The 144,179-nt window shown below is 38.6% G+C and overlaps 5 protein-coding genes, 1 long non-coding RNA gene, 2 other non-coding genes and 1 pseudogene across 13 annotated transcripts; 5 read left to right on the forward strand and 4 right to left on the reverse strand.

The window, feature by feature from the left end:
* The first annotated feature begins 29,842 nt into the window (after positions 1-29,842).
* LOC130472522 (uncharacterized) lies at positions 29,843-34,075 on the forward strand. Its single transcript, XM_056843758.1, has 2 exons — positions 29,843-30,341; positions 33,098-34,075. Exons 1-2 carry the CDS (start codon positions 30,316-30,318, stop codon positions 33,507-33,509), a joined length of 438 nt encoding a protein of 145 aa, XP_056699736.1. The 5' UTR covers positions 29,843-30,315; the 3' UTR covers positions 33,510-34,075.
* Positions 33,657-33,761, reverse strand: LOC130460382 (small nucleolar RNA R71). Its single transcript, XR_008920262.1, has one exon. It is a non-coding gene; the product is annotated as a small nucleolar RNA R71 (small nucleolar RNA).
* Positions 34,076-44,490: 10,415 nt separating the features above from the next.
* On the reverse strand, positions 44,491-44,595 carry LOC130460341 (small nucleolar RNA R71). Its single transcript, XR_008920234.1, has one exon. It is a non-coding gene; the product is annotated as a small nucleolar RNA R71 (small nucleolar RNA).
* A 14,853-nt stretch (positions 44,596-59,448) lies between these two features.
* LOC110785978 (uncharacterized) lies at positions 59,449-62,299 on the forward strand. Its single transcript, XM_056842170.1, has 4 exons — positions 59,449-60,589; positions 61,249-61,268; positions 61,383-61,458; positions 61,599-62,299. The coding sequence occupies exons 1-4, from the start codon at positions 59,449-59,451 to the stop codon at positions 62,297-62,299; spliced, it is 1,938 nt and encodes a 645-aa protein (XP_056698148.1).
* A 67-nt stretch (positions 62,300-62,366) lies between these two features.
* On the forward strand, positions 62,367-63,518 carry LOC110785977 (uncharacterized). The gene has a single exon (XM_021990484.1). The coding sequence runs from the start codon at positions 62,367-62,369 to the stop codon at positions 63,516-63,518; it is 1,152 nt and encodes a 383-aa protein (XP_021846176.1).
* Positions 63,519-63,620: 102 nt separating this feature from the next.
* LOC110785976 (uncharacterized) lies at positions 63,621-64,526 on the forward strand (annotated as a pseudogene).
* A 1,271-nt stretch (positions 64,527-65,797) lies between these two features.
* LOC110785990 (uncharacterized) lies at positions 65,798-74,544 on the reverse strand. Of its 6 annotated transcripts, XR_008932940.1 has the most exons (7): positions 74,227-74,544; positions 73,215-73,329; positions 72,270-72,462; positions 71,125-71,462; positions 70,800-70,984; positions 66,132-66,179; positions 65,798-66,045 (listed from the first exon to the last, which is right to left on the reverse strand). It is a non-coding gene; the product is annotated as an uncharacterized lncRNA (long non-coding RNA). The 6 variants fall into 6 exon arrangements; XR_008932937.1 differs by lacking the exon at positions 66,132-66,179 and having other exon boundaries at positions 74,227-74,542; XR_002532762.2 differs by lacking the exon at positions 66,132-66,179 and having other exon boundaries at positions 65,798-66,040; positions 71,125-71,327; positions 74,227-74,537.
* LOC130472503 (replication protein A 70 kDa DNA-binding subunit B) lies at positions 67,567-69,352 on the forward strand. Its single transcript, XM_056843690.1, has 7 exons — positions 67,567-67,687; positions 67,765-67,846; positions 67,922-68,057; positions 68,257-68,414; positions 68,487-68,607; positions 68,686-68,909; positions 69,024-69,352. Exons 1-7 carry the CDS (start codon positions 67,678-67,680, stop codon positions 69,115-69,117), a joined length of 825 nt encoding a protein of 274 aa, XP_056699668.1. The 5' UTR covers positions 67,567-67,677; the 3' UTR covers positions 69,118-69,352.
* Positions 74,545-120,226: 45,682 nt separating the features above from the next.
* On the reverse strand, positions 120,227-120,814 carry LOC110785975 (uncharacterized). The gene has a single exon (XM_021990481.1). The coding sequence runs from the start codon at positions 120,812-120,814 to the stop codon at positions 120,227-120,229; it is 588 nt and encodes a 195-aa protein (XP_021846173.1).
* Between the last annotated feature and the right edge of the window lie 23,365 nt (positions 120,815-144,179).

Below are 144,179 nucleotides of genomic sequence, written 5' to 3' on the forward strand. Positions count from 1 at the left end.
ACACAATCTACGTCGTGAATTTGCTTGTAACCTTTAGCAACTAATCTAGCTTTGTGTATGAACACAATTCCATGTTTGATGGTTTTTGTCCTTAAAACAAACTTGCAACCAATAGGTGTGAAACTATTCTTGCAAATCAACAAAATTTCAATTTTGTCATCAAAACATTGAGTATGTTTTATGGCCTCTAACCATTTAAAACATTTGAGTCTATATATGGCCTCTAACCTTTTTAGGGAATCTGGGTTTCGTCATAGCTTTCTCACAGGTCACAAACTCACGATAATAGTTTGACTGCAAGTTGTAGGTTTCTTCACTATCTAATAGAAGAATCGCATAGCTTCAATGACCTGAACTCCATGTTTCTTCACTATCTAATAGAAGAATCTCATAGTTTCAGTGACTTTAAATCTATGCCTACATGGGTATAGAACATCAAACAATAGAATATCAATAGCCACTTGAAAGTCCTTTGAATATTTGTTCTCCTTGAAGCACTTGTAAAGTCTTCTAAGAGATGTCTATTCTTTAAAAGCCACTTCTAAAGTCCTTAAAGAATAAGTTCGGATTTTCTGAAGCACTTCGAAAAGCCTCCGGAATGTCCGTTTATGTTTGTTGTTCGCCTCGAAGACTTTCGAGGTCTATTTTCTCCCACTTGTCATTTTGGAAAGAATCTCCAAAAGGACATTATTTCGAGCAAACAAACATTATGTTCTCAAAAATTCGTGGTAGAAACAATACCCTTGTGTCTCATTTGAATAAATCACAATGAAACATATATCTATACTTGGGCCTTAGTTTGTTGAATAACAAACACTAAGCTCCCACTGAGTTTAGTAACTCTTTAGATATATTTGAAAAAGTATTCTGAAATTAATTTTTCAATAGCTTTGACGAATTTGGTTTAGTTTGGTGGTAGTTGAGCATTTTGTTTTAGAAATTATAGGAAAAGTCTTTATGATCCATCATTGATCGAATCAAGTACTAATTGACTTCGATCATTCCAACGTAGATATTTCATATCTTATGGAGCTCGATCGTGAAATTACTACACACAATCATTGATGATCATTTTTGGTCTCAAGTAATCATCAACATGATCTAACCTAGATCTTTATGATTTCTTGCCAAGTGGATTTTATACTTCTGAATCTTTGAACTAGCCAAACAGATTCAAACTTATATCACATTGAGTAAATAAACCTATATTCACTCAAATCTGTGTGAAATAATAAAGTCATAAAACCTTTCTTTAGCTTTGAACTCTATTGTCTAGGCGTTCTAACAATAGTTCATATCTTTTGTTACTTTCAACAAGTAAGACTAGTTGTCTTAAATTGATTTAGAAATCAATGAACTTTCAAAAGTCCATCAAAATAGAGCTTTTGAATGTTAACTTGTTGATATGGTCTAAGCAACAATGCTAAAGGTTAGTGGAACTCAAATCAAGAGATTGATTTGAACCTAGTAAAGTTTTATTGTTAAAGATTTGTTTGTTTTAATCAAGCATATTGACTCAACCCGTAAATGACCATTTCATTCAAATAAACAAACAAACATTGTTTTTGTTCTTCTGAATGTGAGTCTTTCTGTGTTTGAAAACAGAAATTTAGGTATGCTGATTATGGAACAAAATAGCCATTAAGTTCCAGCCTTTGAAAGGACTTAAAACAAACCAGATGACCCTACAACTAATATTGCCATGCTTCATTTCCCACTTGTAGGCCATTAGTGTAGCCTAGCTTCCATTGTTTGAGTTATTACTGAAGTAAGAACCTCAAGCGGTATATGATACCAAGGAAGTTTGATTGCTAGGTCACTTTTCTTTAAACATAAACTTTAAGGTAGAAACGGAACTGTAAATTCCTTTCATTTGTTCCTTGTTTTCCTATTTCGTGTACCCTTTCTTATAGCCTTAAGAATTGAATTCTCTAGTGTTGACTTTTATACTTTGTTTAGACATGTCCAGTCACTCCAACAAAGTTCTTACCATTTTATATATGTTGAATGTTTTGCTTCAACTAGATGATCTTACCAGAAGCTTCTAAAGTTCTCTAAGCATCAATCTATTCGAATGTCTAGGGACTAGACTGATTCGAGAATTAAATGGACAAAGATATTAGGTTGTTAACCGTTGGTAAAGCTGAGCGTTTAAACTCAATGCTTTATGATCTCAAAACTACATTGTATTTTGAATTCACAAGCACCAATCGGTTTGCCATTCGACTTTGATACTCGAAAACAACCATAAAAGTCGCTAAAAGAAACGTACATTTTAAATTGCTCACATCTCTCATTTCCGTGAATCGTTCTTGGATTCACTACCAATTGAGAAAATTTACTGTTACCTTTCTAAAAGGATTTACTGCAGTGCAAGATATTTAATTATAAACAATAATTAAAACATACATTGAAGCATGCAAAGTCTAAACATTTATCATGAGTAATAACTTGAAAATTAGAGCAATCATGCAATTCAAACAAGTTATTAGCATTTTATTCGATTTTATTGTTCCGGCAGGTGTGAATAAAATGATTCCAAGACCCTAAAACCATTGAAGAATTAAGCACATTATTTATTTTGACTCAATTCTAAAACATTTTAGGTAAGCAAAAACCTTTTGCTAATAGTCTAGAAACTACTCTTGGTTGATAGGTACGTCTAAGAACTTATTAGGTAAACCTATCGATTTTGCCACGACATAAAAGGACTCCTTACTTATAACGTTGAGTTTCAACAAAACTAACATGTACTCACAATTATTTGTGTACCTTACCCCTTTAGGACCAATAAGTAACACCTCGCTGAGCGAAAACTATTACTAGATTGATGTAAAGGATATCCAAGCAAGTGTTTATTTTAGCATGGCACCTTTTAACTCAATTTTTAACTTTGGAACTTAAGGCTCTTACTATGTTGGTTAGATTTTAAGTGAACTAAAATCCTTAATCATGCAACATAATCAAGCCACAATCTCATGCATAATTAAGACATATTCAAAGCAATAAATAACTTAAAGCATGCATAAGATAAATGTGATCTAGTATGGCCCGACTTCATCTTGAAGCTTCAACTTCAAAGTCCGTCTCGAAAATGGTAACTTCGTCTTGAATTTCACCGTGGGAGGCGCCATTTTCTTCAAATAGGATAAGCTATAATTAAACTAATTACAACTATTTGATGGTACGTAGATCATATTTAAATTGAAAAACAAATTTGGTGCATTAGACCAATTACATTCAAATTAATGGTACGCAGACCATATTTTCTATCCTATTTGGGCCATACTAGTCACTCCATAACCTGCAAAACAGTACATATACAATATATACCATTCACCCATTCATTATCATGAATGGCCCACATAGCTGGTTAGTAAAACACGTTATGCATCACATAAATATTTGCAGCAATTAATTAAGGGCACCAATAATCTACCATTATTCAGCCCTTATTAATTCTAATCAAGTTGTTTAACCTTAAAGGATTTGTAGACCTAATCAAGAGTTTATGACTAAAAATGCTCCCACTTAAACCAATAAATTCATATGCTTTACTAATTTTAAACATAAAAATGTATTTCTAGTCTAACCGGAAACATATAAATTTAATTAAAATTTAAAGCTCATATAAATTTATAATCGAATCCATTAACTTAATTTATTTCAGTTGAATTAAACGAATTTAAATTAATTCAAGATTTAATTTTAGTAAAATAATTAGTATAAATAAAATTTATAATAATTATAATATTCAAAATTAAAATCCAAGTAAACAATTTAAATTACGAATTTTAAAATTAATTAAAATCGTTTCCGAACTGAAAATTAAAAATTAAATTCAAAACGCATCAATCGGGTCAAGACGAGGCAATGGGCTTGCGCCCATGCCCCGTCGAGTCCACGAGGCAGCATCGCCCCTCACGAGTGATCGCACAGCAAGGCACGAGCAGCAGCCACGCGCAAACGCAGCAAGCCAAGCCACGCTTGCGCGCAGCATTGCTCGCTGGCTTCGTAGCGTAGCAGCTGCTTGGCGAGGCTGGGCGAGGCAGCGCTCGTGCTACGAGGCACCCCTCGCTGCCCGCGCGCGCGCCTGCCTTCACTCGCTCGCCTTGCTTCTTCGCCCATCCGCCCATGCATCATCGCAGCACTCGACGCAAGGCAGGGCCACTGCCTTGTGCTCACGTGCCACTCGCCTTGCTCGCTGCATTCGTACCGCATGGGCGACGAGCTCCCTTGCTCGTCGTCGCATGCCCGCACTATACAACACCCCTTAAGGGTAACACGTAGTGTCCATTGCTTTGTGCGTGCAAGTTTTATGAGCGAATTGCATAAAAATTAAAACTTTTATTTCCAAAATTAATGACAAATTAATAAATCATATTAATTTCATAATTTTAGGGGGAAAAATCAAAAATTTATTAATCAATTAATTTCCGATTAACATAAATTCAAATCTAGGTCATAAAAATTTAAAGTTTAACACAAATTAACAATTTTTATGGTGGTTTTTAATCATTGGTACCTAATTAAATTATTAATTGATTATGAAAATCAAATCAATTCTAAATTATTCGAATTTCAACAAATTAATCATAATTACAAATTAGGATGTATAATTAACAAGGCTAGGCATTTAAACTTGTTAAACATATACAGTAGGTCAATCAAAGATTCAAGATATATCAACAAGAATCGCAAATATTTAATTTAACATTTTAAATTTACAAACTTTTGCGTTCGAAAAACTAAAACCTCCGAAAAGTCATAGTTAGGCTTCGAATTGGGGAATTCTGGGTTCGGCCGAAAAATATTGTTTTTGTCAAAATTTTAGAATGCCTTTTACATGCAGAATTGACACAAAAATCACTCGATTTGGATGAGTAACGAAGAAACTGCCGAAAAACTGCGTACATATAATTAAATAAACGCAATTTGCAATTAATTAACAATTACGAAAATTAATCACCCCTTTTAATTCTTTGCAAATTTGTAAAATTTAACCATGTTTATGCAATTTAGATTATGAAAATAATAAGAGGCTCGTGATACCACTGTTAGGTTATGATACATATGACAAAACATAAATCATGCGGAAAAACCATAAAGCTAGGAAACATATTATTCACACATAATCATTTAGCATAATTCAGATGCATACACTTTGTTGCGTGCCCTCCCTAGCTGCGCCTGAACCGAACAAGAACAAGTCTTTAGGACTCCAAGTGTCTTCCCTCCGTAGATAGTCCACAGCACGTCCGGATCCGCCTTAAGCTTGACCAACTAGAATCGCCCTTAAGGTAGTATAGATTTCGGCTAATTAGGGGCAAGAGAGTGGCTGATTTTTCTTGAAAATCTTACCTTTGAATACTTCAATTGTCTTCTCTTAAATATGTGACCATAGGCCTATATTTATAGAGTTTATGGAAAGGAATTATAATCCTACTAGGATATGGATTTATTAATTAGAATCCTACTTGAACTCTAAATAATAAATTTAATCTATTAGGATTAGGATTTAATCATTGCACGAATTCCGATAGGATTAGGATTCGTTACGAACACGAGTGTCGCACGACCACGAGGGACGCACGCACCCGCGCAGGCCTTGAGGCCCACACGAGTGGGCGCTGCCTTGCAGCCCACGAGCACACCCTCCAGCGCGCGCGCCTACGGCCTTGCTGGGCCTGGCCTTGCGCTGGGCCTGGCGAGGCTTTGGCCTTCGTGTTGGGCGCTTGGCTTGCTGGGCGCGGGCCTGGCTTCGTGCTGGGCCTTCGTCTGGCAAGCCTCGTCCGATGCTAATTCGTACGATGCGCTTCCGATTAAATTCCCGGTTCCGGAATTCATTTCCGATACGACCAATATTTAATATTTCCGATTCTGAAATTAATTTTCCGTTTCGAACAAATATTTAATATTTCCGTTTCCGGAATTATTTTCCGATTTCGATAATATTTTCGATTTTGAAAATATTTCCGTTTCCGGTAATATTTCCGATTCCGGCAATATTTCCATTTCCAATAATATTTTCCGATACGTACCATGTTTCCGTTTCCGGCAACATCTACGACTTGGATAATATTTATATTTCCGATACGATCCATATTTCCGTTTCCGGCAATATCATCGTTTCCGGAGTATTCATTTCTTGCCTTTGACGATCTCAGCTCCCACTGAAACCAAGATCCGTCGATTCCGAATATCCATAGATGGAGTATTTAATTCCATTAAATACTTGATCCATTTACGTACTATTTGTGTGACCCTACGGGTTCAGTCAAGAGTAAGCTGTGGATTAATATAATTAATTCCACTTGAACTGAAGCGGCCTCTAGCTAGGCATTCAGCTCACTTGATCTTACTGAATTATTAACTTGTTAATTAATACTGAACCGCATTTATTAGACTTAACATGATATGCATACTTGGACCAAGGGCATTATTTCCATCAGAAGGCAGATCAAAGAAGCTAACGGGAACGCTTAGTTAATCGTAACGTACGTAACCTACACTCCTCTAGTTGGCCATGGTAACTAATAGTTGTCCTCGTTTGAGTTTAGTCAATTGGATAGCGATAATAAGGAGACTAGATTATAGTCCGTATTGTGTGTTTAGTACGTAGTATCAGGGGCGGATTTTCCAGGGGGGGCATCTAGGGCCTGGCCCCTGGTAGCCCAAAAGTGGATCCACTGCTAAAAGAAGGCCTCTAAGCAGTGTATATCTGGAAGTTTATAAATTTTCAATATACGAGTCCCAATATATAATGTTGGGCTGACTGAACACTACATTTTCACAATGTACAAAATCTGACACAATTAGGAAATTAAATATTCTCTTGCTTATCCTTTTTTCATTTCTACAATTTTTACAATCAACTCCACAGACCACACATGCATTCACACAAGTACATCACACAATATTTTTATATTTATGCACATGAATTGAAATGTACTCCGTACATTACTACGACTGTTCACTAATTTAACAAAAGCAACAAGGATTATGCTAATTTTCTTTTTAGTTTCCTCTTCGATTTATGATACATTGATAATAATGTTTACTTAATTGTTACTAGAATTTTCTTAGTTGAATTTATATATTACAAATAACATTAAAGATGATTGTTTTATTTAATATTAGAACATACTGCACCAGTGTCTTAAATTTAAAAGAAAAAAAAAACGACAACTATTTAAAAGAGTCTATAAAATGTGAGGGTCTTTTAGATAATTCAAGAGGACATACATTTCTCAATAGTTGAGTTATACTACTATAATAGAAAAATAAAAAAAGTATTGTGTTTCTTTATAGCAATTAATTTAATAAATAATACCCGGCCACTTTTAGTAGTTATATTTTTTAAATATTTTTTAAGATAAATTTAGTTTCGATGATAATCATACTTTTAAAATTCTTGGCCCCCGGAAGATATTTAGCCAAGATCCGCCACTGCGTAGTATCATGCATAGGTAATTTTAGTTATTTGTATTTCGTGATTCGTGCAATTATCATGTTAGTTTTGTATAGATTCATTTCATAATCATATGGCAAAATTTTAGTCGAAAATCTTGTAGATGCTACTCTCATCGGTGTAATGTGTTCGCCATGTAAACAGGGAGCAATAAGGTAATTGGTATTATTTGTTGGTTAGATCAATTTAGATAGCAAAATCACGTTATTCTCTTTTATTTATTTGGTACTTTAGAAATTACGAAGGAGCTATTTTCTCTTAATTGGTGCGATCTTATTCTTTAATTGTGCATGGTTTCTTAGTTAATGAATTTGTTCATATACAATTAGTTCCCTATTTTGTGGTGATCTTATCTTCTGATCGTATCATTTAGTCAAATGATAAAAGTTTCATCTTGATTTTATTTATTAAGTCTGATCTATTTTGAAGAGGCAAACTGTTTATTTTAAGTAACGGATTCACTTATCTTGGGAAATGGAATCTCGAAGTTTAAGTCGTTAACTATAAGGTTGCGGTGACTCCAAATTTTCGATATAATGTTATTTTGATTATTTTAAGACCTATTATTTTATGTGAAACGGGTCACCCTTCGAAATGGTTTTTGAGATTAAGATATCCGGAGGGACGGATTCCCAATGGAGAGGAGCATGCAACTCTAACGGACGGATTTCGTTGAGTATACCGTTTTAGTTCAATGTTGTCGTTCGACTCTAGTAGCTGCCGGGTGCTGTCTACTAGGTTGAGAGTGTGGCCATACTTAGACTAGAGACGTATTCTCGAATGACGTATTCCTGACTTTGACTATATTGGAACAGTGTCTTGCGATTCACTTGCGCTCCGTTCATACCTCTACCTTATAAATAAGATTTTATGTATCTTATAATGTCGTATTTGGTTTGGTTAACTTGTCTTACTTTAATTATGTTTCCTTAATTGGTTATTATCCTCTCAAAGATTCTTTAACGTTTTGTTTATTTCATGATTTATTTTATGATCGTAAGTTTTCCTATATTATAATTTTTTATATTATCTATATTCTATGATTCTTATTATTTCTATTTAATTGGTTACACTTGAACTGGGAGAGCTGTTAGTTACTCCCCACTGATTGTGGAATTTTGTTGTTCATTCTACAGGTTGTTTTCTTAGCTTATTTGGGCTTGGACTTGGGCTTCGAGTGAGAAATAAAACAAATGGAGTTTATTTTATTTTAAACTTTCTACTTTTGTTTTGAGGCTATGTTGTACCTCATTTGAAATAATTATTTTAATTTTGTTGGTTTAACAATTTAGTGTTTAAACCCCTTCTTTATTTTACTTTTTATTTTATTTTGTTGGTTTAACAATTTAGTGTTTAAACCCCTTCTTTATTTTAGTAGTGACAAGCCCAGAAGACGGTGTTTCCGTCACCGTCAATATAAATAGCACTTTAAATTCCTTATTTTCTCTTTTAGAATTTCTGGGTTGTTACACCCATGGCCTCGCTGCTTGTGCTTGCACGCGCGGGCTTCGACACAACAACACAACGCCAACCGCTGGCTTTAGGCGCGACCCAAGGCCTAGATAAGCGTTGGGCATGTGTGCGTGTGTGTGTTGTGTTGGCTGGCCTATGCTTCAAGCCTTTGGTCGGTTTACACAATTAAAATCCAAGGGTTATTTCATTAACCACACTCCACTCCGTTTTTCAAACAACACACATCTAATCCTAGAGACACATTGAACCCTAATTCTCTGTGTGCCTCAAAAAATTGACAATTCCCTAAAAGCCAAGTACCTTGTGCAAAATCTAAGCTATTGGAACCAAGGCGGATCTGAATGTGTGGATGGACTATTGTAGAGGAATTAAAAGTGGAGTTCCCGTTCGTGTTTGTAAGGCTAGTGAGAGTACACGCATCAAATGTATGTATTCGTTTAATCTATACTTTTGAATGGATTCTGGATCTGGGATGTTTTCCGCTTTTGTTAATTAGATTAGCACTAAATTGCAATAGTGAAGGAAATAATGCCCTTGGTCCAAGTATGCATTCAATGATAAGTCTAATAATTGCGGTTCAGTATTAATTAATTATACAAGTTAATAATTCAGTGAGATCAAGTGAACTGTATGCCTAGCTAGAAGCCGCTTCAGTTCAAGTGGAATTAATAATATTATTAATCCACAACTTACTCTTGACCGAACCCGTACGGTCAAACAAATAGTACGTGAACGGATCAAGTATTTAAGTGAATTAAATACTCCATTTATGGATATTCGGAATCGACGGATCTCGGTTCCAGTGGGAGCTGAAATCGTCAAAAGGCAAATTATGAATACTCCGGAAACGATGATATTGCCGGAAACGGAAATATGGATCGTATCGGATATATAAATATTATCCAAGTCGTAGATGTTGACGGAAACGGAAACATGGTACGTATCGGAAAATATTATCGGAAATGGAAATATTGCCGGAATCGGAAATATTGTCGGAAACGGAAATATTGTCGGCATCGGAAATATTATCGGAATCGGAAAATAATTCCGGAATCGAAAATATTAAATATTTGTTCGAAACGGAAATTAATTCAGGAATCGGAAATATTAAATATTGTTCGAATCGGAAATGAATTCCGAAATCGGAAAATTAATCGGAAGCGCGTCGTACGAAATAAACATCGGACGAGCTTGCTAGACGCAAGGCCCAGCACGAAGCCAGGCCTGCGCCTTGCGAAGCCCGCACAAAGAAAGGCAAGCGAGCAGCCCGCCAAGCACCGCAAGGACCAGCCAAGCAACACGCAAGGCTAGGCCCAACGAGGCAAGCAGGCTGGCGTGCCAAAGCATGGGCCGCAGCGCTGTTGGGCCTAGCTCCGCGCGCGCGCGCCCAGCGCCCTTCGTGGGCTGTGCGTGTGTGTGCGTTGAGTTCGTGCATGGATCGAATCCTTAAGCGTTTAGGATTAGTTCGATTAAAGATTATTTTCCTAAAACTACTAGAGTTAGTTATTGAAATAAACACTAACTTAATAGATTTAATTAGTATCTAATTCTAATAAGATTAGATAAATTGAATCCTAGTAGATTTCTAGTTCCGATAATCCTACCCTATAAATAGGTGATGGCATTCACAATTTATAACACATCAATTCAAGTATTCATATAGTTTTAAATTAAAAACTAAGTTAATAATTTGCCACAAATTATAAACAAATAACATAAAACCTTAGGCTAAATTCTAGTTAATTGAATCTAAGGCGGATCCGAACGTGCTGTGGACTATCTACGGAGGGACGACACTTGGAGTCCTAAACTTGTTCTTGTTCGGTGATAGGGTGTTTTTCCATCGTTGAATAGAAATTCACCTCACCAAACAAAATTTATAAAACACCTAACTAACCGGCTATATGGACTATAGCGGCAAGCATAGGGATCGTCCCATAGGAATGGATATGTTTGACTATTCAATCTATGCGTTCACAAGCTAGTTCGGATGGAAATTGATTTTGAATTCTAATCTAATGAAAGCAAGTAATTAAAACAAATAAAGAAATTCTAGAGGATTCGGGGATCGGCAATGGAAATCGAATCAAAGAAATAACAAGGTCAAGACATTCATGAATATGCAACGACATAGCAAATAGGGGAATGAAACCAAATGACGTGCTCACCGCCTCTCGGATGGAGCACGCGAAGCAACCTAGCCTATGGAAGAGCTTTCGCCTAATCCTAAACTAGATAAGCTTGCATATAATAGGAACTATCATTCACTTGCACAAATTAGGCTCACAATGTCTTGCCAAACCTAATCATACATTCCAATCTAATCCGATCAAATAGCATTCGCGAGTACTACTCAATTAGTCATGGAAATCCTATCACTAAATCACATTTAATCACAACATCAATCATTTGTTTTCCCTAAAATTCCCCAAATTCAATGCCAAAGCTTCATCCTTAACCTCTAGACTAAACTACTCAATTAGCATGATTAACATCAACATTAAACTAATATTAATCCTAATCATGAAACTAATTGAACTAATGAAGCTAATTGAAACAATAAAATCCAGAAAATTCAAACCACAAAAATTGGGGAAAAATCAATAAAATTCAAAGCATAAAACTAATTCTAGAATTCAAGCATGAAATCAAAGCATAAACGAAATTAATGAAGCCATTAAAGAATTAAAGAACTAATCAAAAGAAGAATTAGAATTATACCTTGAAATGAAGAATTTGCATCAAACTTTGAAGAACAAAATGAACTGAAGAACAAAGCTCAAAAGAAATAGAAAAGAAATCTGAAAATTAAAGATTGAATTGAATTTAGAATCAAGAATTTGAGGCTAAGAATACTTAATCCTAATCTCTAATCTAAGCCCTAAACTAATTCTAGAGAGAGAATTCTAAGCTAAGCCTAAAATCTGAAAATTAGAAAATTACGTAATGAAAGCCTAATGAAAGATTGCTGCGATTTTCGTTTTTATAATAGCAGCCCCGCGTTCCAATTCGATCGCACACTGGGTGTTGTATGGTCGCACAAGATTATACGTTCGATTGCACATCAAAATCAAGACATTCTGATCTCTAAACTGCAGTTTGTTCGACCGCACAGGCAAAGCAATTCGATCGCACAGGTATAACAATTCGATCGCACAGGTACAACATTCGATCGCACAAGCACAGTAGTCTGCGTGTTGATGTGGCTGCTTCTGTTCTGCTGCGCTCTTGCTGCACTATTCCTACTCGTGGTGACTGCTATTCTGCCTTGATAACCCCCCTTGATTTCTGCTGTAATGTCATTTAAAAGCTCGAGGGATTTGGTGAGCAGCAGCAAGGTTTAATAAATCAGTAACTAAGGTGAGAGCTGCGTGCATAACTGCTGTTTTTGTGCTATGTTGCTGCTGTGCCTTGGCTGTTGCGTACAATACTCAGGGCTGCTGATGCTATCAAGAGGCTGCAAGGGAGCTCATTGGAGGGCACATGAGGCTACTGTAAAGAGCTCGAACCTGGCTGCAACGTAGCTGAGAGCACAGCTTACTGTGGGTGCCTTGTTCAAGTGCAGCGTGCTGTTCTGTTTGCGTGCTGATGTGCAGTGGCAAAGCTGCCATGGTGCTCGTGTGCTGTGGCTAGGTTGTGGCTGCACGTATAGCCAGGGCTTGCTCCGTCGCTGCACAAAGAATATCGTTGCTGCACTCAATCAAACAACTAATAGCCAAGTCATTCAAATCGCCTAGCACACTTATTAAATCGCGTAGCATGTTTATTAATTCTTATCGTACTTTTGCAAATCGTAAAATCATTTTAGACATCGTCAAGCATAATGACACAATATAAAACACGTTAATTCTCGGAACGACCCTTGCTCAACGAGAATGCGCACAAAAGGCACATTTTAAGCAAAAACGACAAAAATCTACGCAAGACGAGAAAATATTACGATTAATGGAAAAATGCGATAAACGAACTAAAAACGATAAAACTAAGCAAAAATAATAATAAAATGCTAATAAAATGAACTAAAATCCTAAGCTAAGAGCGACATAAATGTCGCTCATCATTCGGTTCGGGAGCAGCTATGGAAGGCACGCTTCACAAGTATGTATCCTAAATTATGCTAATTGGTCATGTGGCAATTAATTTCGATTCATGGCTTTATGATTTTTCCGCATGAAATATATGTTTTATATTTGTCATAACCTAACAAATAGTTGTATCATGAGCTACATGTTTTTAAAGTAATTTTAACGTATTATTCATGATTTATGTGCTTCAATTTTTCTATCATTTTTTCGGATTATTGGATGAATCGGTGAAAAATTGTTGTTTTTGAAAAGTGTTGGATTTTCTATTTTTCTGAGTTAAGTGGAAAAAATATTGTAAGCAAGGCTCACGGACCCCCCCCCCCCCCCCCCCCAGAATTTCAAAATTCCGCCTCTAAGTCGAACTTTTCGAGGCCTTTTCGTTTCGAATTAATTAAATCGTGAATAAAATCGGCTATAAAAATTAATTATGATTTCTAATCAATGTATAATTAATTTTCGATTTTCCTATTGGTTGTATATAATTAATATGAAGTTTTAAAATTAATTTTGTTGATTGATTATAATTATAAACCCTAATTCCGGAAACCTTAAATTAATGATTTATGATCGGAAGTTACTTAGACTAAGTCGGTTAGATCTAAAAATTTTCTTAGACGAATAGGGGATTATGATTACATGTTTAAGTGGCTCATTTAAAAATTCAAGGATTAAAATTTTGATTGGATTCGTTAATTTTAGTCGTTCACCTAAACCAAATTTGATAAAAATCTGAAATATTATTGTTTGGAGTGGTTTAAATTGTTGGATTGGTTTATCTAAAACATTAGAATTTATGTTGATTGGAATCGTTCAATAAATTTGAATAAAAGTTAGCCTAGATATTCTCATGAATTAGATTGTGTGAAATTTTAATAAATCACCCCACTTTAATTATTTTTCGTAATAAATGACAATTTGATTAGTTAAAGTAATGAAATTTAAATCGTGCAATTTATCGTTTTCGAAAAACAAATTTGGTTTTTTGTTTAGGTTAGACGAGAAACCACTCGCACATGGGCGAGGGTGTTGTTCGTGAGAGGGGCGATGTGCGCGGCATGACCTTGCCCCATGACTGTGGGCATGCGCGCGCGATGAGACGAGAGCAGGGGCAGCAGGCCGTGCTTGAGTGCAAGGCTTGCGCCTGCGATGTGCTGCGTGTGAATGCTAGGCGAAGCCTTCTTGGCGAGCGCGCACGCGTAGCATTGTTCCTTGCAGCGCACTGGGCGAATCCAGCAGTGGTGAGTGCGCATTAGCATGAGTGACAAGAAGTGAGCGTTAGCTCGTGCATGGGCCGTGGAAACACGCGCCTATGCGTTGCTACATGAGCCATGGGCCTTGTGGCCATGCGCTTGTGCAGTAGGGGCTACTACACAACATAACGATGGGCTTGACGCAAGCCAAGCCGGCGTTGCATCGTTTTGTGGAATTTTGCTTCTTTATTAATTCAAGGCCTAATTTTTGGGGTTTAGGCTTATTTTTGAACGTAGGGGTTAACATTGGACTTTGTTGATATTTTATTTTATTGTACTTGGGCTGGGCCGAGAGTTGAAATATTTTAAATTTAAAGTTCAAAAGATATTGGTTTAAGTGGGACCTTTTTAATGAAATTATTAAAATTAATTATTTTAATTAATTTGCGTAGGACAATCCCTTTTAATTAGATACATATTTGATTAGAATATAATTAAGGATTAATAATTTGGAATTGATTAATCTTTTAGAGCACGTGTACATGAACGTGATTTTAATTAGCCATGTATTTTTTTGTAAACTTATTTGGGCCATTCGTCTTAGAGTACGAATGGGTGAATGCATATTATATTATTATGTATATATTGCAGGTTATGCAGGTGACTAGTATGACCCAAATAAGATAGTTAAATACGGTCTGCGAACCGTTTTATCTTTGAATGTAATTTTTAAATATGGTCTGCGTACCATGAAGTATTGTGGTAATAGTTAGATTATTTAATTCAAGTACTTCTAAGCAACTATTTAAGAATCCTAGGTTAGCATTTTGAATGGATTTCAAGACGGTGTTAAGATAACAAGCTGGAGGTTGAAGATTGGATACTTCAAGACCAAATCAAGGGGCCATACTAGTTCACCAAATTTACCTATGCTTTTATTATATTGGTGTATGTATATTATGCATGAGTATATTGTTTGTATGTTTTGATTAAGGATTTAGTTCACTAATAATCAAACCAACATAGAAACAACTAGGTCCAAATAATATTACAATTAAAGTTGCCTTTCAAATCAAGCACTTACAAAAATCTTTCAACCAAAGATAGTAGGTTTCGCCAAAGAGATGTGTTATTTTAATATTCCTAGATGGTAAGGTATGCCAAAGGAACATGTTGATTGTGGTTTTCACTCAAACAATATTGGTACATGTTGTGGCAAAGGAATAAGTTATGGCATTAACTTATTAACCAAGAGTATTTTGGTATTACCTAAAATCTTAAAAGGATTAAGACAAGCCAAATCATGCTTAAGACTTAGAGACTTTTTGGGTATTGGATTTGTTTCATTCATTTATGGACCATGTTTTGTTTGCATGAATGAAATGGTTAATAGCTTTATTGATTGCATGATTGCTTTTATTTCAAGTTATTAAAGGAATATGAATGGTTATTAATTGCAATTATTAATGTATGAAATTGAAGGAAATGTGTCCTTCACCCAATGTGCATTAGTTTAATACCTAAGTTCAGATTAATTACGAATACTTAATTCAGTAAGATCATGTGATCGGAACAGCTAGATGGAGCAATGTTTCCGATCAGTGAGTTCTAATCCTTATTAGGCTCACATCTTACTCTTGACTGAACCTACAAGGTGACACCAATGACAGGAAACAGATCACCGGATTAAATGAATCGGAAATTCATTTAATGACTTTTCGGGAAACTAGTTGGAAAACATAATCATACATTAAACATTGGATCATGATTTCATATATCGTATTGCGTATAATCGTAAGTTAGGAGAAATGAATAATCGTATCGTACGACATCGATCGTCAAATACGAAACGATAAATAAATTGTCAAAGGATAATGAAATTGCAACACGAAAGCAACCCACGAGCCGAGTGCACGAAGCATAAAGACCATGGGCGCAGCGAGCAAGCAAGCAGCGTTGGCCCATGGTCTTGCTGCCTAGGATGGCATGCGGAAGAGCATCACCAGCCGCGCTGTGGCCCGCGGCTCAGCAGAGTGTTGGCCACGCGTTATTGCTTGCTTGGGCTGAGCTGGACGGTCGAAACCTTATGGATTTGGCCAGTTGGCTTTGTGTAAATATAGGTTATTTTAATAACCTATACACAAGGTTTTCCAACGAACTGAATACTCATTCTAACCCTAGAGAGGTTTTGAGAACCCTAATTCTCATTTTGCCTCCATTAGAGTGTTCTTCCGAAAAGTCTAAAAACGTTGATTAAGATCTAAGCTACCAATCATCAAGGCAGATCTGCACTGTTGGTGAACCAAGTAGAGGAACTACGATTGAAGTTCTTGTTCGTGTTCGTAGACATAAGAGGAAAACACGCTACAAACATATGTATTGCTTAATATGTACTTTATACATGATTCCTGACTTTGGGGTTACTCCGCTATCATGTTATGTATTTAACTGTAAATCCCTACAGTGGTATCATGAGCTTCATGTGAATTAAGTACTTCTTAGCATATTTCGTATGTTTATGTGCTATTGAAAATTTCTGAATTTTTTGTTACTTTTCGAATATTTTTCTTGATTATTGGTTGAATCGTTGAAAAAGTTACTGTATTCGTAAAGTGTCGGAATTTCGACTTTTTTGACCCTAATCTGATTTAAAATGGCGTGTTAAAATCAACTCATGAGAACAAAATGTCAAAAGCAGGCCCCGAAGTTAGATTTTTTTGGGCGTTTTTGTTGTTTAATGAATTAAATCGTTAAATTTGACGCGTTTTGAAATTAATTATATGAAAAAATCAACTTATAATTAATTGAAATTTTGTCCTACTGTGTTTACAATATTCTGAACCTATTTTCGTTCATAAATTTTAATTATAAACTCTAATCCCAATTTAACCTAGATTAATGGATTTTAGATAGAAAATTAATTTTATTAATTGGTTAGATCTGAAAATTTATTTATGTGGGAAGGCGAATATAATTTCATGTTTAAATGACTTATTTAAAAATTCAAGGATTAAAATTTTGATTAGATTCGTTAATTTTAATTGTTCACCTAAACCAAATTTGATGAAAATCTGAAATTTAAATGCTTAGAATGATTTAAATGGTTGGATTGGATTATCAAAGTTATTCCAATTTTTGTTGATGTTCATCGTTCGTTAAATGTGAATATTCGTTACCCTAGATTTATAAATTTCATAAATTTGATTATTTGAAATTTTATTAAATCACTCACTTTATTATTTTTCGTAATTAAAACGATTGGAATTGTTAATATTATGAAAAATATAATTCTTGTAATTTTTCGTTTGGTATATTAAAATGGAATGTTTTTTTAATGGTTGGACGAGCAAGCCACTCTCACTTGGCGAGGGGTGGCTGATGTCCATGCGAGACGAAGGAACAAGCACTGCGCGGCATGCAGGCAAATGATTACGAGCAAATGATTTTTGCTTACCTAAAATCTTAAAAGGCTTAAGACAAGCCAAAGCATGCTTAAGACTTAGAGACTTTTAGGGTCTTGGATTCGTTTCATTCAGATGGACTATGTTTTATTATGCATGAATGAAATGTTTTAGATGAACTATGTTTTATTATGCATGAATGAAATGTTTAATATCTTTAATGGTTGCATGATTGCTTTTGTTTCAAATTTATAAAAGGATTATGAATGGTTATTTATTGCAAATTCTTTTTCTGTTTCCTCAACTGAGCCTCTCGAGTTGAGTATATATGGTTTCATACTCGATCAGCTTTTTGCTTATGTAGTATACGACATTCTCTTTGCCTTCAATCTCCTGGGCGAGCATGGCCCCTACTGCTGAATCTGTTGTTGTAAGGTAAAGCGTGAGGGGAATCCCTGGTATGGCCGGCCTTAGCACTGGCGGATTGGAAAGGTAGTCTTTGATGGTGTCAAACGCATGTCAACAGTATTCGTCCCATACCTTGGTCTCACTCTTGCGAAGCTTTCGAAATACCGGTTCACAGATCATAGTGAGCTTGGAGATGAGCCTACTGATGTATTGCAATCTGCCAAGGAACCCCCAAATTTCTTTCTCATTCGCTGGCGGTTTCATATCTAGAATTGCCTAGATTTTTGAAGGATCAGCCTCGATACCCCGAGAACTGATGACATACCCGAGCAACCTGCCTGACGTTACCCCGAATGCATATTTTTGAGGATTGGGCCTCATATTGTATTGCCTGAGCCTATTGAAGAACTTTCGAAGTACTCTGGTATGCTCGTGTCGCTCTTTGGATTTGACAATCATGTCGTCGACATATACCTCAATTTCTCTATGAATCATGTCGCTCATAATGGTTGTGGCTGTTCTTTTATATGCAGCCCCCACATTCTTCAGCCCGAACGGCATAAATGTATAGCAATATGTACCCCACTGAGTGATGAAGGTTGTCTTCTCCATATCTTCCTCTTCCATGGGAATCTGATTGTAGCCCGCATACCCTTCCATAAAAGAGAGTAAGGCATGATTTGCAGTGTTGTCGACCAAGATGTCGATGTGAGGCAATAGAAAACCGTCTTTAGGGCTAGCCCTATTAAGATCTCTGTAATCAACACACATTCGTACTTTTCCGTCTTTCTTTGGAACTGGGACGACATTTGCAATCTATTCTGGATACTTGGCTTCTCGAATAAACCCAACCTCTAGCTGCTTAGAGACTTCTTCTTGAATTTTGAGGGAAACGTCCGGTTTTATGCGACGGAGTTTCTGCTTGATGGGCTTTGACCCTGGGATGAGGGGAATTGTATGTTGACCGATGCTTGGATCAACCCCTGGCATATCATGATAGGACCATGAGAAGACGTCTATGTACTCTGAAAGTAGCTTGATAAGATCATCCCGCTCTGCTTGAGATAGAGTCAAACCAATCTGAACTAGTTTTGTATCACTGCTGTTAGAAAGATTAACTTTTTCTGTTTCCTCAATTATGGGCGTCCTGTTTTCATGATTTTCAATAGCTTTTAGTATTTCAAGGTCAGTTTCTTGTGAAGCAAAGTTGTTTGGATTAGGAGTGTGTTTTGAATTTGGACTTGAAGAGTAAGAGGAAACTGAAGTGTTATTGAAATCAACAATCATTACATCGACAACTTTAACTTGAAGTTTGGCCTTTCGAGGCTCTTGATTGATGCAAGACTCTAGCCCTAGACTCTTAGACTCATCACTAGACTCAGATCCAGACTCATCCTCCGACTCGGACTCGCTCATCATAGATTTTTCGCCCACAGTAATCTTGAAATTTTTGCCATTTGGAGCAGATATCTTAAGAGACTTCCTCCAGACATTGACCATCTTCTAACTTGGAGTAATCAGCTTAGATGGGTCAAAATCTTCCATTTGAGTGATCATCTGAACAATAGTATCTTCAGAAATGATTGGTGTTACTTTTTGGCCGAATAAGAGACCAAAAGCTGATGAATCAAGGCACTCAGGGGTAGCCTTTTATTGTATCGGAGGGGCATCCTCGACGAAGTGACAGTCTTGAAAGATCTCGAATCCAGGGTAGAGAACCCCTTTTATAGTATCATAGAAAGGCTCTAGAAAGTCAAAGTACAGGTCATCCTCTCCTTCTTTTATGAATTTCCCATTGAGTGTACGCTGATGGGGAGGTACTTTGAATTGATCATTGCCAGCTCGACGGGCTCTTAGCTTAGCCTCTTGTTGCTTGTTGTCGTACTTAGTCGGTTTGTATCCGAGACCACAACAGTTAGTCTTCCCATGAGTACTGAAAGGAGACTCAGTAGGCGGTGGCAGAGTAGTGCCCAAGAAGCGCCCACGCTTAATCATTATGTGCCTTGCAATGGGATTCATTTTTGACTCGATGGCTCCTGATTCAGCACTGAACCCCCAAAGGTCTTCATCATTGTCATCATGTTCTATTAATATCAGAGCCTTGTCAGCTATTTTGGTTCTTAGATGGGATGCATTTAGAGTAATGACATTTCCTTGGACCTCCATTCGAACTTTCTGATGGAGTGAGGATGACACAGCGTTGAGGTCATGGATCCAAGGTCTCCCCAAAAGGAGATTGAAACTTGCTTTGATATTGAGAACTTGAAAGCTCACCTTGCGCTTAATTGGGCATGTCAAAGTAGTAGGGTGAGAGTTCCTATTGCTTCCCGACGAGTGTTGTCATAGGCACGAACACCTTGGGAGGAACTAGAAAAGTCACTAGGAGTGAAACCCAAATTTCCAGCAGTGCGGATAGGACACACATTGATGGCTGACCCATTATCCACTAGAGTCATGGGGATGATTTTTTCTTTGTATTCAACGGTCAGATAGAGATCCTTGTGATGGCTTGCCCCCTCGGGTGGGAGGTCTTCATTTGTAAAGGTAATTCCTTCTTCCAGATCTGTTAGTAACCCGACCAGTTTGTCAGGAGTGACTTCTGGGGTGACATTCAACTTGACAAGAGCATTGATTAGAGCAGTGCGATGCTCCATAGAGGAAGCCATGAGTTGCCAGATATTAACCTCCGCCTTTGTGCGCTTTAATTGCTTGAACAAAGGATTCTCCTCGGTAGGTAGAGGGATATTAGTCGCTGGTGTTGTCCTGTTGACTGACTCTTGAATTCGACCGGATCGAGTCATGACCTGAACACTGTTTTCTACCTTAGTGTCCAAGTACCAATCGGTGTTCACAATTTCTTGGCATTCATTGTCAGAGATGTCCTTAATAGGAGAGTCTTGGTATATGTCTTCATCGTCGCTGGCCCATATCCCACAAATGTCTTCTTGAGGCAATCCGGTAACAAACCCAGACTCCAATCCTTCATTTGGTTGCACAAGGTGGGGCGCAGGCCTCTGGTTATGGAAAATTTCCTCTACCTCGAAAGGACCCACAGCATGAAAAAGTGTTTCCTGATTGTCTTCGAGAGCCCTTATACGAGCCTCAGCTTCTTCAACACGTTCATAGAGCTCTACTACAGCCGTTGCTAATGAAGTTATCTTGAATAGGATTCTGAGAAAATGAGTCCGAGCACCTAGTTACCACATGATTTGAATTTAGAACTTGTACTTCCCGACACATGATATGATATGCATGCAATGAATGAGACCCAGACATGACTTTAGGTGCCACTCCGAAGATTCGGGATTTTGGATTTTGTATTGGTATCCGGGATTTGCAACCCATTGGAAATATTTGAAAGGAGCTTCATTCTTTTGTGGAGGCTTTCTCCTTGTACTAGAACTTGGAATATTGAAAAAGGGGATTTCGGCCCATTGGAATTTGGACTATTTTAGGGGAATTTCAACCTATTGGAATTTGGAAATTGGACTTGTATTATTTCAAGGGATTTTCAACCCATTGGAAATATTTTAGGAGGTTGGGTTTGTATTATTTTAGGGGAGTTTAAACCCGTGAGAAAGAATTTGGAAATTGAATTTGAATTATTTCTGGGGAGTTTCAACCCGCTCGAAAGGAAATTAGATTTTTGTATTATTTGAAGGGGATTTCAACCCGTCAATAGAATTTGGAAATATTATAAGGGAATTTCAACCCATAGTAGATTTTGGAGTATTTTAGGGGAGTTTCAACCCGTTGAATTTCGAAGTATTTTAGGGGAATTTCAACCCGTTGAATTTCGAAGTATTTTAGGGGAATTTCAACCCTTTGAATTTCGAATTATTTTAGGGGAATTTCAACCCTTTGAATTTTGAAGTATTTTAGGGGAATTTCAACCCTTTTACTTTCGACGTATTTTAGGGGAATTTCAACCCTTTTAATTTCGAAGTATTTTAGGGGATATTCAACCCTTTTAATTTCGAAGTATTTTAGGGGAATTTCAACCCTTTAGGAAGTGTTTTTGAGTTTTGTATTTGGGAGCAATGGAAGGCAAGAATTTTTTGTAGTTCGAAGATGAATTTGAAATTTGAATTTGATCCGGAGTTTGAACTTTGAAATGGAAAAGATGTATTTTTGTATAGAGTATGAGGATTTGAATTTGAAAATTTCGGCATTATACGCCGCCATGGATTTGAGACATTGGATTTGGAATTTTGAAAGTCCAGCATCATGCCGCCGTGGACTTGGAATTTTGAATTTGAATTGGATGGGGAAAATTCGGCATTACGCCATCATGGATTTGGAATTTGAGGCATTTGAATATAGGATTTGAATGATTAAATTTAGGAATTCGAACTTGAAATTTGAAATGTTGAATCGAAAAGTCGGCATTATGCCGGCATGAGCTTGGACATTTGAACTCGAGGTTTTGAGATTGAAATTGGTAATTTGAACTTGAGGTTTGAAATATGGAATTGAAAAGTCGGCATTACGCCATCATGAGTTGAGACATTTGAAATCAAGGTTTTGAAGTTTGAAATTGGAGGTTTGAATGCTTGAACTAGAAAATTTGGCATTATGACGCCGTTGGATTGAATTTGAATTTGGCATTTGAAATTTGGACTAGAAAATCTTGCATTATGACGCTGTTGGATTGAAGTTTGAAATTTGAGGTTTGAATGCTTGAACTGGAAACTCCGACATTATGACGCCGTTGGATTGAATTTTGAATTTGGAATCTGAAATTTGGACTAGAAAATCCGGCATTATGACGCCGTTGGATTGAATTTTTAATTTGGAATTTGAAATTTGGACTAGAAAATTCGGCATTATGACGCCGTTGGATTGAATTTTGAATCTGGAGTTTGTGCGTGAGGCGTGTTTAAGGGTTTTTAATCAAATGGAGTGGCACTCCGAAAAGACCTTAAATTGGCGATTTTGGATGCATGAATTTTGAATGATGCTCCTAGGGTTTTGGTTTCCTAGTTGGAGCCTAATGGTTTTGGCAAAGCTACCACTCGAGGTTAGTCATTCACGCGTGCAAAGACGCCCACACAATGCACAAATAGCACGTTGTCACACTAACATGGATATGAAATGCGACATGAAAAGTTCTCAACCTAAGGTCGGTCTAAGTTTTGTATGATGCAAGTGGTCGGCTTTAGGTGTCAAAAAGGTACTTGAATAAGAGGCGGATCCGGCAACAACTTGCACATCCACCTAAGGGACGTGTGTGTTGGCATACGACCTCCATGCTTGACATCGGGAATGTCAAGCAAATGCCAAGTTTCTGTAGGCGCGGAAATGGTCACATACTTTGGTCGGGAACCGTATGGAGAGTCACCATTTCGTTGCCCCCGGGGCTAGCCCGAATGTAGAACACATCCGTATTCGGCAAGGTAGAAATTTGTTTTGCACAAATATGGTTTTCGAAATATGCATGAAATGCCTAGAAATTGAAAATTGAAAATCGCATTCGAATATTGTATTTGAAAAGGCTCGTTTTTTCGACATTCGTTCTCAAGGTTTGGGAGTGTCCTTCGAAATTCAAAAACAGAACTTACTCCCACTCGAAAACTTGAGCAACATGGGCAACCAGCCACTATAAGCCATTGTGCTGGATGCATGCAGTGGCGTTGGGCGCAGGGGTCTGCGCCTGGCGCCAGAGCTGGCATCCAGAACTTAAGCAAGGCAGTGGCTTGCTGCTCAAAGTATGCTCGTATTATCGAAATTGAAATCAGGAGTTCCCCAGTGGAGTCGCCAGAATTGTAGGGGGATTTTTTCCCTTCCTTGGCACATTTTTATTTCCCCTACGAAAGGCTTTGGAACTTTTGTATATTTTTGGATTTCGAAGGAGTCTCCACCAAACATTTTTAAAGGTCCCGTTTGAAAGAACAAAATTGAATTTATGTTGGATAAGGCATTGAATCTTAGAAACGGATGGGTGAGATCCGGGCAAGGGAACGAGATGCTTATTCCGCGAGCTTTAGAAATCATACAAAACATTTTCGAATAACCCTAGTCATGACACTATGTGGGTTTGGATTCAGTACTTGAACAAATAGAATTTCTACTTTGTATTATGACCACTTCGCTTTAAAGTTAATTTTAGGGAACCTAAGACCGGTTTGTCCAAGAAATTATCTTTGTTAAGGGTGGTGTAACCTTGCATTTTGTTGTATTTAGCATGTGAGGTGATGAAAGAAATAAACAAGTAGAGCAACATCACAATAGAAAATAAATGCGTAATTAGTAAAAATACATCACCACCTAGAAAAGGACTAGGCGGAATTGAAAGGTGCAATATTTAAAGGAATTATTGAAATTGCGATATTGAAGTGCATAATTGAAAGGCGTTATTGAAATTGCGATATTGAAGTGCATACTTGAAAGATGCGATATTGAAATTGAACTATTGTATTTGAGATCCGAACGCCAAACGGCTTCTTAAGAATAAGTGCGTCCGACACGGATTAAAGTCTAAAAATCTCAACTTTAGGACAAGTTGCTCATCCTAAAGTGTCTTAGATTTTGGACATAGAAATTGAACTTGAAATATTGAATCTGGAATATTGAACTTAGGAGTCTTGAATCTCAAATCTCAAAGATTAGACCTTTTAATGTTGAAAAGGATTCATCTTTCATATGCTCCATATATTGAGATGATTCTAGTTTAGGGGAGTGATTACAAACAACCCTAAACATCATTCAATCTTGAAACTTGTACTTGAATATTGAAATGAGGAGTCTTGAATCTCAAAGATTAGACCTTTTAATGTTGAAAAGGTTTCATCTTTGATGTGCTCCTATTTTGAAGTGGTTCTAGTTTAAGGAAGTTATTACAAACAACCTTAAGCATCATTGAACCTTGAGACTTGAACTTGAATTTTGAAAAGTGGAGTCTTGAATCTCAAAGATTAGACCTTTAAACATTAGAAATGCCTCACCTTTGATTACTCCATGTTTTGAAAATGATTCTAGTTTAAGGAAGTGATTACAAACAACCTTAAACATCATTGAATCTTGAAACTTTGTATTTTTGTCATAGAAAGTGTTGATTTTGTAAAAATATGTGATTGTTGTAAGTGACACTTTTAAGAGTAAAAGTGTCAACTTTACTAATCATTTTGAAAGAGAAATTATAGAAACATAGTAGATTAGGATTCGGATTCGAAATTACCTAGTTAGGTTTAGGTTAGAATTCCTCTTGGAGCTCCCAATTGCTTGAATATTTGAAGTTGGGATTTTTGAAGAATTTGCATTTTGATGTTGAGAGGAAATTTCAGAATTACGACATTCTGTTGTAAATTGCTGCCCTAAAGTGCTGGAAATTAGGTGTTTAAATAGGAAAATGAGAGGCTAAACACCAGCTGACAGCTGCGTCCAGCGCATCAACTGTGCTAGGCGCCACGGACGTGGCACAAAAGATGCCAAGCAAGGACGATGACGTCGTCCTTGCATTTGGCTTGTAGTGGGCGTACCTTTGTATGAATTGTACGTTTTTTGGCACGTAGCTTTGCTTGGGGATTAAGGAAGTTTGCGACAAAAAACTAGCCGTTTCGGTTTTTTGAATTCGGTTTTATGAGACGAGGCCCGGCTTGCTCGGTTTTGTGGGTCGGCGCCCGAATTTGGATTGCTTAGTGTCATTTAGAATAGAAAAGGCCTTGTAGAACAAATGGAGTGGTTCATGGGGTGAGATTGTACTTGGATTTCGAAATTGATTTTCGGAAATTGAATTTTGTACCGAGTTCCGGAATGTGAACGGTCTCGGGAATTGGACTTTGGTTCTTGGATTTTGGAATATGTTTTAGCAATTGGGAGTTCCGCACGGAGTTGTTCCAACCACCTAGCAAGGATAATGGTATCGTCATCATCCCAATGGGGAGACACGATTTAGTTGTCTACAACGTTATTAATGTTGAAATCTTTTTCACCAAGTCGGAATGCTTGAACTATTTTGGATAGATCTTGCAATCATTGCATATGGAAATATGGCAATCGGAAAATGAAACATCCTCCTCAATTGGACTTGTTGGAAGGAGTTGTGTACATTACACAGTGTAAAAGTTTTGGATGCTAGATAATTTTTGCAAGCATAAGAAATCAATTCATAGATTAATGCATGCAAGTGAGAATTCGAACATACTTTTCAACAAAGGCTATTAAGAAATCATAGCTTTTAGAAAATATTAATCATCTTATAGATGAGGATATTAGTGGGAGCTAAGTCAAATTTATTGGTTCTATGAGATACATATCTCTCTATTAAAAATGTCACTCAAATTCTAAATGGTTGGATTTTATAGTATTTGTCAATAGTAGAACCATGGCGAAACTTAGATCATATTGGGTTAAAGATCTATTAGATAGGATCTAAAGCGTAGTTTGGATTCTATAAAAGTAATTACTAAATCAAACACAAATGAGAGACTAAAAAGTGACTCTCAACCCATATGAGTAATTCTAAGTAATGAATGTTTTAACTAAGTGTAAAGTTGGGCTGTTATTACTAAAGTTAAACATGAAGGACCTTGAAGAGGAACCTTCACCTTATATCACATGGAAATTCTAAGAGTTTAGCAAGATTCGGTATCTCGTGAAACAAAATGACCTAAAAGTTACATGGATAGATTTTAAATTGCTAATGGTGTTTGCATTACGATTAATCATGTATGGTGTGATATATAGATCGCCAAGATAACTCGTGAGTGTTGAATCATGACGAGTTTACACCATTCTCTCTGGATCTAAAATCAAAGATCATTAGAATAATATCAAGAAAATCCAATACATTTGGACTTGTAGGATGAGTACTTGATAAGAGAAAATGAAGATGGATTAAAGTTTTAATGCTACATTCATTTGCCTAAGAAAAAGTTGGATCTGATTGTTAGGCAAACCACAAACATACGCGGGCAATTAAGCGTCGTGATTAAAAGGTGGTAACAAAGGTTCAAAACCATATACTCCCTCCGTCCCGGAATACTTGACCTGTTTTCCTTATCGGGTCGTCCCTTAATACTTGACTTGTTTCTAAAAATGGAAATATTCTAACAATATTATATTATTTCTCACTCCACCCCTATTAACCCACCTACCCCCTACTTCATACAAAAAATAATTAAAAATTCAACCCCTACTCTCCCCCAACCCCACCTCTTAACCCACCTCCCACTAACTACATTAAAATAATACCCCACTATCAACTACTACCTATTAAATTAAATAAGTCAATTCAAGTTCCTTAAACTCTGTGCCGGTCAAACCGGGTCGAGTATTCCGGGACGGAGGGAGTATGATGCATGGGAAACTGAATCAATGATTAGTTTCCAAGTTCTCAGCCTAAAGATGAATCTCCCACATCTCTGTGTACTGGTTGGAGTATTCCAAAATGGAAGCATCTTTTGCAATTCTACATTATTGAAATGAATACATTATTGCCTAAGAAGAAATAAAAGGGAATGGTTTATATTGGGACTTTTTCAATGAACTCGGGTTGATCACAAGTCTGCCATCTGGATGGTTTTCTATTTTAAAAATGACAATCATTCTAATAGCGATGAAAGACTAGATCATTTTATAAACATATCTAGAGATCTTTTCAAGTTACATCGAAAGGATTTTGATAGAAAATATGTTAAAAATAGAAAATTATGATATACTAAACCTCTGCAACAAATGAGATACAACACTCATATACAGAAATGGAATCAAGTTTGAGTTCCATGAATGTTTTAAGTATTGGGTGAAAGGCCCACATCTGTAAAACATTAAATGTTTTAATTTTGGGTTAAAGGCCCATAAATTGTAAAGCATTTGGCTTAAAAATTTATCATTTATAAAATTATATTTCATATTTCATTTAATCATGTTTTAGTATTAAATGATGAAGTCCAAGTAATTCAAACTCATTTAAATGGGATATCAAGGATGGATCCCTGATAAAGAAACTCACATATGTGAACTTGAATATTGAATCACAAAAGTATCCCTAATCCAGATCATTGAATGGGTTGGATGAACAATGACTAATGAAGATTAGATTGCTAGTTGATTTATAGTTCAGTTTCTAGAACTAGATGGGACATGGATGTCAGAAATCATTTGCATAGATACTTATTGGAATTCGTATGGGATTAACCATGAGAACACTTTAAGAAATTAAAGTCATGTCATAAGCCGTCACTAGTACAAAAAGGGGATATTGCTTCGAACCTAAAAGGGGTTATTGATTCGTATTAAGTGCGAAGCAAATAGACTTGAAGCATTTGAAAGTATCCAATTGCTTCGAGCAAGTGCGAAGCAATTAAGATTACTATTGCATTACACCTACCAATATTTCAAAGCATTTGATTGTAACAACTATTAAAACGTACTAGCAATTGCTTCGCGCCTATCAATTATTCGAAGCATTAAAAGTTTCAGTTGCTTCAAACTTATGGATTTTTCAAATCAATTGATTGAAGTGATTTCTTTGGTCTCAAGCATAAGCCCGTAGCAATATGTGCGATTTTTAAATTTTTAAAAATATTCCAAAAAGAGGGAATTGAATAACACCTCCATAACCAATGAGGCAATTTAGTACACCACAGTACCATCATCTATCTCCAAAGCGCTTACCAGTTTTTCCAATAGCAAGCAATCACAACAACAAAAAAATTCAACTACCACAACAACCGTAACCACTACAAAATCATTAAACCATTCCAAAACCATAAATTCATCCTAAAACATATATGTCATAAATTGTAAAAAATATCAAAATAAATAAAAACAAATAAAACTACAAGGGTAGGCACCTGTAACGGTTATACATAAATGTCTTAATATCTAGTAATAGTAGTTTTTCTAACAAAGTACTAGACTTTTGGAGAATACAAAGTCCAAAATGTATTGAGCCTTCAAGTTAAAACTTCACGCATTTGTCCATTAATATAAGGCCTATTCGTCTTTAAATCCTGCAAGAAATATATAAATATAGAAAAATCAATTTAACATATCTAATATATAAACAGATCATCTACTTAAATACGTTTTAAAGAAATTGTAATTTGAATAGATCTTCACTTCCATTAATGGACTATGTCAAACATGAACCTTGACGTATAATATCCACACTCTACCTAATACCGATCTTATTGCTAGGCTACGTTTCTTCTTAATGGAATCAAATACGTGAATTGTATTTATGATTGGTTAAATCACAAGAAGAACCCAATGATAGCTACATGTTTAATAAACCAGGAACAAGATTAGCTATTGTTTATATTGAAAAAAGAAATCATAAATAATAACAAGAATGTCAATTTTAACTAGGTTTTATATGATGAAGGGTATGCAACACTTGGGGCATAGGAGTCAAATTTATTTGTTAACAAACTTATCAATTACTACATTCTATAATTTGTTTTGTTAGAAGGATTAAAGGATGCTTGAAGGATAAACATGTAAGATTTCTTGCAATGTTTTATTTTTAAACAAGGGTCGTGGGATGTCAACTTGCAACGATTGCCACTTGTTACTCCTTTAATACTCTCTTTCTATTCGAATTTTTTTAACATACAAACCAATCTTACCTTATCTGAATTAATAAAACGAAAAATTAACATTCCTAAAGTCTCATTCAATAAATTCTCAACCACTTAAGTTCATTGTTTCTTCAACTTCTGATCAACACCTTTTAAAAATCTATCTATACCTAGTATTTAAAAAACACAACCATACCCGTTATAAAGCCACGTGGCTATCTTTCTAAAACCGAAAACACAATCCACGTGTCCAACCAATTAATCCCAATCTCGCAGGGTTTTTGGAAAAAAAAACACACGTGTCCCACCATATCATTCCAATTTCGCAGGATTGTAGGAAAAAAAGGAAAACCAGAAAAATAACCCGCCCAACTTGAAACTGCGCTCATCTTCTACAACCACCATTATTGTCATCTCCGCTTCTTCCTCCTCGCCATTATTGTTCATTAATTTCAAATTAATGAGGTCTACCTTTCAATTCCAACTTCAATTCCAACTTCAATTCGATCCCGTCAATTCCAATCACTCGCACAAGCTTCAACTCGACCTCGATCCAGAATCAAACTCCAAAATCACCTTAAATTCGATCCCACCATCTTCTCCCTCACTTTAATTACAAATTAATTTCCCCCAACACATTAACGATCTCTTAAATCATGTCGGTTACGGGTTGTTTGGACAATCAGCCATTGACATTCCACCCACTACCATCTCTTAATCCAATCCTAACTCTATTTAACACTGTTAGGTTTTCCATGAGTAATGATACGACCAAGAGCTACATACAGGTATGTTTTTCGTTTTAAATGCCTGTTCTGAATTGATTTTATTGGTTTTATTTCCAATTTGAATTCTATATTTTTGTGAGTAGGTACAGATTTCTACTTTCAGGTTCCATATTGATGTGGTTATATGTTGTTGATATGGAAGTAGTAGATTGTTGGAAAGATCAGTGTGATTTTAATTTTAATTTTAATTTTAATGATCAGCTTTTGATGATGTTTTCTCTTAATTTTGGTGATTGAGAAACGACAAGATGTAATTAAATTGGCTACCATTTGCTGTACTGACACCGTTATTTTTCACAACGTACGAAAAGAATGGGGCAAGGGGAATTAAGATCAATTGAGATTTGGGTGGGTTAATGAATGTAAAGAGAGAGCTGATGAAAGGAGTTAATGGAAAAGAAAACATGTCCAGTAATAAAGTTCACAAATCCTTTAATGAATTAAGATCAATTGAGATTTGGGTGGGTTAATGAATGTAGAGAGAGAGCTGGTGAAAGGAGTTAATGGAAAAGAAAACATGTCCAGTAATAAAGTTCACAAATCCTTTTATGAAGTGGAAGATGACTTTATGTGTAAAATAGCAAATCATTTTCCAGCATTATCAAATTATCAAATAACCTCACTAACGTCTTTGTGTTTATGGAATAAATGTATTCTGATAGAGGGAACATTTTGTTGGATTTATCATGGATCTTAGCAAAGTTGTTTTATACATGACTAGGAATCAATATCCATATGCTTAAGGTAGAGTGTAGCCTATTGGTAGTGATTAGGAACTGCAGCTCTCTGGGTCATTGCAGGTCTGCTCACTTTGCTTATTTGCAAGTCTGCATATCTCCATTTATTTCCAAGAGCTACAGAGTTACATGTAAACTCAATCAATTGGGATATGTGGCCTTGCTTCCAGAAGTTAAAGTTGTGAGTCATAATAAAATGTTGAACTTATTGAGACCCCTGATGCAAACTAATAAGGCCACATTTGAGTTTGGGGGTTAACTAAACTTTGACTATTAATTTTCCACCAAAGTATGCCTGACTTTCAGAGTATGTAACCGGAGATTTGCAAGTGTGCTTAGCCACTAAGGAGGTCCCTCGGTCCTAAACTCCTTAACCCTCCATTTCTCATTTCCCAATCCCCCGTCCTTCATGACTTCATCCATGTGCAGTCTATGATATGTGCGTTTTATATAGTGTTTTCACCCCCGTCCCTTAGTACTTTTATGCGTCAAATGAGCTCCTAGGAGCCATTTTGGTACTAATCTGTGTATTTTAGTGTGCCTTGAGTTTCAGGAATACTTAGTGAGAAATTGGTCTTTTTAGGCCCGTTTCTTGATGATTTAGGCCACTACATGATCCCGAGGGAGTTCGGGACGACTTTTGTCAACTTACGGGAGCCTTAGATGTTCATGATTGAGTCCCGGAAGTTAGACTCGGTGTTGCGGACGAAGAGCTTCCCGCCCGGTTGATCTCCCCTCGCCCATCGGGCGAGCAAGCAGCGAATCAGGACGTCAGAAGGCGCCCGACGGGCGGAGTTTCGCCTGGTGCCCATCGAATCAGGACGTCAGAAGGCGTCATCGGGCGCCCAGCGAATCAGGGCGCCTTCTGGCGCCCGACCGGGCGCGTGCAGATGGAATCAAAGTGTCTCCCTCCGCCCGGCGGGCTGGCCTGCGCCCGACGGGCGGGATTCGAGCTGGTCGCCCGACGGGCGGACGGTCGCCCGACCGGGCGACGACAACCCAGGACGTCTCATGCGCGCGGTTTACTTAACTTTTCCGGTTTTTCTTAATGCTTTTTGGGCTAAACTATAAATACAGCCCTTAGTTAATTTATGGAGACATCTTATTATCTCATATTCTAGTATTAAACACTTAGTTTTTCTCTCTAATTTGTTCTAAACACTTAGTTTATTTTCAATAAAAAATTCAAGCTTTCATTTGCCATTGTTCTTTAATTAGGTATTATTCTTTATTTCAATTCTTTGTTTAAGCTTTAATTATGTTTTCAATCATGCCAATTGATTTGTTTATTGTTAATATGCTTGAGTAGTTTAATTTCTAGGGTTTGGGGATCCATGAATGATATGAAGGGATATTGAATAATCATGATTGTTGGCATTACAATTGATTCCTATTGATTGGTTTATTCCACTATACAATTAGATTTGCGCAGGTTTAATTGTGGTAGTTATGCAATATCAAATTAAGATTCGAGAGATGCAATTTGATGTTTAGGCTTGTGTCAATAGGTGGAATTAGAGTTAATACGTATCGAGAGCCCGTTAATTCTAAGTCTATGATTAATATCGATTTGAGAAAGCATGCTAATCTAATTAATTACTTTGTTGATTATCGTGATTGTTCATTGTTCTGGATTGTTATTTGTTGGTGAACCTATGCCCTAGATTCCTTAATATATTGATTCATCCTTGTTTAATTATCGTTCGTAGTCATAGCATATAAACCACCAACCAATTCTTGTTCACAATAGTCTAGATTAATTAATTGATAGTAGAAAGAACGTCTGTTTCCCTGTGGATTCGATCCTAACTTCCCTTGCTACCTAGCTAGTGGACCTTAGGTTATTTTTGATTAGGTGATACGACTTAAGCCTGTCAAAATTTGGCGCCGTTGCCGGGGAAACGGTTTTATTTTCTGTTGTTGATTGCTTATCCTAGATTATTGTTTGTTACTACTCAAGGAACTCACGTTCCTTGAGACCGGATCTCACATTGTTTTGTTGTCTTTGTCTATGCCCAGGACCGTAGGTACTAGTAATCTTACTCCATTCGATCCTGAGCCCGAAAGAACATTTCGTAGACGAAGAACTTTCATTGCACAGTGTGGGAATTACTCTGATTCTGATCATAATATTGACGATCTTTTTCCTTTAGATACAGATTCAGTTTCAGAGATAGAGATGGGTGACGAAAATCTGATGCCGCCACCTACCTTACGGCTTACAGACTATTCTAAGCCAAGTCTGTCCGTGCTACCAAAGGCGATCATGCCTTCTATTGCAGCTGAGACCTTCAAGATTGAGCCTGCATTGATTAACATGATCGAGAGACGCCAGTACGGTGGGGAACCAGGTGAAGATCCGAATCTTCACATTCAGTCCTTCATCCAATATTGTTCCACCATCAAGCAAAAGGGATTGACTCCGGAGTAGACTATGGAGATACTTTTCCCGTTCTCTTTGAGTTGGAAAGCTAAACTGTGGATTAATGGGTTGAATCGGGCGGCTTTGAAAATCACTAATTGGGAATCCTTGGCTCTTGCTTTTTATGTTAAATATTTTCCACCTGAGAAAACGGCTCGTCTGAGGGGTCATATATTAGGTATCTCACAACAAGCGGATGAGAGTTTGTTCGAGGTCTGGGAGAGATTCAAGGATTTGCAAAGAGAATGCCCGCACTGGGAGAGATTCAAGGATTTGCAAAGAGAATGCCCGCACTGAGAGATTCAACAACCAGGGTTTGAAAGATTGGTTCTTGATTCAGCAGTTTTATAATGGTCTGGGCAATGAGTCTAGATGTTTGTTGGATTCAGCTGCCACTGGGAGGTTCATGCAACTTGAGGTGCCTAGAGCTATGGAGGCGATTTAGGAGATAGCCATTCACAATGCCCAGTATGGAAATCCTAGAGGTCTATCTTGTTAGGTTATGATACATATGACAATTCATAAATCATGCGGAAAAAACCATAAAGCCAGGAAAACATATTATTTACACATAATCATTTAGCATAGTTTAGATGCATACTCTTTGTTGCGTGCCTTCCCTAGCTGCGCCCGAACCGAACAAGAACAAGTCTTTAGGACTTCAAGTGTCGTCCCTCCGTAGATAGTCCACAGCACGTCCGGATCCGCCTTAAGATTGACCAACTAGAATCGCCCTTAAGGTACTACTTATTTTCGGCTAAATGGGCAAGAGTTATGGCTGATTTTTCTGCTTAAAAATCCTAGCTTTGAATACTTGAAAACATGTGTATAAATAATGACCCTAGGCCCTTATTTATAGAGGTATGGAAAAAGAATTGTAATCCTACTAGGATGTGGATTTGTTAATTTAGAACTTTATTAGGACTCTAAATAACAAAGCAATTCTAATAAGATTAGGATTTTAATCTTCGCACGAATCATAATAGAATTAGGATTTCCCGCACACGCATCGTACAAGCCGTGCACCCGCGCAGGCCTTGCGGCCCACGACAAGCGCACAGCCCATGTGCGGTGCTGCGTGCGCGCGCGCGCCTTTCGCTGGGCCTGCCTTGCGCTGGGCCTGGTCGAGGCGTGCGTTGCTGCGTGCGGCTCGCTGGGCGATGGCCTGGCTTCGTGCTGGCCCTTCGTCTAGCGGGCCTCGTCCGATGCTAATTCGTACGATACGCTTCCGATTAAATTCCCGATTCCGGAATTCATTTCCGATACGAACAACATTTAATATTTCCGATTCCGGAATTAATTTCCGTTTCGAACAAATATTTAATATTTCCGTTTCCGGAATTATTTTCCGATTCCGATAATATTTCCGATTCTGACAATATTTCCGTTTCCGGCAATATTTACGATTCCGGCAATATTTCCATTTCCGATAATATTTTCCGATACGTACCATGTTTCCGTTTCCGGCAACATCTACGACTTGGATAATATTTATATTTCCGATACGATCCATATTTCCGTTTCCGGCAATACCATCGTTTCCGGAGTATTCATTTCTTGCCTGTGACGATCTCAGCTCCCACTGAAACCAAGATCCGTCGATTCCGAATATCCATAGATGGAGTATTTAATGCCATTAAATACTTGATCCGTTTACGTACTATTTGTGTGACCCTACGGGTTCAGTCAAGAGTAAGCTGTGGATTAATATCATTAATTCCACTTGAACTGAAGCGGCCTCTAGCTAGGCATTCAGCTCACTTGATCTCACTGAATTATTAACTTGTTAATTAATACTGAACCGCATTTATTAGACTTAACATAGAATGCATACTTGGACCAAGGGCATTATTTCCTTCAGTCTCCCACTTGTCCTTAGGGACAAGTGTGCATTTCCTAATTCCTTTGTCGTTCGATGCTTGCTCTTGAACATAAGGTAAGAGTTGTCATCCTTATTATGTCCAGAGGTGTTCCTCGGTTTCAGAGTTCAACTGATCAAATAAACAGATAATCATAGCCTATGATTCATCCAAGCACGGCCATGCATTTCACAGTTTCTAGCTCTCCGAGTGGCCTTGTACAACTTTTAAGCATCTCATCCCGATTTATGGGAGGACAATCCCAATCTTGCGATCTTGAGATTAGACTTCGTTTGATAGGTGATTACCTGAGCGTTGCCTTTATAGCCTCCTTTTACGGTGCGACGGTTGGTCAACGTCAAAGCAACCAGTTCTCAAACAAGTAATCTCAAATCACTCAGGTATTGAGGATTTAGTGTCTAATAATTTTAATGAAATTTACTTATGACAGATTTTCATCTCTTACAGTAAAGTTTCATAGGTCTTGTCCGATACTAGTCTTCCCAAAGTAAGTATCTATGCAAATGATTATGACATTGCCATGTCCACATAGTTCAAGAAACAGAACTACTAGTCATCTTGCATTCTAATCGTCTAACGTTTTCTATGCGTCCAATTTTTATAGAAAACTCCGACTAGGGACCATTTTCAACCTTTGACATTCAAGTTCACTTGATAGACATTTCTTAGTCTCAGGACTGGTCCTGACAGTCTATCTTGAATATATTGTCAAATTGAAGGGACTCATCATTTAATAAACCACAAATTAAATGGAAAAATGAATTCTTTTCATTTATTGTGAATGGTTAACCAATAATGTTTTACAAAGATTTAAACTCTAAAACTTTAAAACATTAAACAGGAATATCAAAGCCATTCTCCAATATGCTTGATTCCCATGGCTGCAGTGTGCGAGTTGTGCTTCGCCTGCGGCAGAGGTTTAGTCAATGGATCTGATATGTTGTCATCAGTTCCAATCTTGTTTATCTCGACTTCTTTTCTTTCAACGAACTCTCGTAGAAGGTGAAATCTACGAAGTACATGCTTGACTCTCTGGTGGTGTCTAGGCTCCTTTGCCTGTGCAATAGCTCCGTTATTATCACAATACAGGGCTATTGGTCCTTTAATGGAGGGGACTACACCAAGTTCACCTATGAACTTCCTTAGCCATATAGCTTCCTTTGCTTCTTCATGTGCAGCAATGTACTCCGCTTCAGTTGTAGAATCCGCAATGGTGCTTTGCTTAGCACTTTTCCAGCTTACTGCTCCTCCGTTGAGGCAGAAGACAAACCCAGACTGAGATCTGAAATCATCTTTGTCGGTTTGGAAACTTGCGTCCGTATAGCCTTTAACAATTAATTCATCATCTCCACCATAGACCAGGAAGTCATCTTTGTGCCTTTTCAGGTACTTCAGAATATTCTTGGCAGCAGTCCAATGCGCCTCTCCTGGGTCTGACTGGTATCTGCTCGTAGCACTGAGTGCGTACGCAACATCCGGGCGTGTACATATCATAGCATACATTATTGAACCAATCAATGATGCATATGGAATCCCATTCATTCGTCTACGCTCATCAAGTGTTTTTGGGCACTGATTCTTGCTTAGAGTCATTCCATGAGACATGGGTAGGTAGCCTCGCTTGGAGTCCGCCATCTTGAACCTATCAAGCACCTTATTGATATAAGTGCTTTGACTAAGTCCAATCATCTTTTTAGATCTATCTCTGTAAATCTTGATGCCCAATATGTACTGTGCTTCTCCTAGATCTTTCATCGAAAAACATTTCCCAAGCCAAATCTTGACAGAGTTCAACATAGGAATGTCATTTCCGATAAGTAATATGTCGTCGACATATAATACTAGGAAAGCAATTTTGCTCCCACTGACCTTCTTGTATACACAAGATTCGTCTGCGTTCTTGATGAAACCAAAGTCACTGACTGCTTCATCAAAACGTATATTCCAGCTCCTGGATGCCTGCTTCAATCTGTAGATTGACTTCTTTAGCTTGCATACCTTTTTAGCATTCTTTGGATCCTCAAAACCTTCAGGCTGTGTCATAAACACAGTTTCTGTTAAAACGCCGTTTAAGAAAGCAGTTTTGACATCCATCTGCCATATTTCGTAATCGTAATATGCAACGATTGCTAACATTATCCGAATAGACTTTAGCATTGCAACTGGTGAAAAGGTTTCATCGTAATCCACACCGTGGACTTGCCTGTAACCTTTTGCAACCAATCTAGCTTTGAAAACTTCAAGTTTCCCATCTTTGTCCTTTTTCAGTTTGAAAACCCATTTGCTTCCAATGGCTTGGTAGCCATCTGGCAAATCGACCAAATCCCATACTTGGTTTTCAGACATGGAGTCTAATTCAGATTGCATGGCTTCCTGCCATTGCTTGGAGCTAGGGCTCGTCATAGCTTGTTTGTAAGTCGCAGGTTCATCACTTTCAAGTAATAGAACGTCATAGCTCTCGTTCGTCAAAATACCTAAGTACCTTTCCGGTTGAGATCTATATCTTTGCGATCTACGCGGGGTAACATTTCTAGATTGACCATGATTCTCACCAGATTCTTCTAAAGATCTCTGAGTTTCATCCTGAATGTCATCTTGAGCATTCTCTAGAGTTTGTTGTTCGACTCGAATTTCTTCTTAGGTCTACTTTTCTCCCACTTGTCATTTTGGAAATGTGATCTTTCTCCAAAAAGACACCATCTCGAGCAACAAACACCTTGTTCTCAGATGTATTGTAGAAGTAATACCCCTTTGTTTCCTTTGGATAGCCCACAAGGATACATTTGTCAGATTTTGGATGAAGTTTGTCTGAAATTAATCGTTTGACGTATACTTCACATCCCCAAATCTTCAGAAAAGACACATTTGGAGGCTTTCCAAACCATAATTCATATGGAGTCTTTTCGACAGCTTTAGACGGAGCTCTATTTATAGTGAGTGCAGCTGTATTTAGTGCATGTCCCCAAAATTCTAATGGAAGTTTGGCCTGACCCATCATTGACCTGACCATGTCTAGCAAGGTTCTGTTCCTCCGTTCCGACACACCGTTCCATTGTGGTGTTCCAGGAGGAGTCAATTCTGATAGAATTCCACATTCTTTCAGATGGTCATCAAATTCATAGCTCAGATATTCACCGCCTCTGTCCGACCGCAGTGCCTTAATCTTCTTGCCTAATTGATTCTCTACTTCACTCTGAAATTCCTTGAATTTGTCAAAGGATTCAGACTTATGCTTCATTAGGTAGACATAACCATATCTACTGAAGTCATCAGTGAAAGTGATAAAGTAGCTGAAACCACCTCTAGCATTTGTACTCATTGGTCCACATACATCTGTATGGATTAAACCCAATAGTTCATTTGCTCTTTCTCCAACTTTAGAGAAAGGTTGCTTTGTCATTTTGCCAAGTAAACATGATTCGCATTTACCATAATCCTCTAAGTCAAATGGTTCTAGAATTCCTTCCTTTTGAAGTCTTTCTAAGCGTTTCAAGTTTATATGGCCTAATCGACAATGCCACAGATAGGTGAGATCTGAATCATCCTTTTTGGCCTTTTTGGTATTTATGTTATATACTTGTTTGTCGTGATCTAATAAATAAAGTCCATTGACTAATCTAGCAGATCCATAAAACATCTCTTTAAAATAAAACGAACAACTATTGTCTTTTATTAAAAAGGAAAATCCCTTAGCATCTAAGCAAGAAACTGAAATGATGTTTTTAGTAAGACTTGGAACATGGAAACATTCTTCCAGTTCCAAAACTAGCCCAGAGGGCAACGACAAATAGTAAGTTCCTACAGCTAATGCAGCAATCCGTGGTCCATTTCCCACTCGTAGGTCGACTTCACCCTTGCTTAACTTTCTACTTCTTCTTAGTCCCTGTGGATTGGAACATAAGTGTGAGCCACAACCTGTATCTAATACCCAAGAAGTTGAATTAGCAAGTATACAGTCTATAACGAAAATACCTGAAGATGGAACGACTGTTCCGTTCTTCTGATCTTCCTTTAGCTTTGGACATTCTCTTTTGTAATGGCCTATTCCATCACAATAAAGACAGCTTGATGTGGACTTGTCCTGCTTTGATTTAGCATCGCCCTTGGACTTTCCACTTTTCTTGAACGGTCTCCTTCTAGCCTTGAGTAAATCTTTGGCTTCACAGTCCAGTATTATTTCAGCCTTTCTGACAAGGTGAACAAATTCTGCAACTGTTTCTTCTCTTGGTTCACTTAGGTATAGTTGCTTGAAGCGACCAAACCCACTGTGTAGTGAATTGAGCAAGATAGAGACTGCCATCCTTTCGCTTATTGGTGTTCCTAGTAGACTTAGGCGATCAAAGTATGAACGCATAAGATCCACATGGAACTTCAGTGGGACGCCTACCCTCTGTTTAGTGCGAAGGAGCTGAACATGTGTTTCTTGGATTTCCATCCTATAACACCTGTTGGGAGAACCAACCTTTAGACCAGACATTGATTCAATCAATTCATGGACGTTCAGGTCCCTGTCCTCCGTGCTTCCACGACAGATATCCCTCAGATTCTTGATGAGCGTAAAAGGTTCATAGGCTACAAACCTTCTAGCCCAATCATCAGGGATATTGTTCAGCATGAGACTCATAACCTTTTTGAGATCCGCATCCCAGGCGTAAAATCTCTCAGGGGTCATGTCTCTGGCATAGTAGCTTGGCATGGGATGTGACAGTACATACTCAAGTCCATTGAGTTTGACTATTTCAACTAGCTTAGCTTCCCATTCAAGAAAATTTGCCAGGTTCAGCTTGACCATAAGCTCAGAACCTATGATGATGTTTTGATTGTTGTTTGCCATATTTAAAACTACAATTGAAAAGAATAAACAAATAAATAACCATTCACAGTTTCTCTTAATAAACTTAAATTCTAGCATACATGCATAATTCAATGTTTATTAAGCATTTTATTCAAGTTATGTGTTCCGGCAGGTGTGAATAAAATGATTCCAAGATCCTAAAATCATTGAAGAACTAAGCACAGTTTGTCGACTTAATCCTAAAACATCTTAGGTAAGCAAAAGCCTTTTGCTAATAGTCTAGAAACTATTCTTGGTTGATAGGTACGTCTAAGAACTTATTAGGTAAACCTATCGATTTTGCCACGACATAAAAGGACTCCTTACTTATATCGTTGAGTTTCACCAAAACTAACATGTACTCACAATTATTTGTGTACTTTGCCCCTTTAGGACCAATAAGTAACACCTCGCTGAGCGAAAACTATTACTAGATTGATGTAAAGGATATCCAAGCAAGTGTATATTTTGGCATGACACCTTTTAACTCAATTTTTAAGTTTGGAACTTAAGGCTCTTACTATGTTGGTTAGATTTTAAGTGAACTAAAATCCTTAATCATGCAACATAATCAAGCTTTTGATCTCATGCATTTTAAGACATATTTAAAAGCAATAAATAACTTAAAACATGCATAAGATAAATGTGATCTAGTATGGCCCGACTTCATCTTGAAGCTTTAACTTCAAAGTCCGTCTTGAAAATCTCCGTGGGAGGCACCATTTTCTTCAAATAGAATAAGCTATAATTAAAACTAATTACAACTATTTGATGGTACGCAGACCATATTTGAATTGAAAAACAACTTTGGTACTTTTGACCAATTACATTCAAATTAATGGTACGCAGACCATATTTTCTATCCTATTTGGGCCATACTAGTCACTTCATAACCTGCAAAACAATACATATACAATATATACCATTCACCCATTCATTAACATGAATGGCCCACGTAGCTGGTTAGTAAAACACATTATGCATCACGTAAATATTTGCAGCAATTAATCAAGGGTACCAATAATCTACCAATTATTCAGTCCTTATTAATTCTAATCAAGTTGTTTTAACCTTAAGGATTTGTAGACCTAATCAAGAGTTTAAGACTAAAAAGGGCTCCCACTTAAACCAATAAATTCATATGCTTTACTAAGTTTAAACATAAAAATGTATTTCTAATCTAACCGGAAACATACAAATTTAATTAAAATTTAAAGCTCATATAAATTTATAATTGAATCCAAAAAGTTTAATTTAATTTCAGTCGTATTTAAATTAATTCATGATTTTAATTTTAGTAAAATAATTAGAATAAATAAAATTTATTATAATTACAATATTCAAAATTAAAATCCAAGAAAATAATTTAAATTATTAATTTTAAAATTAATTAAAATTACGTAAACTGAAAATTTCAAATTAAAATTTCAAAACGATCTAATCGCATCGCAACAATCCCACGCAACGCACGCCCATGGGCCATACGCACACAGCCATCGATGGCCATGTGCGCGCAGCCCATGCGCTGCGTCGCATCGCTGCTGCTCACCTTCGCAAGGCATCAAGCGAGCTGGTGCTCGCTGCGCGCGCCAGCGCTCGATGCACGCGAGCCATCGCTCGCTGCGCTCGCTCGCCAGCGCTCGATCCATGCGAGCCATCGCTCGCTGCGCGCGCTCTCCAGCGCTCGATCCATGCGAGCCATCGCTCGCTGCGCGCGCTCGATCCATGCGAGCCATCGCTCGCTGCGCGCCTGCCTTTCCCGCACGCGAGCTTGCGCTCATCGCACGAGGCAGCAGTATGCGAGCTGGCGCTCGCTGCGCGCGAGGCATCGACGCTGGGCGTAGCACTCGTGGTACGCGAGCTTGCGCTCGCTGCGCGCGAGGCTCCGCACGCTTGCGCGAGGCAGTGCGCGCTGTGGCGCAGCTCGCTTGCTGCCCACACGCGACTGCTCGGCCTTGCTCTCGCCCTCGCCCATTCGCCCATTGCACACAGCCCACGACACAAGGCAGGGCTGCTGCCTTGTGCTCGTGCACCACGGCCTTGCTCATTGCATTCGTACCGCATGGGCGACGAGCTCCCTTGCTTTGTGCGTGAAAGTTATATGAGTGAATCGCATAAAAATTTAAAATTTATATTCAAAATTAATGAAAAATTAATAAATAATATTAATTTCATAATTTTAGGGCGAAAAATCGAAAATTTATTATTTAATTGATTTCCGATTAACATGGATTCAAGACTAGGTCATAAAAATTTAAAATTTAACATAAATTTACAATTTTTATGGTGGTTTTTAATCATAGGTATCTAATTAAATTATAATTAATTATGAAAATCAAATTAATTCTAAATTATTCTAATTTATAACAAATTAATCATAATTACAAATTAGATTGCATAATTAACAAGGCTCGGTGTTGCGGACGAAGAGCTTCTCGCCCGGTTGATCTCCCCTCGCCCATCGGGCGAGCAAGCAGCGAATCAGGACGTCAGAAGGCGCCCGACGGGCGGAGTTTCGCCTGGTGCCCATCGAATCAGGACGTTAGAAGGCGTCATCGGGCGCCCAGCGAATCAGGGCGCCTTCTGGCGCCCGACCGGGCGCGTGCAGATGGAATCAAAGTGTCTCCCTCCGCCCGGCGGGCTGGCCTACGCCCGACGGGCGGGATTCGAGCTGGTCGCCCGACCGGGTGACGACAACCCAGGACGTCTCATGCGCGCGGTTTACTTAACTTTTCCGGTTTTTCTTAATGCTTTTTGGGCTAAACTATAAATACAGCCCTTAGTTAATTTATGGAGACATCTTATTATCTCATATTCTAGTATTAAACACTTAGTTTTTCTCTCTAATTTGTTCTAAACACTTAGTTTATTTTCAATAAAAAATTCAAGCTTTCATTTGCCATTGTTCTTTAATTAGGTATTATTCTTTATTTCAATTCTTTTTTAAGCTTTAATTATGTTTTCAATCATGCCAATTGATTTGTTTATTGTTAATATGCTTGAGTAGTTTAATTTCTAGGGTTTGGGGATCCATGAATGATATGAAGGGATATTGAATAATCATGATTGTTGGCATTACAATTGATTCCTATTGATTGGTTTATTCCACTATACAATTAGATTTGCGCAGGTTTAATTGTGGTAGTTATGCAATATCAAATTAAGATTCGAGAGATGCAATTTGATGTTTAGGCTTGTGTCAATAGGTGGAATTAGAGTTAATACGTATCGAGAGCCCGTTAATTCTAAGTCTATGATTAATATCGATTTGAGAAAGCATGCTAATCTAATTAATTACTTTGTTGATTATCGTGATTGTTCATTGTTCTGGATTGTTATTTGTTGGTGAACCTATGCCCTAGATTCCTTAATATATTGATTCATCCTTGTTTAATTATCGTTCGTAGTCTTAGCATATAAACCACCAACCAATTCTTGTTCACAATAGTCTAGATTAATTAATTGATAGTAGAAAGAACGCCTGTTTCCCAGTGGATTCGATCCTAACTTCCCTTGCTACCTAGCTAGTGGACCTTAGGTTATTTTTGATTAGGTGATACGACTTAAGCCTGTCAAAATTTGGCGCCGTTGCCGGGGAAACGGTTTTATTTTCTGTTGTTGATTGCTTATCCTAGATTATTGTTTGTTACTACTCAAGGAACTCACGTTCCTTGAGACCGAATCTCACATTGTTTTGTTGTCTTTGTCTATGCCCAGGACCGTAGGTACTAGTAATCTTACTCCATTCGATCCTGAGCCCGAAAGAACATTTCGTAGATGAAGAACTTTCATTGCACAGTGTGGGAATTACTCTGATTCTGATCATAATATTGGCGATCTTTTTCCTTTAGATACAGATTCAGTTTCAGAGATAGAGATGGGTGACGAAAATCTGATGCCGCCACCTACCTTACGGCTTACAGACTATTCTAAGCCAAGTCTGTCCGTGCTACCAAAGGCGATCATGCCTTCTATTGCAGCTGAGACCTTCAAGATTGAGCCTGCATTGATTAACATGATCGAGAGACGCCAGTACGGTGGGGAACCAGGTGAAGATCCGAATCTTCACATTCAGTCCTTCATCCAATATTGTTCCACCATCAAGCAAAAGGGATTGACTCCGGAGCAGACTATGGAGATACTTTTCCCGTTCTCTTTGAGTGGGAAAGCTAAACTGTGGATTAATGGGTTGAATCGGGCGGCTTTGAAAATCACTAATTGGGAATCCTTGGCTCTTGCTTTTTATGTTAAATATTTTCCACCTGAGAAAACGGCTCGTCTGAGGGGTCAGATATTAGGTATCTCACAACAAGCGGATGAGAGTTTGTTCGAGGTCTGGGAGAGATTCAAGGATTTGCAAAGAGAATGCCCGCACTGGGAGAGATTCAAGGATTTGCAAAGAGAATGCCCGCACTGAGAGATTCAACAACCAGGGTTTGAAAGATTGGTTCTTGATTCAGCAGTTTTATAATGGTCTGGGCAATGAGTCTAGATGTTTGTTGGATTCAGCTGCCACTGGGAGGTTCATGCAACTTGAGGTGCCTAGAGCTATGGAGGTGATTTAGGAGATAGCCATTCACAATGCCCAGTATGGAAATCCTAGAGGTCTATCTTGTTAGGTTATGATACATATGACAATTCATAAATCCTAATAGAATTAGGATTTCCCGCACACGCATCGTACAAGCCGTGCACCCGCGCAGGCCTTGCGGCCCACGACAAGCGCACAGCCCATGTGCGGTGCTGCGTGCGCGCGCGCGCCTTTCGCTGGGCCTGCCTTGCGCTGGGCCTGGTCGAGGCGTGCGTTGCTGCGTGCGGCTCGCTGGGCGATGGCCTGGCTTCGTGCTGGCCCTTCGTCTAGCGGGCCTCGTCCGATGCTAATTCGTACGATACGCTTCCGATTAAATTCCCGATTCCGGAATTCATTTCCGATACGAACAACATTTAATATTTCCGATTCCGGAATTAATTTTCGTTTCGAACAAATATTTAATATTTCCGTTTCCGGAATTATTTTCCGATTCCGATAATATTTCCGATTCTGACAATATTTCCGTTTCCGGCAATATTTACGATTCCGGCAATATTTCCATTTCCGATAATATTTTCCGATACGTACCATGTTTCCGTTTCCGGCAACATCTACGACTTGGATAATATTTATATTTCCGATACGATCCATATTTCCGTTTCCGGCAATATCATCGTTTCCGGAGTATTCATTTCTTGCCTGTGACGATCTCAGCTCCCACTGAAACCAAGATCCGTCGATTCCGAATATCCATAGATGGAGTATTTAATGCCATTAAATACTTGATCCGTTTACGTACTATTTGTGTGACCCTACGGGTTCAGTCAAGAGTAAGCTGTGGATTAATATCATTAATTCCACTTGAACTGAAGCGGCCTCTAGCTAGGCATTCAGCTCACTTGATCTCACTGAATTATTAACTTGTTAATTAATACTGAACCGCATTTATTAGACTTAACATAGAATGCATACTTGGACCAAGGGCATTATTTCCTTCATATCTAATAGGGGTGGTAAGCATGATTTAAATTCTATTGAACAATTAACTGCCCAATTGACTGCTTTACACTATAAGTTTGATAATATGCAAGCAGCCAATACTCAATCTGCCCAACCTGCTAGTGTAGCTGCTATGAGTGCCCAACCTGCTACTGTTTGTGAAAGTTGTGGAATGTCTGGTCATTATGCGCCGGAATGTAGGAGCTCTGTTGAACAGTGTAACGCATTTCAATCCTACAAACAAAATAACCCATTCTCCAACTCTTACAATGAGGGCTACAAAAACAACCCTCTACTATCCTACAGGAGCAACAATATCCAGAACCCTCACCAAGTCCAACATCCACCACAATAACCATACCAACCCTATCAACCACGGAACAACTACAACAAACAGTCTAGTGGACCACCTGGGTTCCCTAGACAACACACATCACCTCCACCACCACCACCTCAAACCACACAGCCTGACCCTATGCTAGTAGAGATGAGAAACATGATGCTACAAATGCAAAAATCTCTAAGTGAAAAGGATGCAAAGATTGATGCTCTTACTGCTCACAACAAGATCACTGATACACAGTTGGCACAGATGGCTACTACTATTGTAGGGAGGCCACCGGGCCAATTTCCTTCACAGCCCGAAAATAGGGAGACTACTAATTCAATTACATTGAGGAGTGGTAGGGATTATGATGGTCCTTCTATGCCGGTTGAGGTTCATTCCGGGGTGTCTGCTAGTGATCTAGTCACTGAGGAAATCCCGAAAATAGTTATGGATGAAAAGGAAGCTGAAAAGGTAGTTAATGGGAATGAGACTACAACTGAGGTTAAGAAGGGGGCAGATATTCAAGTACCGCCTATTGCACTCCCCTTCCCAAACCGACAACTCAAGAATAAACTAGACAAGCAGTTTGGCAGATTCTTTGAAGTGGTCAAAAATTTGCAGGTAACGGTTCCTTTTACTGAATTAATTTTACAGGTTCCTGCTTATGCTAAATTCATGAAAGATATTTTGACCAGGAAACGTGCTTTTTGTGAGGTAGAGACTGTAGCTTTCACTGAGGAATGTAGTGCTTATTTGCAAAATAAGTCTCCACCTAAACTTAAAGACCCCGGGAGTTTTTCCATCCCATGTAACATTGGCACTGTATTTATTAATAAGGCTCTATGTGATTTAGGTGCTAGTGTGTCTGTCATGCCTTTGTCTGTCTATACTAAACTGAATATGGGTGAGCTTAAGGTTACTAATATCACTCTACAAATGGTCGACCGTTCTGTCAAATACCCCTTAGGTGTTTTAGAGGACGTCCCTGTTAGAGTAGGTAAATTCTATATACCTGTAGACTTTGTAGTATTAGACATGCAGGAGGATTCTCAAATTCCCATAATCTTAGGTAGACCCTTCCTTCACACGGCGGGGGCGGTAATTGATGTTAAAAGTGGGAAATTGACATTGTCTGTTGGGGATGATAAGGTGACTTTTAATCTGAATAGTGCCCTAAAAAGTCCCATGCTAGAGGAGGAACAATGCTATCGCATAGATGTAGTTGATTTTATTACTCGTGATAACGTCTCCCAAGTTCTCGAAAGAGATCCCTTGGAGGCAGTGCTTTGTTGTGAATCTTCTGCAGGTGATAGCAGTTTTTAGAGTGCTGAAGTGGATTCTCTGGAGTTGGCTCTTAATGGTGGAGAATCTGGGCCGGAGAGCACCAAATTGAAGAGGTTAGTTCCGCCGGTTTATTCTGTTAAAGAGGTAAAGAAACCCGAACTTAAGCCTCTTCTTGCTAACCTTAAGTATGCGTTTTTAGATGATGAACAACTTTGCCCTGTGATCGTCAGTACTGCACTTGATGCAGACCAGTTATCCCAACTTCTTATTGTGTTGAAAAGGCACAAAAGGCCATTGGGTACAGTATTGATGATGTAAAGGGTATTAGCCCTGACTTTTGTATGCATAGGATACATCTAGATGAAAATCATAAACCATGCATCCAACCTCAGCGTCGTTTGAACCCTGTCATGCAAGATGTTGTAAAAGCCGAGGTTATGAAATTGCTTGATGCGGGTATTGTGTATGCTGTGTCTGATTCTAAGTGGGTGAGTCCTGTTCAGGTAGTGCCTAAGAAAGGGGGGACAACTGTGGTGAGAAATGAAAAAAATGAGTTGATACCAACTAGGGTAGTCACAGGTTGGCGCATGTGTATTGATTATAGGCGTCTTAATGTTGCTACTAAAAAGGACCATTTTCCCCTTCCCTTCATTGATCAAATGTTAGAAAGGCTGGCCTATCACAAGTTTTTCTGTTATCTGGATGGTTATTCTGGTTTCTTTCAAATTCCCATACATCCAGACGACCAGGAAAAGACCACCTTCACCTGTCCCTATGGTACCTTTGCATATCGTAGGATGCCTTTTGGTCTGTGTAATGCACCTGCTACTTTCCAACGTTGCATGATGAGTATCTGTTCTGATTTTATTGAGTCTATCATGGAAGTGTTTATGGATGATTTTAGCGTCTATGGTACTTCTTTTGATGCTTGTTTGTTAAATCTGACTAAAGTCTTGAAAATATGTGAAGAGTGTAATTTAGTTTTGAACTGGGAAAAGTGTCATTTCATGGTTACTGAAGGGGTGGTTTTGGGACATCTGATATCTGATAAGGGCATTCAGGTGGATCGAGCTAAGGTCCAAGTGATTGAACAATTACCCCCTCCAGTTAATGTGAAGGGTGTTAGAAGTTTTCTTGGTCATGTGGGGTTTTATCGTCGCTTTATCAAGGATTTTTCTAAAATTGTTAAACCACTTACCCAGCTCCTCCTCAAGGATGCCCCGTTTGTGTTTACTGATGCTTGTCTTGAGGCCTTTGACAGGATTAAACAGGCACTGATTTCGGCTCCCATCATTCGTTCTCCCGAATGGGATCTTCCGTTCGAGATAATGTGTGATGCAAGTGATTATGCAGTTGGGGCAGTTTTGGGTCAGAGAAAGGAGAAGGTTTTACATGCCATCTATTATGCAAGTAAGACCTTAGATGAAGCTCAAGTTAATTATGCTACTACTGAGAAGGAGCTTCTAGCCATAGTCTATGCCTTGGACAAGTTTCGCACCTATCTGATTGGGTCCAAGGTGATAGTCTATACTGACCATGCGGCTCTTCAGTATCTGCTCTCAAAGAAGGAAGCCAAGCCCAGGCTTATTCGATGGATACTACTGCTACAAGAATTTGATCTGGAGATTCGCGATAAAAAAGGGGCTGAGAATGTTGTTGCAGATCACCTGTCTAGATTGAGATATGATGATGGTAAAGTGCCTACACCGATCGATGACTCATTTCCGGATGATCACTTACTTGCACTTGCCAGTCAGTCACCATGGTTCGCAGATTTTGCTAACTACATTGTAGGGGGTATTCTTCCGGCCGATCTTACATATCAACAGAAGAAGAAATTCCTACATGATGTTCGGTTCTATTTCTGGGATGACCCTTATTTGTTTCGTGAGACTGCTGAAGGGTTGTCCAAGCGTTGCGTTCCGGAATGGGAAGTCCAAGGTATTATCAGTAGGTGTCATTCTTCACCTTATGGTGGTCACCATGGACCGGCAAAGACCAACGCTAAGCTGTCACAATGTGGTTTTTACTGGCCTACTATGTTCAAGGATGCACAGGCTTTTATTATAGCTTGTGATGCGTGCCAGAGGGCCGGCACTATTTCGAGGAGGTATGAGATGCCACAGAACGGGATCCTTGAGGTTGAGGTTTTCGATGTGTGGGGAATCGACTACATGGGACCATTCCCATCGTCCAAGGGTAACTTGTATATCCTTGTTGCTGTAGATTATGTGTCCAAGTGGGTGGAAGCCGTTGCCTCACCTACTAACGATGCTAAGACAGTCATTTCCCTGTTCAAGAAGATCATTTTTCCTAGATTTGGGGTTCCGCGCGCTTTGATTAGTGATGGAGGGTCACACTTACATGAGAAGCGTCTGGATGCGCTCCTGCGCAAGTATGGGGTTTATCACCGCACCGGGCTAGCCTACCACCCTCAGACGAGTGGTCAAGTTGAGGTCTCCAACCGGGAGATCAAATCTATCCTTGAGAAGGTGGTAGCGAAGTCTAGGAAGGATTGGAGCGATAAGCTAGATGATACTCTATGGGCTTACAGAACCGCCTTTAAGACACCTATTGGTACCTCCCCGTATCGGTTGGTGTATGGCAAGGCGTGTCACTTACCAGTAGAAATGGAGTATAAGGCTTATTGGGCAATCAAACAGCTCAACATGGATGCAAAGCTAGCCGGTGAGAAGCGGTTACTTCAATTGGGTGAGCTCGATGAATTCCGACTACAAGCTTATGATAGTGCCCGGATTTATAAGGAAAAGACCAAGAAGTGGCACGAAAATCACATTTTGCATAGAGAGTTCACGGTGGGCGACAAGGTTCTACTCTTTAATTCTAGGCTTAAGTTATTTCCTGGAAAACTTAAGTCTAGGTGGTCTGGGCCGTTCACCGTGACTATGGTAAGCAAGTTTGGGTCTATTGAAGTAGAGAATGATAATGTTGAACGATTCAAGGTCAACGGGCAACGTCTGAAGTTGTACCATGATGGGGCTACTGTAGGAGTGGTTGAGGTCCTTCACCTCAATCCCTCCGCCTCATAAACTGCATATTCAAGGTAACAAGGTCGAGCGGGACCTAGAAATAAACCAGCGCTTTGCGGGAGGCAACCCGTATTTCATTGCTTTCGATAGTTTAGTTTTTAATTTCTTTGTTTGTGTTTTGTAGCTTTTCCTTTGCTTTTGAGTGGTGAGGAGAGAGTATTACGGCTTTTTGGGTGTTTGATGATGTACAGGTTTAGCTCTTAAGTACGAAAAAGATAGAAAAAAATTCGTAAGGAGAAAAATTGCTCCTGGCCCGCCGGGCGATTGTCGCCCGACCGGGCGCGCGGAGAATGATGGAAAAAGTTGCTCTCCGCCCGTCGGGCATACCTTCGCCCGACGGGCGGCCAGATACGGGGGATGATTCGCCAAATTTTCCGTAGGCCCGACGGGCGGGAGCCGCCCGACCGGGCGCGTGCGGAAAGAAGCAAAAACGTCGCTCTTCGCCTGACGGGCGGCCCTGTGCCCGTCGGGCGGCTCACGAGCCACAGGCCCGTCGGGCGGGCGTCGGCCCGGCGGGCGAAGGGAGATTTGGCCGAGTTTAACCACGGGATTCCACCCTTTTCTCTTCACTTCATCCTCCACTCATCTTCTTCATCCTCTCACAAACCCCATTAACCTTCAAACCCTAGCAACTTCAAACTTCCATATCTCCCTCATCTCTCACTCAAATTCATCAATCCACATATCAAAATCATCCTCATCACATCCTCTTCAACCTCCACCAAACAAATTTCACCCTTTCTCACTCCCCACAAAAACCCCAATTCTCACCAAAATCTCAAAAACTCATAACTCTTCAACAATGGGTTCAAGGCCAAAAAGAACTTGCACGGGAGCAACAAGGAGACAAGAGGAGTCTTCCACAAGTCGTCCACCACCACCACCTCAGTTTGCACCGGATTCGGCTTTCCCGACCATGATTCTTGCTAGTGAGGAGCAACAAACTCGCCTTGCACACCTCAAGCTACGGAAGTAGTCCCTACTCGATTTATTTGTCAGAAAACTTTGCATGATATGGGTATCGAGAAGGATGTTAGGAGATTATTTCATGGGGTGGGCATGAAACATATGTTTTCCATGGTTAGGTTGACATTTAGGGATCTTACTCTTGAATTCCTTAGGTCGTTTAATGTTAGAAAGAATGGATACAAGGATGTCACTAGAGTTTCTTTTAGATTGTTTAATAATGATTATGATATGCCTATAAAGGATTTTGGTGCTATTTTTGGTTTGAATGTGGAGTATAATAGGTTCCCCGGGGAGGGGCATAACAATAATGAGGTATGGGGGAAATTGACTGGAGATTTCAATCCTGGTAGCATGCAACATTTGCACGCCTCTAGCGTGCAACACCCCGTCCCTTTTGTTTGGTTCAGGTTTATGGCTTTTATGAATTTCGGGAGGGACCAAAAGGAGAATGTGAGGAGCACAGAGTTGGAGGTGCTCGGGGGGTATTTGTTGGATAATAATGAAGGTTATAGGATGAATTTGGCCCATCACTTGGCCATGCAGTTGCTTACTACTGCCACCCACCGCTATTCGATCGATATTGCCTTAGGGGGTTTGGTCACCCACATTGCCATAGCGGTGGCAAACTTTGCTGAGAGGGACCATGCCGCGGTCCGGGGTAACAACCTGCTAGATTTAGAGTATTTTGGGAGCCTTTACAGGGTGCACTCTGAGTACGGGGAGCTTCTTCCCGGTCAGATGTCATGGATGTTCCAAAGGAACGCTCTCTTTACTCTACCAGACACCACCGGGCTCACCAGTTTTACTAGGGGTCAGCCCCATTACATATATGTAGGTGAGCAGGCAGCACCCTTAGCCCAGCCCCAGCCCCAGCCACAGCCCGAGGCCGCGCCTCGCACCTATTTCCGGAGGGGAGGGCGTAGAGAGAGGGGGTCGGGACAGAGAGGTAGTCCGGCTCCACAGGAGGAGCATGGGTCTTCAGAGGAGTTAGGGGCCATTCATGAGAGGCTGGGCAGACTTGAGCTCGGTTTCCATGAGTTCGCCGCGGATCACCAGAGGACTATGTTCCCTTTCTACGATCAGTACGCCAGGCAGGGCTACATTGCCCCAGATCATCTGCACCCTTCCTGGTTTACTTACCCCGCAGAGGGGTACGGAGCCCCCGGTTCCATGGGCACCTTCACGACTACCCACTACGGGGGTTTTGGAGCGGGCAGTAGCGGCTATGGTGGCCAAGGTGGTGATGATGATGATGGTGATGATGGCCAAGGCCATCAGTGATGCTGTTGATGATGATGATGGTTCGGTACCCCTTGAGCCAATGAGGACATTATCTGATTTGGTTTGGGGGGGGGGGTTTCACTTTACCTGTACATATTAGGTATGTTTTCCTTTTATTTCAGCATTTACTTATTGTTGTGTGATTATTTTGGTGTGTTTATTGCTTTCTAGGGTAGTTTATTGCTTTGAAAAAAAAAATACAAAAATACGTTCCGATGAATACAATATCATGCTTCCCTGTGCCCCTTGAACGAAAATTGTTTTGATTCTTGGTATTTGATGATGGGCAATGTAGATGTGTCAGCCATGATTTGATATTCGATTGTTGTGATACCTTAACATGAGTCAACTCTGACTAACTATTTGTGGACTTGGTGCTTGACTAGTTGACTTGGTTAGAATGTGTGATAGCTTCCTGGTGTGTCATTGATTTTGAGTATTGGTTTGCAACTATTAGTAGTGTTTTATGACTCATATACATGCACATTGTGGAGGACGAAGGCATTTTTTTCTATTTAGGTAACCTTCAGATGAATTTAGATATATTTGTTCCCTCTTTTTCTACCCGTGTTGTGCTTGTGCCCTTTATTCGGTGACTAACCACATTACAAACCCGTGATTTCCCCATTGGTTACTAGTCCCAAGCCTAGCTTGGGGGAGCTTATAGTAGTGAGGTGATGGAGTTGTAGTGTGGTGTATTTTTGAGCATTTTGAGTGTGGAGAAAAGGAATTCGTCTCATCATGGTTGTTGTTGAAAATGAGTTGAAAATGAAGGAGATGAAAGACCAAAATAAATGTGAAGGTTTCAAAAAGAAAAAAAAAGAGAAAGAAAAAAAAAAAGAGAGATTGAAAAAAAAAATTGAAGAAAAAAAAAAATTTACTCTCGAAAATTTCAAAGTATTATTTCACTCAAAGTTTCGTAAGTTCATTATTCCTAGGAGTGATTGGTTTTAATTGTGAAAAAGGCAAGAAAGTATGGTGTTGGTGTTTGTTGTTTCATCATGTGTTGAGTGGGAGGTTTATGGTCATCATCTTGAGGTTGATCATGGTTATTTAGGATTCATGCTCCCCAAAGCCAAGGCTTTAAAGCTCACATTATACCCAAATTTACCGCACCCTTACCTAAGCCTAACATTACAAGCTTTGAAGACCTTCCGACCTTTGTGCATAGAGTCGTACTAATATGAAGGTAGTTGTTTATCAATGCAAGTTATGACATGGCACATTCCGAGTCGACTACTAGGTTGATTGTATGTTTTTCTAGACACACGAGTGTTGTGAGTTTGGGAGGGCATTGTTCACTTATATGTTGGGAGGGGAGCGAACGGGTACATCTTTTATCCGCCACATAAATGAGTGACGAGTGTGTGAGCACTAGTCTTGAATTCCATTGTGCATTTGTGGTTCGCTTTGCGTGACGACTGTTAAGGTGGATTAGCGATTGAATGGATTTGATTGGTTGACATTGATGCATACTTATTAGATTTTACCTTGGATTATGTTCTCGTTTTTGAAATATGTTGGGGGTGAAGTTGATCTTGTGTTCATCGATGATTTCCTTGCTTAGGACAAGCAAGGATCTAGCTTGGGGAGGTTTGATATGTGCGTTTTATATAGTGTTTTCACCCCCGTCCCTTAGTACTTTTATGCGTCAAATGAGCTCCTAGGAGCCATTTTAGTACTAATCTGTGTATTTTAGTGTGCCTTGAGTTTCAGGAATACTTAGTGAGAAATTGGTCTTTTTAGGCCCGTTTCTTGATGATTTAGGCCACTACATGATCCCGAGGGAGTTCGGGACGACTTTTGTCAACTTACGGGAGCCTTAGATGTTCATGATTGAGCCCCGGAAGTTAGACTCGGTGTTGCGGACGAAGAGCCTCCCACCCGGTTGATCTCCCCTCGCCCATCGGGCGAGCAAGCAGCGAATCAGGACGTCAGAAGGCGCCCGACGGGCGGAGTTTCGCCTGGTGCCCATCGGGCGCCCATCGAAGCCAGCAGCAACGCATTTTCGCTCTTCGCCCGACGAGCGAGAGCCGCCCGACCGGGCGCGTGCAGATGGATTCGAAGTGTCTCCCTCCGCCCGGCGGGCAGGCCTGCGCCCGACGGGCGGGATTCGAGCTGGTCGCCCGACGGGCGGACGGGCGCCCGACCGGGCGACGACAACCCATGACGTCTCATGCGCGCGGTTTACTTAACATTTCCGGTTTTTCTTAATGCTTTTTGGGCTAAACTATAAATACACCCCTTAGTTAATTTATGGAGACATCTTATTATCTCATATTCTAGTATTAAACACTTAGTTTTTCTCTCTAATTTGTTCTAAACACTTAGTTTATTTTCAATAAAAAATTCAAGCTTTCATTTTCCATTGTTCTTCAATTAGGTATTATTCTTTATTTCAATTCTTTGTTTAAGCTTTAATTATGTTTTCAATCATGCCAATTGCTTTGTTTATTGTTAATATGCTTGAGTAGTTTAATTTCTAGGGTTTGGGGATCCATGAATGATATGAAGGGATATTGAATAATCATAATTGTTGGCATTACAATTGATTCCTATTGATTGGTTTATTCCACTATACAATTAGATTTGCGCAGGTTTAATTGTGGTAGTTATGCAATATCAAATTAAGATTCAAGAGATGCAATTTGATGTTTAGGCTTGTGTCAATAGGTGGAATTAGAGTTAATACGTAGCGAGAGCCCGTTAATTCTAAGTCTATGATTAATATCGATTTGAGAAAGCATGCTAATCTAATTAATTACTTTGTTGATTATCGTGATTGTTCATTGTTCTGGATTGTTATTTGTTGGTGAACCTATGCCCTAGATTCCTTAATATATTGATTCATCCTTGTTTAATTATCGTTCGTTGTCTTAGCATATAAACCACCAACCAATTCTTGTTCACAATAGTTTAGATTAATTAATTGATAGTAGAAAGAACGCCTGTTTTCCTGTGGATTCGATCCTGACTTCCCTTGCTACCTAGCTAGTGGACCTTAGGTTATTTTTGATTAGGTGATACGACTTAAGCCTGTCAGTCTACATCTCTGTCATCCATGCCTTCTCACAATAATGCTGGGCAAACAAAATGCTTAGCCACTAGACAAAGATTGGCTACTCCCCATAGCTCAAAAAATAACATTTCCAGAAAAATAAACATATGAGAAAGCAAGGGCTGCAAGATCCTGTAACAGGCCAAAACTTACCTTGTGCTGTGACCGTTCATCTTGAATAGATACTGTCAGTCCAAAAGGAATATGAGTTATCCTCACAGCACTGTTTGTAGTATTAGCATGCTGACCACCTGAACCCCTAGAGCGGTAAGTATCAATTCTCAAATCATCACTTCTCAATTGGACATCTACCTAAAGAAAAAATTTAAATAAACTCATTGTGTAAGTGTCACAAAGATTACGCCCTGCAATCCAGTAAAGCACAAATTCCAAACGATTCAAATTCTTACAGTTTGTAAAGTATATCTTGATAACACTGAAAAAGGCTCGGTTAGAACAAATTATTGTGTTTTGAACAAATTCTTATGTCCCTATACCCGAATTTATCCAAACTTGAACCTGAAAATTGCGTGGAACCGGACCGAACCCGTTTCCTACAAAAAGCATCCAAGCCATAATTTAAGCCATTATAATTTGTAAGAGCATATATATGTGCCTGAAATAATTTAAAGTTGTCAAATGGGTACTTAACTTTTTTTTTTTATCCATACCTGCTTTCACACAAATAATGTCTTCCCTACTTTGGGGTTGTTTCTCAGTTTTAATTATATCCTTCATTTTCTGGCAGCCTAACATTGACTTTGTATTATATAGTTTTGTTACTTATTAGTTTATTAGATTCAGTATGAAGGTACTATATTTGATTCTTGGTTGTAGAGTTCTACTTTGACATGTTTATGTGAATGGTGGTTGGTTTTTGCCAACCCTTTTTGTTGTTGTTTCTTTTTTAGCCTGTATGTTATCATGCAAAATTCACTTTTTCCAAAATTTATTTTGTAAAAAGAAAATGAAGAATGGCAGGAAGCTTTTCAGTATTAGTTTCACAACGTTGCTTGGACAAATTGTTGATTGGTATGGTCTTCCTAGACCCCTATATAGACAATACTACAAAGCCAAAAGAAACAAGTACAAGGTCATTGTGAAGCTTACAATTAACAAGGAAGAGTTACCAATCAAAGTTTATAGTAAACTACACAAAGACATTGCACAAGCCTCCGAAGATGCAGTAAAACAAGTAGTCAAAATTATACAGCAAACACATAATTTTGACGTTGATGATGTGAACTATGAAGTATGCATGCAACAAAGGAAAAGAAGGCGTATAACTGAGATTAAACTAGCCACGGAAGAGATGAGCTTCAATGATCTTAAGCGAAGCTACTTTGAAGTTTGTGATGAGAATAGAATTATCATACAACGTCTACAAAATTTAGGGGGTTTACGTAATTAGAGAAATATCTACTATGTCCAACTATATCGATAGAAATATGTTTTTAGATGTAGGCTGGATTTATGCTTGCACTCCCAATAAGTTTCTAAAATGTAAGCTGGAGTTATGTTTGCATTTCCAATGAATAACTGAGGTTACAATCTTATGTTTCCTCGAATGAACCTTATCTTTGTCTTCCTTTACTTGCCATGTATGTATATTTTGATCACAATAATATATTTCAGCACATAACTTTTGATGACCAGATTCATTCCTTTTAACTTTTATTCAAATACTTTGCGCCAGTACCCCGTGCTAAAAGAATTTTGTGCTCAATTTTTGCAGATTGAAAAATGTTTGGTGGTAAAGACAATGCCAAACATGCTCGATTGATAAGAAAACATATACTTGCCCAAAGGAGAAATCGACGAGCATTAGCCTCTTCTCCGTTCCCGAGAGAACACAGGGTCGCAATACAAAACTTGGAATCACCAAATGGTACAAAGTTTTATTGTATCTCATATTTCGAGTTGCTTGATTTCTTTGTTTAAAAAGTTTCACTGATCCCATTTCAATCCGCAGGTACTCGGCAAAGACAAATTTTGGGACTTAATGTCCAACAACAAATACACCAATCTGCCAGACTGCATATAGATGATGGTAAAGACATAGCTAAACTTGCTCGATTCTTAAGAAAAAATATACTTATCCAAAGGAGAAATGGACGCGCACCAACCTCTAGATCGTCGGCCATAGATGTTAGAAGACTGGTGACTTCTAGCATTGGTAAGGGTAAACTGAATAACAAAATATATGACTTATATTTGAAAAAAAAACATATATTTGTATTGATGTGCATTCAATAATATACATTTCATCCAACTGAAACAACTGAGAATCACCAAATAGCACAAAGTAGGAATTGTATCTCATTTTTGAAGTTGGTAGATTCATTTGTTTTTAAAATGACCCTGGTCACATTTCGAACCACAGGTATTCGACAAACACAAAATTTGGAACCTCATGTCCAACAACAAATACATCAATCTGGCAGAGTGAAAGTTGCTGATGGTAAAGACAACGCTAAATTTGCTCGATTGGTTAGAAAAAATATACTTACCCAAAGGAGAAATCTACGTGCCTCAACCTGTATACCGTCATCCAGAGATGTTAGAAGGCCCTTTAGAAGACATGTGGCTGCTAGCATTGGTAAGGGTAATTGAATAACCAAAGATATGACTTATATTTGGAAAAAACATAACAAACAAGTCTTAAATCATATATATTCAGTGATATACATTGGATCCAACTCAAATAACCCAGAATCACCAAATGGCGCAAAGTTGAATTGTATCTCATATTTGTAGTTGTTACATTTGTTTGTTTTAAAATCGACTCTGATCAGATGTTGAACCGTAGGCATTCAGCAAAGACAAAGTTTGGAGCTCCCTGGTCAACATCAAATACAACAATCTGCCGAACTGCAAATGGACAATGGAAAAGAAAAAACTAAACTCGCTGGATTGCTAAGAAAACATATACTTACCCAAAGGAGAAATCGACGCGTATCAACCTCTACACCGTCCTCCAGGGACGTTAGAAGACCCGTTGGAAGACCCGTGACTACTAGCATTGGTAAGCGTAAATTGAATAACTAAAGATATTACTTATATTTGAATAAATGTAACAAACAAGTCTTAAATCTTATGTATTCGGTAATAGATATTGCATCCAGCTCAAACACTATTCCACCTGCTCCAAGTCGTGGAAGAAAATGGACCCGTCAAAGTGAGAATGGACTACTGGCCACATCAGCGGAGGCACAACGAACGACCGCATATCAAAACTCAGAATCACCCACTGGTAAAAAGTAGTATTATATTTCATGTTTCAAGTTCGTTTCTTTGTGTAAGAATTTAATTTTGGATGCTCCCATTTTGAACCCCCAGATATGGAGCAAACGCAACGTGCAGAACTTCATGGCCAACAACAAATACCTCGAACTACGAGACATACAAGTGAGAATATATTCTTTAAATAATTTAAATAATAATGTTGTAACATAACCAAGTCAGTGAACCTAATGTACCCTTATAATCATACAGGAATATACACCGAACCTTGGAATTTTGGAGGGCCAACTGAAGTGTGTCCAAAATGTGAAGCTATAGTTTGGTATGAGGAACGGGCGAGGAAAGACAGAAATAGTAGTTCACCTGAATACAGTTTTTGCTGTCAAAAGGGCAAGGTCAGGTTACCTCTATTGAAAGATCCACCAGAATTTTTGAAGGATCTCTTGGACAACAGTGATAGTAGATCGAAGAATTTCAAATAAAAAGGAAGGATGTACAACTCCATCAATGCTTTCACTTCAATGGGAGGGAGGGTAGACAGCAGCATCAATCGGGGAAATGCTCCGTATGTGTTTAGATTAAATGGGCAGAACCACCATAAAATTGGCTCATTGCTTCCGCCAGAAGGCCAACAACCAAGGTTCACCCAGCTTTATATTTATGACACACAGAACGAAGTATCAAACCGGATAAACAGCCTCGGAAGTGTGGGAGAAAAACCAGAACTAGACCCTGAAATTGTAGCAGGATTATCAAAGATGTTTGATGAGCATAATGAACTGGCAAAAGTATTCAGAATGGCCAGGGAAAGGTTCCACGAGTCTGAATTACAACCTGTGAAGATCCGGTTGATCGGGACAAGAGCAAAAGATGGAAGACAATACAACCTCCCTACCACTTCAGAGGTTGCTGCTTTGATAGTGGGTACAGGTGATACAGAAAAAGGGCCTAGGGATGTGATTATCGAGGACAAACACTTTGGACTGAAAAGGATATCCGAGCTTCACCCAAGTTCCATGGAAATGCAATATCCGCTTCTTTTTTCATATGGAGAAGATGGATATAGGACAGAAATCCCCCACAATGATGCAGAAGAAACGGGCAGACGGGTGAGAACTACAGTCACTATGAGAGAATATTACGCATTTCGCTTTCAGCAGAGAGAAAAGGAGGCCAGAACAAGATTCCAATTGGGAAGACTAAACCAACAACAAGTAGTTGATGCCTTCACATGCATCCAAGAAGGTAGATTAGAATGGGTAAGAGGCAACCAAAAAAAGCTACGCAAAGATGTGCTTCGTGGATTGGCAGATGTTGTTTCTCGAGGAGACACAACTCCTGCATCTGTAGGACAGCGTGTGATACTACCTGCATCCTTCACGGGAAGCCCGAGATTCATGATTCAAAACTATCACGATGCCCTAGCCATTTGCAGATGGGCTGGCCCTCCAGATTTGTTCATCACTATGACATGTAATCCAAGATGGCTAGAGGTCAGGGAATTCTTATCCTTAATTCCCGGACAAAAACCAGAAGACCGACCTGATATCATCGCTCGAGTCTTCAAGATAAAGCTTGATGAACTGATGGTGGACCTCACGAAAAGAAATATTTGCGGCCGCACTAAAGCAGGTAAATATAATTCAATTTATTACTAAAACATGTATGACCTATCAGAAACTAAACACTTTAAAATGTTCTATATATGCATGCGCTCCATTACTATTTTGGTTGATGTGGCTGATTTTATTATATTATGTCTTATAAGTTAATAATATTTAGTGCCTTCCAAAAATAAGTATACACTACAAAATGTTATATATAGCATGCACTCCATTATTGTTTTGGGTTGATGTTGCATATGTTATTAGATTATGTCTTATAAGTTAATAATATATATTTCCTACCAAAAATCAGTTTACACTACAAAAATGTACTATATATGCATATGTAGAAATAAATAGATTATATATAATTCCCTCAATCGTCTCCCTGTCATTAGTATCTTTCGTTTGTGGATTAATTTCCTCCCGTAGAAAAATAAGTAACTTCTATATCCTTGACTTCTGTACACTTTGCTACCCAAATAATTTATTGGGGTTCAGCGATTTTTATTCTGTTTAAAGGTGGCTTCTGCAAGTTGTGAATTATTGATGGATTCTCAACATTTCTTATCATCTACTGTTGCTTAATTGACAAGGTGAATAGTAAGGCGAAATGTTATCATCAAATGTATGTTCGAAATTTGATACTTATTTTTGCATGTTTAAGGTAAGTGTTTGTGTGTACAGTGTTAAGTTCTGGTATCAATGTATCATAATATGCAATGACAGTATGATGCAAAGTGGGAGTTACTTAAAACTATAATTTGTTCATGTTTTATTTTTGCTGTCAATTCACACTCTGTATGCACTTCAATTTTCAGTACACAGATCCATTTTTATTAGTTATTCTTGAAATGGCCGGTTGCTGTAATCTAGGAACATTGTATATGGATGGAAGTTCGTGTGTAATGAAAACTCATGCGCATCAATACTGTTTTGGGTTTATGTGGCATATGTTATTATATTATGTCTTATTGGATAGAAGATTTGTACACATAAATACAATTGCTATTCTAACATTCTGTACAATCTTGCAGCAATATACACAATCGAGTTCCAAAAACGAGGTCTCCCACATGTTCATATGTTGTTGTTTTTGCATGAACCGGACAAACTACGGACTGCAGCAGACATCGATCGACTGATTTCAGCAGAACTACCAGACCCGGAAGAGGACCCAGTTGCATTTGAGGCGATAGTCCAATACATGACTCATGGACCGTGTGGTAGCTTGAACCCAAAATGTCCATGTATGCATGATGGCCATTGTACAAAGTACTATCCTAAAGACTTCAACGACGACACAGTCATTGGAGAAGACGGTTATCCAGCATACAGAAGAAGAAACAATGGTCGGATAGCAGAAAAAAATGGCCACACAATTGATAACACCTTCATTGTGCCATACAATGTGGACTTGCTGGTGAAGTATCAAGCACACATCAACGTTGAAGTATGCAACAAATACACATGTACCAAATACCTGTTCAAGTACATGAACAAGGGTCCAGATATGGCACTTGCAACAGTTCAAGAAGTCACAGATAATGGAATGCCAGGAGGACAACACGCCAATCTTGAACCACCTAGAGACGAGATAAAATCGTACTTGCAATGCAGATATGTATCTGCTGCAGAAGCGTGCTGGAGAGTTTTTGGCTTCCCAATACAATATAAGTACCCCCCCAGTTCAACGCTTAAGTTGTCACCTAGAGGAAGAACAGACAGTGATGTTTGAAGATCATGAGCCGTTGGATCAAGTGCTTGAAAGAGTAGGACTAGCAAAGACTCCTCTCACCGGATGGATGGAAGCAAATAGGATGTACCCAGAAGCAAGGAAACTGACAAACCACGATTTCCCAACAGAATGGGTATGGAAAAGCAAGGAAAAGAAATGGAAAGGAAGAGATGAAGGGTTCAAAATAGGGAGGATTTACTATGTGCACCCAGCATCAGGGGAGCTTTACTACTTGCGTATGCTCCTTAATATAGTGACAGGATCAACAAGCTTTGCAAAAATAAGAACAGTAAATGGCGTAGAATTTGCCACATTCAAGGAAGCTTGCAATGCTTTAGGGCTTCTAGAAGGAGATAGTGAATGGCATGAAGCTCTACAGGCTGCATCATCTTGGGCTCATGCCCCACAACTTAGAGAGTTGTTCGTCACAATCTTAATTTTCTGTGAAGTAACAAGTCCCAGTGACCTATGGGAGAAAAATTGGGAGCTATTATCAGATGATGTCCTATACCGCCAACGCAAGAGGTTTAATTCTCCCATCATTGTGCTAACAACAAACCAAGTGCAAAACTACGCATTATATGAGATAGAATTGATCCTCAACAGAAATAACAGGAGCCTCACAAACTATGGAAGTATGCCATTCCCGGACATGTCTTTGGTGCAACAAACATCAAACAGATTGATATTGGAAGAGCAAATGTTTGACATCGCAACTCTAGCACACGAAGCATCCAATTTAGAAGCAGGCCTAAATCCAGAACAAAGCTCTGTGTACCATCAGATACTAGAGGCCATAGAAAATACAATTGGGGGGGTATTTTTCATTTATGGTAGCGGAGGCACAGGGAAGACATATTTGTGGAGCACCTTAATATCAAGAATTAGATCTCAAGGCCATATTGTAATTGCAGTCGCATCATCTGGAATTGCAGCATTATTACTTCACTGTGGAAGGACGACACATTCACGCTTCAGCATCCCAATACATTTAAATGAGAACTCATGTTGCAGGATAACACAAGGTTTAGAGTTGGCATTCCTCATCCAAAGAGCAAGGCTTATAATATGGGATGAAGCTCCCATGGTCCACAGGCATGCGTTTGAGGCAGTGGACCGCACTTTACGTGATATTATGCAGACAGTTAACCCTAGCGCTTCAGACAGGCCATTTGGAGGAAAAACGGTGGTCTTAGGAGGTGATTTCAGGCAAATATAACCAGTGGTGCCACGAAAAGGTAGAGCATATATTGTTGACGCATCGGTCAGTAGGTCCTCAACAATTTGGCCTCATTGCGTCGTGTTTAAGCTCACTACAAACATGAGATTGAGGGGAAGCTTGACCACAATTGGATCAGAACAAATGCAGGCTTTTAGCAAATGGGTCCTACATGTGGGCGACGGTAAAATACCTACTACTGCAAAAAGCGAGGAAGATGAGGGCAGTTGGATTCAAATACCTACTGACCTACTGGTAAAAGACCAGGATGATAAAAAGGTAGCCCTTGTGGAAGAAATATATCCAGACCTACTTCAAAGATACAGAGATATCAAATACCTTGCTGAAAGGGCGATTTTAGCGCCTAAAAACGAATGTGTCGATGAAATAAACAACTACATTCTGTCGATGATTTCTGGAGAAGAAGGTGTATATAAAAGTGCTGATAGAGTAAGCCCCCTCACAAATAGAAGCTCGGTCGATGAAGATCTATACCCAAAAGAGTTCCTCAACACACTGCAGTTCCCCGGCATCCCAAATCATGAGATACGACTAAAGGTAGGTTGTCCAATAATCCTACTTAGAAACATCAACCAGGTTGAGGGATTATGAAATGGAACAAGACTCATCATAACGCGGTTGGAAGCAATTGTAATTGAAGCACAAGTGGTAACCGGGAAAAATGTAGGACGCAGAGTCTCCATCCCCCGGGTAGAGATGACACCATCTAATCACGCACTGCCATTCACTATGAAGCGTAGACAATTTCCTGTCAAGGTATGTTTTGCAATGACAATAAACAAAAGTCAGGGTCAAACATTCAACCGCGTAGGTGTGTATTTGCCAGAGCCTGTCTTTAGCCATGGACAACTATATGTGGCTGTCTCTAGAGTCACTTCTCGATCTGGTCTCAAAATTTGTATAGGCCGCCATGGAAATGACATGGAAAATTGTTCAGAAACAAAGAATGTAGTGTATAGAGAAATATTTGACAATGTCTCAAATTAAAAAGCAAACACATAGGACATTTTCCCCCAGTGGAAACAAATCCATACCATAGGGTTGGAATTTGCATACATATGTAGTATGTCATATTCTTCTTATATGTGTAATGTTACTTTCACATCTTTTGTTAAATTGAATAATATGATTAGAATTTCACACCTCTCTTTATTTCATTTTCCCGGCAACTCAAATTCTATTTACTTAATACCTTTATTTAGCATGACAAGAAAACACCTTCTAACCTAAGATCTAATGCAGTTTCAGGAACATGAGCCATACAAGAAGAACATAATATGGTTACAGAATGTGGCTATCCATACATTTTATACTTTAGAGAATCCGCTCACACTGTTGTCCCTGGTGGTGAACAAAGCAGACTAAGAAGCAGACATGTAAGTACCCAAAGATTCAGGATCTTAATTGGTTTTTGTATAGTGAGTATAATAATAAGATTACTCATATCAGAGCTCATTGATGTTATGTGAAGTCTGTGAAGATGAATCCAAAAAGAATGGCCCAATCTCTTGATTCAGAACTAGAATGATCTTGAGGCAACATATGAGGACTGCCTTAATTAAATTGGCCAAGTTCCTGTGTTTGCAGCTTATAACTATATATCTTATTTGGGAATCGTTGTACTTGCAGGAAGACTTTTATCAAGGGAATGATACGCTAAAATACTCAACATCGCCCAAGTGTATGGAGATATTTTTTCATTTTGTATTTTTGGGATAAAAATATAATATTTTACACTTCATTATATTTGAGCAGGCATCAAAGGTTATGAGACAACCTTACTCGCAACCTCCTGTCAACCAATGCCAGCCCACCAGTTAACCAACCCTAGGGAAACCAATGTCTGCAGTTCGTCATACACGAAAACCAAAGATTGAATTCCAAAATAGTAGCAGCTATTGCAGTGATAAAGATAGTTATGTTTCAATTGAAAAGAACAATCCAGGAATGGTTTACTGTGAGAATAAGGCTTCCGAGACAGATATTACATCTGAAGATGATGTAGAATCCGAGAAACCACCTCAACATGATGAAGATCGTTGTGTCGCCGGATGTGTGGTCAATATGGATGAACAGGCATGAAACCTGCTAAAAGCGAGCAGAAATCCAACAGCGTGGCAAAGCAACCAAAGACCATAAAAATAACACTACTGAACCTCAAGGAAGGTAACCCTTTTATTAGTCTTCAAAACGATAGCGTTTTAAACTTTTACCAGATTTAGGGGTAGTTTATTACACTGTACAATTCCAAAAAAAAATGCTGACAAAAAAAATGGAATTATAATCATTTTGAACAGTATACATAAGACCTTGAACAAGCTACAAGGTGTGTTGTCATTCACATATGCCTCTATGCACTCCACAGGTTAAACACTAATACCACTTGTGCTCAACAAAATCAAGTACGACTGCTGGCATACAGATGAGGCTGAAGTCCATCAGAAGTTCACTGATCTTCACACAAAGGTATGTACTCTACTTGAGTATGGTTTATGTATTACCTACACTAGGAATATAATTAAGTGATTCACATATATTAAATGACATAATAACAACAACAAGCATTAAATAACAGCAGTAAAAAGTACTTACAAAACAAAAAAATTGCCACCACAGAAATACGAACAATAAACAATGAAACTGGAAAAAAAAAACAACACAAAGACATAAATGGAACAGTTGCAATATAAGAAGGTTACAGAAATTTCAAGGCTAACCAATTACAATATCAACAATAAATAGAACAGTTACAATAGAAGAAGGTTTCAGAAAATTCAAGGCTCATCGGTTACAATAAAACCATAAATGGAACAGTTACAATTGGAATAAAACCCTGCATAACTACAGCTAAAAAACAGCCTCCAAATAACTGCAAAACCAAAAAAAAAAAAAACAGCAAAAAAATTCAAACAAACCATAAAAGCATTAACTAAAGACAAATTAAACCATTTGTAACAGACGGCTTAAATGTGGAGCAGAATAAAACGACAATATAAAACCAACAACAAAGGAAGCACTACAGAAAGTACAACACATTACATAAAACAATTAACCTTACACACACCCTTAACAATATCTTTCAAAGTCCAGAACTAAAAAGGTACTTCGACTGCACTCTATTACATTGTTTCATGAAAACTTATAATGCAATACTCAAAAACCAAACTGTTTGCAGGATATGGAAGCCTCAAAGAACTACATTGCAGAGTTGGATACAACAAAAATAGATTGGACAATAACCGTCCGAATAACCCGAATGTGGGAAGTGCGATACAAACCAACAAATCAAAATCCAGATACAATAGACATGGTCCTACTCGATGAACAGGTATGTAACTACCTAAGACTACCTTCTCTTTAACATAATAACACACTAACACGTGAAAATTGCAGGGAACACAAATACAAGCATTGATAAAAAAAAACAATAATCAATGACTACAAGGACAAGGTAACAGAAGGGAGAATATATACACTGTCACATTTCAATGTCGGGAAAAACACCAGATCACGACTACAAGTACAGAATGACTACATCGTATGGTTCACTTCATTCACATCGGTAAAATTGGAAGAAGAAACTGTTGCCGCAATCCCGTTTCACAAATTCACCTTGCGTCCCATCGACCAACTAGCTGAGCGACACAATAAAATCGACATACTCACAGGTAAAACAAAACTGCCTCACACTATACATAAACAAACCATAAACCACCTCCCCCCCCCCTATATATATATGTATTAGATTATAGATTATAGATTATAGATTTGATAAGTAGAGATTTATGGGGTATATGTGGCAAACACAACCAAAACACCATCTACTACATTCAATAACTAACTTCTACTGATGCAGAGGTAATTGGTCAGCTTATTGGAGTAGAGAACAAAATCCAAAACAACCAAAACCAACAAGGAGATCAACGCCGGACAATCCACATCCAAGATGAAAGGTAAGGATGAAATATACAAGAACAGTACAAACACCTCATACACAAACACATATTGACCATATTGTCACAGGAACAACAAAGTCGCGGTAACGCTGTGGGGAACCCAAGCAGGCCTAGTGACCGATGACATACCAAACAATGGATCACAACCACACATTGTAATAATCACAGCTACCCGAGTAACAATGTTCAACGGTAAATGCCAACAAAACCACATACAAAACCCATATAGTTTGACAACATCTATTTAAATCATGTAAATGTTGTGGCAGGGAACTATCAACTCAATTCAACCGGAGGAACTAAGATATACATCAACCTAGACATCCCAGAAGTACAACATTTCAAAAAAGAGTAAGAAATCAACTATTAGCAACTAAAATTAATACTTCCCGCATTACTAATTACCCATTGCACGCTTTCATAAAGGATGGTTGATGTCCCGCTACAAGAAATAGTCCGAATAGAAGTCGCCCAACCAGAGAGCTTGGAGGAGGCGATGATCAAGAATCGGAAAACAATCAAAGAACTACAACAACTATACATGGAAGGAGAAGAAAATGAGGTAAATAGCAATTTCCTAAATTATGAGATCATGTCAAAAACTTTATACATTAATTCATTTATAACAGGTACAACCTTTAATTTTAATAAAGGACAGGTAAAAGCCATTTTACTATTTTTTAAAACCGAGATACCAACCTACAACTATCGATTGAACTTTTAATCTTCCCTGATTGCAAATCATGAATTCATATTTGCAGGAAATCATGAACACTTACACTTGCGTGGCACAAATATCATTCATCCACGACCAAGAGTGCGGTTGGATGTACACTTCATGTAACAATTGCAAATCAAGAGTAGATGAGAATCAATACTGCAACAAATGCCAAGTAGTCCCGGAATACCCCATCGATAGGTGGAGTACCATTACTATATCTAATATATTATACAATAATACCATCAAAACAACTAATAACTACTATTGTAGGTACCGAATAATTGCCACAATTGATGACGGACACGCAAAGATGACTGTGGGGATATTTGACAAAGACGTGGAAAAAATCATTGGGAAACCAATAACTTCAATGATGAAGATTTATGATCAGGTAACACAATTGAACTTCTAAAAACCACCAAGGTACAAAAAGGCGCTGAAATATACAATAATTTCATTGGAAATGCAGGAAAATGGAGCTGAGAAGGTCTCAAATGAGCTACAACAATGCATTGGGAAGACATGTACACTTAAACTCAAAGTTTACAACAAAGGATACATACAAGAGCTAACTGCTATTAAGGTCTACCATGTTGAGACGGATGAAAAAGTAACAACAAAACGACAAGGGAAGGAGATACTCAAAGAAATAAAAAAGGAAGGCCGACAAAATAAAAAACAAAAAACACCAAGGTAAGGACTACACAAAACCCAAAGAAAAACACAAAAACACATCATACACAACAAAAATATTACACATGTAATGTTTATAAAATCTTATACTAACATGTTAATAAAATACAACAGGGCTGGCACAACAGAGGAGATACCAACAACAAGCACATCCCCAACTACAAATCAAGAACAAATCCAACTAACGGACGACGGCAAAAACTCCTGAAAGATGAGATAACTACATACGCCCTTGTGCATTGCATGGGTCCATCTTTTAAAGGGGACACTACTCCATACTTAAATATTATTAAAAAAACAAATAAGAGATGTTGATTAGTGAGTTTTGTTCACTGTTTTTTCCCATTGGGTTTTGTTATTTAACTTAAACGAGACATTCAAAAAAAAGGTGTAATTCTCAAAAAAAAAAAAATGCAGTACCGGAAAAGGGAACATTATCTCTCACAGTACATACAGTAACTAAGTTGGCAAGGTAACAACATTTAACAAATTCAGCTGCTACTTACTCAATAATCATCACTGAAAGGGAAAACGAAATACCACTAAATAACATCAAAAATATTGAGCATGACTGCAAACTGTTGCTACCAACAACATAGCTACATCACAGAAAGTCCAAACGGATTATCAAGATATGCGGCTTTTGAAAGTAGGTGGTGCAAATGCTGGGCATGGGAAAATATACCCACCCTATGTTCCATCTTGTATCTACTTCTTCCTAATTGTGGAATGTCACCAACTTAAATACACTATTTTTAACTTCGTAGGACAAAATTATCAACAACGTTAACACTAGCCCGTGCATTGCACGGGTCATACGACTAGTTGATTGAGAAGACATGACCCGTGCAAATCATATGATACAAAACTAGATACTTCCATTACTGATAGAACTTAAAGAAGAATATGCCGTTGTTGACTTCATATGAACTGAACTAGGCCTGTAGTTTAAAACTATGTGCAGAATTTTAAACCATCAAATGCCCTTTATACAGGATTACTATTTACAGATCTTGAAAGATGCACCCTGAACTGATTTTAGGTTATAGTTGTTGGAACCCTGAGGCTACTGCACCCTATTTGTGCAAAGTCGTACCTTTATAATGGGCTTAATTATTAATGACATAATTATTGACCTTCTATATTCCTGGTAATTTCCCTAACAAGGGAAACAACGATAATCACCACCACCACCTTGTATGAATCGTTCCAATGATAACATCTAGAGAAACTGATGAAAGTTATCTTAGTATGTTTCAATATCAATAAAAGGCTTCAGCCATCTATATGGGGAAGTGATAAATCCAAGGAAATTTTTACTTCTTCCAAGGAAATCCATATTTTTTCAAAGATGATTTCCTTGGAAGAAGTGAATTATTCCTTGGATTTATCATTTCCCATCTATATGGTATATGACCTATAATATTTTCTAGTGGGTTTCAATGAGAAAAGAAAGAAAATTGTGCAGCATGTATAGTTGTCAATAACAATATGCGCTATAGCGCTTGAAAAGCTTCATGAAAAGGTGTCGAGGTAAGGAGTCTCTTTTGGCATAAAAATTGCATGAAGGTTCACTTGTAAGTATGTTGTGGATATAAAACTAAGATGTAATGAAGCAAATTTTTGTTGTATATCATTAAAATCAGAAAATCTTAAAATGTGAGTACTAATAGGAAACTATATGAAGAGGGTTTCTCAAATATAGATATTGTATGACTGCAGGATATGCGACTATATGACATGCAAGAATACAGATAGATGCCAAAAGTGTCGAACACAGAACAAACAAAGCAGCTAGTATTGTTCTAACCAAGATAAGAAAATAAAATTTCGTAAAAGAAGGAAATTAAGGCAGCATAAAACGTATTTTCATTAGAGAGATTATCTTACTTCTGATGATATGGGGTAGGATCTTTTGATTGTTTTCAGAAGCTTCTTTCATTACTCTTGCCATGTATTCACATACTTCATCTGTGTTCTTTGAACTTAAATGCAATGTAGTTGCTGAAATCAATTCTTGACACATGAATGAGATCGAGTCAACACTCAAGTTCTTGTATTTTTCGTATAAGACCCTAAACATATTGCACGAAAAAAATATAACTATTACATCCTTTACAAGTTCATTAACAACCCTAGTCATGCAATCATGCAACTTTATTGATTTTCTTTTTCCAAAAATCATTTACATGAAACTCTTAGGAGTTAGGATTACCTTCTCCAGAGAAATGTAGCATTGACCATCTGGTTTAGCAGTTCCGGTGGAAAGACGGCCATAAGCATATTTGCAACAATCACTGCACTAGCTGTGCAAACTGTAGTTTCAAAGATCCCTTTTCTTATTTATGAAACGAAAAGCTCAAGCACTGCCACTTCTGAGTCAGTAACATCCAGAAATGCTTCATCACAACTTACTAACTGCAGGTAAACGGATCCCTTGTCAAAGAATACAAAAAGAGTGACAGTAAAGATAAAATTGTATAGGATATTTTAACACATGCCTGCACTTTATCGCATTGTTAATGCAAGATGTTGTAGAATTGGTCAGCTTACCTGTCACAATAACAGAAGTTTCGCATAGCTATAAAGACACAAGAATCAGGACTTCAATATTACCCCCAGGACTTCAATATTACCCCCCCCCCCCCCCCCCTATGTACACAAATAATTTTCTAGTCTTACTTCCACAAACAGTTGCTCCAAGTGTGGGAAGGTCCTAAACAAGCACACAACAAGAGAACCAATGGTACTACACCTTATGATTACAAAATTGCATCAAGAAGTAATGGGATTCTATAGCTTTAATTTCCAATACAACTTAAATTCTAATTAGGAACAATATTCAATGAACTTCTGTTAATGGACATTTGAACCTTGAGAACAACTAGAAATTATCAATGGGATATTCACTGATTCAGAGAACAGGTTAGCAGGCTGCAGCCAGGTCAAAGAGAGTCTATTTCAGGGCGTTACCGTTTCGAATACATCTCTAACCTAATAGCTGACAGCATAACCAACTGAAAAAATCTTCAGTCCTTTGTTTGAGAATTTGTAAGTTTTGACTTTTAATAATTTCTATAATCAGCATTGAAAACTAAACAATTAAGCTAAACAAACCTGAACTAACACTCTAAATTTCAAAGAACCAACATTCAAATTTCAACATTATTTTTCTTCATTTTAATTAGTCTTTTGAAATTAATGTCTTTTATGCCTAATTATATAGTTTTGGTTATATTTATTTATTATAGATTGCTATCTTATAAGTGTTTTTTGAGAGAAATTTGAAAGTAAAATCTTCAAGGTCAACACAGAAATTGTTGAGTATCTTTTCATTTCAAAATTATTATACGTGCTAACCTCTTGAATCTCTTTTGCTATGTCTGAATTCTTTAATTTACTTTTTTGGGAACAGTAACTTCCGCAAAAACCTCAACTTCTAAACCAGCTTCAAGGATAGAAGGAGCACGGATGAACGAATCGCGAAAACCTAGAGGCTGCCATCTTTATCAGCTATATGAGGAACATAGATTTCTGCCTCAAAACTTTGAATCTGCAAGAAGAAATTTCTTTAATAATAAGACCCCATAGATAGAAAATTTTAGTTGATAACACTACTAGACAACTAAACAAATTTCTAAAGATCTAGGAATTTATTTATTTATTTTTGCATACCTCGAACCAAACAAATTTAAACACTCCTGAACACCAACCTCCTAAACATAAAAACCGCAAGAAACAAAGTAGACAACCGGACACCACTACTCCAAAACTATATAAAAAACTACAACACTGCCCCAAATCAAACCCCAGAAGTGAACTTAGGTCAGTTGACTACAAACTAGCAGCCGCAGAACCACAACCCAACCACCAGCTGCTGACAGAACAAACTCAAGCCAAAAAACCAGTCTCATCAAACTGCCACAAAGCACCAGCAGCAACACCACACATCAAATTGGAACTGCAGAACCCCCTCCCTGACTTCCTGAAATCAGTCGCCTCAACACAGTATCCTTGTCCTAAACAGCAAATTAAGGACTGAAAACTGCAGTCAGGCTGCTGAACTGCAGCAGCAGAAAGCAGTCAACAGCAGCAGCAGATCTAGCAACCCTCAAATTTCTGCTTAAGTCTTAACGGTTTCAGAAATAAATTATAACAACTAATTTGGTGAATTAACCGTCTATAACACATGAAATTGCAGATTAAATATATTTCCATCTCCACTCTCACGCATCAATAATGCAATACACACTTACAACTCAATTTAGCACATACATCAAAATATGCAGAGAGTTCTTCATATACCTCTTGAATCTCCTTTGCTATGTCTAAATTCTTCACTTTCCCAGGAACAAGAACTTCTGCTAAAACTTCAATCTTTTATACCAACTTCAAGGATAGCAGGAGCACTCTTCTTTATCTGCGATATGAGTTTTCAGCAAGTTATAGGTTTCCAACCTTTTTAAGCAATCAATCTAAAACAATACAGTAATTAATATTCTAATTAATTTATAATTGGTATAATCAGTTATGGAATTTCTCATAATTGAATGTCATGTAAACAACAATACGATGTATAAATTCTTTATATCGATGTTGTGATACTTCTTTGAGGCATATGCTACCGAGAATAAAACTATCACATAACAAAAAATAAAAACTAAGAACAATTAGCAGTTTGTCACAATTCGAGGCAATACATAATGCAACAAGACTCGACATTTCTTTACCATTGTTGTACCCCTTTTGCTTCTAAGTACCTCAACCCCCACAACAGTAACCACTCTAGCACATGTTATACACCTCACAACACCACCACCACCACCATTTAAACAAACGCTTGGTTATTCATTTATTATTTAAGTATTAGGCTTTTGTCCCTAAATTCGACATTCATCTATCATGCATTAATAAAACCCGAATCTGCTTCAGTAAACCTATATTTTCACGAGATTCTTCTGCCAATTAATTTGACAGTAAAAAACATTTGCAATTTAGTTGAATAATCCGATTCGAGTTTAAGAGCCAAAGAGTTGAATTATACTCGAGTTGAGTGGAAAATCCAACTCCCTCGCTAACATGAGTAAAATCAATGTAGAAATTATCGTTCTTTCACACGCATAATATCCAACAACACAAACCCACTAATCTCAAGCATAACAATAACCTCAGCTCACTGCACTCGACTATTGCGAAACGTGAATTAGTAATTTCAAAACCCTTAAACACACCAAACCCATTAAAATCATGAAAAACCTCACAATACCAAATAATTACTTCATAAATTGTAGAAAATTAAATAGATAGAGCAACTAACCTTTCAATTGTAATGAATTTTTGAGTGAAGAACCGATTGATGTGAAAGCAACAGCTTGTTAGGCGGCAACTATGGTGGGTATTATATTTTGGTTGGTTTATCTGATTTATGTTTTCTGATTGAGTTATCTTGCATAGATTTTTGGTGTTCTATGACTGGAGATGTGGAGAAAAGTGGAGAGAAATGGAGGTTGTTAAACGCTCGAGAGTAATGGAGGTTGTTCTTCATTTGGATTTTTTTATTTTTTTTAGAAAGGGAGAGTAATGGAGGTCGTGGGTTTAGTGGTTTTGATCTGAGGCGAATCGATCATTCTTATGTCCAACAGTACAACTCAATTGGGCTTGCGCAGTTAGCTGTCCTAAAATCAACGACTATTTTACATCGTTTTCAAATAGGCTCGAAGCGTTTAATTTTTGGCGGAAATTTTAATATTTTGGCGGTTTAATTTTATATTAATTAATTGCTTCAAATTTTATTAGGTTCGATGCAATATATTTGATAGAATTTCAAAATCTATCAAAAGCTTCAATCCGAAAAATAGTATCGAAGAAAATGTTACTTAATGCTTCAAACAAGTTTGTGTTCGATGCATTTAAGGTGAAGCAACATACCTTTTTTGTACTAGTGCGTTCTCTTTAATGGTGATTGTAACCTATTCCTCAAAACTTGAGTAGTTATGGCTGCTTGTTTGAGAATCAGTTCACTTTGATGCTCACTAAACGTTGCACTGAAAAAGGAGACTATAAAAGCAGTATTCGGACTAGCTATGAATTAAAGTAAGTTTTTCATAAGTTACAAGAAGGGATTTTCCTCCTATCTTAAATAGGATATGGTGTTGTTGTTGTTCAAGGCCTCTCGAACAGTTAGATGCTGTGAAAATGCATGGCCGTGCTCAGATTGGTTAAGGTTTAACCACCTGTAAAAGTTTAATAGTTGAACTCAGTAATTCGAGAAACACTTCTGGACCTAATAAGGATGGCTTGGATCTTACCTTATGTTTAGTAAGTAATACTAAGATACAAAGGAATTGGAATGCACACTTGTCTAAAGGATAAGTGGGAGACTAAAGGAAATATGTCCTTCACCCAAGGTGCATTGGTCCAATACCAAAGTTCAGATTAATTATGAAAAATTAATTCACTAAGTTTAAGTGATCGGAACGGCTAGTTGGAGCAAAGTTCTCATCATTGAGTTATAATCTTTATTAGGCTCACAGCTTACTCTTGACTAAACCTACAAGGTCACACCATTGGCATGTAACAGATCGCCAGATTAAATGAATCAGAAATTCATTTAATGGCTTTCGGGAAATTAGTTTTGAAAACATAATTATACGATTAATATTGCCTATATTGTAAGTTAGGTGAAATCGTATATAATATTGCCTATATTGTAAGTTAGGTGAAATGAATAATCGTATCGTACGACATTGGCTTGTCAAGTACGAAACGATAAAGAAATTGTCGAAAGATAATTTAATCGCAACACAAAAGCAACCCATGAGCCGAGCGAACAAGCGCAAGGCCCATGGGTGCAGCGTGCAAGAAAGCAGCGCTAGCCCATGGCCTTGCTGCCTGGGGCGCGCGGAAGAGCAACAACAGTTGCGCTGTGCCCCGCGGCCCAGCACCGCGCCGGCTACATGCACACCCTTCGTGGGCTTGCTGGCCTGTCGAGGCCTTTTGGCTTTGGCCGGTTGGCTTTGTTGTTCAATATGTTATTTTAATAACCTAAACATAATGTTTTCCCAACAACTAATTCATTCATTCTAGCCCTAGAGACTTTGAGAACCCTAATTCTCATTGTGCCTCCATTAGAATGTTTTTCCCAAAAGTCACAATATCTTGAAGGAGATCTAAGCTATCAATCTCAAGGTAAACGTGTTAGTGAACCAAGTAAAGGAACTACGATTGGAGTTGTTGCTCGTGTTCGTAGACAAAAGAAGAAAACACGCTACAAACGCATGTATTGCTTAATATGTACTTTATACATGCTTCCTGGCTTAATATCATGTTATGTATTTAACTGCAAACCCCTACAAAATTCATTCCTTAACCTCCAAGGAAATGGACGGAGAAAGTACAAAGTGCATCTTTTGCAAAGAGCTTCTTTTGCAAACCGCCAAAAAGCACAAAAGGACAAAGACAACTGTCTTTTACATGCTGAACCTGCGCCTGGCGCAACCAAGCCCTAATTCCAAGAATTTTTTCCTATAAATACTCCCATCTTTCCACTAACAAGCGGAGGCAGAATCACTCAATTCCGAGCAGTGAAGCTCTGCCTGTTTTGAAGCTCTCCAATATTTAATCTTCAATTACTTCAATATTCAAGCTTCAAATCTTTCATTATTCAACCTAAAATATCTACAAAACACTCTCATGCAAACACTATTCAAATACAAGTTCAATGTTCTAATGTCCTAAGGCCCTGTTCTTTAGAGCTGAATTGAACTGGACTGAAATGAACTGAATTGAACAAAACAGAACAGAATTGAACTGAACTGAAGTTAACTTAACTTAACTTAACTTAACAGAAATAAATAATAAATAATAAATAATAAATAATAAGTAATAAATAATAAATAATAAATAATAAATAATAAATAATAAATAATAAATAATAAATAATAAATAATAATAATAATAAATAATAAATAATAAATAATAAATAATAAATAATAAATAATAAATAATAAATAATAAATAATAAATAATAAATAATAAATAATAAATAATAAATAATAAATAATAAATAATAAATAATAAATAATAAATAATAAATAATAAATAATAAATAATAAATAATAAATAATAAATAATAAATAATAAATAATAAATAATAAATAATAAATAATAAATAATAAATAATAATAATAAATAATAAATATAAATAAGAAATTAATAAATAATAATAAAAATAATAAATAATAAATAATATAATAAAATAATAATAATAAATAATAAATAATAAATAATAAATAATAAATAATAAATATAAATAATAATAATAATATAAAATAATAAATAATAAATAATAAATACTAAATACTAAATAATAATAATAAAAAATAAATAATAAAAAATAAAAAATAAAAAATAAATATAAATAATAAATAATAAATACTACCTCCGTTCCTAAATGATCTTTACGGTTACTATTGCACGGTAATTAAGGAATTTTGGTGAACATGTGATAGTGGGTAACACAGGAAAAATGAGTGGCTATAAATTTCCAACATGTGAGTGGGTGAAACTAATATTAAAGTATTGTGAGTGGGTAAGTTATAGTGGGCCAAATAAGAGTAAAATGGAATAACGTAAAGTGTAAAGAACTTTCAGAACGGACTAAAACGACGAAAGCGTAAAGAACTTTTAGGAACGGAGGTAGTAATAAATAATTTAAATAATAAATAATAAATATTAAATAATAAATAATAAATAATAAATAATAAATAATAAATAATAAATAATAAATAATAAATAATAAATAATAAATAATAAATAATAAATAATAAATAATAAATAATAAATAATAAATAATAAATAATAAATAATAAATAATAAATAATAAATAATAAATAATAAATAATAAATAATAAATAATAAATAATAAATAATAAATAATAAATAATAAATAATAAATAATAAATAATAAATAATAAATAATAAATAATAAATAATAAATAATAAATAATAAATAATAAATAATAAATAATAAATAATAAATAATAAATAATAAATAATAAATAATAAATAATAAAAAATAAATAATAATAATAAATAATAAATAATAAATAATAAATAATAAATAATAAATAATAAATAATAAATAATAAATAATAAATAATAAATAATAAATTATTAGTAATCTATAGTTAATTACAAATTAATAATAGAAATGTTAATTTATTAATAAATAAGAAATAATTAATAATAATAATATATTATAAGTAATAAATAATAAATAATAAATAATAAATAATAAATAATAAATAATAAATAATAAATAATAAATAATAAATAATAAATAATAAATAATAAATAATAAATAATAAATAATAAATAATAAATAATAAATAATAAATAATAAATAATAAATAATAAATAATAAATAATAAATAATAAATAATAAATAATAAATAATAAATAATAAATAATAAATAATAAATAATAAATAATAAATAATAAATAATAAATAATAAATAATAAATAATAAATAATAAATAATAAATAATAAATAATAAATAATAAATAATAAATAATAAATAATAAATAATAAATAATAAATAATAAATAATAAATAATAAATAATAAATAATAAATAATAAATAATAAATAATAAATAATAAATAATAAATAATAAATAATAAATAAATAATAAATAATAAATAATAAATAATTAATTATTAGTAATCTATAGTTAATTACAAATTAATAATAGAAATGTTAATTTATTACTCCCTCCGTTTCTTTTTGTTGTATCCGTTTCCATTTTAAGCATTTCATATTGTTGTATCCATTTAGAATCTATTCTATTTTTGGACATACATTTTATCCTAAAATACCCTTACATTTCTATCTAATTACCAAAATACCTAAAGATTCTACCCATATTCCCACCTAATTTTCCCCACCCATAATATTTAATTCTTTTCCCTTCCCCATATACCCACTCTCTCACCTCCTTTATCACCCATCATTATCACTCCTCTCTCTTACCTTATTTCTTTATTATTTTTTCACTCCTTTATTTATTATATTCTTTTAAACCCAATCATTTCTCTTACACCCAATCATTACACTTATATCCATACAAATCAATATTCCAATTTTCTTAAAAACCACACCAGATTCCAAATGGATACATCAAAAAGAAATGGAGGGAGTACTAAATAAGAAATAATTAATAATAATAATATATTATAAGTAATAAATAATTAATAATAAATAATAAATAATAAATAATAAATAAATAATAAATAAAAAATAAAAAATAAAAAATAAAAAATAAAAAATAAAAAATAAAAAATAAAAAATAAAAAATAAAAAATAAATAATAAAAAATAAAAAATAAAAAATAAAAAATAAATAATAAAAAATAAAAAATAAAAAATAATAAATAAATAATAAATAAAAAATAATAAATAATAAAAAATAAAAAATAATAAAAAATAATAAAAAATAATAAAAAATAAAAAATAAATAATTAATAATTAATAACGAAATAATTAATAATTAGTAATTAGTAATCTATAGTCAATTACAAATTAATAATAGAAATGTTAATTTATTACTAAATAAGAAATAATTAATAATAATAAGAAATAATTAATAATAATACATAATAAATAATGAATTGTAGTAAATATTAATAAATAATTAGTTATATATACTAATAATAATATAATAATAATCATAAGTAACATAATAATAATAATAATAATAATAATATTGTTATTAATATTAATATATATTATTATTATTATTATTATTATTATTATTATTATTATTAAGTTCAATTAAATTTAATTAAACTGAACTGAACTGAACTGAACTGAACTGAACTGAATGCTCATAAGCTGAACTGAACTGGAGTGAACTGAACTGCGAAATAAGTCTTAAAATTGAAATTAAGCCAAAAAGAACAGGGCCTAAGCAATTTGGGAGTCCAAGATTGGAAATCAATCAACACCTAAATCTGGGTACATTTTCGAGGACTCTTCAAATCAAATTTTTCACCTTTCTTATTTCAAGTTTACTAATCCTATGATGTTCATGTGATGTTCATACTCACTTGAACTAGGAAATGTTTAAAAATGAGTAATATTTAAGGGGTCAAACGATTCTCCATACTCCATTTACAAGTTTCAATCTTTATGCTTTGTTTTCAAAAAACATGATTAGTAAGTTGATGCTTTTCTTATCGAAAGTATTCCTAACAACAATCATCATCCAAATCTTCAAAAAACCTTAGCTTTATTCAAGTTCAATGATGTTTGGAAAAGTGCAAACCTTTTTCAAAACTAGAACACATGAACATCAAAGTTTCATGATTGAAAACGTAATTTCTCTATTCAATATTCAATGTTATTTAAATGAGATCAACTTTTCTTTCAACTAGAACTAATTTCAGTTAGAAATAATCATGTGGGCCTACATGTATGACCGTATGTGTATAAAAGATATCATAAAGTTAGCCCATAAAAGTGATTGGTTTTATATTTAAGTATATTAGGCTTATAGGTATCTTATTGGTATGGCCGGGCTAATATTTGTAGAGAGCCACTTCTCTATCTCTTGTTCTATAATAGGCTTAATAGGGGAATTTTAACCAAATTGGTAAAAAAAGTGGACGTTAAGCGACAAATTGGTAAAAAAATTATCTCAGACGACAATTTGGTAAATTTAAATTACAACGTGGACGAATAAGTCACAAAACTGGTCGAATTTAGAAAACCTAATCGCGTGACTCACACACACCTAATATTGTTTTATTCCGATTTTTTTACTTTATTTTCCTGCAATTTAATTTTATGATTAATGCTTTTGTAAAAAAAAAGAATCGTAATTAATTTCCTCCCCTTCCCTTTTTCTTTCGTTTTCTCTCTCTTCCATTTTTGTGCTTACTCACCAATGATGAAGAATTACTGACTCAACTCAACAAAAATAAGGTAAGAGCAGCATTACCACAACGATTTTGTGTGATAAAGGTGAATTTCGGAGTTAATTTCTTGCTTTTGTCTTTTCAAATGTCAAATTAGTAATGGTGGTTGATGTTTGATTATGACTGGTTGGTTATGAAAATTGATCGCTTGAAAATTCAGGACTTAAGATTTTGAATACTTGATTGTGAAAATTGGGGTTAAAAAATAGGGTTATTATAATTATGCTTGTCTAATTCCAACTCAATTAAATCATCTCTCATCAAACATAATAATTGACTTCCAACCTGACAAACAGAAGTGTCAATCATCAAACAACTCCTACCCAAATGGGGAAATTAAAAATACAGAAATAATTTGCATCAAACATTTTTAACTTTCCCACATTTCATGAACCTTCTTCCAGGATTTTCATCTGTGAAAGAAGTTAGGATGGAAGCTTTAAACCTGAAACCCTGATCTTGGCGATGGCAGGAAAATGGAGGAGGAGAAGAATAGGGAAGGAATATAAAAATGAATTTAGTAGTTGGGCACATTAATCATAAAATTAAATTGCAGGAAAATGAAGAAAAAAGTTGTAAAAAAACAATATTAGGAGTGTGTGAGTCATGCGATTAGGTTTTCTAAATTCCGAGTGGTTTGAGACTTATTCGTCGCCGTAGTGATTTAAATTTATCAAATTGTCGCCTAAGACACTTTTTTTACCAATTTGTCGCTCTACGTCCACTTTTTTTTACCAATTTGGTTAAAAGGCCGCTTAATAGGAGATATGGAAGACCCTATATATATAGGTGCTAAGGTTATTGTTAGAGTTATGGTCCTTGATTCATATGCTTTTGTATTCTCTCTGACATGCCATCATCAATAGAATATCAAGGGAGACCATATAGAATTGAAATATCCAAAACCCACCACTCATCAATCAAATGGAGAAAGATACGCTTCCGCAATTATATTCTACTGATTAATCTTGTATGAAGTATTTAGTTTGGATTAATTCTAACAAGTGGTATCAAGAGCCTCCTTCATATTATATTAGTTGGTTAATTCGGGTTCCGTAATTTATATTTAGTCGCATAAAATTTTATTTTATTTTGATTCATGAGATGAGTTCCGCTGAATTTTTGGTTGTTTCGGTTAATGAGTATCTTAAATGTTTTGGTTCTTTTTTTTTGTTTTTTGTTTGAGAGGCAGCCATGCTATGTGCGATAATATTTTTATTATGCATTAATCATGATGGATTCAATGAGTTCCGCTCGACCGCTCCAATGCTAATGCTAAATTTCATTTTCCTACGTTGCTTTTTTGGTTTCTTTTGAGTTTTGCTTTAGGATTATGCCTTTTGCACTCATGATTTGATTTTGTTTCTTTATGTTGTTGATTGTATACATGGTTATTGCAAATCGTGAAAAAGGTTTTACTTTACATGTGAATAAAATCATGTATTATTATGAACTAAGGTTCAATAATCAGATGTAGTTTTTGGCAATTTGTAATATTAATATTAATATTGTGAATTGATTAATTGAAATAATAAGTTGTAAAAGTAATCTCTTTTATGTAGGTTAGTTCATTCCAGTATTAAGATGTATTTGTGTGTTTAATATTTATGCGGATAATGGTCGGTTCAAAGGAAGATTATTATTTGGCCGGAATTTAAACACACTTGTGGTAATAAATATGTAACAATTATAAGGTTTTCCATATATGTAATTGTGAATTCGGTCCAAAGAAAGGCTTAACATTTGACAGGATATTATTGTTAATATTTGATTACTACACCAAGAGTACCACTTACAATTAATGTTTATGTCCAAAGACTAAATATTAATGTTTTGTTAGGTATCTTATGATGGGTTTTGCCAATACTTGAATTTGATAATTATATTTGGATTATGAAATTTATTGTGAGCTTGTGTTTTATTTAATTTGTTCTATTTTCAGTGAATACTTATACTTCTGTAATATCTGCGAATGTCAACTCGATTTCATTACTAAATTGGACCAACTTTAAGGATTTGAAGGAAAATGTAAGCATTGTCCTTGGCTGCATGGATCTTGACCTTGCGTTAAGAACAGATATACTTGCTGCTCTTATGGCTGAAAGTACCGCTGATCAAAAGCGTGAGTTTGAGAAGTGGAACCGTTCTAATCATATGTGTCTAATGATCATGAAGCGGGGAATTCCAGAATCATATATTCCGGGGATTTGTGCCTGATGAGGTCACTTCCAAAGAGTTCCTTGAACAAATGGAGAAGCATTTTGTTAAAAACGATAAGGGAGGAATAAGTACAACTTTGATGAACTTAATTTCTATAAAGTATAAGGGTCAAGGGAATATAAGGGAGTACATTATGAAAATGTCTCATCTTGCTTCAAAATTAAAGGCACTAAAGTTAGAGTTGTTAGATGACTTTTCTCGTGAATTTAATTTTGATTTCTCTTCCTGCACAGTTTAATCAGTTCAAGATAAGCTATAACTATCAAAAGGAGAAATGGTCTCTTAATGAGCTCATATCTCATTGTGTGCAATAAGAGGAAAGGCTTAAGCAAGAGAAGATTTAAAGTGGTCATTTGCTAGTGCCTTTAAAGGAAAACAAAAGAAAAGGAAAATGGATAAGGAAGTTGCAAGTGCTCCAACTCAAAAGAAACATCAACAAAATAAATCTGAAGGTGTTGGTTGTTACTTTTGTCTCTAGGACACCTAAAGAAGGATTGTACCCAATATCACGCTTGGCGTGCAAACAAAGGTACACTTCCTGTTTTGGTTTGTTCTGAGGTTAATTTAGCTTCAGTACCTAGTCATACTTGGTCGGTAGATCCTGGTGCTACTACTCACATAAGCGTGTCTATGCATGGTTGCCTGAGCTGCCGAAAGCCAAGTGATGATGAAAGATTCCTTTATATGGGTGTAGACACCTAATTTGTATCTCCCCTTTGGGATGATGACGATACCATTATCCTTGTTAGGCGATTGGAGTAACTCCAGGCGGAAATCCCAATTGCTAAGAATACCTCCAAAATCCAAGGTCCAAAATCCAATCCCAGAGACCGTTCCCCTCCCGGAACTCGGTACAAAATACAACTTCCAAAATCCAATTTTAAAATCCAAGTTCAATCTCAATTAGTGGACCATCCCATTGGTCTTACTAGGTCTTTTCCACTCAAAATCATATAAGGCAAGTCAAATTCGGGCGCCGACCCACAAAACCGAGCATGCCGGGCCCCGCCCCGTAAAACCGGAATTCAAAAACCCGAGAAAGGCTTGTTTTTAGACACAGATTCAAGTCTTAACCTCCAAGCAAACACTACACGCCAAACATCGTACTATTCGTACGAAGGTAAACCCATACAAGACAAATCAAGGACGACATCTTTCCGTCCTTTTTGGCGGCATTCAGGCCACGTCAGCAGCGCCCAGCGCTGGCCTGGCGCCAGGCGATGGCGTGTGCTTGCGTTTTGCACCATTTCCCTCCTATAAATACCCCTCATTTTCATCGAAAAAATGGGGAGCACAACACATACAACGTCGTAATTTCGACATTACTCCTCACAATACAAACTTCAAAACTCCTAAAAAACACATACAAAAATTCCTAAATTCAAAAGCAATTGGGAGCTCGTGCCTAAGCCTAACTAGGTAAATCCGAATCCCATTTCAATCAATCATGCTATTTTGATTTCAAATGATTAGCAAGTTGGTGTTTTTTGCCATAAAAAACACCACTTGCAACAATCATACATGCCTTTTCAAAAATACAAACTTTTTCAAATACAAAATACAAACTTTCAAGATTCAAGGATGTTCAAAGTTGTTTACATTCATCTCTTTGAACTAGAATCACCTTCAAGTGTGGAGTAATCAAATATGACACCTTTTAGCATTTAAAGGTTTAGTCTTTTGAGATTCAAGACTCCATTTTTCAATATACAAGTTCAAGTTTTCAAATTTCAAAGATCCTGTGAGGGGGTCGAAAAAGCACGAGGCTAATGCGTGACCTCGTCCCTTGTGGGTGTGACGTTTCTTTTTGTCAAATCAAGTGTAATTGGATTTCCTGTGAGTTTACACCCAATTGACTAGTAATATAGGAGTCGCCATTCAGTTTTTAACGACAATGAGAAAAACTGACAAAACCCGGTTATCGTGACATAAAGGGAGTGCAATTATGTTTGACCACGACGGCCATATGTTCCCTTGTGATCCCTGGTGTGGGGATCTATTAACGTACACCCGCAGGGTAGAGATTGAGGGTTCGGGGGACTGTAACTACTGAGAGGAGTACTCGCTCGTCGATAACTCCAGAGGCAGGATATCCTTACTAGCTCAGCATAAATAATTGAAGGGACATGCGTTAACTATTAAACTAATCTGAGTTGATTTTAACAATATGCAACACATAATACTAGATCGATCGCGATTATCTGACTTAGATTGCTTTAAGGGACCTAGCATGATAGTTCAATTTCCCAAAATATTATCTTTATTAGGCGTGGTAGAACAATCAGATTTAATTAGTTTAACAGTTTATAAAAGGGCGAGGTGTAGACACCTACTTTTGTCCCCATTCCCGAAAGGGAAGGTTCGATGATGAGAACATAAATATCCACTTGACAAAGCATCTCCTATAAAATAACGAATCTCAATTCCCCTTTTCATTTCACCCGAAACCTGCTATTTATAGAAACCTGTTATTTATGGAAACCTGCTAAAAATAGTAACTGCCGTAATGGGTAGTTGTTAAAAGTGGCAAGTCATAAAAGATAGAAACCTGTCAGAATTAGGTGTTGCACTCCAAGATAAATCCTAAATGAGATAGAAATTGCGAGAGAATCCTGTTCCTAATACGATTCGAAAATAAGAGTTACGTATTAATTAAAATCCTAACGAGCCTAGAGTTCGTAATGGGCCCAGATGCATTCCATCATAAAATTAATACGCACTAAAAGACTCGATTAAGTCTCATACACTCCGGATTCTAAGAGTCCTAATCTGACAAAGAAACGGCCCAAACATCAATTTCAACGCCCAGCCCTGGGCGCTGAAATTGCCTGGATCCTATTTCCATCGCCCAGAGCTGGGCGCCGAAATCTTAGACGCCCAGCCCTGGGCGCTGAAAATACCTGGGACGTGTTCTTTCCTAATTCCTCGTGGATTAGAGTTCTACAATTCTATCTTTCCACGAACTCTTTTCTATAAATATAGCCCCAAGTTCGACGTGAATAGAACACAACACACAATTCATATTCTGAGTATTGACTCTAAACCCCTAACCCTAAGCCTCACGCTGCGAAATTGATCACGCGTTCTGTCGCAATCGATCCAAAAATCGAACAGAACGTATCCTGTCCCGTAATTTGAGATTCGTTAAATAAAAGGAGAAATAGCAAAGTCAAAGTGGTTAGTTTTCTGAGAACCGTGACGCACCTCTCAAGGGTGCGTCGTAACGTGTCCCTTTTCCATGGTTTAATTGCTTTCCTCACCTTTTATATACTGTTAAACTAATTAAATCTGATTGTTCTATCACGCCTAATAAAGATAATATTTTGGGAAATCGGATTATCATGCTAGGTCCCTTAATATAATCTAAATCAGATAATCGCGCTCGATCTAGTACTATATGTTGCATATTGTTAAAATCAACTCAGATTAGTTTAATAGTTAACACATGTCCCTTCAATTATTTATGCTGAGCTAGTAAGGATATCCTGCCTCTGGAGTTATCGAAGAGCGAGTACTCCTCTCGGTAGTTACAGTCCCCCGAACCCTCAATCTCTACCTTGCGGGTGTACGTTGAGAGATCCCCACACCAGGGATCACAAGGGAACCTACGGCCGTCGTGGTCAAACATAATTGCACCCCCTTTATGTCACGATAACCGGATTTTGTCAGTTTTTCTCATTGTCGTTAAAAACTGAATGTCGACTCCTATATTACTAGTCAATTGGGTGTAAACTCACAGGAAATCCAATTACACTTGATTTGACAAAAAGAAGCGTCACACCCACGAGGGACGAGGTCACGCATTAGCCTCGTGCTTTTTCGACCCCCTCACAGTGGCGACTCCACTGGGGATAGTGAAGGAAATACTCGTGCTTGTAGGTAATCAAAATAGCCGAAGGGTGAAACGATCCTACCCCGCGTTTGTTTCCCCATCAAGTTGGGACGACCTGAAAATCAGCAAATTAATGTGAACGGGCGGAACCGCATAACGAATCTTGGCTCCCTTGGTGTTTCATCTCGGGAGTTGGGACTAAGGATACCCATCGCCAACCGGGGGGTGCATACGCTTCGAATGTTGTCCACTCAGCACTTTCGCTAGTAGTACACCCGTCCCAAACCCAATCGCTCGCCCACTAGGTCCCTCTCGCCTGCATGCCCCCTTGGCTTGCACTTGCGGGTTGGCCTTCTGGGACGAAATTCGTCTGTTGAAAGAACTACCCCGACCGGGGCATGTGGTGGATCTGCGATAGAAGCGTACCAAGCCAGGCGCAAGAACTACCCATAGAAGCCTATCATTAATTGCATGACATATTATTATTGCCTCATGATGTGATGTGGTAGTTTTGTGTAGCGAAATATATGATTGCGTGTGACAAACTATCCTAGAAAAATCAACGACCTTAAAAATTGCCCAAACATTCATAAACCAATTTGCCAAAGAGTTATACCGAAATACGTGTTCCGCAAACCCGAACGATCGCCACAAAAATAAGCGGCGCTCGGGATGGCCTGTAACGAATCCCACAAACGCTGCACAACGCGTAAAGGACGTTATTAGGCAAGCACGCAAAATCGAAGTCGCATAAACAAAAGTAGACGCAAACAGAAAACGAGAACCAGCCAGGGACGCATTTTCAACGCCCCTGGCTGCGCGCCAGAATTTCTCACGCCCTACGCTGGGCGCTGAAGTTGATGTTTGGCCTTCTGGTCAGGCGCAGCAGCCTCGGTGCCCGCGAAAAAGAAAACACGTAGCAAAAAAAACCGTTCGTAAAAAAATTGCTGCGAGGGCGTAAGAAAAGCACTCGATTCTAAAAGCGACTCATAAAAAAGAATAAATCTTTGCGTCGTTGTTAGGCCTCCTACGACGACAAAGCTCGGCACCAAAACCGAACATGCTAATAATTATGAATGTCACACGGGCAAGTGTTTCGAAAATCAAAAGAATGACCAAAAGAAAGAACTAAAAAGTGTACCAACAAAAGAAAGAGTGAAAAACCAATAGAGAGAGTCGAAGTCTAGACTAAGTAATACTTGAAACTTTGGGACCTAAACTTTAGCTTATCTTATGCATAGGACTGGTCCTGCCACTTGGTGCCGATCAGGAAATCAACGGTTAGTGCGCCTCGAAGATACATCGCCAACACCAGGTTTAGTGACTCTAAGCTCCGTCCGTCATCCCTAATTTCAAGGATCTCCGCTTCCCCAACCTCGATTCGCACCCTCAAACATGTCCATCGAAGAATTGCGAGACCAGATGGCTCAAATGACCCAACTCATGGGCCAACTGAAAATGGAAAACGAAGCCTTAGCGGCTGCACAAGCCAAAAATGACCTCGATAACGAGAAGAGGATTAAAAAAATGGTCCTACAGCAAACCATGGGGAGCAAGTACTTCTCCCTCGATCCTGAACCTTTTCCTGGCAAACTACCAGAAAAGTTTAGTTCATCTGACTTACCAAAGTTTAAAGCCACGGACAATCCCCGTGATCATCTATTGAGCTTTGTGAATGCCATGAACTTGAAAGGCGTGGACAAGTCCATGTATTTACCTGCCTTTCCTTTGTCCTTGGAACCTGTGCCGCTCAAATGGTACTATCACCAGGACCCTAAGCTCTTTCCCACTTTGGAAGACTTTGTCAATGTCTTCATCAAGCAATACTCGTCAAACATGGATTTTCAAGTCACCAAGCGCGAGCTGGAAGTTCTCTTCCAAAAGAAAAATGAGGGTTTCACAACCTACTTTGCTAGATGGAGGGATCAGGCGGCCCAGCTAATCAATAGGCCTCCCGAAACAGAATTTGTCCAAAATTTCATTGACAACCTGGACCCGGCCTACAGACAGCACCTTAGGTACCTGGGACTTGACACTTTCAAAAGAGTTTATGATGTGGGAATAAAGATCGAGGATGATCTCGCAAAAACAATACAAAGTAAACCCGCATACAAAAGCAACACCTACAACAGGGGCAACACGTCCCAAGCCCAAGAAGTCCATGCCGTAGAGGAGACTCCCGCCCGAAGAAGCCCTGGAAGATGGGTCCGAGACCGAAAGTTTGCCCCACTCGGGTCGACTTTGGTACAAGCCTTTGAAAGACTAACCAATCAAGGAAAGTTGAGACCTATAGGCCCCACCCGTGACCCTCCTGTCAAGAACAAATATTGGGTCGAAGGTACTTATTGTAAATTCCATCAAGGAAATGGACATGACACTGAAAACTGCTGGAACCTAAAAAATACAATCCAGGACATGATAGAGGATGAAGTGATACCTCTCCCTAACGTTGGAAAACCCAACAACAAAAAGAGCCCACTCAGCTCTTGTCACATCTCTCTCGACCAACCAGAAAATGAGAACTTCGACCCTACGGTGTACATTACACCACAAGGTGCACCACTCGCCGTGGTCCCTGTGGATCGAATCGAGAGAGAAGTGTGCGGTGTGTGGGATGATGACGCTGAAGATATCTACCTATCTCAAGTGTCGGGCCAGGACCTCTTTACTGAAACTTGGCCCGGGTATGCTCTCATTGACACCACCCCTCAGGAACCCGAAGTCGACAATCTCACCCGATCCGGAAGGATATATCAATCGGATATTCGCCCACCTCCTATGGACGATATCCCAGTCAGACAAACTCCTGAGAATGGACGGAACACCACCGTCGCGGAAGTCATTGAAAATCCTCTCTTGAAGCAACTAAAAAGAACCAAGGCCGAGATTACCATCTGGGATCTCATGTGTACTTCAAAGGAACATCGCGAAAAGCTTATTCGCTCACTTGACCTCATCTCGGTGCCTACAGATATCACACCTGACTCATTGGTTAACCACGTCACGAGAGATGCTGGAGAAAAGGCCAGAGTTTTCACTGACAAAGACTTGCCCAAAAAGGGGGTAAGCACAATAAAGCCCTCTATCTAGTAGTTGGATGCAAAGGACAAAACACCCCCCTAGCACTCGTAGATAATGGTTCGGCGGTTAATGTTTGCCCATTGCGAACCGCCCATTGCTTGGGGCTAGGAAACGATAACTTCCAAACCTCCACGCAAGGGGTACGAGCTTATGATAACTCCCGAAGGCCTGTATTGGGAAAAATCAACCTTACCATACAAACCGGGCCTGTGGCACGCACCACGGAGTTTCAAATAATTGACATCAAGCCCACTTTCAACCTCCTCTTGGGGCGACCTTGGCTCCATGACTTAGGAGGTGTGGCTTCTACCTTGCACCAAATGGTTAAACCTAACCATAACGGGGTAATACTAGAAATCCGCGCCCCTCCTCTCGACGTCAGCTGTACTATGGTTGGAACGGCCGAAACTGCAGACGACCTTTACGGGTTTCAAATGGAAGAAATAATCCAGTTCATCGAAGATTATGATCCAGCATTCCTAGACCCGCACGCATCCCGAGTCATCCCTAGAATGCTGTTAGCTCAAGGCTATTTCCCTGGAACCCCGTTGGGCATAAGGAAGAAGGAATGCACATTCCATCCTTTACCCAACAAATCTACTCCCTTTGGCTTAGGCTATGAACCAACGGAGGAAGATATTGCTGACCGCCTGTCTGGGCTACGCCTTAACAAGGCCAAACAAACCACCCTCCTTCCCCCGTATCAAAGAACCCTTAACGGGATGTTCGTTCGGGAAGGAGAAGGACACCCATGCTGTGATTTCCCTGAACCCTTCGTTCAGGATGGCTTGCTAAAACCAGGATTTGAAATCTTCCATGACTGCCACACCTTGGATGAGGCACCCCACCTCACCAAGACTAAAACAGCTGAAATATTGGACGACCAGGCTCTATGGACATTGTTTAACGAATCGAGGCCTATGGAGGACGAGACTATGATGACTACCCTAGCTTTACAAGATAAAGGTTTCGATCCAACCCGGTTAATCGCTCCTGCATCAACACTAGAAGAGATCGAGAACGGATGGGTGAAGACATATCAGTGGGTTAATGCAAAATGAATAGAATTCAAGATGAGTACCGGTGAAGGACCAAAGTTTTACGACACTAAACCCAAGGCTTGAGCCACATAGAGCACCTTGATAAAAAGCGCCTAGTAGTTCTTTAGATTGGTAGAAAAATAATAAAGACTTTAGATGGTCCTAAGACCCCTTAAAATATAGGTCAAGTTTATTTCAGTATGTTTTCCTTACTTTCCAAATTAATAAAGGCGTAATATTTCTCCTAAAATTTTATTCTAACACTAATTAAGCACCAAATGTACTTGCAAAATACAAAAATAAAGAGGCGGCCCACTCTAGGCCCAACAAACGAGGCCCACTCGGTCTTGAAATAGTGCCATGGGAACCAACTCCCGAAACCCACAAAATAAACCGCACCATCCCCTTCATATCCCCAAAACCTAAAAAGACAATCCATGCAACCCAAAGAAATCAAAGGAAATCAAAATCCAAAACAAATGCAAATGTTGCTTAAAAAGGGAATTAATAAAATGTAACCCCATCAAATCCTTCAAAAACGACACGTACCTCAACCCACCCAAAAGCCTACACAAAGATCTTCATATCTTCCACACCCTAACTCCATTTTCAAAGCCGTTTCGTGTCACGGATAGAAAAAATTAATCCGGACAAAAATGCATCTCACGCTAACATTCAAAAAAACCTCCGAAATAGCCTCAAAATTGATTTTAAATACGAGCAAAAATCAAAGCACTAAAAAAAAAAAGAAAAAAAAGGGAAATGCAAGAACACGTGAAGCAAAGCGTCAAAAACGACCGCCAGAAATCATTTTCAGCGCCCAGGGCTGGGCGCCGAAATCTTTGACGCCCCAGCCTGGGCGTTGAAACTCTCTGCCTGCCTAAATTTTTATTTTTAGAAGTGCTCGTCATTTTATCCGCACATAACGGAAAAATAACGAACACTTGGGGGGTACAGCACGTATCCAAATAGGCTCACCAAAAAATATAGCCATACAAAAAGTAGTCGAATTTCATTTTTTACGCGACTTACGGCAAACAAAAAAACGGCAGACGAAAATAATGATAATACTTCACTCATTAGACCGATTAAGTAATATGCTACCACCTCAGAGCATATCTATTAAAATCTGGCATCCTAGAACTTATTCTAGCTAGAACTACGCGCGACCTGATTCTGACAAGATACGTAGGCAATCCTTACCAAGGATTCGGTCCAATAAAAAAAAACATATATAAATTGTGCAAAAAGTGTTAGACATATAAAAACATAAAAAAGGAGGAGAAACAAAAAAATGAAAATGAAAAAATAAAATACGCCTTTATTGAAAAATAATAAGAAGGAAAACAAAGTGCTAAGAAATAAAAAAACAAACACAACTGAAATAAATAAAGGGCACCTACACCCTAGCAAGAACTACACTACTCTAGTTCTTCCGGATCATCAAATAAAGTCTTGTAGAGGGCAATGTTCGCAGGATCCACCCCCACAGTCTTCTGCGCTGCCCCAATATCAATCTCCATAAGAACCGGCTCCTGGACACTAACTTCCAAAGATGCCAAGGCTTCAGAAACATTCTCAGTTATAGCCCGCTCAGCCTCAAGGGCACAGACAATGGTGGGAGAAGGATTATTATCATCAACTAGACTAGTCACTGTTTCTATAGGCGGCTGAGCCTTCCTAACCCATACATTGTTCCGGTGACGATCTCCGCGAGAGCCTGCATTTCTTTTAACAACAGCAGACCCCTTCATGTTAGGCATCTTTTTAGGCCTGAAACTGGAACGGGGAGGAACTTCCTTTCGCTTTCGATCAGGACGAGCTTTCACAGTCTTAATACCATGGGTACGAGGTTTGGCAGAATCAGGACCCTCATACTTAACACAAATACGAGGTATCAAAAGCTCAGCCGGCTCCCCATTTTGAGCCTCGGTCCTCACAGCTTTATCATCGGAGCTCATCCACAACATGTAGTTTTCAGAAAGACCCACAAAGCCATTTGTAGCTATGGCCCAACGCGGGAGACCATCATAATACTTAGCCCACGCTAGAACCCGTGCTTGTGAAAAAGCCGCTACTTTAGGTGGTACCGTATCAGAAAAGGGGATAGTCTGCCTTAAACCGTATTGACGCATGACTTGGTAAGGGAAAATATAAGTGGGCCGAGATAGCCCCAACAAAGAAACATAAACCGATACATCAGAACCCCCCGTCATAGTAGTCAAACCCCACCATGGTACCACCCACTTAATAGAACAGATGCCATGAGTAAAAAAGGAGGCCCATTCGGCCTCGTCCTGGCCTCGGTGCAAATATTTTCGGTTACCCAAGGCTATAGGACGATAATGTTTAGGATCGGCAGGAGCTTCCAAGAGCCTAAGCCGTTCCACGAGCCAAATCTGCAAAAAACGGGTACGATCAAAAAAATATTAAAAAAAGAAAACGGTTCCTGGGGCGCAGTTTCAACGCCCAGGACCAGGCGCCGATAATTCTAGCGCCCAGCCCTGGGCGCTGAAACTCAGCCCCAAGGCAGGACGAATGGAAAATATATATATGCAAAAAAAAAACGTATACGTGCGCAAAAGAAAATCGATTACCTGCAGTAATAGGGGGCTTCCCTTAAAATATTCAGATTTGGCGTCCTTCTTCAGCTCATCCGCACTCAGCAAAGTCTCGACAACCACCAACGGCATAACATAATAGCAATTTTCCATCTGGCTAATCAAGGGGATCAACCTTATGTCACCGAACTCACCATTGTTATTCGACAACAAATAATGATTCAACAAGCAAAATACAAGGGCTCGAATATTCAATTTCTGTTCGGTCATATTCTTACTAGGCCTAAAGTGGTGTTTTACAAGTTTTGCCAAATTAACCTCATCACCTACAACAACTTCAGCAAGCATGTTAGCATCTAGTCCTAGGAAAGCCCCTATATATGGTTGATTTACTCTCTTCAATAGTGCCAGGAGTGGCAGGGGTAGCATTAGTAGGATAACCAAGGATCGCAGCAAATTCATCTGGCAAAGGACATATTTCGTTGCCCCGAAAGACAAAAACATGATGATCGGAATCCCAAAAGCTTAGGGATGCGTGCAGAAAATTATAGTCAATGTTAATTTGTTGTAAGCCTAAAAGTGCCTCTAAGTGGTATTCTTTCAACAAAGCCTTTTCTGTAGGATTAAGGGCCCGTAGCCAACGCCTAACAGCCCGTTAGAGTGAGAAAGTAGGAATCGACATGACGAAAGCAAGGAGTAACTAAAACACAGCCAAGAGAGAAGGAAATTGAGAGTGATGGAAAATAGGGACGTATCTAGCCCCTATATATAGCTGAACGCATCAAGTGACATCCTGATCCCATTCGGAAACGCGTTAAAAAATCCGAAAGTCAAAATTCGCCAGGGAAGGACTTTCAGCGCCGAAAATGCAGCCCAAGGCCCAGATTTCACAAAACGCGGAACAGGAAAAGGCTTAAAACCGTGTTGCTAGACACAAGGCCCTATGTACAATTAAGATCAAGCCCAAAAGCACCTTTAAGCTCCCAAATGACAAAAATGAATGGTAAAACTTGGTTGAAACTTAGACTTGTCTCCAGGAACATATATGTACACTTTTCAAAACAAATGTGAAATATCAAGGTCATTCTTTGAAACACCAAAAACTGTTGTTAAGTCGTTGGTTTCTCAAATAAAAAAATGTTTGTCTATCAAAAGATTAATCTGGGCCAAGATAAACAGGATGATATTAAACCTTGTCGCCCAAAGACTGAAGTTGCACCCCACGACTTCGCCAAAATAGCACACCACTATGAAAGGTCGCTCGCACATACGAGCACGACCCCAAACATGATTAAAACACGTTATGAAGTATGCGAAAAATGACCACCAAAGCCCGAGTGCTTGGGGGCTCGCGGAAAGTATACTCCAACAAAAAAGCACTCAATCGAAATCACATTCCCGGACTGCGCTATACGCCGTCCCATGTTTGGATGATCTCAAAAGAACAGGTTCAACCTCAGAAAAGGGTCGTCATTGACACTTGTACATGGTCCTCTGATCAAAGACCAAGTGGTGGCAAAAATCGAGCCATAAAGACTAGCACAAAACCACGAAAGCAGACGGTCGCAAAACAAAGGTCCGTCTGAACCCGTTGTCAACCCACGTTCAGGTTACAACTAAATTCGAGCATCCCTCGAAAGAATTCGCTCTTGCAAGAATGAACAAAAGAAATTCTCAAAAAAAAAGAAATCACGATGAAAAAATAGGAAACTTGCCCATCTCAGATCACGTCACGAACCACGCGAGTTCCAAAACGAAAAACGAATTCAGGGACGTCCACCCTCAGCGGACAGGGTTCGCCCACCCTCAGCGGGCGGGGTCTGCGTCACTAGCCGCGCAGGTCCTCAGTTTTCCAAAAAATGAAATTTTCAAAATTCAAAATGAAACAGGCTCGCCATCTTCAGCCGGCGGGGTCTACGGCACAAACCACGTAGGTCCTCATTTTTCAAAAAATAAATACAAAACAAATTTCAAAATAGATTCGTCCACTTCTATCGGACGGGGTGTCCACCCTTAGCGGACAGGTTCGCCATCTTTAGCCGGCGGGGTCTACGTCACAAAACCGCGTAGGTCCTTATTTTCAAAATTCGAAAATAGATTCGTCCACTTCTATTGGACGGGGTGTCCACCCTTAGCGGACAGGCTAGCCATCTTTAGCCGGCGGGGTCTGTCGCTGCAGCGATAACTTTTTCTGGTTTTCCGTTTTTCCAAAAAAGAACGATGTGAGTAGCTTTCCCTTTTTCCAAAGATTGGTTTTCCATTTTTTCCAAAAAAGAACGATGTGCTGGATTTTTCTTCGTTTTACGTCCCAGAAAAAAACAAGGGGGTTTTCTCGTTTAGCTAACCCTGAAAATGAGAATCTTTTAAAACGTTTTTACCTCGTGATTGGGCTTGGCCAAGGCCAATTACACTTTATAGCTTTGATTTCGAAAACATCTGTAGCTACTCCCAATTACAAAGTGAGGGAGTTTCTGCGCACCTTTAGATCCTTCCAATGACAAAGTGAGGAAGTTTCTATACTATCCGTTGACAAATCCCAATGACACGTGAGGGATATGTCGACACTTCAAGTGATGACCCTTAAGTCAAATGTTATCACTCGGGGGCTCGTGAGACCCTCGCCAAAGCAGGTCACCATGGCTTGTGCGACGCACTCCGTCTAATACTTTGACCATCGTCTTACTCCAAGACTCAGTCAAAGTGGGGGCTAACGGTAGACACCTACTTTTGTCCCCATTCCCGAAAGGGAAGGTTCGATGATGAAAACGTAAATCTCCACTTGACAACGCATCTCCTATAAAATAACGGATCTCAATTCCCCTTTTCATTTCACCCGAAACCTGCTATTTATAGAAACCTGCCATTTATGGAAACCTGCTAAAAATAGTAACTGCCGTAATAGTAGTTGTTAAAAGTGGCATGTCATAAAAGATAGAAACCTGTCATAATTAGGTGTTGCACTCCAACATAAATCCTAAATGAGATAGAAATTGCGAGAGAATCCTATTCCTAATATGATTCGAAAGTAAGAGTTACGTATTAATTAAAATCCTAACGAGCCTAGAGTTCGTAACGGGCCCAGATGCATCCCGTCAAAAGGTTAATACGCACTAAAAGACTCAATTAAATCTCAAATACTCCGGATTCTAGGAATCCGAATCTGACTAAGAAAAACAGCCCAGATCCTATTTTCAACGCCTGGTTCTGGGCGCTGGAAATACCTGGTACGTGTTTTTTCCTAATTCCTCGTGGATTAGAGTTCTGCAATTCTATATTTCCACGAACTCTTTTCTATAAATAGGGCCTTAAGTTCGACGTGAAAAGAGGACAACACACAATTATACTTCTGAGTATTGACTCTAAACCCCTAAGCCTAAGCCTCACGCTGCAAAACTGATCACGCGTTCTGTCGCAATCGATCCATAAATCGAATAGAACGTATCCCGTCCCATAATTTGAGATTCGTTAAATAAAAGGAGAAATAGCAAAGTCAAAGTGGTTAGTTTTCTGAGAACCGTGACGCACCTGTCAAGGGTGCGTCGTAATGTGTCCCTTTTCCATGGTTTAATTGCTTTCCTCGCCCTTTTATGAACTGTGAAACTAACTAAAATCTGATTGTTCGATCACGCCTAATAAATATGATATTTTTGGGAAATTGGATTATCATGCTAGGTCCCTTAAAACAATCTAAATCAGATAATCGCGCTCGATCTAGTACTATATGTTGCATATTGTTAAAATCAACTCAAATTAGTTTAATAGTTAACGCATGTCCCTTCAATTATTTATACCGAGCTAGTAAGGATATCCTGCCTCTGGAGTTATCGAAGAGCGAGTACTCCTCTCGGTAGTTACAGTCCCCCGAACCCTCAATCTCTACCTTGCGGGTGTATGTTGAGAGATCCCCACACCAGGGATCACAAGGGAACCTACGGCCGTCGTGGTCAAACATAATTGCACTCCCTTTATGTCAGGATAACCGGGTTTTGTCAGTTTTTCTCATTGTCGTTAAAAACTGAATGGCGACTCCTATATTACTAGTCAATTGGGTGTAAACTCACAGGAAATCCAATTACACTTGATTTGACAAAAAGAAACGTCACACCCACGAGGGACGAGGTCACGCATTAGCCTCGCGCTTTTTCGACCCCCTCACACGAGGAAAGCAATTAAATCATGGAAAAGGGACACATTACGACGCACCCTCGAGAGGTGCGTCACGGTTCTCAAAAAACTAACCACTTTGACTTTGCTATTTCTCCTTTTATTTAACGAATCTCAAGTTATGGGCTTAATTCTTCAGCTACAAGGGACAGGATACGTTCTGTTCGATTTTTGGATCGATTGCGACAGAACGCGGGATCAATTTTGCAGCGTGAGGCTTAGGCTTAGGGGTTGGAGTCAATACTCAGAATATGAATTGTGTTGTTGTGTTCACGTCGAATTTGGGGCTATATTTATAGAAAAGAGTTCTTGGAAAGATAGAATTGTAGAGCTCTAATCCAAGAAGAATCAGGAGAGAACACGTTGAAGGAAATAATGCCCTTGGTCCAAGTATGCATTCTATGTTAAGTCTAATAAATGCGGTTCAGTATTAATTAACAAGTTAATAATTCAGTGAGATCAAGTGAGCTGAATGCCTAGCTAGAGGCCGCTTCAGTTCAAGTGGAATTAATGATATTAATCCACAGCTTACTCTTGACTGAACCCGTAGGGTCACACAAATAGTACGTAAACGGATCAAGTATTTAATGGCATTAGATACTCCATCTATGGATATTCGGAATCGACGGATCTTGGTTTCAGTGGGAGCTGAGATCGTCACAGGCAAGAAATGAATACTCCGGAAACGATGATATTGCCGGAAACGGAAATATGGATCGTATCGGAAATATAAATATTATCCAAGTCGTAGATGTTGCCGGAAACGGAAACATGGTACGTATCGGAAAATATTATCGGAAATGGAAATATTGCCAGAATCGGAAATATTGCCGGAAACGGAAATATTGTCAGAATCGGAAATATTATCGGAATCGGAAAATAATTCCGGAAACGGAAATATTAAATATTTGTTCGAAACGGAAATTGATTCCGGAATCGGAAATATTAAATATTGTTCGTATCGGAAATGAATTCCGGAATCGGGAATTTAATCGGAAGCGTATCGTACGAATTAGCATCGGACGAGGCCCGCTAGACGAAGGCCCAGCACGAAGCCAGGCCGTCGCCCAGCGAGCCAACGCACACCAGCGCACGCCAAGCCTCGACCAGGCCCAGCGCAAGGCCAGGCCCAGCCAAGGCCTTGGGCGCGCGCGCGCAGAGCGCAGCAATGGGCCGAGCGCTGTGCGCCTAGCGTGGGCCGCAAGGCTTGCGCGGGTGTACGGTGCTCGTGCATTGCTTGTGCGGGAATCCTGAAGCAATCAGGATTCGAAGTGTGATTAAATCCTAAAACTATTAGATAATGATTATTTAATTAGAGTCCTAGTAGGGTTATAATTAAATAAATTAGTATCCTAATAGGATTCCAAAACCCTTTCCATAACTCTATAAATACGTGCCTAGGGTCACATATTTTAACAGATTATTCAAGTATTCAAAGTGAGTTTTTGAGAGAAAATTCAGACACATTTCTTATCTAAGAGTGCCGAAAATCTTTAGTACCTTAAGGGCGATTCTAGTTGGTCAATCTTAAGGCGGATCCGGACGTTATGTGGACTATCTACGGAGGGACGACACTTGGAGTCCTAAAGACTTGTTCTTGTTCGGTTCCGGCGCAGCTAGGGAAGGCACGCAACAAAGAGTATACATCTAAACTATGCTATATGATTATGTGTAAATAATATGTATTACTGGCTAAATGGTTTTTCCGCATGATTTATGAATTGTCATATGTATCATAACCTGACAGTGGTATCACGAGCCCCTTATTATTTTCATAATCTAAATTGCATGAACATGGTTAAATATTACAAATTTGCATGAATTAAAAGGGGTGATTAATTTTCGTAATTGTTAATTAATTGCAAATTGCGTTTATTTAATTATACGTACGTAGTTTTTCGGCAGTTTCTTCGTTACTCATCCAAATCGAGTGATTTTTGTGTCAATTCCGCATGTAAAAGGCATTCTAAAATTTTGACAAACCCAGAATTCTCAAATTCGAAGCCTAACTATGACTTTTCGAAGGTTTTAGTTTTTCGAATGCAAAATTTCGTAAATTTAAGATGTTAAATTAAATATTTGCGATTCTTGTTGATAAATCTTGAATTTTTGATTGACCTACTGTATATGTTTAACAAGTTTGAATGCCTAGCCTTGTTAATTATGCAATCTAATTTGTAATTATGATTAATTTGTTGAAAATTAGAATAATTTAGAATTAATTTGATTTTCATAATTAATTATAATTTAATTAGAAACCTATGATTAAAAACCACCATAAAAATTGTAAATTTATGATAAATTTTAAATTTTTATGACCTAGGCTTGAATCCATAATAATCGGAAATCAATTGAATAATAAATTTTCGATTTTTCGCCCTAAAATTATGAAATTAATATTATTTATTAATTTGTCATTAATTTTAAATATAAATTTTAAATTTTTTATGCGATTCGTTCATATAACTTGCACGCACAAAGCAATGGACGCTTCGTGTTACCCTTAAGGGGTGTTGTATAGTGCGGGCATGCGACGACGAGCAAGGGAGCTCGTCGCCCGTGCGGCACGAATGCAATGAGCAGGGGCATGGTGCACGAGCACAAGGCAGTAGCCCTGCCTTGTGTCGTGGGCCACGAGTTATGGACGAATGGGCATGGGCGAAGGCAAGGCACGGCAGTCGCGTGTGGGCAGCAAGCGAGCTGCGCCACAACGCGCACTGCCTCGCGCGCAGCGAGCGCAAGCTCGCGTGCCACGAGCGCTGCGCCCAGCGTCGATCGCGCGCAGCGAGCAATTGCTCGCGCACAGCGAGCGATGGCTCGCGCACAGCGAGTGATGGCTCGCGCACAGCGAGCGATGGCTCGCGCACAGCGAGCGATGGCTCGCGCACAGCGAGCGATGGCTCGCGCACAGCGAGCGATGGCTCGCGCACAGCGAGCGATGGCTCGCGTGCATCGAGCGCTGGAGCGCGCTGGCGAGCGCTGGCGAGCGCGCACAGCGAGCGATGGCTCGCGTGCATCGAGCTCTGGCGCGCGCGCAGCGAGCACCACTTGTGCGATGGCTTGCGATGGAAGATGCAGCAGCTATGCGACGAGCGCATGGGCTGCGCGCACATGGCCAGCGATGGCTGTGTGCGTGTGGCCCATGGGCGTGCGATGCGTAGGGTGTTTGCGTTGCGATTAGATCGTTTTGAATGTTTAATTTGAAAATTTTCAGTTTACGTAATTTTAATTAATTTTAAAATTAATAATTTAAATTATTTTCTTGGATTTTAATTTTAAATATTATAATTATAATAAATTTTATTTATTCTAATTATTTTACTAAAATTAAAATCATGAATTAATTTAAATACGACTGAAATTAAATTAAACTTTTTGGATTCAATTATAAATTCATATGAGCTTTAAATTTTAATTAAATTTGTATGTTTCCGGTTAGACTAGAAATACATTTTTATGTTTAAAATTAGTAAAGCATATAAATTTATTGGTTTAAGTGGGAGCGCTTTTTAGTCATAAACTCTTGATTAGGTCTACGAATCCTTAAGGTTAAAAAAACTTGATTAGAATTAATAAGGACTGAATAATTGGTAGATTATTGGTGCCCTTGATTAATTGCTGCAAATGTTTACGTGATGCATAATGTGTTTTACTAACCAGCTATGTGGGCCATTCATGATAATGAATGGGTGAATGGTATATATTGTATATGTACTGTTTTGCAGGTTATGAAGTGACTAGTATGGCCCAAATAGGATAGAAAATATGGTCTGCGTACCATTAATTTGAATGTAATTGGTCTAAAGTACCAAAGTTGTTTTTCAATTCAAATATGGTCTGCGTACCATCAAATAGTTGTAATTAGTTTTAATTATAGCTTATCCTATTTGAAGAAAATGGTGCCTCCCACGGAGATTTTCAAGACGGACTTTGAAGTCAAAGCTTCAAGATGAAGTCGGGCCATACTAGATCACCTTTATCTTATGCATGCTTTAAGTTATTTATTGCTTTAAATATGTCTTAATTATGCATAAGATTATGGCTTGATTATGTTGCATGATTAAGGATTTTAGTTCACTTAAAATCTAACCAACATAGTAAGAGCCTTAAGTTCCAAACTTAAAAATTGAGTTAAAAGGTGCCATGCCAAAATATACACTTGCTTGGATATCCTTTACATCAATCTAGTAATAGTTTTCGCTCAGCGAGGTGTTACTTATTGGTCCTAAAGGGGCAAGGTACACAAATAATTGTGAGTACATGTTAGTTTTGGTGAAACTCAACGATATAAGTAAGGAGTCCTTTTATGTCGTGGCAAAATCGATAGGTTTACCTAATAAGTTCTTAGACGTACCTATCAACCAAGAATAGTTTCTAGACTATTAGCAAAAGGCTTTTGCTTACCTAAGATGTTTTAGGATTAAGTCGACAAACTGTGCTTAGTTCTTCAATGATTTTAGGATCTTGGAATCATTTTATTCACACCTGCCGGAACACATAACTTGAATAAAATGCTTAATAAACATTGAATTATGCATGTATGCTAGGATTTAAGTTTATTAAGAGAAACTGTGAATGGTTATTTATTTGTTTATTCTTTTCAATTGTAGTTTTTAATATGGCAAACAACAATTCATTCAACATTCGATCAATTCTCGAAAAGGAGAAGTTGAACGGGAAAAACTTCCTTGACTGGCAAAGGAACTTGCAAATAGTTCTTATGCAGGAAGAAAAGGAGTATGTCCTAGATGAGGCGATGCCCGAAGCCGCAGGCGACGGGGTCACTCAGGCAGCCCTCAATCGTTGGATTGATGCCAACAAGGATGTGAAATGTCTAATGCTCGCCACCATGAGTGCGGATCTGCAGAAAACGTTCATCAACTCAGATGCTTTCACAATCATCAGTGAGTTGAAGAACATGTTCCAAGATCTGGCTCGAGTCGAAAGATTCGAGACTCATAGGCAAATTCTTGAGACCAAGCTTAAGAAAGGCGAGCCCGTAAGTCCACATGTTCTCAAAATGATTGGACTCATTGAGAATATGAGTCGGCTGGATCAGCAATTTTCTCAGGAAATGGCTATAGACACCATCCTCCATTCTCTTCATAGCGGGTATGATCAGTTCAAACTGAACTACAGTATGAATAGTCTGGACAAAACGCTCACTGAGCTTCACGGTATGCTGAAAACCGCTGAAAAGACGCTCAAAAGTGATAAGCAGGATGTGCTTATGGTGCGTGGGGGCAAGTTCAAGAAATCTGGAAAGAAGAGGAATGCTAAGAAAGGTGGCAACAAGGCCAGCCCAACTAAGCAAACTGGCGCCAAATCTGTAAAGAGGAAGGTCAGTCAACCCACTTCTGAATCCGAATGCTTCTACTGCAAGAAGAAGGGGCATTGGAAGAGAGATTGCTTGAAGCTAAAGGAAGATCAGAAGAACGGAACAGTCGTTCCATCTTCAGGTATTTTCGTTATAGACTGTATACTTGCTAATTCAACTTCTTGGGTATTAGATACAGGTTGTGGCTCACACTTATGTTCCAATCCACAGGGACTAAGAAGAAGTAGAAAGTTAAGCAAGGGTGAAGTCGACCTACGAGTGGGAAATGGAGCACGGATTGCTGCATTAGCTGTAGGAACTTACTATTTGTCGTTGCCCTCCGGGCTAGTTTTGGAACTGGAAGAATGTTTCCATGTTCCAAGTCTTACTAAAAACATCATTTCAGTTTCTTGCTTAGATGCTAAGGGATTTTCCTTTTTAATAAAAGACAATAGTTGTTCGTTTTATTTTAAAGAGATGTTTTATGGATCTGCTAGATTAGTCAATGGACTTTATTTATTAGATCACGACAAACAAGTATATAACATAAATACCAAAAAGGCCAAAAAGGATGATTCAGATCTCACCTATCTGTGGCATTGTCGATTAGGCCATATAAACTTGAAACGCTTAGAAAGACTTCAAAAGGAAGGAATTCTAGAACCATTTGACTTAGAGGATTATGGTAAATGCGAATCATGTTTACTTGGCAAAATGACAAAGCAACCTTTCTCTAAAGTTGGAGAAAGAGCAAATGAACTATTGGGTTTAATCCATACAGATGTATGTGGACCAATGAGTACAAATGCTAGAGGTGGTTTCAGCTACTTTATCACTTTTACTGATGACTTCAGTAGGTATGGTTATGTCTACCTAATGAAGCATAAGTCTGAATCCTTTGACAAATTCAAGGAATTTCAGAGTGAAGTAGAGAATCAATTAGGCAAGAAGATTAAGGCACTACGGTCTGATAGAGGCGGTGAATATCTGAGCTATGAATTTGATGACCATCTGAAAGAATGTGGAATTCTATCAGAATTGTCTCCTCCTGGAACACCACAATGGAACGGTGTGTCAGAACGGAGGAACAGAACCTTGCTAGACATGGTCAGGTCAATGATGGGTCAGGCCGAACTTCCATTAGAATTTTGGGGACATGCACTAAATACAGCTGCACTCACTATAAATAGAGCTCCGTCTAAAGCTGTCCAAAAGACTCCATACGAATTATGGTTTGGAAAGCCTCCAAATGTGTCTTTTCTTAAGATTTGGGGATGTGAAGTATACGTCAAACGATTAATTTCAGACAAACTTCATCCAAAATCTGACAAATGTATCCTTGTGGGCTATCCAAAGGAAACAAAGGGGTATTACTTCTACAATACATCTGAGAACAAGGTGTTTGTTGCTCGAGATGGTGTCTTTTTGGAGAAAGATCACATTTCCAAAATGACAAGTGGGAGAAAAGTAGACCTCGAAGAAATTCGAGTCAAACAACAAACTCTAGAGAATGCTCAAGATGACATTCAGGATGAAACTCAGAGATCTTTAGAAGAATCTGGTGAGAATCATGGTCAATCTAGAAATGTTACCCCGCGTAGATCGCAAAGATATAGATCTCAACCGGAAAGGTACTTAGGTATTTTGACGAACGAGAGCTATGACGTTCTATTACTTGAAAGTGATGAACCTGCGACTTACAAACAAGCTATGACGAGCCCTAGCTCCAAGCAATGGCAGGAAGCCATGCAATCTGAATTAGACTCCATGTCTGAAAACCAAGTATGGGATTTGGTCGATTTGCCAGATGGCTACCAAGCCATTGGAAGCAAACGAGATCATTGATTGGTTCAATAATGTATGCTATGATATGTACACGCCCGGATGTTGCGTATGCACTCAGTGCTACGAGCAGATACCAGTCAGACCCAGGAGAGGCGCATTGGACTGCTGCCAAGAACATTCTGAAGTACCTGAAAAGGCACAAAGATGACTTCCTGGTCTATGATGGAGATGATGAATTAATTGTTAAAGGCTATACGGACGCAAGTTTCCAAACCGACAAAGATGATTTCAGATCACAGTCTGGGTTTGTCTTCTGCCTCAACGGAGGAGCAGTAAGCTGGAAAAGTGCTAAGCAAAGCACCATTGCGGATTCTACAACTGAAGCGGAGTACATTGCTGCACATGAAGCAGCAAAGGAAGCTATATGGCTAAGGAAGTTCATAGGTGAACTTGGTGTAGTCCCCTCCATTAAAGGACCAATAGCCCTGTATTGTGACAATAACGGAGCTATTGCATAGGCAAAGGAGCCTAGACACCACCAGAGAGTCAAGCATGTACTTCGTAGATTTCACCTTCTACGAGAGTTCGTTGAAAGAAAAGAAGTCGAGATAAGCAAAATTGGAACTGATGACAACATATCAGATCCATTGACTAAACCTCTGCCGCAGGCGAAGCACAACTCGCACACTGCAGCTATGGGAATCAAGCATATTGGAGAATGGCTTTGATGTCTCTGTTTAATGTTTTAAAGTTTTAGAGTTTAAATCTTTGTAAAACATTATTGGTTAATCATTCACAATAAATGAAAAGAATTCATTTTTCCCATTTAATTTGTGGTTTATTAAATGATGAGTCCCTTCAATTTGACGATATATTCAAGATAGACTGTCAGGACCAGTCCTGTGACTAAGAAATGTCTATCAAGTGAACTTGAATGTCAAAGGTTGAAAATGGTCCCTAGTCGGAGTTTTCTATAAAATTGGACGCATAGAAAACGTTAGACGATTAGAATGCAAGATGACCAGTAATTCTGTTTCTTGAACTATGTGGACATGGCAATGTCATACTCATTTGCATAGATACTTACTTTGGGAAGACTAGTATCGGACAAGACCTATGAAACTTTACTGTAAGAGATGAAAATCTTTCATAAGTAAATTTCATTAAAATTATTAGACACTAAATCCTCAATACCTGAGTGATTTGAGATTACTTGTTTGAGAACTGGTTGCTTTGACGTTGACCAACCGTCGCACCGTAAAAGGAGGCTATAAAGGCAACGCTCAGGTAATCACCTATCAAACGAAGTCTAATCTCAAGATCGCAAGATTGGGATTGTCCTCCCATAAATCGGGATGAGATGCTTAAAAGTTGTACAAGGCCACTCGGAGAGCTAGAAACTGTGAAATGCATGGCCGTGCTCGGATGAATCATAGGCTATGATTATCTGTTTATTTGATCAGTTGAACTCTGAAACCGAGAAACACCTCTGGACATAATAAGGATGACAACTCTTACCTTATGTTCAAGTGCAAGCATCGAGCGACAAAGGAATTAGGAAATGCACACTTGTCCCTAAGGACAAGTGGGAGACTGAAGGAAATAATGCCCTTGGTCCAAGTATGCATTCTATGTTAAGTCTAATAAATGCGGTTCAGTATTAATTAACAAGTTAATAATTCAGTGAGATCAAGTGAGCTGAATGCCTAGCTAGAGGCCGCTTCAGTTCAAGTGGAATTAATGATATTAATCCACAGCTTACTCTTGACTGAACCCGTAGGGTCACACAAATAGTACGTAAACGGATCAAGTATTTAATGGCATTAGATACTCCATCTATGGATATTCGGAATCGACGGATCTTGGTTTCAGTGGGAGCTGAGATCGTCACAGGCAAGAAATGAATACTCCGGAAACGATGATATTGCCGGAAACGGAAATATGGATCGTATCGGAAATATAAATATTATCCAAGTCGTAGATGTTGCCGGAAACGGAAACATGGTACGTATCGGAAAATATTATCGGAAATGGAAATATTGCCAGAATCGGAAATATTGCCGGAAACGGAAATATTGTCAGAATCGGAAATATTATAGGAATCGGAAAATAATTCCGGAAACGGAAATATTAAATATTTGTTCGAAACGGAAATTGATTCCGGAATCGGAAATATTAAATATTGTTCGTATCGAAAATGAATTCCGGAATCGGGAATTTAATCGGAAGCGTATCGTACGAATTAGCATCGGACGAGGCCCGCTAGACGAAGGCCCAGCACGAAGCCAGGCCCTCGCCCAGCGAGCCAACGCACACCAAGCCTCGACCAGGCCCAGCGCAAGGCCAGGCCCAGCCAAGGCCTTGGGCGCTCGCGCGCAGAGCTCAGCAATGGGCCGAGCGCTGTGCGCCTAGCGTGGGCCGCAAGGCTTGCGCGGGTGTACGGTGCTCGTGCATTGCTTGTGCGGGAATCCTGAAGCAATCAGGATTCGAAGTGTGATTAAATCCTAAAACTATTAGATAATGATTATTTAATTAGAGTCCTAGTAGGGTTATAATTAAATAAATTAGTATCCTAATAGGATTCTAAAACCCTTTCCATAACTCTATAAATACGTGCCTAGGGTCACATATTTTAACAGATTATTCAAGTATTCAAAGTGAGTTTTTGAGAGAAAATTCAGACACATTTCTTATCTAAGAGTGCCGAAAATCTTTAGTACCTTAAGGGCGATTCTAGTTGGTCAATCTTAAGGCGGATCCGGACGTGCTGTGGACTATCTACGGAGGGACGACACTTGGAGTCCTAAAGACTTGTTCTTGTTCGGTTCGGGCGCAGCTAGGGAAGGCACGCAACAAAGAGTATGCATCTAAACTATGCTATATGATTATGTGTAAATAATATGTATTCCTGGCTAAATGGTTTTTCCGCATGATTTATGAATTGTCATATGTATCATAACCTAACACACGTACCCAGGTATTTTCAGCGCCCAGGGCTGGGCGCCGAAGATTTCGGCGCCCAGAGCCAGGCGCTGAAAATAGGGTCTGGGCCGTTTTCTTTGTCAGATTCGGACTCTTAGAATCCGGAGTGTTTGAGACTTATTCGAGTCTTTTAGTGCGTATTAACTTTATGACGGAATGTGTCTGGGCCCGTTACGAACTCTAGGCTCGTTAGGATTTTAATTAATACGTAACTCTTATTTTCGAATCATATTAGGAATAGGATTCATGTCGCAATTTCTATCTCATTTAGGATTTATGTTGGAGTGCAACACCTAATTCTGACAGATTTCTATCTTTTATGACTTGCAACTTTTAACAACTACCCATTACGGCAGTTACTATTTTTAGCAGGTTTCTATAAATAGTAGGTTTCAGGTGAAATGAAAAGGGTGATTGAGATTCGTTATTTTATAGGAGTTGCGTTTCCAAGTGGAGATTTATGTTCTCATCATCGAACCTTCCCTTTCGGGAATGGGGACAAAAGTAGGTGTCTACAGTTAGCCCCCACTTTGACTGAGTCTTGGGGTAAGACGATGGTCAAAGTATTAGACGGAGTGTGTCACACAAGCCATGGTGACCTGTTTTGCGAGGGTCTCACGAGCCCCCGAGTGATAACATTTGACTTAAGGGTCATCACTTGAAGTGTCGACATATCCCTCACGTGTCATTGGGATTTATCAACGGATAGTATAGAAACTCCCTCACTTTGTCATTGGAAGGATCTAAAGATGCGTAGAAACTCCCTCACTTTGTCATTGGGAGTAGCTACAGATGTTTTCGAAATCAAAGCTGTAAAGTGTAATTGGGCCTGGCCAAGTCCAATCACGAGGTAAAAATGTTTTTAAAGATTCTCATTTTCAGGGTTAGCTAAATGAGAAAACCCCTTGTTTTTATGGGACGTATAACGAAGGAAAATCCAGCACATCGTTCTTTTTTGGAAAAAACGGAAAACCAATCCTTTAATTTTTGGAGAAAAGGAAAACTACTCACATCGCTCTTTTTTGGAAAAAACGGAAAACCAATCTTTTAATTTTTGGAACAGGGAAAACCAGAAAAAGTTATCGCTGCAGCGACTAAGGACCTGCGCGGTTAGTGGCGCAGACCCCGCCGGCTAAAGATGGCGAGCCTGTCTGCTAAGGGTGGACGCCCCGTCCGAAAGAAGTGGACGAATCTGTTTTGAAGTTTGTTTGCTTTTTTTCAAAATAAGGACCTACGCGGTAAGTGACGTAGACCCCGCCGGCTAAAGATGGCGAGCCTGTCCGCTAAGGGTGGACACCCGGTCCGATAGAAGTGGAGGAGTCTGTTTTGAAGTTCGTTTAAAAATAAGGATCTACGCGGTTAATGACGTAGACCCCGCCGGCTGAAGATGGCGAGCCTGTTTTTTGCTTTGTTTTGAAGATTCTATTTTCTTTTCATTTTCGAAGACTGAGGACCTGCGCGGTTAGTGACGCAGACCCCGCCCGCTGAAGGTGGGCGAGCCCTGTCCGCTAAGGGTGGACGCCCCGCTCGCTGGAGGTGAGCGAACCTGAATTCGTCTTTTCGATTTGGGACTCGCGTGCCGCGATCTTGCCTGATTGAGGTGGGCAAGTCCCTATTTCATTTTTTCTTGTGATTTCTTTTGAGAATTTCATTTTATTCATTCTTGTAGGAGCGAATTCTTCCGAGGGATGCTCGGATTTAGTTGCAACCTGAATGTGGGTTGACAATGTGTTTAGATGGACCATAGTCTCGTGGTCATCACCCTTTCATGGTTTTGAGCTATTCTTTTCGGCTCAATTTTGCCACTACCTGGGTCCTTGATTAGGGGACTATGTATAAGTATCAACGGCAACCTTTGTCTTTGAGGTCGTAATCCGGTTTTATCTTTTGAGTTTATCCAAACATGGGACTGTGTACAACGTAGTCTGGGAATATTGTTTTAACTCTGCATACTCTCTTTTGAAATATATATTTTCTTTCGAGCCCCCAAGCATTCGTGCTTGACGGTCATTTCTTGTTGAAGAGGTTCCTTGGGGACACGCATTTTGTAATGTCCTTGATCGTGTTTGGGATTGTGCTCGTAAGTGCGAGCGATCTTTTTAGTGGTGTGCTACTCTTAACAAAGTCGTGAGGTGCGACTTTCAGTAAAGAAATCGGTAATTTTTGAGTCGAATGGATACGGCAGGGCCCTATAGAAGTTAGGGCCTTTTTTGAGCCTGGGTTCATTTTCGGCGCCCAGGCCTGGGCGTTGAAATAATTCACGCCCTAGGTTGGGCGTTGAAAATGTTGTTTGGGCTGGTCTTTTGATGACACAGTTGGCCTCTTGTTCGTTCGTTTTCTTTTTTTTCTTTTCGCCTAGAGATTCTTTTTTTGGAACGAACTGTTCATTTGAGATCACCGTTGATTGGTGAATAATTATTTCTCGAGAAACCGTAGCCTAATAGTGGACCAACGGTGTTTATTATTTCCTTATTCGTTCGCCATTTCTTAGCTTAGAACGATTGTGGGATTAATCTTCAACGCCCAAAGTTAGGCGTGGGATTTGGCGTTGGAGTTGATTATTGGGCAGATCTGCCTCTTTTCCATTCGCTTATTTCACTTGGAGATTCTACGTATTCTCTTCTCTTTTGTTTTTCTTTATTTTGATTTTCAGCGCCCAGGGTTGGGCGTCGGAATATCTGGCGCCTGGTCCTGGGCGTTGAAAGTGCGTTCCAGGCAGGACTTTCTCGTGATGATTTCTCGAGAAGCCGTAGCCGATTGGTGGACTACGGTGTTTGTCGCTTTGGGGCGATTATTTAAAGGAATTGTTGCTCTTAAGGTGTACAGTTATTGCAATAGTCGGGCGAGTCTATATGGCCCGAGGAACATACCTTGAGGTGTAAGACTTTGATCGCTCTTATATTTTTCTTTTGAACGTGTTCTTGAATGTTCGATACTTAGAATGTATGTACGAACGAGCGTTCATATAATGGCCGTTGCGTGCGGTCCATTAATCAGTTCGCTTGAATCATTTTTTTTTGAGCAATGACTGATATTGAATAGTTTTCTTAGAAGCTTGATAGGGTTCAGGCCCATTCATGAAGTGGGCTCAAGCATTAGAGTTGAGAATTTGCGATAAAATCGTCATTTCGAGCATTTTTAGAGCATTTTTCTCAAGCCCCCAATTGTAGCTACGGGATTGGCTTGGTGCTATAATGCTTGGCATACGTTTTTATGCATTCATGGTGACATGGATCATGAATAGTTTGAACCAGACTCGTTTAGTGCGAGGTACGTTCGAGTAGTGATTTGCTACCTCTCTTGTAAATGTCGTATTGTGCGACATTGCCATGGTCAAGGTAGTCACATGTTGAAGTGTGCCTTGACCAAAAGCTAGGTGCCTTTCTTTACCCATAATCATATTTAGAAATCTTTTTGACTCACTTGCAACATCGAGATAAATATATACTTAGCTTAAACCAACGACACTTTATTATGTTCGAAGAAATTATTTGAAAATTATTTGAAATCCGAGTTCTACTGTGTACAATCCGAGGTGTCCTAAGTAAGTTGACTTATAGAAGGGTTCGTACAGGATTACATGAGTGAATCAAAATACTGTTACGATTTTTGGAATGCTGTCCAAGGATTTGCTGGAAGCCAGGGTGCAGGCGTCAAGGTATTACTTGTGCCCGTGTGGCACATGTTTTAGGCTTTTAAGGCCCTCTTTTCCAGAATTGCGGGAATATAAACCGTTTTTAAATTGACTTAGATTTACTTGGTGTATGTCTGTACAAAAGGTCAAGTTATACTTAGTTCTTTCCCTAGCTCTTTCATTTCAATCTTTAGCCCCTAGTTGCTATTATGTCTTCTCATTAATGATGCTTTCAGATTTCGATTTTAGATGCCCGTGTCATATGTTTGAGTAGGGTGAGCCTTGGTTAAGTGCCAAGTCCTATTGACAATGTCTGTTTTTTTCAAAGGGGATTCGCAAGCATTTGAATTACCATGAACGGGTGCCCTGAGTTCGAAGGAACGATGGGGCGATGCCGTAGAACAATTCTCTTTATTGCAAGCTTACTGCCTTTACTACTTATTGGTGATTATGACTGTGTCTAGTGGTGAAAGAAGGTTTTTAAGCGAACGACTTATGTCTAGTGGTGAAAGAAGGTCTTTAAGTGAGTTAGTTCGCTTTAGGGAGGGTCAAGTCGAGTACTTTAGAGGTCATGGACGCTTGCGCTAGCCCCCATTCAATTGAGGCAAAGCGATCTTTTGAGTCTTGGCTAAGTGCCTAGGAGTGTGAGTGCTCCTTCTGGCAAGGCTACATGCCCTTATTATTTTTCGATGTGTGCTCGTTTTGGCATCTTGATGATTTGGATTCTTCCTTTGACTCAAATTTTCCTTTCGACTTGGGTTGCAAGTAATTAAATTTCAATAAGGGACTCTATTTCTTATTCTTGTTATTCTATAGGCTCTAACATCTTTGCAAATTGGTTGGACCGAATCATGGATTGCCTATGTATCCTCCTTAAATAGATTTAATTTTGAATCAGGTCTTGCGTACTTCTTAGCCAAAAAATGGTTTCTTAGAATGCCGATTTTAAAGAAGTACGTTATGTGGTGGAAACATATTATTTGAAACGGTAGAATAAGTGAAGTTTATTATTATTTTAATCTGCTGCTTTGCCGTAAGCCAAAAATTTGTTTTATTTTTTAAGTACATGTATTTGCACAAAAATCTTTTCATGTGTTTTTTGGTACGTATATCTGAATACGTGCTGTACCCCTCCAAGTGTTCGTTATTGTTCCGTGTATGTGCGGATAAAATGACGAGCACTTCTGGACAAAATTTGGCAAGCAGAGAGATTCAGCGCCCAGGCTGGGGCGTTAAAGATTTCGGCGCCCAGCCCTGGGCGATGAAAATGATTTCTGGGCGGATCTTTTTTGGTGCGCTAAATGCTTCTTTTTCTTTTTAGACGAACTTTAAAGGCGCTTTGCAAAGTTTCCTTTTTTATTATTTATTATTTTTTTGTACTTTTTGTTTGTCTTCTTTTTTTATTTGTGACTCAAGACGGCTTGAAAGATGGGTTGAATGAGATAGGATAATTTGTATAGGTATTGGTCGAGCATGAGGATTACATCTGCTAGGACTCACAATTTGCAGCCTCAAGCTAGTGTCATGAGTTTACATCAACCAAGGCCAATGAGTAGCATGGGGACGGCTCAAGGGTATATCAATAGGATGTATTCAAACAAGTTATATGGCCATTATACTAATGGTGATGTAAGAGCAGGTTTTGGAAATAATGGGTATTACGCACGTGTCAATGGCCGTACGTGGTTTGCAGTTGATAACAAGTTCAAGAACAAGAGTCGAGGTAATGGTTTCTTGGTTATTGCAATGAGAACATGGATGGGTTAAATGAGCTGAACAGGGCCCCCAGGGCGAAGGCGTCTAAGAACATAAGGATTGGAAAGGGTAGACATCGTAGGACTTTATGTAGTTTTTGTGGCATGATTTGGATTGGTTGACTCAATTCTTTTCCTTCGTCTGCTTGGGTAAATTCCGCACTTTGGGAGGTACGGGCTAACTCAATTCTTTCCCTTCGTTTACTTGGGTAAATTTCGCACTTTGTGTGGTACGGGCTAAGTACTTCATGGCTCGCTCTTTTCGCTCTCCCTTTTCTCTTTCTATTTTCTCTTTTTGCTTGGGATTTCTCCCCAACATAAATCCTTCAAATTTTTTTATTTGGGCTAAAAGGTAGATGGTTGTGGTCTTTGAGTCATGAGGCGAGACTGAGTGAGCCTCGTTTGGTAGGCCTATAGTGGACCTTTAATTTTAGTAGGCCTAGGGTGGACCTTTAATTTTAGTAGGCCTAGGGTGGACCTTTAATTTTAGTAGGCCTAGGGTGGACCTTTAAATTGTCTTACTTTGCAAGCGTATTTAGTCGTTTCTTAAAATGTGCAAATAGCGTAGATTCAGAATGTTGCTTGTACCTTATTGAAATTTAACGAAAGAATTACATCGAAAATAATTTTTTTGCTTCTTTTCAGATTCCAATTTTCGGGATTTAATTGGAAGTTGTGATTTAGACTCGAACTTTCATTAATCTTTCTGATTATAACCCATGTACGAATACAAGGAGGTGGCCTAGACTCAAAATAATGACGTGGCGTAAGCCAATAATACTTGACCAAGCAACTTTCTGACTTAGGCTAATTTGGACCATAACTTTCGTTGGTTGACACTTTAGATTTTAACCCCTGGGTGTTCATTTGTCATGCGCCATTTTGCTTAATATTGGCAACGTAGTTAGTCGGGGAGATTGAATTTTCATTTTTGCAAGACTAGAATCATTATTGCGGCTTCCCTCTTAGTGTGTAGTGCTTTACCCCGATGGTAGCCTTATGGCATGCCGATTTGGGTATTTTCATGGTTCGTCATGTTGCATTCATGGAAAATCTTTTAGTCTGTACTTAGGGGTACTTCAAGGAGCGAGTGGCTCGAGAGGACTATGATAGTCGTGACCCAATGTGATCATAAGCCTTGAGGCCATTAATTTTTTGCTAATGGTATTGACACCTTAGGTTCACTTTGGGGGTTGTGCGACTATGGGGGAATGATTTTCAGAATGTGACTGTTTCCATTTTGCAAATACTATAATATATTCTTTTTATTGGTGTGAGAGAGTATTGAGGCCGTAGATTCTTAGCAAGGGATGACAATTACATATGGGTGCTTATTGATTTAAATGTTAGGAAGGGAGACTCAATATGGTTTAACCTTTTAACTTGCAGAACGACACCAAGCATTAGGACCGATTCTATGGATAAGATAACTAAGACTTAGGATTTAGATTGTACTTTGGCATAGCCTAGTCTAGACTTGGATTTATTTTTTATTCGAACATTATTTTTCCTTGAAAACCCTATTTGAACATTATTTTTTGAATACTTTGCCCATGTGACATTCAAGGTCATTTAATTAGCATGCTCGGTTTTGGTGCCGGACATTGTCGTCATAGGAGGCCTAATGACGACACAAAGAGTTGTTTATTTTATAAGTCGTTCTTTAGAATTGAGTGCCTTTTCGTACGCCCTTGCAGCAATTTTCGCGAATTTTCTTTTACTGCTACGTTTTTTTTTTAATGCGCGGGCACCGAGGCTGCTGTGCTTGACCAAAAGGCCAGGCAGCAACTTCAGCGCCCAACAGTGGGCGTGAGAATATTTGGCGCCCAGCCAGGGGCGCTGAAAATGCTTCCCTGACTGGTACTCGTATTCTGTTCGCGTATATTTTTTGTATATGCGACTTAATTTTGCGCGCTTGCCTAATAACGTCCTTTACGCGTTGTGCAGCGTTGTGGGATTCGTTACGGGCCCTCCTGAGCGTCGCTTATTTTTGTGGCGATCGTTCGGGGTTGCGGAACACGTATCTTGGTATAACTCTTTGGCCAATTGGTTTATGAATGTTTGGGCAATTTTTAAGGTTGTTGGTTTTCTAGCATTATATGTCACACACAATCACATAATTCGCTACACATAACTAACATTACATCATGAGGCAAAATAATAATATGTCATTAAGTTTATGATAGGCTTCTATGGGTAGTATTTGCGCCGGCTTGGTACCGCTTCTATCGCAGATCCAACACATGCCCCGGTCGAGGTAGTGCCTTCAACAGACGAATTTCGCCCAAGAGGCCAATCACGATGTAAGCCAAGGGGGCATGCACCAATGAGAGGGACCTAGTGGGCGAGGGATTGGGTTTGGGACGGGTGTACTACTAGCGAAAAGTGACGAGTGGACAACATTCGAAGCGTATGCACCCCCGGTTGGCGATGGGTATCCTTAGTCCCAACTCCCGAGATGAAACATCCAAGGGAGCCAAGATTCGTTATGCGGTTCTGTCCGTTCACATTAATATGCTGATTTTCAGGTCGTCCCAACTTGATGGGGAAATAAACGCGGGGTAGGATCGTTTCACCCTTCGGCTATTTTGATTACAAACGAGCACGAGTATTTCCTTCACTATCCCCAGCGGAGTCGCCACTGTGAGGGGGTCGAAAAAGCACGAGGCTAATGCGTGACCTCGTCCCTCGTGGGTGTGACTTTTCTTTTTGTCAAATCAAGTGTAATTGGATTTCCTGTGAGTTTACACCCAATTGACTAGTAATATAGGAGTCGCCATTCAGTTTTTAACGACAATGAGAAAAACTGACAAAACCCGGTTATCGTGACATAAAGGGAGTGCAATTATGTTTGACCACGATGGCCATAGGTTCCCTTGTGATCCCTGGTGTGGGGATCTCTCAACGTACACCCGCAGGGTAGAGATTGAGGGTTCGGGGGACTGTAACTACCGAGAGGAGTACTCGCTTGTCGATAACTCCAGAGGCAGGATATCCTTACTAGCTCAGCATAAATAATTGAAGGGACATGCGTTAACTATTAAACTAATCTGAGTTGATTTTAACAATATGCAACACATAATACTAGATCGATCGCGATTCTCTGACTTAGATTGCTTTAAGGGACCTAGCATGATAGTTCAATTTCCCAAAATATTATCTTTGTTAGGCGTGGTAGAACAATCAGATTTAATTAGTTTAACAGTTTATAAAAGGGCGAGGAAAGCAACTAAATCATGGAAAAGGGACACATTACGACGCACCCTTGAGAGATGCGTCACGGTTCTTAGAAAACTAACCACTTTGACTTTGCTATTTCTCCTTTTATTTAGCGAATCTAAATTTACGGGCTTAATTCTTCAGCTACAAGGGACAGGATACGTTCTGTTCGATTTTTGGATCGATTGCGACAGAACGCGGGATCAATTTCGCAGCGTGAGGCTTAGGCTTAGGGGTTGGAGTCAATACTCAGAATATGAATTGTGTTGTTGTGTTCACGTCGAATTTGGGGCTATATTTATAGAAAAGAGTTCGTGGAAAGATAGAATTGTAAAGCTCTAATCCAAGAAGAATTAGGAGAGAACACGTACCCAGGTATTTTCAGCGCCCAGGGCTGGGCGCCGAAGATTTCGGCGCCCAGAGCCAAGCGTTGAAAATAGGGTCTGGGCCGTTTTCTTTGTCAGATTCGGACTCTTAGAATCCGGAGTGTTTGAGACTTATTCGAGTCTTTTAGTGCGTATTAACTTTATGACGGAATGCGTCTGGGCCCGTTACGAACTCTAGGCTAGTTAGGATTTTAATTAATACGTAACTCTTATTTTCGAATCATATTAGGAATAGGATTCCTCTCGCAATTTCTATCTCATTTAGGATTTATGTTGGAGTGCAACACCTAATTCTGAAAGATTTCTATCTTTTATGACTTGCCACTTTTAACAACTACCCATTACGGCATTTACTATTTTTAGCAGGTTTCTATAAATAGTAGGTTTCGGGTGAAATGAAAAGGGTGATTGAGATTCGTTATTTTATAGGAGATGCGTTGCCAAGTGGAGATTTATGTTCTCATCATCGAACCTTCCCTTTCGGGAATGGGGACAAAAGTAGGTGTCTACAGATCCCACCATGTTTAGGGTTGTTCATAACTACCTCTCTAAACTAGGATCATTTCAAGTTCAAATTTCAATCATTTCAAGTTCAAGTTTCAATCTTTTCAAGTTCAAACCTTTCAATATCCAAGCTTTCAATTTCAAGTTCAATATGCAAAATCTAGGACATTTGGGTTGAGCAACCTCTCTCAAGTTGATATTTTTGGATTTGAATTCGTGTCGGGCGCACTTATTTTTAAGGAGCCGCTTGGCGTTCGAATCTCATGTGCCCAAGTAAAAATTTCAATTATGCACCTTTCAATATCGCAATTTCAATATCGCACTTTCAATATCGCACTTTCAATATCGCACTTTCAATACCGCAATTTCAATATCACAATTTCAATACCGCAATTTCAATTTTGCACTTTCAATTCCACACCTTTACTTGCCTAGTCCATTTCTAGGCAATGTGGACCTACTCCCTAGTCCTTTTCTAGGGGGTCTTGTATTTACTAATTCCGCACTTTATTTAGTATTGTGATGTTGCTTTATGTGCTTTATCGCTTTCATCACCAACATGCTAAAATACAACAAAATACAAAGGTTACATCACGCTTAACGAAGATATTTTTGGACAAACCGGCCTTAGGTTCCTTAAATCAATCTTTAAAGCAAAGTGACCACCGTACAATTAGAAATTCTATTTTGCTCTAAATTTCAAACCCACATAGTCTAATCTTAGGGTTTATTTTCGAAACAATGTTGTGCCAACGTACTTGAATATTTCTAAATCTCGCCTAATAAGCATTTTCGTTCCCGAGCCCGGATCTGACCCATCCGTTTCAAGGATTCAAGGCCTTATCCAAAAATAGAGTCATTTTGCGGTCTTCCCAAACGGTACCTAAAATAAAGTTTGGTGGCGACTCCTTCGAGGTGCAAAAACAATTCAACGGTTCTCTAAACGAACCGCCGCGTGCCAAACCCCCCCCCCCCTTGTAGGATGACTGGAAAAAACACCCCCCCTACAATTCTGGCGACTCCACTGGGGAATTTTCTAATTTCAATTTCGAAAATGAGAGCAGATTTCGAGCAACCAGCCACTGATCTGCCGAAGTACTGGATGCCAGCATTGGGGCCAGGCGCAGCCCCTGCGCCCAACGCTACTGCCTGCATCCAGGACACTAGCTCACAGTGGCTTGTTGCCCACTTTTGCTCAACTTTTCGTGTTGGGAGTTAGTCTGTTTTTGCATCTGGAAGGACGCTCCCAAGCCTCGTGAACGAGTGCCGAAAAACGGGCTTTACAAATACAAATTCAAGTACGATTTCAATTTCAATTTCTAGGCATTTCATGCATTCTTCGAAAACCATATTGTGCAAAATGAATTTCTACCTTTGCCCAAACGGATGTGTTCTACATTCGGGCTAGCCCCGGGGGCAACGAAATGGTGACTCTGAAGGAAATATGTCTTTCACCCAAGGTGCATTAAGTCTAATACCACGGTTCAGATTAATTGCGAACAATTAATTCAGTGAGATCAAGTGATCGGAACAGCTAGCTGGAGCAATGCTTCCGATCAGTGAGTTCTAATGAATATTAAGCTCACAACTTACTCTTGAGTGAACCTACAAGGTCACATCAATGGCATATAACATATCACCGGATTAAATGAACCGGAAATTCATTTAATAGCTTTTCGGGAATTAGTTGGAAAACGTATTATACGATACGACCTTGCATCGGAATTGTATATCGTATCGTGAATATTCGTAAGCTAGGAGAAACGAATAAATCGTATCGTACGACGGTGATTCGTCGTATACGAAACGATAAATAATATATTGGAAATATATTAATCGCGGATACGAAGAGGCAACGCTGCCAGCCCAACGAGCCAAGGCGCGCAAGCGCAAGGCCCACTGGGCGTAGCAGCGAGCCAGCGCGCAAGGCCCATGCCTTGGCTGGGCGCGCGCGCATGTGAGGAGTAGCAGCAACATCGCACACAGCGCGACCCAAGGCCCAGCGCCTGTGTGGTGCCACGTATGGGATTGCTGTCCGGTTCTTGCCCTTGTGGCTTGGCCGGATAGTATTATAACCTAAGGGGTTATAATATTATTCTACACAAGTTTTCCTAACCTAATACACAATTCAGCCACACACATCAAACCCTAAGGAGGAGAGAGAAACCCTAATTCTCTCTCAGCCTCCATGAATGTGTTCTTAGCAAAAGCACAAACTCTTGAATGATTGTCTAAGCTACGATTATCAAGACGGATCTGAACATGTCGGTGAACCAAGTAGAGGAACGACAAGTGGAGTTCTTTGTTCGTGTTCGTTGACATATTATTGTGGAAAACACGCTTCGAATGTAAGTTTGCTTAATCTGTGCTTTATACATGTTTCCTGGCTTTGGGGATTGTTTCCGCACATGTTATTATGTTTAACTGTATTCCCCTACAGGGGTATCAGAGCATTATGTATTCAATGCATGAATTAGCATGATTATTATTGTTTTTGCATCTGTCAAAAAATTTGGAATTTTTTTTGATTTTTCGGAATTTTTACGAATTATTGGATGAATTGCGTAATAATCAGGTCCGAAATAAAAAATGTTCGTTTTTTCGAGTTTTAAAACCCTAATTTGATTGAAAACGATTTTCTAAGATCAACTCATGTGAACGGAATTGCAAAAATAGGCCTCGAAGTGTCGTTTTTTGGGCGTTTTTGTTAATTTTTTAATTTTTTTTTTGCTAAGCAAGTGAGAATAATATTAAGGCTCAAACAATTACAACCTAAACTAACTTCAAGAGAAACAAACCAACTAGGTTGGACCATTTCAACAAAAAGTTAGCAAAACAACCAACAGCTAGGGATACAAAGCTTATAAGCTCACAAACCAACTATTGTCTTTCCTGTTTACATACTTAGGCAAGATTGCTTGAATTCTACTCTTCACAGTTTGCTTCATAGTACCAACTGTAACTTTAACAGCAGGAACCAACTGATCCCATAGACTAGTGTTCCTGCATCTCCAGATTAGGTACACTAGAGCCACAATTGCTGCATAGTACACCTGCTTCCTGAATTTGGTGTGTCTTCCATGCTTGATGCTTCTATATAGATGATGTAAATCAACAGCAGTAGTGTTGATCCCCAACCATGCCTTCATTGCTACCAAACATTGCTTGCTGTAAAAGCAATCAAAGAAAAGATGATGGTGATCCTTATCATTCTGTCCACAAATTAAACAGCTTGCAGAGCTACTAATACCAATTTTAGCCATTTTAGCTGTAGTTTGCAACCTGGATTGGATTGCTAGCCAAGAAATAAACCTGTGCTTTGGGGTATTAAGCCTATTCCACACCAATCTGTCCCAATGGACCTTAGGTCTATTACCTGCCAGCTTGTTATAGACTTGCTTCACATAATATTTAGTCATTGCACCTATTTCTGCTTCAGTAAACACCATTTTAAGTTTCTCTTTAGTACTGCAAACCTGTTTCCAATACCAGCTAGCTGTATTGTTAGGATGATAATCCCACCAGTCCCCATCCTTTAAGTAAACTGAGGTAACCCACTTGATCTATTCATTGTCCTGTTTAGTAGTCAAAGCCCATACATATTTGCCTATACTAGCAATATTCCATAACAGGACATCTCTAAACCCCAATCCACCATTCTGCTTGTCACAACAAAGCCTCTCCCATGCAATGCTGCTTGGTTTGCTACTGTAAGCATGCCCACTCCAAAGGAAAGCCCTGCAAATCTTCACAAAGTCTTGAAGAACGCTCTTTGGAAGCACATATATCTGAGTCCAGTACATATGCAAGCTAAGCAAGACAGAATTAACTAACTGCATTCTAGCTGTGTAGGAAAGATTCCTGGAACTCCATACTTTAATCCTAGCAGTCATCTTATCCACCAACACCCCACACTGAGCTGCATATATCTTTTTGGAACAGATGGGAACTCCCAGATATTTAAATGGTAAGGTACTTCTAACAAACCCAGAAGCATCCACCACCCTTTGAACATCACCATCAGACATTCCATGACAATATATGGATGATTTCTGATGATTGGCTTTCAAACCTAAAGAGTTAGAAAACAGCTTAAAAGCTTGCTAGAGCAGATAAATTGAAGGATATTCACCTTTGCAACAAAGAATCAAGTCATCAGCAAAGCATAAGTGTGTGAGCCTAACCTCTTTGCATCTAGGATGGAACTGAAACTGTGACAAGGCACTCATCTTCTGCAAGATCCTTGACAAATATTCCATGCATATAACAAAAAGAAGAGGGGAAATGGGATCACCCTGTCTCAAACCTCTCTGGGATTTGAAAAAACCATGCATTGAACCATTGATCATCAAAGAAAACATAGGTGTAGTGACACATTCCATTACTATATTCACAAACTGCACTGGAAACTCCAAGCATTCCATCATTTCTCTCAGAAACTGCCAATCCACAGTATCATAGGCTTTCTGCAAGTCTATCTTCATCAGACAACTAGGTTTCACCCCTTTCCTTCCATAGTGTCTCACTAGGTCTTGCACCACCATTATATTGTGGACAATATATCTACTATGAACAAAACCACCTTGGTTCTCCAAAATAAGATCAGGAAGCACCTGTCTCAATCTACCACATAGGACTTTAGTAATACACTTATACAATGTATTGCAGCAAGAAATTGGCCTGAAATCACCTACATTCCTTGGACACTTAGTCTTAGGAATTAAAGTTACAACTGTGTGATTCACTTCCTTTAACAGTTTACCATGATGTAAAACATCTAAAACAACATCAATAGTTTCCTTACCAACAATGTGCCAAGTGTCCTTGTAAAAGTAAGAACCAAACCCATCAGGTCCTGGTGCCTTAACACATAGAATAGAAAATAGAGATGCCTTCACCTCATCCACAGTATAAGGTGCAGTAAGAATTGCTTTGTGATTTTCCTGACACACTGGACCAATTTGGACAACCTGCTTAATAACTGGAGTTCTAGATTCTTGTACACTACCCAACAACAACTTGTAATACTCAATAAATGCCTCTGAAACCTCACCAGGCTTGTCTCTCCAACTCCCCTCCTTGTCATGGATACAATACACCTGATTTTGAATATTTCTACTTTTAATACTTTGATGAAACAGAGCTGTGTTCTCATCACCAGCCTTAATCCATGTCAGCTTAGCCTTCTGACTCAAAAATTCCAAGTAAGCCTTATGCTTGATCTTATAATCCTGAATAGCTTCTAACTCTTTATTAGCAAGACATTGATCATTAGGGTTTGAATGCATGATCTCTTGAGCAGCTATCATAGCATGATAAGCATTTAAATCAGCAGCTTGTACATCAGAAAACCCACTTTTATTAAGGTCTTTTAGAGCAACCTTAACTGTCTTCAGTTTACTAACCAACATAAACATTTTGCTCCCACTTACTTGAGTATTCCAAGCTGCCTGGATTATATCATTGGAAACAAGAGAACTCTTCCACATTGTAAAATACTTAAAAGGTTTCCTTCCCCCCACCAGTTCTAGTATATACAGTCAGAAGGCCAGGTGAGTGATCAAACTGGCCTTCAGGCATAAACACACCTCTGCTGTTGGATAACACCCCTTCCATGTTTGATTAGCTAAAACTCTATCCAGCTTTGAAAAGACCCTATCAGGCCCATGCTGTTTATTGTTCCAGGTGTACAAATTTCCTACACACTTAACATCCTCCATTCCACACAGATGCATACAATTGTTAATATCAACAATCTCTGCATGCCTAACAGGACAACCTATCCTTTCATTCACAGCCATAACACAATTGAAATCCCCACATAGAATCCAAGGCCCCTGAGTGTTAAGTAAACCCAAATCCCTCCATAATTCTTGTCTCATACCATGATCATTGAAGGCATAAATGAATGTACAATGAAAGCTAGGCATACCACTAAGAGGTGTGATATGACAGTGAAGAAACTGACTTGATGCAGCAATAATATTCACTGTAAAACAACCAGATTTCCAAGCAACAACAATTCTACCCCCAGGATGATAACTACCATTACTAGTAAAATACCAATTTGTAAACACCTTTTGATAAAGCTTACCTAAGTTAGGGAGCTTTAACTTATGTTCCAGAAGTCCCACCAGCCCCACCTCATACTTATGAATGAAATGCTTGACTTCATTATGCTTTTGAGATGAGTTGAGACCCCTTACATTCCAAGCTAATATCATATCCATTAGGATGAGAAGGGTCCCCCCTTCTAGCTACATTGCTTCCATGATCTCCACCAGTACCTCCATTGCTTCCAAGGTCACCTCCTCCATCAATCTGACCCACACCCTCCAGTATCTGAAAGGCATTAACAGTTTGAGTTGGAGTCACTGATGATGGCCTTACCCTAATTGGTCCGAGTGCTCTTTGAAAGCCCTCTGGATCCATGGGTGATTCATTCCCAACAGATACAGTTTCAGTTGTAGTATTCATAGTGTGTGCCACAATTGGTTGTTTCCAAACCCAAACTCTCTTAGTGTTTCCCAACCTACACTCAGTAGACACATGCCCAACCCCTCTGCAATTTGTACAATCAGTTGGCCTCCATTCATAGTGCACCCTGACTCCTGTCATTTCTCCTTTCTCATTTCTGAATGATATCTCCTCAGGAAATTTCTGTGACAATGGAACATCCACCAGAACCCTTGCATATTGCAACTTATCTCTACAGGCAGTAGCAAAGTCTCTCTTGATAGGTTTTCCTATCTGGCTCACAATTTTGAACAAAGATTTTTCACCCCAATACTTAAAATTGAGTTTAAGCTATAACCATATAGGTATTGACTTCACATCATCTTTGTCCATGTCCATATCAACAGACCAGGGTTTAAGAACTAAAGGCTTGCTATCAAAGAAATAATGTCCAGTGAGAACCTTATCTCTGCAATCCATAGTCTTAAAACGCACCAAGTATATACCCTTTTTCACCAATACAACCTTATCAACATTCAAATGTTTCCAGATTCTCCTAATGAAACCTTCTATGACATTAATAGGGGGATTAGCACCCACAACATAGCACACAACAACAGAATTCCAGAAATCCACCTCTTCTTGAATATCATCAAAATCAATTTCAATCGGAAAAACAGAGCTATCTCCATTAGATTCCATTATCGGTACAACTTCATGGTTTAATTAAATCAGGTGTAGCCACAGTATGATTAGATTCATTATCAGATTCAGCAGAATCATTATTAGTCATATTATCGTCATTTTCATTTAACTGATGCAAAATAGGGATTGTACCCACTTCTACATTGTTTCGGGTTTGAGTTCTACCTGCACTTCCAGACGAACTATGAATATGCTGCATAAGTTTTTGTTAATTTTTAATTAAAAATTAAAAGTGTCGTACAGTAATTCAATTAAAAGGTCAACCTAAACTACTCGGAATTGCTTGAAATTTTGACACAATGTTGCTGCGTATATTCTTGATTTATGGTAAAATTTTCAGATTTTTCCGATAAGTATAAACCCTAATTTTTCCTTTCCCCAATTCGTAAAATTTGATACCCTAATTGACTTTTAATTAATTTTGGGTTAATGATTCGGTTAATTGGGAAAGGGGATATAATTTCATGGGTCAGTGGCTAATTTTAAAAATTATTGGATTAAAATTTTGAATGGTTTCGTTAATTTTAATCGCACTTAAACCAAATTATTAAAAATCTGAAATTTAAATGTTAAAGAACGATTTAAAGCTTCGGATTTTATTAATTAAAAGTTCAAATTTTAATGTTGACTCGTTCGTTCATAAAAGTTTGAATAATGTTAGCCTTTGATTTAATATTTTACGAAATTGGATTGTCGTTAAAGTTTATTAAATCGTTAAAAATCGTTGTTTTTCGAAAATAAAAATCGTAAGTTTTTGAAAAATAAAAATTAATGCAAGTTCGTGAAATTAAATTTAATTTTAATTAAGTTGGTCCATATCACGAACCAAGCACGAACACAAGTATGGTGGACGTATGGCTCGTCGAGCCATACGGGCTGCTGTGCTTAGGCCGAGCCGCATGCGACACGGGCAGCAGCAAGTACGCTGCGTGCCTCGTGGGCGCTGGGCGAGGAAGGGGCAGGCGGTACGCTTGCGGGGCTGCAACGAAGCAAGGCGCGAGCCATGCGACGTCCAACACACACACGAACGCACAACACGCACGAAGGGGCAGCGATGCTGCGAAGACGCGCGCGCGCGAGGGGCCTGGGGTGTGCGAGCCATGCTCGTGCGCCTCTTGGGCCTCACGCAAGGCATGGGGCTGGGCGCAAGCCTAGCCCGACTACGTAATCGGACTTTTTTCGTTGAAAATTGTTTATTTCGTTGGGCTTCGTATATTTGCATTAATTTGGGCTAACGGGATATTTAATTTAATATTTTATTTGCTTGGGCCGGGCCGCGAGTTTTAATTTAATATTTCATAATTAATTTTCCGGAATAATTATTGGTTTGAGTGGGAGCCACTAAATGAAATTAAAATGAAATAATTATTTTCGTAGGTCGCATTATTTTAATTAAATTCAATTTTAATTAGAATAAAGTCTATGGATTAATAATTTGGAAATTGATTAATCTTTTAGGACACGTTTATGTGAACGTGAATTTTAATTAATTCACGTAAATACTTGCATATTAATATGGGTCATTTGTTTTAGCACACGAATGGATGAATGCATAGAATGTATATTTTATGTAATGCAGGTACTCCAAGTGACTAGTATGGCCAAATTTAGGATAGTTAAATACGGTCAGCGTACCGTTCTATCTTTGAATGTAAAGTTTTAATTATGGTCTGCGTACCATGGAAATTTTGATGTAATTTTATATTTTCAAGTATTTCTAAGTTTAGAACTTTAAGTTAGCATTTGAACGAAGATTCAAGACGATGCCAAGCTAACAAGGAGGTGATGAAGATTGGATGCTTCAAGACAAGATGTTTTGGGCCATACTAGATCACCATTTCTTTATGCAATTTAATATATATATATATTATGCGTGAATGTATGAATGTATGTATACTTTGCATGAACAGGTTGTTTTATATGAATCGATTAGATTAAGTTCACTAAATAATCGAACCAACATAGAAACAACTAGGTCCAAGTAATATTGAGTTTAAAAATTGCCTTCCAAATCAAGCACTTACAAAAATCTAAGGATCTAAGATAGTAGGTTTACGCTAAAGCGAGGTGCTATTTTAGTTGACTTAGGTGGTAAGGCGTCCTAAAGTAGCACGTTGATTGTGGTTTCAACTCAAACAACAATGGCATTATGTTGTGGCAATGGGATAAATTATGGCATTAATTTATTAACCAAGAGTAATTTGGAGATTACTAGCAATAGGTTTTGCTTACCTAAAATCTTAAACTACTTAAGACATGCTAAAGCTGCTTAGGGATTTAGGACTTTTGGGGTCTTGGAATCGTTTCATTCTTTTTGGACCATATTTTTGCTTTTTGCATGAGTGAAATGTTTAATAGCTTTGATGATTGCGTGAATGCTTTTATTTCAAGTTATTAAAGTATGATAAGTGTTTTTCTTTGCTAGTTCATCTTGTAGAATCGTAAATCTTCAACTTTATTGCGTCCGGACAATAGAACTGCGATATTTCCTCCATCGATTGGTAACTATTTTTGAGAGCAATTCTCAAAGAAAAGGAGAGTGAGAGCGTATCTTGAATGCTATTTTCTTATAGTGATCTTCATGGTTGTTTTCAAACTAAAATTTGAATGGTAGACCAATTGGACCTCATATATTCAGAATACTGGGTAGTTTTGAAATAACGAAGTATTGAGTTAAAGACTCATGTATAACCAATGGTTAACAACCAATTTTCTTTTGATTCGATAATGAATTACTCATTGGATGTTGTCATTCAAAGTGAACAAAAGAAAAGGACTTTGTAAGCGTAACAAAGTAAGAAGATCAAGCAAAGAGTAAAATCTTTAGGACTATAAGAAAACGTGCTAGAAAGGATAGGAAAGGGAAATAAAAGAAATGAATTCAAGATTCAATTTCTACCTTGAAGTTTATGTTAAAGAGAAATGACTTAGCAAATAGACTCCTATGGTATTAGATTACCGCTTGAGATTCTAACTCTTGTTAAGAACTCAAATTCCGGGAGCAAAGTCTGGTTATTGACCTACAAGTGGGAAATGAAGCAAAGTTGTGCTACATTGATTGTAGGGTCATCATGTTTGTTTTAAAGTCCTTCTAAAGGCTGGAACTTAATGGTATTATGTTCCATTAATCATCATAATCAATTTATGTTTGGACAACGGAAAGACTCACATTCAAAGTAAACAAAAACATTCGTTGAGTGTTTATTTGAATGAAATAGTCACTTAAGGGTTGAGTCATATGATTGATTAATAAACAAACGAATCCCTTCACACTCAAACTTCAGAAGGTTCAAATCAAACATTTTGATTTGTGTTCCACATATCTTTGGCAATGTCATACGACCATATCAACAAGTCAACATTCTATGATTCCATGGCATGGATTTCTGAAAATTGGTTAATTAAAGACACGTGGGTCTTGCTTGTTGAACATGACATAGAAATGGACTACGGTTAGAAGTTTCTAGACAATGAAGTTCATGGGCCAAAGATGGATTTTATGACCTACCTATTTCACAAGAATTTGAGAAAATATGGCTATATTCACTCAAAGTGAAATGTGTGAAATGCTTCAATGTAATTCACAAAAGGGTATAAAATCAACTTGGCAAGAATTTTGGAACATCTAGGCTGGGTCAAGGTGATGTTTGCATGAGCCAAGAAAGATTATCTAGATTGTTTATATGGCATTATAACAATCGAAGCTCCATAAGAATATGGTATGTCCAAATGGAGAAATCGGAATCTATTTTCCTATATAGTTTCTAAATGATACTCTCAAGTGACCATCACACTAAACAAGGTTGTCAAAGCTAAGGATAAGATGTCATAAGGATTGAACTTCGATTCAGTACATCTTTTCAGTACATATATATCTAGGGTTGTCGAACCCAGTGGGAGTTAGTGTTTACATCAAAGAAACTCAAGGATAGATATATGTTTCTTTATGAGAGACTCATAGAAATAAAAGGTATTGATTCTACCACAAATCTGAGAACATATGGTTGTTGGTTAAGATAATGTCTTTTAGGAAACCATCATATTTCCAAAAAGGCAAGTGGGAGAAAAATGACCTCGAATGGAATTCGAGTCAAGCAACAAACAAATGTAGGATACTTAGGAGTCTTTGGAAAAGCTCCGTATTTAGAAGCCTTTGGAAGAGCTTCATGAAGACTTTAGAAGTGCTTCAAGAGAATCCTAATACTCAAAGGACTTGAGTAATGTCTTTATAGACACTAACGTTTGATGTTCAATACCCAGGTAAATCGTATAAGAAATAGAATTCAACCAAGATAGATACATAGATATCTTGAGGAATAAAAACTATGTAGACTTTGGAAAGTGCTTCTAAAACATACGACTTACAGGTTAGCTACGACGAATTAAAATTCCCAAGTATGGTTCGAGGCCATACAAAATGGTTTGAGGCCATTTCATCCAAAGTACGTTCATCTTGAAGAATCAAATCTATGATTTGGTTGATTTGCATAAAGGGTTCACTCCCATTGGTTGCAAACATGTTTTCTAAACATACAACGTTGATTTGCATAAAGGGTTCACTTCCATTGGTTGCAAACATGTTTTCTAAACATACAACGTTGATTTGCATAAAGGGTTTACTCCCATTGGTTGCAAACATGTTTTCAAAACATACAAAGATGATATTGTATTCACATACAAAAGAGAAGCTAGATTGGTGGTTAAAAGATTGTAAACAATTTCACGACGTTGATAATGTTGAAATCTTTTTCACCAAGTCGGAATGCTTGAACTATTTTGGATAAATCTAGCAATCATTGCATATGGCAATATGGCAATTGGAAAACGAAACACCTTACTCAATTGGACTTGTAGAAAGGAATTGTGTACATCACACAATGTAAAAGTTTTGGATGCTAGATAAAAGAGCAAGCTTAAGAAATCTATTCGTAGATTAAAGCATGCAAGTGGGAATTGGACCATATTTGTCTAAAAGGCTATTGAGCAATCATAGCTTTATGAAAATATGGATCGTCTTATAGATGAGGAGTTTAGTGGGAGCTAAGTCAAGTTTATTGGTTCTATATATGAGATACATATCTCTCTATTGAAAATGACATTCAAATTCAAATGGTTAGATTTGAAAGTATTTATCAATATTAGAACCATGGCGAAACGTAGAACATACTAGGTTAAAGATCTATTGAATAGGATCTAAACCGTTGTTTGGATTCTGTAAAAGTAATTACTAAATCAAACACAATGGAGAGACTCAAAAGAGACTCTCAACCCATATGAGTAAGTGTAAGTTATGAATGCTTTAACTAAGTATAAAGCTAGGCTGTTATCACTAGAGTTAAGCATGAAGGACCTTGAAGAGGTACCTTCACCTTATATCACATGGCAATGCCAAGATTTTAGCAAGATTCAGTATCTCTTGAAACAGAATAAAGCTAAAAGTCACATGGATGGATTTTAAAATGCGAATGGTTTTTGCATTACAATCAATCATGTATAATGTGATATATAGATCGCCAAGATAACTCGTGAACATTGGATCGTGACGAGTTTATACCAATCTCTATTGATCTGGATCAAAGATCATTGGAACAGTATCAAGAACATCCAATACATTTGGATATGTAGGATGAGCACTTGATAAGAGGAAGTGAAGATAACTAAAGTTTTGATGCTACATGCATTTGCCTAAGCAAAAGTTGAATCTTGTTGTTAGGCAAACCACAAACAAACACGGGCAATTAGGCGTCGTGATTAAAAGGTGGTTACATAGGTTTTAAACCATATGTGATGCATCGGAAACTGAATCAATGATTAGTTTCCAAGTTCTCAGTTGAAAGATGTATCTCCCACATCTATGTGAACTGGTTGGAGTATTCCAAAAAGGAAGCATCATTTGAAATTCTATATAATTGATATGAATTCATTATTGCCTAAGAAGCAATAAAAGGGAATTGTTTTTAGTGGGAGGTCTTCAATGAACTCAGGTTGATAACAAGTCTTCTACCTGGATGATTTTCTATTTTAGATATGATTATCATTCTAAATAGCAACGAAAGACTAGATCATTCTAGAAATATATTCAAAGATCTTTTCATCTTACATTGAAAGGCTTTCGATAGAAAAGATGCTAAGGATAGCAAAGTATGATAAACTAAACCTCTGCATTGAATGATACACAACATTCATATGCAGATATGGAATCAAGTTTGAGTTCCATGAATGTTTTAAGTATTGGGTGAAAGGCCTATATCTGTAAAACATTAAATGCTTGATTTTGGGTTAGAGGCCCACAAATTGGTAAGCATTTGGTTTAAACATTTATCATTTATGAAATTATATTTCATAGTTCATTTAATCTTGGTTTAGTATTAAATGATAAGTCCATGTGAATAAAATCATTCAAATGGGATGTCAAGATGGATTCTTCGACAAAGAAACACCCATAAGTGAACTTGAATATTGAAGTCACAAAGGATCCCTAATCCAGGTCATTGAAAGGTGGACGACCAATGACTAATGAAGATTAGATTGCAAGTAGATTACTTAGTTCTGTTTCTTGAACTAGAGTGACTGGATGTCAGAATCTTTTGCATAGATACTTATTGGATCTTGTATCGGATTGATCACCATGAGAAAACTTTAAGAGATTAAATTCATGTCATAGGTAGTTCTCATTAATGGTGATTAGAACCATTCCTCAGAACCTGAGCGATTATGTCTGCTCGTTTGAGAATTAGTTCGCTTTGATACTAGCTAAATGTCGCACCGTAAAAGGAGGCTATAAAAGCAGTTATTGGGCGTACTATGAATCAAAGTGAGTGTTCATAGATTGCAAGAATGGATTGTCCACCTATCTTTGATAGGATATGGTGTTTGTTGTGTAATAAGGCCTCTCGGAGAGTTAGATACTGTAAAATGCATGGCCGTGCTCAGAATGGTTAGGCTTAACCTTCTGCAAAAGTTTGACAGTTGAACTCTGTAATACGAGAAACACTTCTGGACCTAATAAGGATGGCTTGGATCTTACCTTATGTTCAGTAAGTAACACTAAGTGACAAAGGAATGTGGATGCACACTTGTCTGAATGACAAGTGGGAGATTGAAGGAAATATGTCCTTCACCCTAGGTGCATTAAGTCTAATACCAAGGTTCAGATTAATTGCGAACAATTAATTTAGTGAGATCAAGTGATCGGAACAGCTTGCTGGAGCAATGCTTCCGATCAGTGAGTTCTAATGAATATTAAGCTCACAACTTATCTTGACTGAACCTACTAGGTCACACCAATGGCATGTAACAGATCACCGGATTAAATGAATCGGAAATTCATTTAATAGCTTTTCGGGAATTAGTTGGAAAACGTATTATACGATACGACCTTGCATCGGAATCGTATATCGTATCGCGAATATTCGTAAGCTAGGCGAAACGAATAAATCGTATCGTACGACGGTGATTCGTCGTATACAAAACGATAAATAATATATCGGAAATATATTAATCGCGGATTCGAGGAGGCAACGCTGCCAGCCCAACGAGCCAAGGCGCGCAAGCGCGCAAGGCCCACTAGGAGTAGCAGCGAGCCAGCGCGCAAGGCCCATGCCTTGGCTGGGCGCGCGCGCATGTGAGGAGTAGCAGCAGCAGCGCACACAGTGCGGCCCAAGGCCCAGCGTCTGTGTGGTGCGCGCATATGGGCTTGCTGTCCGGTTCTTGCCCTTGTGGCTTGGCCGGATAGTATTATAACCTAAGGGGTTATAATATTATTCTACACAAGTTTTCCTAACCTAATACACAATTCAGCCCCACACATCAAACCCTAAGGAGGAGAGACAAACCCTAATTCTCTCTCAGCCTCCATGGATGTGTTCTTCCCAAAAGCACAAACTCTTGAATGATTGTCTAAGCTACGATTATCAAGACGGATCTGAACATGTCGGTGAACCAAGTAGAGGAACGACAAGTGGAGTTCTTTGTTCGTGTTCGTTGACATATTATTGTGGTAAACACGCTTCGAATGTAAGTTTGCTTAATCTATGCTTTATATATGTTTCCTGGCTTTGGGGATTGTTTCCGCACATGTTATTATGTTTAACTGTATTCCCCTACAGATCGACTCTCCATACGGTTCCCGACCAAAGTGTGTGACCATTTCCGCGCCTACCGAAACTTGGCATTTGCTTGACATTCCCGATGTCAAGTATGGAGGCCGTCTGCCGACACAACTTCCCTTAGGTGGATGTGAATGCTTGTCGCCGGATCCGTCTCTTAGCCAAGTACCTTTTTGACACCCAAAGCCGGCCACTTGCATCATACAAAACTTAGACCGACCTTAGGTTGAGAACTTTGCATGTCGCATTCATATTCATGATTAGTGTGACAACGTGTTACTTGTGCATTGTGTGGGCGTCTTTGCACCCGTGAATGGCTAACCTCGAGTTCTAGCTTGCCAAAACCAATTAGCCTCCAACTAGGAAATCAAACCCCTAGGAGCATCATTCAAACCTCATGCATCTAAATCGCCGATTTTAGGGTCTTTAGGAGTGTCACTCCATTTGATTCAAAACCCTTAAACACGCCTCACGCACAAATGTCAAATTTCAAGTTCAATCCAACGGCATCATAATGCTGGATTTTCAAGTCCAAATTCCAAGCTAAAAATTCAAAATCAATCCAACGGCGTCATAATGCCGGATTTTCAAGTCCAAGCTACAAATTCAAATTCAATCCAACGGCGTCATAATGCCGGATTTTCCATTTTGAATTCCAACTTTCAAGTTCAAAATTCAATCCAACGGCGTCATAATGCCGGATTTTCTAATCCAAATTCCGAGTTTCGAAGTTCAAACCAAATTTTCTAGTCCAAAACCTCAATTTTCAAGTCCAAATCCAAAGGCGTCATAATGCCGGATTTCCTAGTCTTCAAGCTTCAAGTTCAAATTCAAACTTTCTAGTCCAAAACTTCAATTTTCAAATACAACCCAACGACGCCATAATGCCGGATTTTCTAGTCCAAGTTTCGAGTTTCAAGTTCCAAGTCAAGACTCAATCCAACGGCGTCTTAATGCCGGATTTTCTAGTCCAAATTTCAAGCTTCAAACTTCAAAGTCGAAAACCACAAATCCAACGGCGTCATGCCGGGTTTCCTATTTCAAACATTCAAGTCTTCAAGCATCAAAGTCAAGTTGCCAATTCCAAGTCTCAAAACCTCAAAGTTCAAATGCCAAAGTTCATGATCGGCGTGATTCCAACTTTTCAACTCCAACTTTCAAACCTCAAATTCCATGTCAATCTTTCGAATTTTAAGTCCTATGCTCAAAACTTCAAATTCCAAATACATGCCGTCGTAATGCCAATTTTCCATTCCGTATTTCAAACCTCAAACTCGAACTTCAAAAATTCCAAACCTTCAAATCTCAAGTCCTACCCTCCAAGTCCACGGCGGCATAATGCCGGACTTTCAAATTCCCAAATTCAATGTCTCAAATCCACGACGACATAATGCCGGATTTTCCAAATACGAAGCTTCATGTTCTACATACAAAATGCGTCCTTTTCCATTTCAAAACTCAAACTTCGAGTCAAACACCAATTCCAATGGGTTGAAATTCCCCTAAAATATTGACGGGTTGAAAATCCCCTGAAATAATACAAATTACAATGGGTTGAAATTCCCTTCAAATACTCCAATTCCAATGGGTTGAAATTCCCCTAAAATATTGACGGGTTGAAAATCCCCTAAAATAATACAAACCCCATTCCAAATATTTCCAACGGGTTGAAAATCCCCAGAAATAATACAAGTCCAATTGTTCAATTGGGTTGAAATTCCCTTCAAATATTCCAAGTCCAATGGGTTGAAACTCCCCTAAAATATTGACGGGTTGAAATTCCCTTTAAATAATACAAAATCAATCCGTTTCAATCGGGTTGAAATTCCCTTCAAATATTCCAAGTCCAATGGGTCGAAATTCCCTTGAAAAATTCAATTTCCTAGTACAAGTCCAATTTCCAAATCCTAGAGCGGGTTGAAATCCCCTTCAAATAAGTCCAATTTCCAATAGGTCGAAATACTCTTTTTCGACATTCCAAGTTCTAGTAATATCATATCATGTGTCGGGAAGTCCAAATTCTAAAATTGTCTGGTGTGTCCTAACTAGGAGTCCGAAGATCCTGTTGGCTCGCCGAAGAGGGGAGAGGTTGAAAAGAACTCCAGCAGCCCTAGCTTCCCTCATAGCCGGCATCGAACGAGCAGCCAGTTCATCTCCTACAAATCAAGGTTCAAGTCCCTCTCAAGAATCAATTCAAATGGCAAAATGTTCAAGATTACTGTGGGCAAAGAATCTCTGATGAGCGAGTCCGAGTCAGAGGATGAGTCTGGATCTGAGTCTAGCAACGAGTCTAAGAGTCTAGGGCTAGAGCCTTGCATCAATCAAGTGCCTCTAAAGGCCGAGCTACAAGTCAAAACAGTCGATGTAATGATTGATGATTTCAATATTTCTACTTACTCTTCGAGCCCTAATTCAAAATCAAATCCTAATCCACACAACTTTGCTTCACAAGAAACTGACTTTGAATTTCTAAAAGCTATCGAAAATCATGAAAACAGGACGCCCATAATTAAGGAAACAGAAAAAATCAACCTTTCTAACAACAGTGATTCAAAACTAGTTCAGATTGGTTTAACTCTTTCTCCATCAGAGCGGGACGATCTTATCAAGCTACTTTAAGAGTATGTAGACGTCTTCGCATGGTCCTATCATGATATGCCAGGGGTGGATCCAAGCATCGGTCAGCATACAATTCCCCTTATTCAAGGGTCAAAGCCCATCAAGCAGAAGCTCCGTCGTATGAAACCGGATGTTTCCCTCAAAATTCAAGAAGAGGTCTCCAAGCAGTTAGAGGCCGGGTTTATTCGAGAAGCAAAATATCCAGAATGGATCGCAAATGTCGTCCCAGTTCTAAAGAAAGACGGCAAAGTACGAATGTGAGTGGATTACAGGGATCTTAACAGGGCCATCCCTAAAGACGATTTCCATTGCCTCACATCGACATCCTGGTCGACAACACCGCAAATCATGCCTTACTCTCTTTTATGGACGGGTACGCAGGCTACAATCAGATTCCCATGGCAGAGGAAGACATGGAGAAAACAACCTTCATCACTCAGTGGGTTACTGAAGGAAATAATGCCCTTGGTCCAAGTATGCATATAATATTAAGTCTAATAAATGCAGTTCAGTATTAATTAACAAGTTAATAATTCAGTGAGATCAAGTGAGCTGAATGCCTAGCTAGAGGCCGCTTCAGTTCAAGTGGAATTAATGACATTAATCCACAGCTTACTCTTGACTGAACCCGTAGGGTCACACAAATAGTACGTAAACGGATAAGGTATTTAATGGCATTAAATACTCCATCTATGGATATTCGGAATCGACGGATCTTGGTTTATGTGGGAGCTGAGATCGTCACAAGCAAGAAATGAATACTCCGGAAATGATGTTATTGCTGGAAACGGAAATATGGATCGTATCGGAAATATAAATATTATCCAAGTCGTAGATGTTGCCGGAAACGAAAACATGGTACGTATCGGAAAATATTGATGGAAATGGAAATATTACCGGAATCGGAAATATTGCCGGAAACGGGAATATTGTCTGAATCAGAAATATTATCGGAATCGGAAAATAATTCCGGAAACGGAAATATTAAATATTTGTTCGAAACGGAAATTAATTCCGGAATCGAAAATATTAAATATTGTTCGTATCGGAAATGAATTCCGGAATCGGGAAATTAATCGAAAGCGTATCGTACGAATTAACATCGGACGGGGCCTGCCAGACGAAGGCCCAGCACGAAGCCGGGCCATCGCCCAGCAAGCCAGCGCGCCACAACGCACCAGCCAAGGCTGCGCCAGGCCCACCGCAAGGCAGGCCCAGCGCGCGCCAAGGTTGCGGCAGCGTGTGGGCCTCGTGGCAATGGGCTGCGAGCTCGCGGGCTGCGCGCGCGCGCATGGCGCCCCTCGTGGGCTGCTCTGCGTGCGTGTGTGTGTTTGTGTGCTATACGAATCCTAAAGCTACCAGGTTTCGATATATGATTAAATTCCTAATCCTAAAAGGATAAATTAATTAAATAAGAAATCTATTAGGATTCTAGTTTAATTAATTCGTATCCTAATAGGATTCCAGTTCCTTTTCCATACCTCTATAAATAGGTGCCTAGGGTCATAATTTATAGATTCAATTGAAGTATTCTAAAGGTAAGATTTTGAAGAAAAATCAGCCATACACTTGCACCATATTAGCCGAAATTCCTAAGCAACCTTAAGGGCGATTCTAGTTGGTCAAGCTTAAGGCGGATCCGGACGTGCTGTGGACTATCTACGTAGGGACGACACTTGGAGTCCTAAAGACTTGTTCTTGTTCGGTTCGGGCGCAGCTAGGGAGGGCACGCTACAAAGTGTATGCATCTATTCTATGCTAAATGATTATGTGTAAATAATATGCTTTCCTGGCTTTATGGTTTTTCCGCATGATTTATGTTTTATCATATGAATCATAACCCATCAGTGGTATCACGAGCCTCTTATTATTTTCATAATCTAAATTGCATAAACATGGTTAAATATTACAAATTCGCAAGAAATTAAAAGGGGTGATTAATTTTCGTAATTGTTAATTAATTGCAAATTGCGTTTATTTAATTATATGTACGCAGTTTTTCGGCAGTTTCTTCGTTACTCATCCAAATCGAGTGGTTTTTGTGTCAATTCCGCATGTAAAAGGCATTCTAAAATTTGAAGCCTAACTATGACTTTTCGGAGGTTTTAGTTTTTCGAACGCAAAAGTTTGTAAATTTAAGATGTTAAATTAAATATTTGCGATTCTTGTTGATAAATCTTGAATATTTGATTGACCTACTGTATATGTTTAACAAGTTTGAATGCCTAGCCTTTTTAATTATGCAATCTAATTTGTAATTATGATTAATTTGTTGAAATTCGAATAATTTAGAATTGATTTGATTTACATAATTAATTAATAATTTAATTAGATACCTTTGTTTAAAAACCACCATAAAAATTGTTAATTTGTGTTAAATTTTAAATTTTTATGACCTAGATTTGAATCCATGATTAATCGGAAATTAATTAATTAATAAATTTTCGATTTTTTGCCTTAAAATTATGAAATTAATATGTTTTATTAATTTGTCATTAATTTTGAATTAAAATTTTTAAATTTTTATGCAATTCGCTCATAAAACTTGCACACACAAAGCAATGGACGCTACGTGTTACCCTTAAGGGGTGTTGTATAGTGCGGGCATGCGACGACGAGCAAGGGAGCTCGTCGCCCATGCGGTACGAATGCAGCGAGCAAGGCGAGTGGCGCGCGAGCACAAGGCAGCAGCCCTGCCTTGTGTCGAGTGCTGTGCGCATGTGGGCGATGGGCGAAGAGCGATGGCATGGCACCAGGAGAAGCGCGCGCGCGAGGGCGAGAGCTGGTCGCCCAGCGATCGCTGCTCCGCGCACCAACACGCGTGGCCTCGAGCGCTTGCTTGCGCGAGCGAGCGAGCACCATCATAGCTGCTGCGATGCCATGTGCAGGCAGGCTGCGCGCAAGCGTGGCTTGGCTTGCTGCGTTTGCGCGTGGCTGCTGCTACGATGTGCCATGGGCCAGCGACAGGCCGAGCAATCGACGGGGCTTAGGCGCAAGCCCAAGTGCTCGTCATGTTACGATTGTCGAGTTTTAAATTTTAATTTGAGATTTTCAGTTCATGTAATTTTAATTAATTTTAAATTAATAATTTAAATTGTTTTCTTGGATTTTAATTTTAAATATTATAATTATTATAAATTTTATTTATTCTAATTATTTTACTAAAATTAAAAACCTTAAATTAATTTAAATTCGACTGAAAATAAATTAAATAAGTGGATTCAATTATAAATTTATATGAGCTTTAAATTTTAATTAAATTTGTATGTTTCCGGTTAGACTAGAAATATATTTTTATGTTTAAAATTAGTAAAGCATATGAATTTATTGGTTTAAGTGGGAGCCCTTTTTAGTCATAAACTCTTGATTAGGTCTACAAATCCTTTAAGGTTAAACAACTTGATTAGAATTAATAAGGACTGAATTGGTAGATTATTGGTGCCCTTGATTAATTGCTGCAAATGTTTATATAATGCATACAATGTGTTTTAACTGACCAATTATGTGGGCCATTCATGATAATGAATGGATGAATGGTATATATTGTATATGTACTTTTTTGCAGGTTATGAAGTGACTAGTATGGCCCAAATAGGATAGAAAATATGGTCTGCGTACCATTAATTTGAATGTAATTGGTCTAATGCACCAAATTTGTTTTTCAATTTAAATATGGTCTGCGTACCATCAAATAGTTGTAATTAGTTTTAATTATAGCTTATCCTATTTGGAGAAAATGGCGCCTCCCACGTTGAAATTCAAGACGAAGTTTCCATTTTCGAGACGGACTTTGAAGTTGAAGCTTCAAGATGAAGTCGGGCCATACTAGATCACATTTATCTTATGCATGCTTTAAGTTATTTATTGCTATTAAATATGTCTTAAATATGCATGAGATCAAGGCTTTATTATGTTGCATGATTAAGGATTTTAGTTCACTTAAAATCTAACCAACATAGTAAGAGCCTTAAGTTCCAAACTTAAAAATTGAGTTAAAAGGTGCCATTCCAAAATAACACTTACTTGGATATCCTTTACATCGATCTTAGTAATAGTTTTCCGCCATAGCGAGTTGTTACATATCGATACTAAAGGGGTAAGGTACACAAATAATTGTGAGTACATGTTAGTTTTGGTGAAACTCAACGATATAAGTAAGGAGTCCTTTTATGTCGTGGCAAAATCGATAGGTTTACCTAATAAGTTCTTAGACGTACCTATCAACCAAGACTGAAGGAAATAATGCCCTTGGTCCAAGTATGCATATAATATTAAGTCTAATAAATGCGGTTCAGTATTAATTAACAAGTTAATAATTCAGTGAGATAAAGTGAGCTGAATGCCTAGCTAGAGGCCGCTTCATTTCAAGTGGAATTTATGACATTAATCCACAGCTTACTCTTGACTGAACCCGTAGGGTCACACAAATAGTACGTAAACAGATCAAGTATTTAATGGCATTAAATACTCCATCTATGGATATTCGGAATCGACGGATCTTGGTTTCCGTGGGAGCTGAGATCGTCACAAGCAAGAAATGAATACTCCGGAAACGATGATATTGCCGGAAACGGAAATATGGATCGTATCGGAAATATAAATATTTTCCAAGTCGTAGATGTTGCCGGAAACGGAAACATGGTACGTATCGGAAAAATATTGATGGAAATGGAAATATTGCCGGAATCGGAAATATTGCCGGAAACGGAAATATTGTCTGAATCAGAAATATTATCGGAATCGGAAAATAATTCCGGAAACGGAAATATTAAATATTTGTTCGAAACGGAAATTAATTCCGGAATCACAAATATTAAATATTGTTCGTATCGGAAAGGAATTCCGGAATCGGGATTTTAATCGAAAGCGTATCGTACGAATTAGCATCGGACGAGGCCTGCCAGACGAAGGCCCTGCACGAAGCCGGGCCATCGCCCAGCAAGCCAGCGCGCCACAACGCACCAGCCAAGGCTGCGCCAGGCCCACCGCAAGGCAGGCCCAACGCGCGCCAAGGCTGCGGCAGCGTGTGGGCCTCGTGGCAATGGGCTGCGAGCTCGCAGGCTGCGCGCGCGCGCATGGCGCCCCTCGTGGGCTGCTCTGCGTGCGTGTGTGTGTTTGTGTGCTATACGAATCCTAAAGCTATCAGGTTCGATATATGATTAAATTCCTAATCCTAAAAGGATAAATTAATTAAATAAGAAATCTATTAGGATTCTAGTTTAATTAATTCGTATCCTAATAGGATTCCAGTTCCTTTTACATACCTCTATAAATAGGTGCCTAGGGTCATAATTTATAGATACAAGTGAAGTATTCTAAAGGTAAGATTTTGAAGAAAAATCAGCCATACACTTGCACCATATTAGCCGAAATTCCTAAGCAACCTTAAGGGAGATTCTAGTTGGTCATGCTTAAGGCGGATCCGGACGTGCTGTGGACTATCTACGGAGGGACGACACTTGGAGTCCTAAAGATTTGTTCTTGTTCAGTTCGGGCGCAGCTAGGGAGGGCACGCTACAAAGTGTATGCATCTATTCTATGCTAAATGATTATGTGTAAATAATATGCTTTCCTGGCTTTATGGTTTTTCCGCATGATTTATGTTTTGTCATATGAATCATAACCCATCAGGTACATATTGCTATACAGTTATGCCGTTCGGACTAAAGAACGCAGGAGCAACTTATCAAAGAACAGCAACAACCATCTTTAGCGATATGATTCACAGGGAAATTGAGGTATATGTCGACGACATGATTGTCAAATCCAAAGAACGGCACGAGCATACCTCAGTACTTCGAAAGTTTTTCAACAGGCTCAGACAATACAATATGAGGCTCAATCCTCAAAAGTGCGCATTCGGGGTAACGTCAGGCAAGTTGCTCGGATATTTTATCTGCTCTCGAGGCATAGAGGCTGACCCTTCAAAAATCAAGGCAATTCTCGAGATGCAACCACCAACGAATGAAAAGGAAATTCGGGGTTTTCTCGGCAGACTACAATATATCAGCAGGTTCATTTCAAGACTCACAATGATCTGTGAACCAGTATTTCGAAAGCTCCCAAAAAGCGAGCCCAAAGTGTGGGATGACGGTTGTCAGCATGCATTCGAAACAATCAAAATCTACCTTTCCAACCCACCAATACTAAAACCAGCAATGCCAGGGATTCCCCTCAGGCTTTACCTCACAACAACAGATTCCGCAGTGGGGGCTATGCTTGCTCAAGAAATTGAAGGCGAGGAGAATGTCGTATACTACATAAGCAAAAAACGGATCGAGTACGAGACCAAATACACTCAGCTCGAGAAACTCAGCATCGCCTTGGTTTGGGCCACAAAGAAACTGCGGCACTACATGCTCTCCCATACAATACATGTGATCAGCAAAGCCGATCCTCTCAAATACATTCTAGATGGTTGGTCATGCTAGCAGAATTCGACCTCAAATACATTCCACAGAAATCTATCAAGGGTCCAGCAGTCTCAGATTTCCTAGCCGACTGTCCTGTCGAGGCAGAAGAGGAAGATTACGACTTACCCGACGAGCAAATCTTAATGACCAGTGATGACAGTTGGTCAATGCATTTTGATGGTGCCTCTAATCAGAACGGATGTGGTGTTGGAGTAATTCTAGTAGCCCCAGACGGCACACATATACCTATATCAGCAAAACTGCAATTCAACGTCACAAACAATGCGGCAGAATATGAGGCATGCATCATGGGCCTGGAAGCCGCCTTAGCCCTAGGTGTCCAGAAACTTCGAGTGTACGGGGATTCTTCCCTAATCATCAATCAAATTTCTGGCAAATGGAAAGTAAGGAGCGAGAGCCTGGCTCCATACCAGTCTTACCTTGAGCAGTTGTCCGAACAAATAGAAGAGCTCCGCTATACATACCTCCCGAGAGAGGAGAATCAATTCGCCGATGCACTGGCAAAACTGGCCTCAATGATCAACATTCCAAGCGGCAAGGCTGAAATGCCACTTACAATTAAAACACGTCAAGAAGCAGCATATGTCCATGCTATTGACAACGTCAAGCAAGACGAAGATGAACCTTGGTTTACAGACATCCAAAGGTATCTACAAAGTTCGGAGTATCCCCCACACTTTTCAAGCAAGAATCGAAGGGCTCTACGACTAAAATCAGCCAATTTCGTCATAGAAGGCGGCATTCTATACAAAAGGTCCCTTAGCGGTCATAACCTCCGATGTGTTGACAAGCACGAAGCTCAAAGATTCATGGACAACATAGATGCAGGAGTTTGTGGCACCCACGTGAATGGGAAAATGCTAGCTCTCAAGATCGTTAGGGCACGATACTACTGGACTACCCTCGAACGGGATTGCTACTTCTTTGTCAAGAAATGTCCCACATGCCAAAAGTGTGCGAATCTGAAGCACATTCCTCTATCACTACTATACTCTCAATCATCACCGTGGCCATTCTCAGCCTGGGGTATCGACGTCATCGGCAAAGTCACTCCAACAGGCACCGGGGGTCATGTGTTCATACTGGTCGCCATCGACTATTTCACCAAATGGGTCTAGGCCAGATCATTCAAAGTATTGGGTTCCAAGCAAGTGGCCCTGTTCATACAAGAAAACATTATATGCAGATATGACGTTCCTCACGAGTTCATCAGCGACCAGGGAACCCACTTTCAAGGAGAGTGTGAAGATCTATTCACCGAATACAAAATTCAACATCATCGCTCTTCACCTTATCGCCCACAAACCAATGGGGCACTCGAAGCAGCCAACAAGAATGTCAAGACCATCATCATGACAATGACTACCAATTACAAGGACTGGCCCCAGAAGCTGCATTTCGCATTGTGGGGATATCGAACTTCAATTCGCACTTCAACAGGTGCAACTCCGTTCTCTTTGGTCTATGGAATGGAAGCAGTACAACCTATCGAGCTGGAGATACCTTCTCTAAGGATAGTCCTAGAAAGCAAAATCCCAGAAGCTGCATGGGTACAAGCGAGGTATGACGAGCTAGTCATGCTCGATGAGCGACAACTTCAAGCCGCTCACCATGTACAAGTCTTTCAGCGCCGAGTGGCCAGACATTTCAACAAAAGGGTCAGAACCCGAAACATCAAGGAAGGCGATCTTGTCCTGAAAGCCCTTCGCAAAAGCGTCATGGACCCAAGGGGAAAATTCAAACCCAACTGGGTAGGCCCATACATCGTCAAGAAGATCCTCTCCTGGGGAGCAGTTGAACTAAAGGACATCGACGGAACAGAATTCAGATCTCTTACCAATCTCGATCAACTCAAGAAGTTCTATGTCTAAGTTCCATGTTCAAATTCAAGAATCCAAATTCAGGTCTTGTAAGGTAGTCAGAACTACGTCCGGCCTGATTCCCTAACGGGACATGTAGGCAACCTCATCCCGAGGCCCGGCCACTTTAATACAAAAAAGTTCAAAATTTCCTTAATTAAGGGCATCCTAAAAATCAAATCAAATCAAATTTTAAAACTCAAATGTTGTTGTCTTTATTCCAAATGTGCCAATTCAAAGCAAAGCATGTTCAAGCGGAATTTAACACAACAACTCCTTATTTGGCCCTAAGGCCTTCAAAGCTAATTCAAATACAAAGTCAGGATCAAGTGAAGCAAAGTTCAAAGCCTTTTCACTTCCTAAACACACTTTCCAAACACATCTTTCTAAACACATCTTCCAAACACTTTATAAACACAATTCCTTCCAATACAATTTCAAACACATTTAGCCTATAAAGATCTAGGGTCGGGCGACTATGCTCTCGAGTCTTGGCACCTTGAGTACTATCCCCTGGCTCCTCCCGCAATCAATCATCAATCTTCCCCTTGCCCAAGCGGCGGGAGAAGGAACTTGCAAGCCTTCCAAGACGGGAGGACGACGAACCTCCTTTGGATTCCGAACGGTCAAGCA

This window comes from Spinacia oleracea, chromosome 4 (genome assembly GCF_020520425.1).
Source record: "Spinacia oleracea cultivar Varoflay chromosome 4, BTI_SOV_V1, whole genome shotgun sequence".
NCBI lineage: Eukaryota > Viridiplantae > Streptophyta > Magnoliopsida > Caryophyllales > Amaranthaceae > Spinacia > Spinacia oleracea.

Bases quoted from the DNA above. Each gene is read 5' to 3' on its own strand.
- LOC110785977 (XM_021990484.1), top strand. From the start codon at position 62,367: ATGGAAGCAAATAGGATGTACCCAGAAGCAAGGAAACTGACAAACCAC.
- LOC130472522 (XM_056843758.1), top strand. From the start codon at position 30,316: ATGATACGACCAAGAGCTACATACAG. The intron at 30,342-33,097 runs GTATGTTTTTCG...GTCTATGCCCAG, and splicing joins CGACCAAGAGCTACATACAG to GACCGTAGGTACTAGTAATC.
- LOC110785975 (XM_021990481.1), bottom strand. From the start codon at position 120,814: ATGGTGTTTACTGAAGCAGAAATAGGTGCAATGACTAAATATTATGTG.
- LOC130472503 (XM_056843690.1), top strand. The intron at 68,415-68,486 runs GTGGAGTACCAT...CTACTATTGTAG, and splicing joins CCGGAATACCCCATCGATAG to GTACCGAATAATTGCCACAA. The intron at 68,910-69,023 runs GTAAGGACTACA...AAAATACAACAG, and splicing joins AAAAAACAAAAAACACCAAG to GGCTGGCACAACAGAGGAGA.
- LOC110785978 (XM_056842170.1), top strand. From the start codon at position 59,449: ATGTACAACTCCATCAATGCTTTCACTTCAATGGGAGGGAGGGTAGAC. The intron at 61,269-61,382 runs GTATCATAATAT...TTCAATTTTCAG, and splicing joins TGTTAAGTTCTGGTATCAAT to TACACAGATCCATTTTTATT. The intron at 61,459-61,598 runs GTTCGTGTGTAA...ACAATCTTGCAG, and splicing joins AACATTGTATATGGATGGAA to CAATATACACAATCGAGTTC.